Below are 144179 nucleotides of genomic sequence, written 5' to 3'. Positions count from 1 at the left end.
TGAAGAGAATAACCTGCTGCTTGGCTTTCTACACACGGTTTTCTTTATATTAAAATAAAAAAATAAGTCCTGTAACTCACTTCTCAGTTATCACAAGTTATATTGGATCATAATAAAAGTCATTAATTGCCAGCTTCCAGTCAGACACCTCTGTGTCTTAAAACTTGATTAATCCCATCTGGTTTTGCTGCTGGTTGGTAATTACAATCTAGCAAGAATATGATTAATCTCAAATTATTTCTCTCACTTTGTTTGATATGCTCAAGTGTTCCCTTTAACAAGGTCATTTGCCAGTTCTCGTGATGAGGCTTCCTGTGTTAATGAATAAGAGATTTAAAAAGTTGAAGCGAATGGCTATTCTATTTCTCACTGTGTGGCACTGTGCATGATTGACTGAAACAATTACTGTGTAAGATTAAAATAACTTCTTTGTCTTGAAATTGCCAGAGGACTTGGGTTTGATTCCCGGGCACGGCAAAACCGTAGGCAAGTTTCCTTACTCCACACACACGCCTCTGTTTACCCAGCAGTAAGTAGGAACCCAGTTGTTAGTCGATTGGCGGATCGCTTTTCCGAGGGTAATAATCCATTAAAAAAGAAGAATTTGGTCACTAAATCCACGACTGTTTGTGGGACGCTGCCGTGCGCAATTGGCTGCCACATTTTGCCCGCGAAATAATACGGTCAATTCACTTTACAGTGTATCCTGTGAAGCGCTTTGAGACGTTTCAAAGACGCGATAAGGCGCTGTGTCAAATGCAAGGATTAATATTATTTATTATAAGCTCCAGTCCGTTCAAAATTTTGCAGCCCATGTCCTCTCTGGACTTCACCAGCTCCTATACCCAAAGGCAGATTAACTTTAAAATACTCACTCTTACCTTCACGGTTCTCCACGGTCTTGCCCGCCTCTACATCTGTGATCTCTGGGACCTGACACAGCCAGGACCTCTCTCCTCTCCATCAACTCTGACCTGACCTGCCTCACAAACTTTCCCAGCCGGGCGAGTGTGGCTTCAGCTACTTTGACAACTCCCTTCTCAAATCTCTCTGACTCACCTCATTCTTTTCAAAACCTGTCTGAAAACCTGTACTTCTGATTGTGCTTCAAAGCCCTCTATCCTACGCTCCAAACCGCCCCTCCACCCTCCTCCACCAACACCACCACCTCCCTGGGCTTTGAGACATCCTCTCTACTTAAAAGGCACTGTATGAAAGTTATTCTTTTCTCTAGGAGCATCAGATCAGAGACCTGGAACAGCACTCTACCACCACTCTACCTCTCAGCCAGGGAAATAACATGTCACGCCACTTTTACCCAAGGTCAAAGCAGAGAAAACAATAGAGTGGGTGCCATGTTTGATATCTAAACCTCTGTAAAACCTGAAATCTAACCAGAAATGCAGAAAATGCACAGTCAGCACCTGAAAAAGAAAACTCGGTTAATGTTTGGGAGATTATCCTTCATCGTGTTCCAAGACTGCGACTAGTTTATTACTTCTGTGGGCGAGGAGTAAACGCATGGAACAGGCTCCCTTAGGGAGATGGAGGAAGCAGAAAGTGATGATTCTTTCAAGAACTAATTCAATGGATTTCTGTTAGGAAATAATAGCTGGGGAGACAGTACATAGTTTGGGACACGACATGTGCAAGCGACTGCCAGGATGGTGGAAGGCGGACTGGCTGGACCTTGGTCTTCTCCTGCCCAGCAAGTTCTAATGTTCTGATGTTCTTAACCGATTATTTGACACTTTATTTGCTTTCGTTTTAGTGCAGTAATGATACTCATATATAACATGTAACCCAGGGATCAACGTGTGCTGTTTACTTACCCGAGTGAACAACGCCATCAGGCTTATAATGGGAAATGCTATTCAAAATGCTAAATGGAAACCGTAATGACTTTTTTGATTTTTTTCATTCAATTATACTTATAATTACAAAAATCGCTCGAGCTGTTTATAAGGGAACATTGACAAGTTTGCTAAATGTAATTAACTTACGGAGAATAAGCAAACACAAATTAACCAATTCACCTTATTTAACAACCCCCTGAATGTACTGGCATTAGCCTTAATTATTTTATTATTGTATTTATATTATTACTGTGTCACTGCATTATTGTACTGTATTACATTGACATCAACTTTAATCTATTCTCCACTGCATAGTTATAATAATAATAATAATAATAATAATAATAATAATAATAATAATGCTTGTCTTTGATGCAGCACCTTTCATGTCAGGAAGACATCTCAAAGTGCTTTACACGATATACTGTGAAGCAAAATTACTGTAGATGAAACGCGAGAGACAACTTGCGCACAGCAACGTCCCACAAACAGCCGTGAAGTGAATAATCAAATTTTGTTTGCGGGATTGTTGGCCAGGACTTCTCTTCTCTGTTCGAATAGCACCGTGCGATCCAGTCCATAACATCCACCTGAACAGGCAAGACACGAGCTCGGTTTGTCATCTCATTCAAGTGAACGGCAGCAGCAACAATGCAGCATTCCCCCAGCCTGGCACTGGAGAGTCAGCCTAGGAGATGGCTGGTTACTGAGACAGTGACTTGTACATGCAAATAAATGAGTGAATGAGTGAATGAGGGAGGGAGGGGGGGAGGGAGGGAGGGAGGGAGGGGGAATGTGGGAGACAGCTCCATCAGTGATTTACCACTCTTATGCTTATGCTCTCTGTCTCCGCTTGACCGCACTCTGTATCTCAGTTACCTGTAGCACATCACAGCACAGCAATGACATAACACGCTGCCTACGTAAGTACATTTGAAGGTCCATCGGATCAAAAGTCTCTTGGCACCAAAAGGCAGGAGACTCTTAAAAGTTTTATAACTTATTTCAAACTGCATATTTTAATTACTATTCCTTTGGATTATTTCGGTTTAGATTTCAGTCATAATTACAGGCCAACTCACTCCATGGCCAATCACTACACTTCACAATATACCCTCTGAAACGTCTCGACGATGTGATATGGTGCTATAGCAAACGGAAGTATAATTAATAAGTAAGGTATTATTATTATTGTTTTATCATTGAATTTCATATATGAAAAATCCTCCACCACTTCCCAAAAAGACGGTTTCTCTCTCTCTCTCTTTGTCTTTTTTTTTTCCCCCTCATCAACTGCCGCAGACAAAGACTGAACAGAATCGAGTAGTTTATGGGAGTCAGAAAATGTGCTGAGACCAGTGTTGTCACCAGGCAGATACCGTCTCACTTAATCCAACTGCTCAGGATTGAAGAGGGGAATAAGAAGTAGAGGTGAGGTACACAGAGGGAATTGAATGTTAATTGTACATTCTTTCTAGTTTTCAAGTTTGCAAGTCAATATTGCTAAGTATTTAATACTAATAATAATAATCCTTGCATTTGATATCACGCTTATCACATCTTTGAGACGTCTCAAAGCGCTTCACAGAATATACTGTAAAGTGAATTGACTGCATCTTTTGCGAGCAAAACGTGGCAGCCAATTGCGCACAGCAGCGTCCCCACAAACAGTCGTGGATTGAGTGACCAAGTTACTATTTTTTATAACAGTTTAACAGTAACAGTAAGTATAATAGAAATCGCGTGATACTACATAACACAATCTTTGACAGGCAAGCAGCGATAGATAGCCTTGGCTTTAGACTTCCTAAAGAAACGAACTGTGAGTTGGCTAATATGAGCGCAACATAAACCCAAATAGATCTCCCTGCCTCATGGAAAAGTAGGTTATGCATTTATTAAACAGAAACACTTTAAACAGCAAAATAATTGTAAGAGGTTGAATGGTTATAATTAGTAACTGAAGATGTGCTGATTGAAATTTCTTGTTCATCTCTCAGCACAAACGGTGCTATTTCAGTACATGAAATATGATATTGACAGAAACTTTTGTCCTCAACAACTCCTCGTAATCTTTGGTTGGGATATGTCTTTCTTGCAGGAGCCTACTATGAGCCAACTGTGGAGTTCCTAAGAGTTTTTCGCTAATATAATTGAGAGTGTCAGCCCGGCTCAGTGTGTGTGTCAGCCCGGCTCAGTGCGTGTCAGCCCGGCTCAGTGCGTGTCAGCCCGGCTCAGTGCGTGTCAGCCCGGCTCAGTGCGTGTCAGCCCGGCTCAGTGCGTGTCAGCCCGGCTCAGTGCGTGTCAGCCCGGCTCAGTGCGTGTCAGCCCGGCTCAGTGCGTGTCAGCCCGGCTCAGTGCGTGTCAGCCCGGCTCAGTGCGTGTCAGCCCGGCTCAGTGCGTGTCAGCCCGGGCTCAGTGTATATCAGTCCGGCTCAGTGCGTGTCAGCCCGGCTCAGTGCGTGTCAGCCCGGGCTCAGTGTATATCAGTCCGGCTCAGTGTGTGTCAGCCCGGCTCAGTGTGTGTCAGCCCGGCTCAGTTGGTAGCTCTGAGTCAGAAGGTTGTGGGTTCAAGCCCCTAAGTCAGGACTTTGAACTTACATAGACTAGGCTGTCACTCCAAGACAGGACTGGGAGAGCCAACCCTGCATTGCTGCTCTTCAGATGATATTCTTATCCAAGGTTTCATTTGCCTGTTTTTTTTTGTTAAAATCACTGCTGGAAAATAAAAGTTTCACTGACTGTTTGGTGAACTTTGTTCCACCATCGGTGGCTGCACTTTCAGCCAGTACTGCCCGAAACTCTCCTGAGACCCTATCCTGCGTGAGGGGCACTATGTAAACCAAGCTGTTGTTGTTGTCAATACGGTTCGTAACAACTAATTTGGCATTTGCCAGTGTTGTAAGTAAGTTCAGTGTGGTGCATCACCTCGTACCTTGTTATGATGCACATGTCTGAATCAATGTAAAACGGATCGGGCAGCGTTGGGCATACTTAAGAGGAGTGCACGAGGCAAACCAGTTTGGTAAAAAACAAGAACCTTGGCTTATTTCCAAATTCTAACTTGAAAGGAGATCTTTAGGCTATTAATACTGTTTATTAGGTTTATTCACAAACACAGTCTGCAAACACAGTGAATGGTAACACTGCTACACTATCAAGAATTTAAGTTTGTTAAGTCAAAAATTTTCTTTAAGGTAGGGAACATGAGTGACTTTTGCCGAATACATTCTGGGACATTATGCAACACATTGAGTACCTTGAGCTCTCTCAATACCCCAATTCACAACAACTGTGTATCTTGTGGACGAAACACGGCAGCCAACTTGCACACACACAACAATGTCCCACAAACAGCCTTGAAGTGAAGGATGGCTTTATGTAGGAGCCCACACTTGTAGGGAACCAACTCACTCCAAGCCAAGAGAGAAGTCTTAAAGAGGCTCTATTTCACCTATAGAATGCATAGTCACTGCACTTCAGATAGGATCCAAGGTGACGTGCTAACAGAGAAGAGATTTTTATCCTATCAGTTTAGGATGGATCAATTGGAGCCTCCACAGACGCAGTAGACAAGTAACCAATGGCTATATGTGGGATATTGCTGAACGCAAATAGTGCCTACTGCGTTCACCTACAAAATACAGTCACTACAAGTTACAGTAAATTGAGTCAATTGAAGCTCTTTGAGATGTCTCCCCTTTGTGAAAGGCGCTGCATCAAATGCTAGGCTTATTTATATTTTTACCAAATTGTTTTACTGGTCAAATTTCTATTTCACTTCTTCGTTGGGTGGGGGGAGGGGGGAGGGGGGGGTCAGCCGTGTGTCTGACATGTGTGGAAACCCATCACCGTGATCAGCTGTGTGTCTGACATGTGCAGAAACCCATCACTGTTGCTTAAGAGTCTCCAAACCAAGCTGAGAATTCCAGGTCTCCCACCTACACGTGGAAATCCCAGAGGTAGCTCTCTCTCTCCCTGGAGGGCCACATCCCGCTTACCTAATTTTGGAAAGTATTAGATGCAGGTTGGCAAGAGCAGAGGCTTGGGGGGAGCCCAGAGTGTGCGTTGGGGTAACTCCTTTCACTATTTCACCTCTCAATACGGTAACCTATCTCCAACTCAATGTAAAGTTTCCTTACTCCACGCAGAGCCTAATAATAATCCCTCCAAAACCAAAAACAATACTAAATTGGTCATTTTCAATCTACGACTGTTTGTGGGACATTGCTGTGCGCAATTGGCTGCCGCGTTCACCCACAAATATACAGTCAATTCACTTTACAGTGTGTTCTGTGAAGTGCTTTGGGACGTCCTCCCGACGTGAAAAGCGCTATATCAAATGCAAGGATTATTATTATTATTATTATTATAAAATGCATCGCCATTCTGGTTCACTGAGGACAATTTATTTTCTGCCGCAGTTCAGTGCTTTGATGCAACTTTTTAGCAGCCAAACATGTCCCTCATGTGGGTTACAACACGGCCAATTACATACTAATGATCCTGGATTTAACTGAATGCTCATTAAGCAAAGTATTCCACAAAGATGTAAAGGGAAATTACAAAATAAAACTGAGCAGAAATTCTGGCAGGCGGCTTAGAGACAGGTCCAAGGAGGCGGTGGTTGAAACCTCTGACAGATAAAAGCTTTGAAGAATAAAGTGAGAGCTCCTACACAAGTCTAACAAGCCAGCAGCAAGGAAGAGAGTGGAGGTGATTTATTTCTGAAATTAATTCTGGCTGAAAAAGGACTGGAGATATGTCGGTGCAGTAATTTGATGGACTGCCCCAAGCGTGAGCAGGGAAAACTTGTGACCAAATAAACATGTGTGTAAAAAAAATTGCTCCAGTAATTCACTGTTTTCAAGGAGAAGTCTACCCACCTCATTGCTGATCTACCCCCTGGCCCTCAGGAAAGCAAGTGTAGCTACAGACATCAAGGAATAACAGCTGGAATGACAATTGCCAATTGCCATCATAGTTCCCCGTGGTACCAAAACATCAGTACTGCCAATTAACTACATGTGCAAATCCACTCTATAGATCGCACATTAATTGATGAAGCTTTTTACTACAGGAAGTACAATGTGAGGAGCTATTTCCCAACGCACACTTGTGTAATCGAATAAATATCAATTGAATTCTTTGCATGTGTTGCACACACACAAGTTCCATTTCCAGGGGTAATAATCCCTCCCCTCCAAACAAATTGGCCAGTCAATCTATCACTGTTTGTGGGACACTGCTGTGCGCAATTGGCTGCCACGTTTTGCCCACAAAATACACAGTCAATCCACTTGAGAGTATATTCTGTGAAACGCTTTGAGCCGTGTCTCAAAGACGTGATAAGGCGCTGTATCATGTGGAACACTTTGCAACGTTTCAAGCCGATAATGCAAGGATTATTATTACGGTGATGCAAATTAAATATAATTCAACCCTGTGACGGCAGTTCTATTAAAGTGAAGATATTCTACTTGGGTCGAGATTTATTCCATTCTCTTAGCATTTAGAACATCCTGAATTTGGCAGATTCTGAAGTGATTTTTAAGCTGCTTTTTCTGTGAAGTCTTTCACGAAAAAGACATAAAACCAGCAACAACATTACGAAGGCTTGAGTTCAACAATTTGCCAAATTCTGGATGCTCTGAAATGCCAACAATATACGGGTTAAACCTAGTCCCAAGTGCAAATTGTCTCCGTGAGATGGATTGTGTAGGAAATGCAAATGTCACCATGGAGCACAGGACTAGAGAGAGATTACTGAGGCCCATCTGTTTAGTCCCTAAGTAAAGTCCAACTAAATAAAATAATATTGTGGGCGTGCGATGTGAGCTACAGCCAAGCAATACACTGGGAATGTTGGAGGCTGGCACCAATCCCATGGCACTATTTTAAGTAGATGGTCTCCTGGCCAACATTACACCCACTTCCCAATTCATCAAGAGAGATTACTTGGTTGTTCATCTCATTGCTGGATGCGTAATATTGCCAGTGTAAAGGAGCCAACACATGTTTCCTACATAGCAACACGCACACAATGCTCCAAAGCAGCTCCTCGTGTGGAACACTTTGCAATATTTCAAGCCGATAAATGAATCCTTGCATTGGGTTCAGCACCTTTCATGTCGGGAGGATGTCCCAAAGAGCTTCGTAGGATTTACTGCGAGGTGGAGTGACTGACTGTGTATTCGCGGGCGAAAGAGGCTATTTGCAAATGTATTTGTAAAAAAAAGCTTCTAGTAAATGGTGGGAGGTGTCTTGGAGCGCTTAACAGTGGTGAAGCTTGACACGGAACTTGACACGGAGAGAGGAGAGGTGATCATAGACATCTGAAGAGGAAGGTCTGAAAACGGGAGGCAACCAGAAAGAGAGGGTTTTTAGCAATCCGACTTTGAGTTGGAGATGATGCTTCTCTGCCAATAAACAGTGTGTTTGATATTCTCTCTGTTTTCTTCCTTCTCTCGCTTTCTGCATCTTTGAAGTGTTTGCTTCCGGCGTTGACGACAGGATCAGTTGGGGAGGGATATGGTTGCCCCCAGCTAGAAATTTTTAACCCTTGAAAGATTCAAGTAATCCTTGTTGATTTCCCCGTTGAAAAACTTTCGATTCGATTCAAGCCACGTCACATGATCCTGCCTTTAGCTGCCGAGCAGATTCCCCGCACGTCAATGATTTACACACATGCGAGGAGCCAGCCAGGAGTGACACTTTGCCAAAAGAGGCTGCAGATTTGGGCGAGAGAAACAGCTGCTGATATGTGACAGAGCGCTGGGATTCAAAATGAAACGCCACAAAATGCTGGATTTCAGCACGGAAATAGATTCTGGCAACCAAAAGCGTGAGGCGTAGGATAAAGAGCTTACAAATACGGTGGACATTTAAAAACACATCTACGATTATTTCAGTTTACTTGATTGGTAGTCAATGCACTTAGGTTCCCGCAGTTCATTACGGCCTGTCTGCGTTCATTGAAGTGACAAGGCCAGGCAAGATTATTTCTCTCCCACAGCACGTGTAGTTCTGATAATAATATCTCCTATTCTGATATCGTAGAGTGGAATGCTTTGAAGGTCATTGGGTTTAAGTATTCAGTTAGATATTTATACAGAGGGAATAAGAAAAGATCAGAATGGCTAGGATTGCGATCTGAGGCTGTTACAAACTGGATTGGTTCTGGCAATATTACTAAAACATGAGAGTGTTTAAGTGGCATGGTTTTATCTGAACTGTTATATCTTTGAAGCGAGTTTTAGTTGTTCAGAACTCTGAAGCTCATGTCTGCTCCTGCATTAGGCTCCCTGATCCAGTCAGCCCCATCCACATGAGATTGCAACTGGTTTCGCCCACAAAATATACAGTCAATTCACTCTACAGTATATTCTTCTGAAGTGCTTCGAGACGTCTCAATGCACTTCACAGACTATATTGTAAAGTGAATTGACTGGATATTTTGGGGCCAAAAATGTTAGGTTATTCGAGGGGGAAAGGAAATGGTATTGAAATCATCACTCAATTAGCACAAGCAGTAAATTGTCAAAAAAAAACTTGTATCTTCCTCTAGGACTAGCAGAGAATGCCAGGTTACAGGTTATCTGAACTAACTATAAAATGACACCTCGGCTTTTAAGGGGCTACAATTCTTCAGTGGCTGTCACAATAAAAACGCCTTTTTATATCTGAGTTTTAATCCTCCTCTGCAAATTTTAGTTGTGCAATAACATTTTATTGAACGTGCATCAATTATTTACAAGTATTCAATTCCCCTGCGATTGAGCGTGCACTTAAACGTTTATTACAGGCAGATGAAATGAATCGCTGCCATCAATGCCGTCAAAATCATTGCTCGCTCAACATTAGATTCTAACGGATCACAGAAAGATAGACTGCCACTCTGGACTCATGGCTTGCAATGGGCCTTCTTGTTAATAATTCTTTAATGCCATTTGGATTCTATAGTGTTAGGGTTACGGTGAATAATTCGCAACGGATGCGTTTGCCGGGGTAACTAACGCAATCAATAAATAGAAACTTGCTGCTCGCTCTGTGAATGGGTAGGTCAAGTCCTCAAGAGCCTGTGTTCTGCCTTTGATGCTCCAAATCAAGCAATGCACAGGAAAGTGGAGTGACTGTGTATTACGCGAGTGAATGTGACAGCCAATTTCCGTGTCAAAGCAGCCATGAAATGGGCGATCAATTTTATTTGAAGGCTCGTGGAGTCAGAATTTTTATTAGGAGAAACTCCCTTCTCTTTCCAAATCGTGCCATCACACACACGTTTAATGATCAACCCATTTCATTGGAGTGTCAGCCTAACCTGGATGAATTAATTGCTGGAGCATTCATTATCAATATGTTCCGAGATGTACTTTGAAACATCAATGACGTGTTCTACATACAGCAAGTTAGGAATACTGACGCCTGCTGCTGGAGCAAATACAACAATAAACTATTAACGTCTATATTTTCTCTTTTCTACCTCCTCAATATTCCCTTTATCATCTCAAAAGGCTGTTGAACAAAGCCAGTTACCTCAGATTGTCTAATATTTAACTGTCTGCTGCGATAATGTGATGTGCTGGTGTTTGACGAAGCTGGCATTTGACAGTTGAGGATTTTAGCACCAGAAAGTGTTATTTTCGCTTGTGGATTTGTAAAGAACTGCACGCATAAATAACCACGCATCAAAGAGGTTCTAATAACGCCTTTGCTTCACTCTCAGGAACGGCACCACTATCGAAACGGATTATTAACTTGGTTTGCAAGATCACAAGAGATATTGACATGAAGACCCTTTTGGCCCATTTGTTCTCCTGATTCCAGAAACCCACCCTATCACAACGATGATCTGATTCTTAAACAAACCACATACTAAAGATGTAGAGGCCTGACGAAGGAAACTCACGAGCTGTTGGAGGACATGGGTCACATCTGGGAAACAAAACTCGCTCCACGGGTTTTAACAAAACACAGAGAGGGCTATTTTGCCAATGAAACTCCTCCATTTTACAGACGTCTTCTCCAGATTCTCCCTAACTCTCTCCAGCACCCACACTGATGCTCACTAGCCTGGCTCTGTTGTCCAATTAGCACTTAGAGCTGGAACTACAAACAAGCCTGATTGTCGGCCAGGCTTCGTTACTTCCCTGGTTTGAGTCCCCTTTTTTTTAAAAGAAACGAGTCATAAAATTTCTGTGATGCTTCATACACATGCTGAGCGCCAATAATCATAGAAAACAGTGACAAGGTTTATCCCTTGTCAAACTAGAATAATAATAATCCTTCCATTTGATATAGTGCCTTATCACGTCTTCGAGACGTCTCAAAGCTCTTCAAGGAATATACTGTAAAGTGTAGTGACTGTATCTTTTATGGGCGAAACGATCACGAGATTGTTCTTCCTGGTATTTGTCCTGAAATTAGTTTGAGCTGACTTTGAGTTTTTATTATTATTATTTTTATGATCATCATCATCATGCCCGACAGCTTTTTTGCAGACAGGGGATTTGACATTACCCCTGGCCTTAATGTAATAGATCGTACAGTATGAGTCAATAGTCTGTATGGGCCTGTGCTTTTCAATAAATCGTTTAACATTTTTAAAATATATTCAATACAAACCTTCAAAGCCATATATCATTGGTAGCACCTCGGTTGGTGACCCCTGACTGTCACTGAGTGAAATAGCACTGGGGGAATGGGACAGCGATATTAAGAGCAAAGCTGTTATAGCACGGAAGGCTCCCAAGGGCTGGTGCGCCCGCTGTGATATGGGAACACAGAAATGTTAGCAATCCCGCGGCTTGTGTTAAATCACCAGTTTGGGGAGCATGGGATCTCGAAATTAAAATAAAGGATGGATTTCCTGTAGCTTGCTTAAGAATCGCCCCCACCCCCCAAGGGTGGTAAGCATTAGCTGCCCCAGGTGGGCCTCAATCAGGCTACATTTACATCGCTCCCAAAATAGAAGGCATTTAGAGCCTTCGAGGTTCCTTTCAAACTACTGCTCGACCGAAAAATAACCGTGTATTGTCTCTCCAGGAAGAGTGTCTCAGCACGAACCTGCCACACAAAAGGGATCCCATGGTTAAGAACGAATAGCTGGAAAATTGGAACAGTATAGGTTCTTGCACCACTGACTGACAGTGAATTATTGATTCCCTTCAGGAATGAACAATCCCCATACCCTTTAACCACAACGGCTCATGAATTATGAAAGTTCTTCAGCTTTGAATGAAGGAAGATCTACGGCACAGTTTCTCTGCAATAATTTCTGTGGAAGGAGACCTTGTACTCCTCTATATAGATAACTGTATTGCTTTAATTAGGCTTTGTGTTTTGTTGCATGGTATTGTGTTGTGTCGTGTAGCATTACACCGTACCACAGACAAACATATTTGTTGACTCTTATCACCAAAAGTACCAGAACAGCAATGCAGAATCTGAGTCTTTTTCTGCACGGCTTCATGCAGTAATATTTCAATTGGATGATCCTAACATTGTCACAGAGCACGTAGGAGAGGTTTGAATAATTTATCAGCAAAGCCTTGAGATTGATTGACTCTCAAATCACTCTTACACGGGAGCCCTCTATACATAGTAATAGTCACTGCGGTTCAAAGTAGCTCATTGTGTGAAGAGCTTTGAGCCGTCTTGATGTGATACAAATGTAATTATATTACATAAATACATCACCTTAACTATCCGGGCTTGCGACTGTAATTAGGCAACTTGTGAACCTGACGGAAAATAAGACGCGTGTGAATTCACCATTTGTCTCGCCTCTGAGTCAAAAGCTGTGGGTTCAAGTCCCATGCAGGGACATTGAGCTCACAGTCTCTAGGCTGACATGTCGGTGCAGTGCCGGGGGTGGCGGTGTTCTGATGTTGTTGTTGTTGTCGTCGTCGTCGTTGTTGTTCAGAGTTTTTGTAAATGGAACTGAATTTGACTTCGTGGCTGTGCACAAATTGGCTGCAGCGTTCACCTCAAAACACAAAGTGACTGCAGTTTACCTGCACTTACTGTGTCGTGCTTTGAGACATCCTGCTGATGTGAAAGGCCCTACATCAAATGCAAGGCTTATTATTTACTTAATGGTGTTTTTTTCCCCCCCCAATAATGTTAGTATTCTCAACCAATGGTAATCCTCTCAGGAGGAACATTCTAAAGAAACGTCCAGTGTGTTTCTCAAGACAGAAGGAAATCGAACTGTTAAAAGACAAATGTTTGATTAAAAAACTAGCATTTGAACATTGGTGAGAATTAAACTTTCCTGCGCAGTATTAAGGCCACATGCTGCAGACAGTAATTAATCATGATAGATTTCCTAATTGAAAATGGGATAAATATAGCACCTAACTAAAGTTCAGTTTCAGCAATTTACATTAATATTTTAGCATCTTAATTCAAGAAGCGCCTAACAAATATATCAAATATATCTATGTATTTAGATAAGGTCCGTAATTGGATGTTAAGTAATATCCAATCTTTAAGCACTGTGCCAGTGTTACTGATAACTGTGAGTATTTTAAATGAAGATTCTTTTGATTTTAAACATGGAATATGTTCTCAACACATAAAGGAATTAAAAGCTCATCACAATGCAATGCATTTCTCAAATTGCTCGTGGCTTGTGTCAGCCCTGGGCTGAGATTAAAAGACTGAAGAGCGTTCTGTCAAGGACTGAAGGTCAACTTATGCTAATAAAGAAAAGTGACAACTTGAAATAGGAATGACGACAACACAAACAGCCATCGGTTTCATTTGTATAACGCAAGTCAGACAGCGCTCATCACTTAGAACACTGAGTGGAGGAAATGGACTTGAATGGAAACTCATCCTCAGAAGGTCAGAACATTCCTGTTTATTATCAAACCAGTTATTGGATTTGTCGCAGAAACAAGAGGGACCGTAATATAATAATAAACCTGGCATTTGATACAGCGTCTTATCACGTCTTCAAGACGTCTCAAAGCGCTTCACAGGATACACTGTGAAGTGAATTGACTGTATATTTTGTGGGTGAAACGTGGCAGTCAATTCCACACAGCAGCGTATTGAGTGACCAAATAATTTTTATTTATTTTGAAGGAATTATTACCCCGGGAAAAGGGATCCGCCAATCAACTAACAACCGGGTTCCTACTTTATGCTGGTAACCAGAGGCGTGTGGAGTAAGTAAACTTGCTCAACTTTTTGCTCTGCCTGGGAATCGAACCCAGCTCCTCTCGCTTGCAACGCGAGTGCTCTAACCGCTGAGCTATAGGTCTCCACAGGACCAAAAGGGAAGCCTTACACAAACGCCTCCTCCCCATGTCTCACTGTTACCACCTGGTGTGATTCCTGACTCAAGAGTCCCCTCATTCACTTCTGCTGAGGTCGAGGGATGATCTCAGCTTCTTATCGAATGAACTTATAATGCTATTGCTTCATGTTTTATTTTGTTTTATTATTATTATTATTGTTGTGATATAATGTAGTGTTTGTCACTCTGTCCTTCGCTCACACGTACAGCGATGGAATTCCTGATGGAATTTCTGTGGAATACTAAGTCAATTTGCTTCTCTGCATCACTGAAACATGACAGTTATCGCACTTTCCTTACACAAATAAGGCTTGACATGGCTTCAACGCAAACCCACCAGATCAGCGAAGTACTGTTAAGTAATTTATCATCTGTGCCTATAATTATCCCTATAACCTTCAATCGCTTCCATGACTAACTGTATTCCTATTTTCCTGCAATTCGCCTACCTTTCATTTTTGCTGCACCAGGAACTCTCTGCAGCATCATTAACTCTTACTCCATCCCTTCATTATTCTCACAGCCTCAGCATAAACACTAAACCCACCAAACAACATCATCCCGCCCTGAAACAGACGATAAAATGAACTGCTGATCAGTCGAAGGATCTACTCCGCCAATATTAACTGTCATGAAACAAATGACAAACGTTTTTGACATTAATTGGACCTCAAACATACAACAACAACACGATTTCATTTATGGAGCGCCTTTCACGTCGGGAGGACGTCCCAAGGTGCTGGACAATTGGGTCGGGACCCGAGTAGGGGGGAAATGGTCAGGGTGAGGGGAGGGAAGGGAGGGAGCGAGGAGGGGGGAAATGGTCAGGGTGAGGAGAGGGAAGGGAGGGAGCGAGTAGAGAGTCGAGAGGGGAGCTGAAGGCACGGTCAAAGAGAAAGGTCTTGAGACCGGCCTTGAAGGAGGAAAGGGAGGAAGCGGCGAAGGCACTGGGGATGGAGTTCCAGAGCCTCGGGGCTGAGAGGCTGAAGGCCCGGCCACCGATGGTAGGGCGGTTGGGGCGGGGGTTGTGGAGCAGACCGGAGCCAGAGGAACGGAGGGTACGGGCAGGTAAGTAGGGGGATAGTAAGTCGGGGAGGTAGGAGGAAGCGAGGCCGTGAATGGCCTTGTAGGTGAGGGTGAGGATCTTGAATTCGATCCTCTGGGGGATGGGGAGCCAGTGGAGGCGAGCAAGGGTAGGAGTGATGTGGTCGCGAAGCCTGGTGAGGGACAGTACATGAGCTACAGAGTTCTGAATGAATACAAACCTTGCACTGAATGTTTAATTAGTGTACCAATAAATAGACTATTTTGACCACACTATATGCAGTCAATTCACTTTACAGTATATTCTGTGAAGGGCTTTGGAGATGTCTCGAAGATGTGATAAGGAGCTGTATCAAATACAAGGATTATTATTATTGTTGTTGTTGCTGATCCTATTCTAAGTCTTCATTACTTGCTTCAAAACCTTTTAGGAGCTCTATTTTTGTATCTGGGCCATTCTGTTGTTGAGATTTGATTACACATGAGGTCTTGACTTCATTTTTCTGGACTGCCAAATACTCTGAAGATTTACAAACGTAAATCAAAATGACCAGGTTACAGATATGGTAGTTACATAAAACAGGGCCCTTGGCTATTCTTGTCAGTCTTTTCCAGGCTATAAAGTCGGAGCAAGTTACATTCCAGATTCCTGGTCTGAGATTTGAAACACATCACTTTTCATCCATCAATAAAGTCAACTTTCATTATATCAGAGCTTAGAGATGATCAGGGTATGACCCAGCTTTCTTTAATAAAAGAGACATATGCTGAGTTTGCCTCTGTTAATAGAGCTCGAGAATTCATTAGATAAAAAGATGAAGGGAACATCCTCCCAACACTGACCCATCTTTCTCTTTTAGGTACTGATTAATGTTTCCTGTCATTATGTCTAATTCATTATTTAACGGGACTATTTTATGAAGCGTTCCTACAGTTTGAGCATTCTTTGCAGGACGCTAGTTTTGGGATGTAATTCGCAGGGTGATATACTCCACTGCTCTACATCATTTCACACTGTTTGATTGTATAATATTCCTTCCTTATAAGACCATGAAAGCCCATCTCCCTCCCTTCTCTCCCCTCACCTTGACCGTTTCCCCCCTGCTTGGGTCCCGACGCAACTGTCCAGCGCCTAGGGACGTTCTCCCGACGTGAAAGGCGCTCTATAAATGAAATCGTGTTGTTGTTGTAGATAAGGTGATCCTCACACTCGTTTTCAAATTCTTTCACATCCCGACACCTCCCCACCTCTCTGACCTGCTTACTCCCCAGCCCACTACCCGTTGCCTCCTGTCTGTCCTTAGCTTTTTATTATAGCTTCTTTTCAGATATTTATCTAATTCCCTCTTGAAAGCGAATCCGGATTCTGGCTCAACCACTGTTTGCACTTTACACCCGACATCAGTGTTTGTCAGCCTCTCTCCGTGCTTCTCAGCAAACGTCAGGGTCAAACTTGTGAGATGTGGATTCCTGTGGGGTGGTTGACCCTCAGATGTGCTTGTTGTTAAGTCATGTAACATACACGAGGAGAGAAAAGGAAAACGCAAGAGAAACACAGTGTGGGCAGCACTCAGACACGATACACAGCCGGTGCACGGGAAAGATTCTTCAGAATCCTTCAGATCTTCTGGGGAAAGCGATGACCCAGCAGAGTAAATAAAACATTTTAATTAACATTGCTACATTAGTCATTCTGTGCCCTAGAAAAGGGAGGCTCACATTCGGATCTGCTGCACCGATGGGTTAAGGTGCCTTTTCCAGCAGGTTAATAGAAAGCACCATCGGTTGTGGAACCGCATGATTCTTACCTGCAGCATAACAGCATCTAATGCCCCCGGAGGAGACACAGCAGAGTCGGAGTTAATCTGATTCCAGTAATTGCAGCAGAACTCGACTTTTATTATTGATCAAAGGGGGGAAACAAAAACAGCTAATGATGTGGAGCATCCACACTGCCAAAGGATTCACAGAACCTAGTTAATTTATGAAATGAAATGACTCCATCCTTTGAACCAAGACAAACACTCTCATCTCTGTACATCAGAAACCACAAGACTATTCCTACTTTGCTGTGCAGTGAGTGAGATTTAAACTTAACTGCTTGCAACTGTTCCCTTTGTATAATTGACAAGGCAAGGTCTCGGGGGTGCCGGGGGTTTTGATGTTTGTTTAATCTGTACGGCTAATCAGCTTCCGGTTAGGGTCAATCTGACAAATGTCTGTTTGCTATTTTATTTGTGTCAAAGACATTATCTACAGATTTTTATAAATCCTGTGTTTCCGGTAGAGAGAAAGAAAATCGAGCAGTCTGTCACACCGACAAAAGCTAAATAAAAAGATCGACCAGAAAAATTTACAAAACGCAAGTTACAGAATGTCAATTTTATTTGGCACTCAGTCACTCCTCTTTATGGTGTGCTCTATGCAGCGTTTTAGGATGTCCTCCTGACGTGAAAGACCCTGTACCAAACGTAAGGATTATTTTTTAGTATTACCTATCAATGGTCCTGAGTTAAGGCACATTTGGTGGTAATTTAAGCACTTTGAGATGTCTTGAAGACGTGATATAAAATATATCAAATGCAAGGATTATTATTATTCCCTGCTGGCTGATTTCATTTCGGAACTTGAGCGCAAGATGCCATATAAACAACAAACCAACCACTTGCATTTATAATGCAACCCTTCACACGGGGTTGAAATTCAGAGCCGTAGTTTGGTCCAGATTGCTCAGCTGAAAGTCTGCTCTTGAAGATGATAGTAAGAAACATTAGAGAGATAGAGAGCTCAGTGCAGTGTAGATTTGCTGGGTTATTGCTTGGAATGAGCAGATCCAGCGATCAAGAAAGATTAGAGTTTCCTCTCTGGAGGAGATGAGACGATTGAGAGGAGATCCAGGAGAGAGAGAGAAAGAGAGAGAGAGATATGTTCAAAATCATAAAAGGATTAGAAAAGGGTAGATGTAGATAGGCTATTTCCACTTGTTAGAGTCTTCAAAATAACAGTTGTCTTGGAGGAACGTCTTTAAGCATTTGACTCAAAGTGGAACTCACTGGCCACAGATAAATGTCATTTGGCAGCTTCAAACCAATTCTAATTGATTTGAGTCATGAGCATAAACTGCTTGTAATTTAATATTAACTGCTGTCTTGCGGAGGGAGCCTGTGGATAGTTAGAGCCAGAGATGTGGTGCTGGTGCACTGAGATTCGAGGCATGTTGTCATGGTAAGATGTAGTGAGAATTATTCAGTGTTTAAGATGCACTACAGCTGAACTGAGAATGGTTTATTTCTGTTCTGGGTAGCAATATTGAGAAAGTCATCCATTCCTCACTCATATTTCTTAAGAACTTAAGAACATAAAAAATTGCTAGACAAAAGAAGGCCAAGGTCCATCCAGTTTGCCTTCCACCATCCTGGCAGTGGCTTGACATGTCTGATCCCAAACTATATATATATATTTATTCTTTTTTTTTGTCTTTGGTAAAGACTAGGGAGGAGGCTTGCTATTATCCCTTCACTAAGAGAAAGGGAATAGGCACAGAAAGACTTTTATTTTAAAATAACACATGATAAAGGACAAAACACATCTCAAGTTGAAATTAGGGTTGTTCCATAACATGTTCGATGTGCTAATTATCATGTGGAACACATTATGAAACATCGTGAAATTAACCCCCATGGGATCGAAAGGATTGGAGTGCATTTGAGGGACAGTAACACATTGAATGCTTCAGGCAATGCTATAAACCATGAGAACAAAGCAGAAGTGGATCTGAATCCAGAATGCGTTATATCCTCCAGCACATTCCCTGCCAGTCTTGATCTTTTGTGTTTGGTAAAGATCGAGGAGCAGGTTGGCTGTTATCCTTTCACTAAGAGAAATGTAATGAGCATAGACTATTCGTGGGTTGGTCGATCCTGAGTTTGTGGGTTGCAGTTTCATTCCAATTCTTGACATTGTCTTGTTTTCAACATTTCCTTTCCTGACGGAAAGGCGCAGGGTTTGACCTGACATGTCATTGCAACATGAACATATGATTCGAACCACAGGGCATTCAAGGAACATTAGGGTTTGCAAGGAAACAGCAGGCCCCATTATACGTGAGCTGATATGATATGACCACATCTCCTGCGTGTACTTGCACCAAGCAAATATAACAGGAATAGATAGGCCCAGTAACAGCCCTTTTTTTTTAACCGTCTAAATTTAATTTGCGACTGTCATCCGACCAGCCACATATTAATTATCCCCTGGCTCTGGCCAGGGAGAATGTAATAGAGCTGGAGTCTGTGATGAGTATGAAAGAGTATTGCTGGCTGCTGTCAGTGCAACACAAAGACCTTTTGACACCTCTGTACCACTGGACTCTCTCGCTCTCTCGCTCTCGCTCTCTCTCTTCCAGTTTCTTTCCATCGAGAGTTTATTTCACTCTTGGTCACCTCTGCACAGCAGCTCAGCTCTTATCTTTCTCAGCCGGATTGCAGAGTCTGATAGTCGACGTGATTCACTCTCCTCACAGCGGGTCAACGTTTGTGCTAATGGGATGAATCTCGGCCGGCAATTAGTGGGTCAGTGTGGACCGTTGCATCGAAAATGTAGGAGACCTGCGTGTTTTACGTTTGTGTTTCTTTTCCCCTGCAAGCCTCCAGGACAGGAAATTCTCGTTGATTTATGAAGAGCGAGCATTCTACAGCTTTCCCGAGCACATTCACAGAAGTACTTGTGGAGTCTTGTAGAGTGTTGTTCAGCACACTCGCCTCTCAAGCGAGAGGATCCAGGTTCAACTCCCAGGGCAAGGTGAAACTTAGGCAAGTTTCCTTACTCCACACGCACACACACACACACACACACACACACGCCTCTGTCACGGACTGAGTCACAAACAGCGCTTACATGAATCGGAAAATACACTGAATTTACACAGCTCAATTTGACTTATTATTATTCAAGCACCATCTCCCCATGTAATCTTGGGAAATCTGCTAAACAGAGGAAACTTGATGCACAAATGCGTGAGAAGGAGACAAGGGGTTTGGGGGAGAGAAGGGATCAGAAGGGGTGGAGGGTCTTGTGGGGTATAAACACTGGCACAGAGAAGTTTGACCAAATGGCCTGTTTCTACAATGTAAATCAACGTAATTCTTTGTAATCCCCTCAATTATTAAGAGATACTCTCTCTCGGTCTCCTCCTTGCTGGAGACTTGTCACGTTGAGTTTCGGAGCCTAACGTGAGTTGCTGATTGTGGGGCTGACCTTGTTATCATTTCAATACCATTAGTCGCATCTCTGTGTCACATCTCGATACCATTAGTAACTGAATATCCCAGTCCTGGCCGAAGCACAGCCGTTTCCCAATGCTTCCCTGACTTTAATAATGATACATCACCCCTTTAAGGCAGGTTCAATCCAGGTGCAATTTTTGCTCAGCTGGATTCACTTGTCATCTGTACAGTGGAAGTTCGCATGAGTAAACCAGCGAGGCTTGTTCTCCACTAAGGGATCGTGCTTGTGAATCCAGGCAGTTTGTAATGAATCAACCCTTGAGGTTTTTAATGGTGGCTGTCCTCTGGTATGGTGCTTAAATAATTGCACAGCTCTGGGTCCAATAATAGACGTGAACTTAAAACTACTAACACAGAATTAGTTGGAATTTTGGAACATTCTCTGAAACGTATCAATGTTTCATAGCTTGAACCCGATAAACAAGGTCTTGCTGTGTGAGGTGACTCGTTCACCGTGCCTCACTCTTTGTACATCTGGTTGATTTGCCATCGTTCTTCTTTAACCCAAATTGCTCCAAAGTGTTTCCCGCACAAGCTGAAATATGGGGGCATTGAAGAAAGAGGAATTCGAGAGAGTCCAGCATATATTGACAAGCCGATTCCCAGGGATGAGCAGATTGAACCGCAAGAGCCATGAACTGGACCAACCAAGTCAATGGAACTTACACCAACAGAGCAATGTTCCCCATATCTTTAGATCTCATTTTCCTATTAAAGTAATCATATGGGAGGTCCTGCGGGATAGTCCCCTCAAAACAGCTTTGAGAGGAGATTTTCTGCACCCGATTCCGTGTGTCTGCATGTTCTGTACTGAGGCTCCGACGCAATCCCATTTGTCTATTAATTGCATCACCAGTGGCTCGGGAAAGATCAACTAGATGGCTATTGTGTTAGTCTAGACATTCCAGCTGTTCAGTCTTAAAGCAATGGATTTAGTTTGAAATAAAGAATGGCAGCTGAGATGTGCCAGTAATTCTGTTTGGAAAATATCTGCTGAGGCAAGACTGCGACGTTACATGGTCCACTCAATCACAGGGAGATTGCTTTAAATGTGTGGCGGTGGCCTGCAAGGAATGATTGACGTGTAAGTGGAGAGAGTGGTTTCTTTGTGGGGAGAATGGAGATTCATCATTTTCGAGTAAGTGCGGCAGGAAGCTTTGATGTGCATGTGCATGCTCATGAGTGTGTGTGTGCCTCACTCATCATCCCTGCCCTTCTGTTCCTGGTCTGGCACAGTGTACAATATTGACTTTAGTAGAGAATTGACTGATGCTTCGATGCTCACCAAAACGACACATTCTCCTGATTTTGTATAAAATAAGATCTGTTGACCAATAAACTGAAGGGCGAGAACCAATCCATAGTGAGGACATCACCGTCTCAATATTCTCTCTGCTCCTCACATTGTCTCTCTTTTTTTTGACCTCCCCTTTCTCTCTCTCTTCCTTTATTTTGCCGTTCATCAATTCCCCCTTTGTTCAGCTTTGATCTTGATTTGTTTTCCTGTTTTTCTCAGTGGCATAAAAAAGACATTCTGGTGCTTTTTGTCCTGGAGGCAGTGACTTGCACAAGTTGATGATTATTGATGAGCCCTTTGGCTAAATTACTGCTTTAAACTAACTCTATAGCACCTGTTGTTGTACCTTTAGATATATTGTTCATTCCATTGAGCAATTTTGTTCCATTTTGTCCAGTGTGTATCTGATGTCCAGTGCTCTCAGTCTCTCTGATGCATCGTGCAACATTTATATTCAAGCCTAATCTTTATTGAGAAATTATTTGAGTGGTCAACCAGGATGTTTAATAACCAGTGTATGTAAAATAATATAATAATCTTCGCATTTGATGCAGCAGCTTTTCATGTCTTCGAGACGTCTCAAAGTGCTTCACGGAATATACTGTAAAGTGAATTGACTGTATATTTTGTGGGCAAAATGCGGCAGCCAATTGCGCACAGCAGTATCCTTCAAACAGTTGTGGGCTGAGTGACCAAATTATTATTTTTTTTAAAAACATTTTTTGAGAGGATATATATATATAAAAATAATCTGTTGTTACAATAAGACATAGAGTACCAGTTTGTATTGCCATCAGAATCACTTGATGGGTCAGAACCTTGAGCACACTGCAGACCGTTAGATAGTAGGTAAAAGATTGGTTTAGCATCAAAGAGATTTACTGCAGGTTTGGATAGAGTTTAGATCAGGCCTTTAGCTGACACAAAATAACAGAGACAGCAACTTGCTCACTTGTCTTGTAGACAAGCTGCCAAACGTTCACTGATACATAATGTTTACATTTGTGGCTTCGCAATAAATTTACCCCCATCTCAGGCATGGCCTGAAAGTCAACAACAAGGACATTATCTTGCGTTGATACAGCTACGTGAAGTGGCAGCTCAGATCTCTTGAATCGGGCTGTAGCTGTAGGCTGTACCTTTAGCTGTGTGCTGCGGTGGGCACTGATGAACAGCAAGCAAGTCTGACTATTGAGACCTTACCCCTTCCCTCTCCCAACAATCTACGCGAAATAGTTCTATATTGTTTTTCATTTCACAATTGGTAAGCAGTCTAGATATGATCAATGGCTTGTACAACCGTCTAATAGCTTTGCCTAATAGGCTACAAATCCTTTAGCTGTGACATTAGTTCCACTCCAGTTGAGTAATACTTTGTAAGAGACGGTATAAGAGTTGAGGGTCCCTTGTGCAACGACAAGACACTATTCCATCGTATCAGGTTTGACTGTTAACAATCCAGCAATGTTACATTCACGTCAAGTACTGTGCAAGCAATGCGACCATTTATATTGTGAATGTACATTTTAGAACCATTCTGATTGAAGCCTAAGAAAAACAATTTACTAGAGGCCATTTCGAGATACAAACCAACCCAACACGTAAATAAGCTGTTACAGTTCACTTTGTTTGTTAAGCATAAAAGTATTGTGATAATATAGCATACGGAAAATTAGAGCAATTCATTCCAGTGCTACACACATCAAAATCTTCAGCGTCACCTTGAAGCATTCATTTTTCACTAGGGACTTGTCATCTTGATCAATGCGTTCTCTTGATGCTGTTCTGAGTAGAAAGGATCACTCTCTCAGGCGGTTATTTTGAAGGAATAGAAGGAATAGATGCTCTAATGTATTCTGTGTTTAACAGCACGCCACGTGGCTTTTAGCTGGTGGGACTCCAGCACTAACCCCAACGCACACTCTGGGGGTCCAACCAACACCAACACCACAGCAACCAACACCGAATACTCTCTGAAATTTGGTAAGCAAGGTGCATCCGTCCAGGGGGCGAGAGAGAGAGAGAGCGAGAGAGGAGAGAGAAAGAGTTGTACATTCCATTCCACACATAATAATAATAATCCTTGCATTTGACACAGCGCCTGATCACATCTTCGAGACGTCTCAAAGCGCTTCACAGGATGCACTATAAAGTGAATTGACTGTAGATTTTGTGGGTGAAACACGGCAGCCAATTGCACACAGCAGCGTCCCCACAAACAGTCGTGGATTGAGTGACCAGATTTTTTTATATATTAAAACTTGAACAGTTTCCTTTCCCACCGTGGCTTACTGTCAACTCCCCTTTCTCCCCGGTTCGGTGTCAAACTCTGCCACTGATCAACCCTCCGAGACACTACCCCCCCATGAAGATACAAAATAATTGCAAGTTTTTGTTGCTGTTGATGGAACTTGTGCAACATGTGAAACGGAACAATTCTTTGTTAAAAATAAATAAAATAAAATAATGACTGAGGAAACGGATAAAGAAAAGGTCTTCACTGATTCGATTAAAAAAAAAAAATGATTTGGGGGAGAGGGTTTGTCCATTAATGAACGCTTTGGTTTGAGTATTTTGTCTTCCGGTTCAGTGACGAGGCTCATATAAAAAGAAGATGCCTAATCCCTGGATGGCAGTAGCGTGAAGCAAGACACACGAAGCACAGGGTACAGAGACTTTGAGCGTTTCCTAGGGAGGAGATGTCCAGGCGTTCAAAAATAACACAGTTCCTACTCTATTGTTTTAGCCCCGAGGCTCAGCAAACACAGTGTAGAAAACGAACAAGGTTCTGTGCCTTCATGTGGACATATTAACTTTGTTCTGTTGCCATTCACACGAAAGCTTAAGAGTCTGACATTCACTTCACGGGGATTAAAGTGCAGCTGACTTTAGTGGCGTGTTTATCCAAGAGCAAAACTCTTTACACGATACTCACTGTAAAAAGCACGGTACAATACATTCCAAAAATTAAAGGTGGATTTTTTTTAAAATGGAAGGTGGATTTTTAAATTAATTCATTATCATGGCATAAATAAGCATCCTTGCATTTGATGTGAGTTGTGATGGGAGAATGGGAGGCTGGTTATTCTGGAAGGATAAAATAGGCAGAAAAGCCTTCTTCATCCAAATCGGTCTTGTGTTCTTGTGACTGAATCAAAATAATTCCAGTCAATATGCACAGATCCTCATTTCTGAGAGCCTAAAGAGTGAGTTATGACTGTGTTGGGTGGAATGTTAGGAAACCGTTCTGTAAATCCTTGGTTAGTGGAAATGGCAGCTGCACTTGCCTCCGAAAAACATTCACTATATTTGACGGTAATTGCTATGAAAAACTAGGAGATAACCATGGGATAGCCAGTGCACAACTGGCTGCCAAGTTTCGCCCACAAAACACACAGTCATTCCACTTTACAGTATATTCTGTGAAGCACTTTGGGACGTCTCAATGATTTAATAAGGCACTATACCAAATGCAAGGATTATTATCATTATCACAAGATTAGTCTGAATGAAGAAGGCCCTTTGACCTATCTGATCTCATCCCTCCAGAACACACACCCTCCCATCTCCCATCACTGCATTAAGCTGCTTTTTAAATGAGGCCTATATCCTGGCCTCTACCACCATTCCTGGCAACCTGTTCCAATCATTGATTATCCTCTGCGTAAAGAAAAACTGACATGAAAAGGGCTCTATAAATGTAAATTGCATTGAATTGTAAGTCATGGCTGTTTTGTGCTGGTATGATTAAAATGGGATTCAGAAGTACAATCCTTTATTATTATTGTCTGGTGGTAATGTGTTACTAAAATATGAGCTCTTGAGTGTGGAACTATTTATCAAACTCTAACACTGAGACATTAGTGTTTCAAGAAACTACTAAGCATTCCGTGATTTATTGCTGGATTTTTGTTTTCAAATATTTATTTTTTGCCAGTTTTTCTACAGAAACGACTGTCAACAAAAGCCAAATGTTGTACCAAAGTGGTTTATTGTACAGCAGCTGTATCACATTACAGATATTGATCATTTCCTGAAGGAGAGGAGACCTGGGACCATTTCATCCAATTTATCTTTAAAAGTTAAAAGAAACTGAACATAGTGTGGAGCCTTCACTAAGACACAAGTCAAATCCACCAGGCACTTGTCTGAAAGGTTGACAGCTATGGCGGTGAGATTAATACCAGCAACAATGCTTAACGTACCAAATGATGGTAGACCTCAGTGTTAGGCCTCCTCACATTGGATCCAAGCTATATCTAACTAATATAAATTATACCTAAATCTAATATATACAGTATCTAGCTGTAATATATACAATGACTTTATGCATCATCATCTTAATATGCAAGTCAACTCCCTCAGAACAAGTTTCTTTTGAACACTATTTTTGTTATGGGCTTACATACCCTTCCTGTCCCTCCAAGCCTGTTGTGCCAGATGGTAATAATGCTAAGCTCCATAAAATAAGAGATTGACATTTGCTTAGATTGCAAGCACATGTCTCTCCCTCTCCTCTTTAGTTGAACTCAATTATATTTGGATCAAGGCAACACCTGAACAAATAGTAGCAAAGAAGGTTCTTGTGTTGGTCGGGTATTTCTGTGAAAAGTGGACACAGATGAAGACCCAGAGATAACTCGAATGTGCTGGAAATGTAATCTACAAGCAGATGTGTTAATATAATAGAACAATTCTTACATCTGATATAATGCCATATCACATGGTTGAAAAGTCTCAAAGCACTTCACAGGAGTTTATTATAAAGTGTGGTGATTGTGTATTTGACTGTGGATATTATTATGTGGGCAAAGTCCAGTAATATCCCTCAAGAAACATAAAGTGAATGAACAATTTTATCTGGCCAGGACGCTGTTGACTATTTATGAAACCAAGAAACAGTTAGAACTGCTCCAGTGACTTGCTTTACTGCCTCGATTTGGTTAGTGTGGCTTACAATATCCCAATTCTCCAAAGATTTAGATGACCAGTTTCATGGGCCTTGGATCACATTGTGAAATGCTGTTATTTAGGTTCTGGTCAAGCACATGTTGATGGTTTCAATGGCTTTGGCTGCTCTGGTATGATTTTCAGGACTGTTCAGACAATCCAAACACCATTAACATAAACCTGCAGGAATCAGGCTGAGAGTCTTGAACAACAGATTATTTTTTGATTGGTTAAAAGAATCCCTTGCCTCTCTGTGGGACAAAGCAATCGGACATCATGCAGATTAATACAAGCCTCACAGACCTTATGAGAATTACAGCTCCGTGCAAAAGCCATTGGGATTCACAGAACACAAACAGAATAACTTGAGAAACAGGTTGCAGTCGCTTAGCATAAACACCAGGGCTAGGTCATTTCTTTGCCATATTACTTGATTATTTCAACAACTATTCAAAAAAGGGTTCAGTCCTTCAAACTACAAGTAACAAAGAATTGAGCAGCTTTACCAGAAAACCACCTTAGTCAAATACATGACCCTTAAAATATTTCCATTAGCATCGTACATAAATATTTACGGTCAGTGAAACGCTTTTGCAAAGCCTCATTTGCTGCAACGAGCCTTAGTGGAAAAAGTATCTGAAGCCGCTAGTTACTGAACGCATTTCCCAATAGATCGCAACATCTTAAAGGGGCTATTTTATCTTTGAAAAGATCAATGGGGCTAGATAAGTTGCACAGTGCTCGAAATGGGAAGATCGGAAAACAGGAAGAGGTCATTCAGCCTAACTGAACCCGTTTGATAGGTTCATTAAATTTGGGCAAATCTTTTAATTCCAAGATCACACCCCTTAAAATGCCTCCACTTCCCAAGAATTTACATATATATATATATTTTAATACGTCCCTATTGGTTCTGTCTCTGCAGCTTTCTGGGAGGGAGCAGTGTTTCCAACATTTTTAAAATTCTGAAGTGAGTCCCTTTGCATAAGGCTCGTGTCAGAATGTCATTTCACAATGTGCAGATTTCATCTGGCTCTGGATGAAAGTCTAACGCTTAATTTAATATTAAAAAAATCACAATGCACAGCTCCTAGCATTCCCCTTCCAAATACAGGTCATTCAGATTCATTCCCTACCATCCAAGACTCTTCATAGTTTTCTTCACACGAAAAAATAAGTGTCAGGTAAATGGACAGTGGAAGACTTGCTTCATCCAATCATGGTGGCCGGATAATACATCTGTATTACCGCAGTTTGTAAGCAAATGAGATATTTTTCTTGTCCAATTTGAGGGAGAGATGTGCCTTTTCTCTTCCCAAGACATAGATAGACAGAAAACTCGGTCAGAACTCTGTCACACAAACTGTTGCATTGATCTACAAATTAAACAATAATGATCGCTGCATTTCATATACAACAATAACAACTTGCATTCATATAGCGCCCTTCATGTGGGGCAGCATACCGGAATACTTGGCTTTATCACATTCTTGAAATGACAAAGTGCTTCACGGGATGCTTTGTAAAGTGGTAGTGACTGTATTTGTGGGTAAAATTGTGGCAGCCAATTTGCACACAGCAATATCCCACATCCAGCCAATAAAGTGAATGACCAATTTTATGTGGGGGTTTGTTGGCCAGGACACCAGGAGAGAGAAACTCCCTTCACGGTCACAGGACTAGACAGGAACTATGTTTGAAGCGTTCTGAGGCACCTCACGGTTATGGGAGCGACATCAATCCCAAAGATCAGTCCAAGAAGCAAGTGCTTTGGTTTCCTAAGCATACTTGGCACACAAGTACCGTTAGCAGGGATCAGACACATCATTAAAAACAGGAACAGCAAATACCCAAACATTATCATGTCTAATATCTATGAAGAACTGTAAAAAAAATATATTCCTCAATTATGTAACAGTTAGATAGTCTAAAGCCATTAGTCGTTAGCCTACGAGCAAAGTGAATCACTAACAGAGTCACATGCATGGCTACTTTTATACAGTGTAATCATAATTTGTGATTTGTTGTGGGTCACATAAAGAAAAGGAACTATGATCCTCTTTTGCTTGTGATGCATATTCCACAAACACAGCCTGGGTTCACAGATGCACTCTTTTTGGATTTTTGGCATGCTTTAATCAAGCGAGAACATTTTAATTATCCTCCTTGAAGCATCTCATTAACATTTATTCTCTTTAATGAGAACTTGGAAGAAGATGAGAGACATCTCGCCGATACTCAGGAGATGAAACCTCAGCAATTCATTCCATACTCACTGTGACTGAGCTGGAAAATTGTTACTGGAAAACAAAAGTACTGCAAGAGAGGGTCAAGAGAAAAGTGGTATTGTGTTTGTGTTTTGCTGCTGGTGGCCTTTGTATTTAGTCTAACACAAGAACCACAACAAAATTACATTTGTATAGCGCCTTTCGCATTGGAGACGGTGTTTAACCTGTTGTTTTGTGTAGCTATAGGCACGAGCTCATAAGATTGGTTCAGATGAAGATGTACACTGTTAGGGTACAGTAGTAGAGGGAGCTTTGCTCTGGTGCCTTTATCCATACTTAAAGAGTAAAGTTTCCATGCACTGAATTGAACTAACGTTACCCATTTCATGTGCCTTCTTCTATCAATTTCTGTTCACAGTGACATGGTCGCAGGAAAGGGAGTTTGTAAATCTGAACATAAAGGGACTGAGTTACTGTAAGTAGAGCTATAGAGGCTAAAATACCAATCTTTCTGCTACATCTTCAAATGGGAAATCCCATTATATGGACTTAGGAAACCCTATAGTCAACAACCCACAAGTGATATAATATTGACAGAGAGTATTAATTTAGCTCCTCCACAATGTGAAGCTGAATAATCCTTCCAAGTCTTTAATCACATTGCTGCTACAGCCACTCATTGTTCAAATAAAAATATAATTTGAAAAACAAATGAACCTTACATGAATAAAACGAGACAATGTTTATTTTTCTCATAATTCTTTGCCACCCCTTCATTTTTAATGGAAGTGATGTTTTGTTATTGGCAGTTAGCATTCCAATAAAACTGAAAGAAGCTTTATCATTTTTATATAAAAATACAATAATGGTATATTGTAATAATCCTGGGATTTGATACAATGACTTATTTACATGTCGAAGGGATGTCTCAAAGTGTTTCACAGGATAATAATAATAAGAAGAATATTTAATAATATAGAGAGGGAATGGGGAGTGGAGAGGAGTTCAGAGGACTTGAGGGTATTTCATAAGGTTAGTGTCCTCCAAAGGAGGAATTAAATAGTGAAGGGTTTAGCCACAGCGAGAGGCTTAGGGGATGTATGGGAGATGACATGCAAATAGGTCTGAGGTCAACCTGTCAGAGGTGAAGATCTCAGTGCTGGAGAGACCTCAGATCATGAGGAGGTGAGGGATAGCCTCGGGTGGGGGTGGGAGATGGAGGAGGAGGGTGGAGAAGTCAGTGGAGATGGTGAGGGCAGGAGTGTAGCGGAGGCTGGAATCGTCCATGACGGAGAGTTGGTGCTCAGAGCAGAAGCTCAGAGAAGATGGGTGGGAGGATTTTTTATATAAACAAGAGCCATTGAGATGTTCAGTGCAGAAGAAGAACATTCATCCCATTGTGTCAACAGTTCTGGTTGTTTTCTAGTTGTAGCTGAACTGTCTTTGGGGAAAATATTTGGGAAGTGATGTGATGATGGACACAAAATGCCATTGATTTTGTCCTGTCTTTTATTGATAGGTTCGGAGCTGAACATATCCCCAGTGTCTGTGGATTGATTTCTCCTTCAGACTCAACACCACATTGGATCCTAACTTAAAGAGAGGATTTGATCTCGAGTGATAGCTGCTAGAATGAATTTTAACTTAAATCCTTTACTTCTAGAATTATTTTTAGACCACCAGCTGGTGAAGAAGGCTAGAACCCATACTCCTCAGGAATCCCTGATTGAAATTGTCCCTGATTGGTACCCTTTGTGTTCATATTAATATTTCTAAACACCCACTACATAGAGACAGCTGATATTAGAGCCATGTACATTCTGGTTCTTGATGGTATCTACTGGCAGGATGTGAAGTCCTGTAGCGTTGTGGTTAGCTCGTTCGCCTCGCAAGCGAGAGGACCCAGGTTTAATTCCTATGTAATTTTATGGGCGAAACGCGACTGGCAATTGCGCACAGCAGTGCCCTACAAACAGTCGTGGATTGAATGATCACATTTTTCTTCGATTTTATTGTGAGAGGGATTATTACCTCTGGAAAGTGTTCTGGGGGTAATAATCCCTAAAAAAAAACATAATAAACACCAAACATAATGAAGTGCTTTGCCACAGTCTCCATTCTGTCATTTCAGTGCTCCTTTCCATTGTTATCAGAATTGCTTTCCTTTCATCAAGAACTTTTGGGAGTAATGAATAAAAAAAATGTATATTGCGATTTGACCTTGAGACACCATGAGATACCTTCAAGTACATTGCAGACAGACACCAGGTTCTATATTTAGAACAAATCTTTACATAGCAAGAGGAAACTAATCAACAATTTCAATACAACTCACAAGTCAGCGTAACAGGGTTCTTACAAATGGTAATAGGTAAACACAGCAAGAATATTAATAGAAGAAGTGATTGGGAATGAGTAAAATGCTGTTATTTATTCTCTGTGTCCAGAAAACACAGTGGCTTTGCTGTCACGGGCTGTGATTACATTAGACCCTTTAATTAAATTATAGTCCTATTACTCTTGCCCAACCATCCATTCAATGTACAGCACTCCATTGTACAATGATGCACCTCTTAAGCTTTTGGATCAGCCTCTATATTTAGTAACTTGTGATCTAATTATGTTTTGTAATTTCACCTTCTTTCCTTAGCAGAGGAGTAACTGGTGGTCAAATATTTTTGGGAAACAATACAGAATGGTTTGGGGTTGACTATTTGAGAAGAGAGTAGAGGGGATTGGCTGCAGGCAGACCTACGAATACACAGCCAATGGAATCTCAAAGACATGATATGGCGTTATATCAAATTCAAGGATTATCATTATATAATTAATATATTAGTATATAATAATACTTGCATTTGACATCATCGAGATGTCTCAACGTGCTTCACAAGATATACTGAAAAGTGGAGTGACTGAGTATTTTGTGGGCGAAACATAAAATGCACTATTCTCTACATGTAGTGGAGGCCATTCTAACACCCTTTGCTGTAATACAGGTTCACTGATAACAGGGTTGGGGTCTAGACACGACATTTACTTACTAACTATATCGATATCTATGTATATATATATTATACCAAACAAATTCATTCACTTGACAAAGAGAACTTCATATCAGACTCAGACGTGGAATTGCAAAAGAACAAACCCCATTCCCATTCTGCAGAATTCCTCATCTAAAAAACAGCATTCAAATGTAAAAGTCTGATTCAATCAGAAATTGTGTCCCAATTTTTTCATTTTTTAAAAACGCCCAAAAATATTAATTATAGTCGCAGCCAAATTTCACCCAGAGACAGAGACGTGATTTAAAAGTTGAATAACGTTGATGCAAAACTAAAAACAGCCACAAGTTTCAGCCTCCAGCTGTGGATAACCCCAGGAAAAAAATGATGACAGCAACAGATCAAGGCCAAGCGATCATCACCTTTTTTCTCATTCAACTCAGCTTCCTTCCCAAAGTATAACTGGGTTCCTGGAGCCAGTTAAATTAAACCTCACAGTGGGAGGGAGGGGGGGCTGCGAGTGGAAATAGAGTTAGAATATTTTCTATTTAGGAAATCTATGTAGAAATTCTGCAAAAAAATAAATAATAGCATTTTCAATTTACTCTGCATTTATTTTTGAAGAGCCAATATTTCTAAGTAATTTAGGCAAAGGATCTATGAATTCTCATAACAACATATCGTTTTCCATGGCTGTTTGTGGGACATTGCTGAGCACGAAAATTGGCGCGCTTGCACACCAAAAATATGCGATCGCACCACTTTCTAGTGAAGCAAGCGTTTTGAGACATCTCGACGACGTGATTTTTTTTGATATGATAATATCCAGCAGGATTATTATATCCGTTATTTCCATTCAAAGCTTTTAACTTCAGGTTTGGTGACGTTTTTTTCCCCCCACCCCCCAAGTATTAAACTTATGGTTTGGGCATCACATAACGGGGGAGGTTGTTTCATATCCTCATAAAACGGTTCTAGAGAACATCTTGAAGGTTCTTCTTTTCTGATGCGAAGATATTTTCCGCTAAGTTTTCCAGGCTGACCAAAAAGTTGTGATACCATTACAACATCTAATGATGATATTTTATGTTAGATAATAGGGCAGCTGAAAAATACAACTTGTTGGTCACTCTGTATTTGCTAGACCTGATTATCATCTTTGTCACTATCTTTCAGCCCCCAAAACTTTTTTTTTAAAAAGGTCTGGTGGCTAATTCTGTACCTGTAGTCAAGCGCGTTCTTACACACTCCGCTATCCTGTGGGTTCACTTATAACTAGATGGGGTTTGAACCCGACGTCTACTTGCTAAAAGTCAACCATTTTGTCTTCCCACGTGCTTAAAAAAAAATGAAAAATTAAAAAAAATCAGCGACTGATGACCTGGAAAGTGCCCACCTTTAGGGTAGGAAGCCAAGTGGAGAGCTCTGCACACGTGCAAGGCTACAGGTGCAGCACACATTGTAGTCTTACTTAGCCGGTGATGGATGCCAATCCCTGCATTATAATGGAATTCTATTCCAGTCCGCTGTGTACTAACTCAAGTCTTATACAATAAAAATGCCACCTCTTTTGATTGAACCCCTGTTCTTGTGATGGAAAACTGTTCCGTGGGTTTGTCTTTGGCTCTGAGGTGTACACTGAGCTCAATGATTTCTCTACAAATGCACTCCCATCCAGTCTTTGATCCAAACAATGTCACCAGAAAGAGCAGCAACACAGGGATTAATCATTGGATAATTCAATATATTCCAAAACAACAATCACAAAACAACCAAGAAAATAAAAGAGACAAAGTGGAAAGGAAATGTGCTGACGGTGACCAGGTGAGATATGGAGATTGCCTGTTTATTAACGTGTGGAATAAACATTAAAAGTCAACAAATGAAGGAACCCAATCCTATTTGTTTATGTGAACTGCTGATGTGAACAATGGAGTGAGAAGAGAATGGATTGTTTCATTAGAGTTCTGTACCCAAAGAGGAATTGGATTTGACTCTTTTCTCAGTGCGATTGCATAGTAAACTTCACGTTGCTGCTGTTTGTAAAATAAAGGGTGGGGGAGTGTGGGGTGGGATTTGAGTCCCCAGAGAGTTTAATGGGGAAATGTGCCAAGTAATGCGGGATGGAGTTGACAAGGTTAGGAAGGTCCAAATTTCAATCTTTTCATTTGGTTGAGTTTTCATGGTGATGCAGTCCAGTTGGTCTCAGTGTCAATCGGCAAGAGAACTCGAGGGAACATAAGCTAGTGATCATGTCACTGATTGCTTGTGGGATCAGCTCGGGCTATGAATACTTTGCTGATATGCGCTGTCAAGGCTTCCAAATGAATAATGGCTCTTTAGGCAAGTTATTCAGGGATGATTGGAGCTCTTGGAACTTACTGAAGAACAAAAGCCTTCAGAATTGACTTGCAGGGATTAGAGGGGGCAGCTTTGTGAGGCACAGAGGGAACTTGGAAATAATATTGGGAGAAACTCTTATTTTATTCATGTGCGATAAACACTTCTTGTTAATGCACAGTGATTAAAAAACACACTTTATATAAAAAAAATGTTTCAGGAACCAGCATTTTTTCTATCTATAATTATACTTCATTCTCTTAAATAAGATTGCTCTTTACTCCCAATCCAATTATCTCTTATTCCAGTCATTAGCGATATGGGAAGGGGGAATAGGCATTAAAATTTATATTCACATAAGGCAAGGCAGAAAAATAGCTCAAGTGAAACACATGGGTAGTTTAGTATCTCCTAGTTTCCTATCCTGTTCAGTATGGATGCTTTATCTAAACATTATAAATAAAATAAGAACTTAATGTTCCTTGTGTGAAAGCATTCTTCAACCCATTCAGCAACCCAATGAATAATAGCAAACACAGCGCACGCACACTGTTGGAATGACAAGTATTTTACACTGATAGGTTATGTGAACTGCATCCAAACCTATACAGTAGATTAAAGCATCCTGAATATATTCAGTTTAAATTGGAATAAATCTGTGTGCTCGACAGCGCAGGCTGTATTTTGTTCCCCCAAAAAAAGTTATTAGCTGATTTGCAGTTTGGACATTCTCAATATCTCACATACACAGACATATTAATGGGGGATCTGAAACAGGCAGGTGAAAACTGCTGCAACAAGGCTCGACAGGATTAGAGACAGATGGGAAACAGGAGGTAGCAGGAGAAGATTTTCAACAGAAAATGCGCTCACGAGAATCTATTATTAGAGAATACACAAGTCGTTTTGCTTTTCATTTTCACCAAAATCTAGAAAGTAAGCCACCCCTAGACATTCTGGTAACTAGAATTACCTCAGCCCCGCGGACACACACAGGGAAGTCTGAAGGTTTGACCAGTGAACTTTCAAAGGCTGAGGAATAACTTCTGTACCCTGGGCTGATAGCAGCAATCTGTTACGTGTCAGTGCAAAGACACTGGCTTCACACAGCTATGGACAGCTGTGTTTGAGCTCTGATGCTAGATGACATTTGAACCATCTGCCAACTAACACGACTTGTAACATCTCACTTTGCCTTCTGTGCCACAGCAACTCTGCGGTTTATAATAGGGGTCTAGTATTGAAAGCCTGTACGTGTGTGTGTGTTAATCTTATTTGACATTTAATGCAGAGAAGTGTGAGGTTTACATTTTGGTGCCAGCCTGGCTCATTTCATAGCTCTCATAACGTCTCTGACTCATAATGGTTGTGGGTTTAAGCCCCACCTCATGACTTGGGACTCATATGGTGCTTACAGGTCTATTGCTAATACTGTCACGCAGGGCTGGGAGAGGGCTGCACTGTTGGAGATGCTGTCCTTCAGATGAAATGTTAAGCCAAGGTCCCGTCTGCCTGTTCGGGTGGGCTTTAAAGATTTTGCTGTAACATTCAAAAAGAGAAGTACGTTTACCCAATCTCCTGGCAGATAATAACCCAGAAATACCAAGCCTTCCCAGAACAGGCTAAGCAAATAGAACAGTGACTTTGCTGGGCAGTCGTCTCGAGTGCACTTACGCACGGGATTAGCAGGTTCTCCTGAGAGGAGAGAAGGGCAAGCAATGTGTTAGTTTAAGGAAGGTTCACAGGTGGAAATAGGTTTGGAAGCAGATCACAAAGTAGATGCAATCCTAGGTAATCACATAGCTGTTCAATGGTGTTTGCCTGTTATTGGGTGGTGTTTGCAATGAGCTAAAGGCCACACCACAAGATCACAAGATTGGATTTGGATGAATAATAATAATCCTTGCATTTGATGTAGCGCCTCATCGCATCTTCGAGACGTCTCAAAGCGCTTCACAGAAGACTGTAAAGTGAATTCACTGTATATTTTGTGAGAGAAACACGGCAGCCAATTGCACACAGTAGCGTCCCACAAACAGTCGTGGGTTGAAGTGACCAATTCATTATTATCATCATTTTCAAATTAATCCAGCCTCCAAGCCTAAACCTCCTTTCCTGGCAAAAGCAAGGCCATGTTGCTAAACTAAAGGGCATTGGAGGAGGTGAAATTCTGTGATTAAAGTCTGGAGGCAAGAGGGGTTAGAGGTGGTGGGTATTTAATAAAGGTGATATTTGAGAACAACAAGTTGGTGTCTGAACGTGAAACAGAAGGTAATCTATTTCCCAACTAAAAAAAAATCAACAAAAAGCTTTCATTTGTACAAGTCTCACTAAGTCACATTTATCTGGGTGTCCTCCAGCACAATTCCCTCCATACTTTGCTGGCCAGTGTTCCAAAGGAACTTCCTAAGTCACCTTCACCCAAATAAGACCTTCAGGTACTCCCAGGCACTTAAAATAGATTGTATTTGAAGGAAAGCCTAGAGGGAGTACTTTCTGTACAAAACATTCCTTCCACATGCATTATTTAAATTAAATTGAAGAAAATTTTCACAAGCTTCCTTGTTATTTTGTTGAAAGTAAAAAAAATGATATTTTAAGATCAGGCTTATGTTCACTGGCTAAACTTTGTTAATCCAGCTTTCAGCTAAGGGTATTTCAGCATTGATGGCATTGACAATCTCGCAATAAATGAACCCTGAATTCTAACACACAGGGTCTGAATCATACAACCTGACCAGCCTGGATAACAAAAGTGGACATCGACCACTCTTAAATAGATTGAAAAGTGGGTTATGAAACAGACCTGTATTTGAACCCACAAAACACATCCTGGTCAATTCATTTACTTTCGTCAACAAACTGACGATTTTCACACCCAGGTTCCCATGACTGAATTATCGATGTCATTTCTCAGTGAAATCATTTGAGGTGAAATTTCTCATCGTGGGGTAAAGATAGCACTTCTCAGTCCCCGTGATGTTAGTATTCCAAAGATCTTCAAGTCGGGCTGACAAACTGGATTTGCATTTTGCCAGTAAGTCTCAGAGAGCTTTGAGGAACTCTTCCTTTAACTTTCCCCACGACATGACCGTTCCAAGGAGAGGTTGATACAAGGGCAAGAAAGGTGCGTGTAAGTAGGGAAGACAAAGAGCTGAAAGCGATATTCTGCTCTGCAGCAGCAGATGGAAACAAAGAACACTTGTGACAGTCAGCCTGGCCGCCTCAGCTCAAATTTATCATTAGCTTTAACTCGTATTTAATATCTTAAGCTTCCATTAAACGTATATAGAGCTCACCATATGGCAGTGTTTAAACAGAGGAGTGATAAATCAACAGCAAAGTGTTGAAGGCAATTCCTCACCAGGTTGGGAGAAGCAGGCAAACTGTGCACAGCCCAGATATTTAATCAGGTATCAAGTTGACGCGTTTCTCAGTCTTGTTTCAGAGACTTTGTTTAGGTACATTGCAACTACTGCAGTTATAAATAAACACCACACGCTGTGAGAGTGAGGGATTGTGGCTTCTTGTCCAGGCTATGCTAGCTCAGTTCGTTCCTCCTCACATTCGTGCAGTTATCATATTCTAAAGTGCTGACTAAATATTGGAAAATGCAAATCTATGAGGTGACGTCCGCCGTTTAGCAGATTAACAGCCATCGTTGATCAGTGTTCAAAGTGCATGGCTACAAGGCCATAACTTTGCTTTGGCAGTTCATTAATAAAGCTACTATTTTTATAGTCCCCACAGCACCAGACATCACTCTTCCTCCCGCACTCCCTGAACTAAATCTCCACATCTCACAAGGCTTCAAGTGCCTGATTGAAAGGAACTTGGTGCTGTGGGGCTTCACTTGAGTTTGGCTTTACACTAATCCCACTTCATGATTGTAAATTGCTATTTGGATCTACCTGAGGAAGCAATGATCTAATTTTAAACCGGTGAATCAGCCAGTGAGCACAGGCCATATGCAAAGCCGTGATTAAATTGTTATTTGGTTTCAGCTCATGTGAATCACATGGTCTAAACATAACCACTTTATTCTGATTTGTACTGGAACAAATCATAACCCTCATCACAGTTAATATGTGTCTGATTGATTGTGATGGAAATTGCCATTTTTCCATCTTTTCTGCTCCACAGGGCTCGAGTCAAACCTGCTTTACCTTGTACACACTACATTGAAAGAGAATGCATTTAATATGCTTATGAACCACAGTGCAACTTTTATTCAATAATCATTATATTTCAGTGCTGGCATTTGGAAGAAATTGTAATTTCAAAGACTCCCATATATTCATGGAATAAATTCTTCTAGAAGCACAAGCACTCAAAAGAAAACAGGGAATGCTAAGTGTCAAGGTAGGAGGAGAACTGAAATGGTTCATGGCTCGGATGATGGGATAAACTAGATTTGTGGCAAGTTCTTTTCTCATTTCTTTTCTACTCAGGGCTGTTATCTTGTCAGATCAATTTGAGCACTGATCCTTCTTTCTGAAAACTCACAAACTGACTGTGTATTTTGTGGGTGAAACGCGGCAGCCAATTGCACACAGCAGTGACCACAAATGACCACATTTTTTGAAGGGATTATTACCCCAGGAAAGCAATCTGCCAATCACCTAACAACTTGGTTCGTACTTACTGCCAGGTAAACAACTTGCCAAATTCTGGATGCTATAAAATGCTACAAAAATCAAGCAAATCTCAGTCCAAGTGCATTTTCTCCCCAATAGTGTTTAAATAGAATGGTTTCAGATTCAGTGGGGCTCACTCTCATAAACCTAGATTTCTTGATCATGAAAATGCTCAACTCTAAACCATGTAGCTTCATGCCAGGGAAACCTTTGCAGTCGGTCTTAAAAGCATAAGATTGAGTGCTCCCTCAGTGATAAACCTTTAATAAGGATGAAAAGGAAATGGTGACTTGTGCAGGAAGTTTATGCATGATCCCATCACATTTAATTAAACTTCCAAGTTTTAGGGTAGACCTTGATTTTTTTTCTGTGGACAGTAATATTTGTACTTATCGAGTGGGGTGCCTCATTGCCTGTGAGCTTTTAATAGCTATGTCTCGTTTCTCAGAAGCAGTCAGCGATCTCTCAGAAAAGACCCAAACTCAAAACAATTCTTTTTTAAAAAAAAGAAAAGTAACTATTCTTAGAGACTCTTCGCAACTGTCTGCAAGGTCACCTCAAACTTCTGCTGCATTGTTTTGATATTTTTCAACACCTGCCACATCTGTATGAACTTGCACTCAAAACAATTTGGCACAAGAACCAAACTCCTCAACCATGAATATTTTAAAGCTTTCCACTCCACTTTGATCGCTTCACTCCACTTTGATCGCTTCTGACTGTACAGATCGGATCCACATTAACACAATTATTCAAACAATTGGTCGATTCACCAGTAAATAGTCATCCATCATAGAATTCTTCTTATCTATAAAAAATACACTTGGGTAATTGTTCAAGGATATGGTGTTACAGTGACAAACTGGGTCATTCTGTTCTGTGAGGTGAAATATAGTACATTTATAGCAGGTATACATTTAGCTTTTACATATATAGCACAACCTGGTCCCACGCTCCTGATAATTTAAAGGGAACAGGTCTCACGAGGTTTACTGTAATTTATAATGGCCAATTTTTTTAATCAGCTGGATCTCATCGTGAAGAAAATAAACCGATAAAAAAAATTACACAACAGTCAGTTTTGCGTTGTGACCAAGGCAGATTTAGTTCAGTTCAAATGTTTATCTAGTGCATTTTCAAAAAAAGCATTTATTTTATTATTATTCCTACCTTGATATTTTTGTCCCAGTGCTTTTCTCTTCTTAATCCTTTGAAAGTAAATGACTCGTGTGTGACCAATAGGGCGAGCAATACTGTTACTTCATCTCTCTCCAAATAGTCGAGCGTAGATACATGCCATTGTCACAGTTTGCCCCAAAATAGTAAGCACTTCTGTGGATTATCTTCACAGGGCCTCAAGTTACACTCAGGATTTGAGAGAATAATCATGAAAAACTCTTTTCACCAGTTTGGGGATTCACAACAAAAGAGACAAGTACAAAAAGTCCACTCTTGGAAGTAAAAAAGGAAAGGTTTGGAAGAACTTCTTCTCCCAAGTTGGATGTCAGGACATGGAATGATTTGCGAGAGTTGGTTGTTGGGAGAAGGATCCATTGGGGGGGTGATTGAAAAAGAATTGGACACACATTTGGTATTGGAGAGCACAGGGAAAGAGAAAGAGCAGGGAGCTGGGATTGGGCGAGATGGCTCAAGGAGGAGGCTCAAGATGATGGGCCACCAGGCATCCTGTTGTCATGTCCATTTCTGTGGTTCATGCATTACTACGTGTGTGTGACACTCCACCACAATTAGTTAGTTCTGAGTCAGGTGTTTCCAATTGCTGGGGGTTGTCACCAACTCCTGCACCAGGTCAAATCCCTGTAACTCGGCAGTAATCAATGATTCACAATTCCAATTAAGTGCTGGAATCACTGTTCTTTTCATCTGGTGTCTCCAGTTTTCCCCCCTAAATGTCACTGTTTATACCAGGCACCTTTTGCAATACACTAAATCACTACGATATTCCTGATCAATTAGTAACGCTGATTAACTTGATGGCAGTCACAGTCAATAAGGGAGGAGCTGTTATATCAGGATCCTGACATGAACAATCCTTTTAGATGCTCAAGTCCAGTTACTTGGAGTCCAGTAAATATTGTCAAGATGGAGAAATGTTTTGGAGCGATAGTGATACTAATGAAGATATTTTGTAAATACAACAACAACAACATTACACGCGTATAGTGCATTTCATGTCGGGAGGATGTCCCAAGGCGCTGGACAGTGTACAGCAGTTCGGACCCGAGCTGGGGTTGGGGAGAGAGAAGGGAGGGGAGGGAAAGGTGGGGGGGTGACCGATGGCATGGTCGAAGAGGAGGGTTATGAGTCGGGACTTGAAGGAGGCTAAGGAGGGGGCGAGACGGAGTGATTGGGTGAATACGACAGGAACAACGTTTGTCACTGATGTGCAATGGCACCTTCTGTGTGAATGTTTGGTGTTATTATTTTTATAGAGTATCCAATTTGGACACCTTTGATCATTGTTACCATGTCCAATTTGAATATTAATGGTCCATTGGGTACTGTATGGGTAGCTCTAACAGCAACTTGCCAGAGATATAACTCTTAAGCAGGATATAGCCAGTTTCCATGGCAGCTCTGAGATCCTAGCATTTAGTTTTGGAAGCTAGGACTTGAGAATATGTATTCAGTATGTGCAGTGGCACATCACAAAGCACATTTTGCTATGACATAAATCCAAAGACTTATTATAACCACTCACTCCCCAATTGCAGTGTCACATTTTCTTTGTATTGCGTTGCTAAGGAGGGGGTGGCAACTGAGCTCCAAACGCTGCTGTTTCATTAACATGTCTTCAGCAACCAGAATATATTGTCCTGGATACACTTTCTATCTCTAACATGAAGACCACTGGGGACTAGTTAGGAAGTCAATGGGAATATTATTGCACCTTTATCCTCTTGGGGAGGATGGATGGGGGGAAGCGGGTTTCACCTTGGAGCTGAACTGGCCCCAAGGTGATGTGTCTGACAATGGAATTGGAATCGGGCCAGCCCTCTGTGACGGTCTCTAGATGGGTTTGCAGTATCCCAGGGCACGCACTGCTGATGATAGTCCAGCCTATCGGCAAGACCTGGAAGGGCCGACCAGTCACTATGGGCAGGGAGTCATTCCCACTCAACTCCTGTTAATCCTGAAAGCCACAGCACTAATGCGGAGGGTGGTCCTAGCTGGCAAGCCCTCAATGGCAAGCTATGTGGTTTTAGTTAGTTAGATTCCAGCAGTTACCCCAACGCACACTCTGGGCTCCCCCCAAGCCTTGCTCTTGCCAACCTGCGCTTAATACTTTCCAGATTAAGGTAAGCAGGATGTGTTCCTCCAGGGAGATAGAGCGCACTCCATTCCAGCAATCTATCTCTGGGATTTCCATGTGTAGGTGGGCTGCCTGGAATTCTTGGTTTAGTTTGGATACTCTTAAGCATTGTGATGGCTTTCCACACGTGTCAGGCTGACCGCAAAAAAAAATCAATGCTACCCTGCTATTCACAGTTGCTGTATACATACATACCTGTTACCCAGATAGCCTGCTATTTGACTAAAGATAATACATAGATGGATCTGGCAGCACTCAGTTCCACGATGGCGAGAGAGCATTCAATAAAAACACCAGGCCTGCAGCCAAGTGGCCATTTGTTGGTATTTTGAAAGCAGTACAAGGCTGAGTGATAGGGCCAATTGGAATGGTCTCAGCCAGGCATTTTCTGCCTCATATTGGCATTTCATCAACCAGCCAAAAAATCCAGGCTTCATCTGGTCTCAAACCAGATCAGATCTGAAGCTGTAAAGTGTCATGCCGCACTCGAGAAGTTAAACAATGGCTCACAGCCCTGGCTTAGAGAAACAGGAATGTGGAGAAATCAGGCGGCTTTGACTATTCCTTCTCTTGAGCAGAAATGAGATACGTCAAATACCACATTGTGTGTTTCGGGCGGAGCTGTTTAGAACCACAAAAAAAATTGAAATCCAAGTTTCAATAGCAGAGGTTCCACCGAAGAGCAGCAATCCAATCGGACAAATCACGGTGAAAACAGAAAATTAACAGCTCAGTGCAAAATTGTATCCCCTCCCATTTTTGGCAAATTTCTTTCTCACTGTTTTTAATACCCAACGGACAGTGAACTCCCTGCAAACCCTTTAAATTAGTATTAGATTCTCAGCTGTTTGTGGTGATCCAGAGAATTTTGTATCCAAAAGTACAATATAACAAATAACAAAGCTAATCTATCCTTCGGAGGAGACATTAAATCCAGGTTCCGTCTGCCTGTTCAGGGTGGACATTACAGATCCTGTGGAACTATTCAAAAAAGGAAGAGAGTTTACCTGGGGATCCTGGCCAACAATCTCCCAAATTAAACAATAGGTCATTTACTAAATAATTATTTGTATGACTTTTTGCAAAATTGGTTGCCACATTCATTCACCTGAAAAATAAACAGTCAATACTCACCCACCCTAGGGTACTCGCTCCCATCTTCTGAACAGCCACCTATTGCTATACTATCGACTGAATGGCCTCCTTCTGTGCTGTAAAGGTCTATGGTTCTATGGTATTTGTCGGCACAAGTTGTGGAATAAAACAAATCGACTGAGATTGCCTTGATTACTCTTTTAAAGTGCCGTTACATTTGACCACCAATAATGGAAAATTTAGTGAACCTCGGTCATGATTTAGAGAAACTTGCAACTTCTTCTGACACCCCAAACCAGTGGATGAGGTACTTGATTCAGATTGCAAAGGCCTTTAAGTGCCTGTGTACGAATGTGTTTCCCCAACAGGGGCTGGTGGGGCTGATCGTGTTTGTACCAAGTCCACTGGATTCCTTGGCGTTGCCGTTGTCCCTGCTGTTGGAGGCTGAGGGCAGGATGATTGCTGGAACGCTAAGTGATGGTCTCACAGTCGGCTAAGAGTTGAGAGCTGCAGATGCTCCTGTGTAAAATCACGTCTTTCACAGCCAGAGGCTAAATAAGTGGCTGGAAGTTGCTCAAGCTGCCCTTTGATGAAATGTGCAATTTGCCTACGAAGATCAAGGAAACAATTATTTTTCGCATCGCAGTCCCACCTGGCAATGGTATAACAATTGACCTGAAGCAATTAATGCATGAAGTCACATGTATCAAGTCATTTAAAACTGTTATGCTAGTCTCCATGACAATGATATATGCTGCATCCACTTAGATGCAGTGGCCTGTTGGAACTAAAGAATCCACTCCCTGTTGCGATACAAATAATTTGCAATTAGGCATTACTGTATTTCTGCTTTCCTTTTGAATCCTTTTCAAATCATTCAGGTTATTTTTTTTGACATCCGTTGTCTGTGCCTTTGAAGATTTAAACACCTGAAACAAGTGTCTCAAATTTTCTTGACTTTAAAGTTTTCTTATCATCATCATAATAATAATTCTTGCATTTGATATAGCGCCTCATCACGTCTTCGAGACGTCTCATAGTTTTGATATTGTTTGCGGTTCTAGTACAGAAAGAAATATGGAGGACAATCACACTTTAGTCCTTTTAAAATGTTCTTTATTTATATTGCATTAATTCTGGTCTCAAGAATTACACACTAGCCAACAGTAGTTATATTTACATGCAGAAATTTGCTGCAGAAAATTTAGTCAAGAAAATATTCCTTATGGCCCAACTCATTTACAATCAGTAGATTACCAACCCCCTATTCATTTGTACATTCCAACACTGACAATTTTCAAAGTAGTGGACATTAAACATCAATGTGGTAGTTAGTGTGTGTCCACTCTTCTTCTGCATTTACTTAGCAGTTGGAAAATGTGCATATTGTCCATACAGAAAAAGGCTACTTTTTTCAACTTATGATAAGGCTGATGAAAACTACTGCATGAAATAAAAGAATTCCCCTGCACTCCCCCCCCACCCCCACTGCCTCCCACACCCCCCCCAAAAAAATAAACAGCTCAGTCACAGCTGTGCTACTGGTTACTATAACTGAATAAAACAAAGCTCTAAACAATTAGGTTATCTATCAAGTGTGCGTTGGATACTTCCATTGATATTTACATTATTGTTTAAACACTTTAGCTTGTACCATGAAGCTGCTTGAGCATTCGCATTACATTAAAATACAAATTAGAAGTTAAAAATGTTCTTAAGAAATCTGCTTATATTTACAAGAATTCATCCCCAAGTGATGGCCATCGACAAGATGAATATTATATACACTTGGTAAAATGGCTTGAAGTACAGTGAAGGATGTTTCCCCCCCTCCCACCCCCAGCCCCATGAGAGACAATACTATGTTAAAGGGGAACATTTAGCAGGAAGTTCGATAGATGTACAGTTCTCATCTTCCCCTCCAAGTGCTCAGTAGTGTTAGTGGGATCTAATCTTGTACTGCTGAAATATAGTCAGTAGTAATTCTCATAACCCCAGGAGATACGCAAGGTGATATTTCATTTTATTGCAGCAGAAACGTCCTGCTAAAACATTAGGTGAGGGGAGTCCAAACGGAACTTATTCACCAATTGTCACTGCGTGCCGTGTGACGTCGCTCTGTTCTGTGGGCCAATTAGTAGCCCGTGGTTTAATATTTTAAACCAGTGACCTGATACGTTTCGTTTCCAGCAGAGAACAGAAAGCAGGCCAGTGATTGTAAAACACAATCAGATTGTTTGGTGAGGGAGACTCGATGGTATTTGGTGAGTGCAGCCATGAACCCATTACCTACTGTAAGCAGCGTGCATGAGCTTCAACGAAAGGTCACCCTACAGTACTCTGAATAAGCTCTTCAGCGACTGATAATTCTTCAACAGAAGGAGGCTGCTCAGAGTTGGGACACTTAATGGAAGGCAGGCACTTTACATTTAAAGGACTCATCCTACATTAACGCTCCCCTTTAAATCCATTCCTGACTTCTAATTTGCAATGTTTTTGCAGTTTGGTCAGCTTGAGATATGTTTGCATTGGTTTCTAGATTTAATGTGTCTCATTCAAAAGATCCACATTGGAAAAAACAAGGAAAAATAATTTCTAATCTAGTCTATGAGATATATAATCTAGCTACTGAAAAAGGAAGATTTTAAATTCAGTTTATTAAACTTTTAACTTTCAGATAAAGCAATATATTAGAAGTTCGTTCTACTATGATATGAATATATTCAAACAATTGAACAATGTTATGTGCTCAGATATTTTAATTTTAATTAATCTAATAATATCATCAGTTCTTATATTTATTTCCTGGCACTGAAGTACATGGTATAAATCCAAATCAGATATAGTGCAAAAGATGACATTTAGTGCAGAAGGGAGTATGAAATCTATAAAAGCTTGAACTATACAATAAACAAAGCCACTACTACAGAAACACTCTATAATCTGTTTAGGTAAACTAGGCTGGGCGAGGATGATAAGCCACTGAAATAAATGCACACGTAACATGGTAAAACATATGACAATGGGCTATTTATGGAGAGGTGCTAAGGCCACCTATCCGGTTGCATTGATACCATGTTGATGGCTTATTCAGTTGGTAAATGAACCTCTTTACATGTGTAACCTTGTTTATCGCTCAGACTTCAGTATTTTTTATTTACAGCTGTAGTGAATTGACTACACTTTTACTCCCCAATTCTGAAACATTGGAGGTAAAATAAGATTTGATAAACAGATCACATCCTCCCCGCCCTCTCCCATTATAAAGTACAGTATGAAGAAATTAGGATTTTGATACCTGATTGGAACTTGGGGTCAAGGGAAAGGGAGAATTAATATTTTATTCCAAATGGACAACAGATTAAATTGTCTTTCAAATTCAGATATCTCAGGAAAAAAAAGAGTCTCTTCAGAAAATGTCTGGTGATTAAATACTTTGATTTGATATCAGATTAGCCATTTAACCTGTCACATTGTTTCTTGTGCTGAATTTAGCCTGAGTCGCCTTATTGGAAAAGCTTGCACGTTAGGAGCTACAAGAAAAATAAGCGATAAACCAGTTACTCGAAAATGAGTTAATCTCTAATAAATCCATCTAAAATAGTTCATTACTGAGGCTGTTCTGAATTAGATGGACAATATTCACAATACTTGTTTTATATAATGTATGGAAGGGGGTGGGAGGGAGGGAGGGAGGGGAAAAAAAAGCATAACCTTTTGCAATGGGAACAGGATTGGGAGATGGCAGAACGGGGAACAGGAACATAGCTTCCTGGGGGAAGAGATGGGAAGAAGTGTGAAAGAATGAAAAATAATTGAAATTTCTGCAAACAGTTTTCAAGTGTATAAAAAGGAGTTCTCAAGCCCTGTAAAACACAACACTGTATCCGGATTTATCCTGAGTTATTTTGTTTCATTGACTATTGGCAATTATCATCGTTCTATGGATTTTGTACATTTGTTTGGTTTGCGAAAATGGCGAGTAACAAATATTTTGTCTGTACGTTGCTAAAGATCATAAGCAACCTTATTAGCTGTTAATTACCATTTTCTTCATGTTGGAGTTATTCATCCAAATCAGTTTCTATTCATTAGGATTATTAACTTAGAAGTATAGTGTCATGGCCCTTCTCATTAAAACCATTTGTCTGATGCAAGTGAGTTCAATTAGTCTCATACCATATATACAAATCGCAACTACCTTAAACAGGGTCAAGACCTATCCATACCAATGATATTTTTCATGTATAAAAGCTTTAGAGCAGGTTTAGGTAATTTAATGTGTTCAAAATATCAATTAATTGGTGTACAATTTCACATTGCTGGAGTTGCATTGTTGAACTAATTCTCGTCTCTTGCTGCCAGACAGCCGAAATTATTTGTTCTCTGTTACTTTTAATGAAAAAAGAGTAATAAGTACCTTTCAAAACTATGCAGAAGGATTTTTGGTTAAAAAAAATACTACTGCTTCGGTGGATATTTCCTATTGATATAACTTCGAACAATTTACTGAGTTCAATTGAGCTATTTCAGCAGACATAAAATTATACAATTTCTGACACACTGATGCCATGTCTGCTTGAGGTAAGATCACAGTAACATAGACTATCTATCAAATCTTGAACAGAACTGCGTTCGAGATCTAGATCGCATTTCAATATTGAATTAGCTAACGCCTCAAAGCTCTAAAACATCTTTTTAACATTTTAATATTTGTTGTCAAGAGTCTTAAACATCATTGGTAAATGTTCCGCTTGGAATTGACAGTGTACTTTCACACCACAGTTCAGAACCTTTGATGATTAAAGATCTGTCGCTTATAACATGGAACATATGCGGCAATCTTTAATCATCAAAGTACCATATAAAGAGCATGTTACATAATTTCACCCACTCCTGTTAATGTCATGTACGTGTCTACCAAATCAAGTTCTTGTTGTGCAATTTTGTCCATTGGGTTAAAAAAAAATCCCAAGTGAACAGAATTTATTGGGTGCGGAAAATCAGATTTGCATTTGTACGAACACAGTTCAAGAAACGTATTGCCATATAGGACACATCCAATGGCTATTCCTTGAAGTACCGAAATATTACATTGTGTTTCCATTCATGGCACTCTTTATACACTTGAAAACATAATGTTTAGTATTTATCCAACCCACTTTTTAATCCTGAAAATCTCTAAGAAATGTACAAACTATGCATTCCTTATGTAAAACATTTATAAAGTATTGAAACTAAATCAAAATGTTGCATGAATCTGCACTAAAACTAAAAAATACATACCACTACCTGCCCACAACTATATATATTTACAGACTGCTGTGAAACGCATGACAATAAGTAAGAGGAATTGTAGTCATGTGTTTCGAAGCTTCTTCAAGACACATAACGCCTGAATGGCTGGCTCCATGTGGAAACAGGAAACATGGATGGGAATGACAACTTAATGTGTCCAAGCCAAAGAAATATCATATTATATAGCACATCCCTTTTTACTCTCATTTCTGATATGACTGAAAACCAGACAGAACTCTGCCCAAACTAATTTCACCAGAGGGCTTTTATTAGGTGTCAGTGATAGCGAGACCTTCATTCTATCACTGTCTGGACTGGAATTGAGCCCTGAGTCCAAGAGAAAGGGTGAGCCACACTAGCAATCACCTTCTCAACAGGAAAGGGAGATAATCTTTATCTCCTCAGTCTGAGCTGGATTCAAACCCAGATCCCAAAGGAGAAAAGAGGTACCCTGTACACCAATCAACAACCTTCCTTCTAAAGGCAGAATACTTCCTATGTCTGTCTGAGCTGGGTTCAAAATCCTGTCCCATTCACATCACTCAGCTACTCCCGTCGATGATATAAAACAACTTTATCTGATTTGTCTGAGCCGCATTTGAACTAACATTCAAAAGGAAATGTCCAGCACATCTTCAGCAACTTAGGAGATCTTTATCTTAATTGTCTGGGCTGGTTTTTATCTGAGGACTAAGCTCAGAGAGAATAGGGTGCTATCCTGCTGCATTACTCAATTATTTGTGGTGATAACCGTATAAACCTGAATCGCAATCAAATTGTTACTTTGCTGGGGAATACTTTCTTGGAGATTGTTTATCTTTGCCACTTACACCATAAGTACCTCTACAATGACAACAATGGACACCTGGGACCAATTTTGCCTGTGGGAAAATATACTAGTAATTTACAACATATAAATTTACAACATTTAAAATCAATATATAACTTTTGCTCAGCCTCCTGGAGGCCTATGTTTAAGAGATATGTAAACGTATGAAACTGAAAGTGCTCCCTTTACAACTATTCCACAATAATGGGAAATACATTACCTTTCTATCCCTTTTCAATGGGACATACTTAAGTTTAAACAATTCAAGTAACTTAACACTGATTCCAACCCTGTGATTGTAGTTGCAGATTACAGCTAGCAAGTTATACAGGGCTTTGTAGGAAGAAGGAAAATAGTGGCCAAAGCCACAATAGAAACATGATCTGCAACTCAATAAATACAAAGTGTGCGTTTTAATTAAACAAAGAGAACAATAATTTGGCACATGTTAAAAATTACAAAAAAATAAAGTTGATGTGATTCTAAGGAGACATTGTTTTTCAACCCAGAATAGAGAATGCTGTTGGAATGTAAGTCCTATTGATGCTTAAATACTGTACATTAGGATTGAAATTAAAAAATGTGTTTCGTTTTCTAAAACTGGTGATCAGATAGGCTCCCTGTATATTTGTCAGCTCACTCCAAAGCTTCTACCTTGAGTCACACGATTCTATACGTGAGCAAATTCATTTACCCCGCTTTCCATCGCTGTTGGACATTGTTATAGTGTTCTTTTGATCATCTCCACATTGTAGAAACATAGCAAATTAGAATACTGCTTTCACGAGGTGAGGACTGAATTAGACACCGTCTGTTACAATGAGGATCTCCAAATGATATTGAAAAGTAATCGATCAGACTTGCAATATTTAAAATCTGATAGAGAGTCACAGACTTTGCTCGCCAAGAGGCTTGCATGAATTTCAATCCCACTGCGTAAGAGAAGGAATTTGCAACTTGATTGCAGACATTGGCTGGTTTTCCTGCCCTTTCGTAGTCAGTATAGAAAAATCCCACTTGTTAGTTTAGTTGTATGAATTAATCATCGATTCTACAGACATGGCATATGTGATCATTGACACTGTATCAATTGAAATGCCCAGAAATACATGTCCAGATGTCAGATCGATATAGAGGCTCAATTCGATGAGCTTTTACGTGGTCTGCTACAGGGAAAAAGGGGGGATTGCAGTTCCAGTTCTATTGTTAGTAACTTTGCTGGTCTGTTCTAAATTGTGGGTCACAGTATCTTCAGTGGGACACAGCTACACTCCTTTGTCTACGTTAATAACTGATGTCAATCGCCCTGCATGCAGAGTCATTGGAAAGTTGAATATATGGTGACTCCTAGATGCTTAAAAGAAAGGAAATGCTGGCCTGGAGTAAACACATTTACTCACCAATAATTAACTGAAAGACGAAATATTTGCCTTATAATGTAAAATAACAACTAAATATTGGCGTCAGCTGCTCCATTCTAAACCATGATCTTTTTAAACTAATGGTATATTTTGATGTGATGGTGGTGTCATCTGCTTCTGTGCAACATCTTTTTTTTATATATAAAGTAAACAAAAAAAACCTCCACAATGTATCAAGCGTAAGAGATGGAACTATCAGCCCAAATGAGTATCAATAAAAACGGAAACAGAACCAATGAAGAGTCCAAATCGAGCCAGCCATTAAGGAGTTAAAGTGCATGCAAAATTTTGTCCTGAACAATCTCAGTTTCAAAACGAAGGTTCCACTTTTGCTGCGAAACAAATAATTTTTTTTGTGGAAAGACACTGTCTGTGCACATTCTTCAGCTTAATTGACATAATAGAGCCAGTAGACCACATTGAAGAACCCAAAAACGAGGGGAAAGATCATCCGTGACCACTTGTCAATGGCGTTCACATCAGTCAAATCAGGTATGTTGATTTTCAACTGCGAAGCGCGCCTCCTTAGCCGGCTCTTCTTTTGGGCCACGTGTCTTTCCAAAGCGCTCCTGCCAAAGCCGTGCCTGGACAATCCTGACTTCCTGTACTGGATCCCGGACGTGTCGTACGGCATCATGGTGCTCCTGGGATCGGTGATCCCCATCGTCATCTCGGCCGCGCTCATCTCGTTCTTAATTTCAAGCGTGCTCAGCAGAATGTTTTCGTGTGGATCCATCTGGGAATGAAAAGGATGACAACTCTGTAAGATAAGGGAAACATTGATTTTGTAGTTTTTCTTTTCTGTTTGGCCGGTGTTTTCTTTTTTTTCTGAAATTGAGACAGCAGGTGAAATATGAAGAGCGGTAAAAAAAATCAGTGAAGAGATGGAACTCTTAGCAAAACGATACAGACAAAGACGGACGAATGGACTAGTAGATGAGCAAAGCTTGTGCAGCAAACAACACAGTAGTGTACAGGCAAATACGTTTCTAATATCGAAATCAACAATTATTCCTGACAAGTGAAAACCGTCATTATTTCGATTATTCTGCCCGACCTTGGGTAAATTTACACACTGGTTATGTAAGGCTGCTTGACAAGGTCAAGACTGAGCACGAGCTGAAAGTATTCCCAGCTCACGCTTGGAAGGTAACAATTATTTTGAATCCAAAGGCATTCCCATTACTTCTGGTTAAATAACTTGCGTGATGGCAACAGCATCTAAATTAGACCCACAGATCTCAGGATCTGAAGTCTACGCGTACACAAAAGGAAAAATAACGGCGCATGGCAATTATCTGCGAATTCTTATGTTTGTGAACGCTTATGCAACAGGACTGGATAGAGCAAGCTGTTAATGCACAAAATGCACTGTTGTGGATTGTATATTCTGTGAAGCGCTTTGAGACATCTTGAAGACGTGATAAGGCGCTATATCAAATGCAAGGTTTATTATTATTATTTATTGCTTTTTATCATTCTTTCTACATCTCTAATAGAGGCACTGAGTGTAGCCAATAAAATAATAAACAAACAATTAAAAATTGATAAGATTTGATAAGAATAATGGGACAGTTATTTCTTTTGCTGATAACTGTACAACCAAAAAAACCACCTCGATTTTCTGGGGATAGCAGAGAAATTTAAGGCCAGGAAATAATTCTGGATGTGTTCACTGAATTGTATCTCATGTAGAGATGCAGGAGATCTAATATTTAATTCAGCAAAGAAATAAAGAGAAGTGGAACAAACACGAGGTTACGTTTGCTTGATATGCACAGAATTTGTGTTTCTCCTTTAACTGTGGTGCTCAACTAATTCCCTTTAGTTGGCTGCAAATTTCATTGGATGCCTGCAGGCAAAGTCCAGAGAAAGGTAGATGTTTCACTGCACAATTGGGCATTCACTCCAGGAGACAAAGTACATTAGGATTGACCACTAATAATTGTCAAGGTGTATACTTTGTACAACCGTTATAATTACAAACTGCTCCTGTCTCCCTGATCCATCCATTCAACCCCCCCCCACCCCCATTCCGCTCTGCCACATCCGATAAAAAAAATATACCTTAGCTTCTGCTCTCATTTTCTCATTGTTGGCACTCGCTGTCTTCTCCGCTATCTTCTTCTGGCGTTGTGGCCCTCTCCCAAAAAAGATATAGTTCACCAGGGCATACTCCAGCAGGGCCAGGAACACGAATACAAAACAGCCCATCAAGTACATGTCAATGGCTTTGACATAGGGGATTTTTGGAAGGGTTTCTCGTAAATGGGTGTTGATTGTGGTCATAGTAAGCACCGTTGTAATACCTGCAAAGTGTTGGGACACAAAAATATATCATGCGTTGGAGCATTGTGGAGCATTTTGTGGACGTTTCGGCCACAATATATACAGTCAATTCAATTGACAGTATATTCTGTGAAGCGCTTTGAAACATCTTAGAAGACGTGATAAGGCGCTGTATCAAATGCAAGGATTATTATTATCATTTATGCACCAATAATCAGTTTAAACAATTACAATTTGACGCAACAAAATTAATAGTAAATTCGCAGGCGTTTATGTGCCAACAATGGTCAGAAGAGTCCAGAGTTAAAGAAGTGGCTGCAGGAAACAATTAGGACTAGAAACAAGGATGGTTGGGATATGGATTCAAAAGTTCTTCAAGACTTTTCTTAACAGGAAAGTAATCAACATTAGATCAGTAAAAGGGAGCCCTGTTAACGCTGTTGATGACAAACACTGAAATGACCAGCAAAGAAGGTGGTTTAAGCATGAGGGATGGTAGATTTGTCAATGGTCAATTTGGTCTGAGAGACCCCTATTTATAATAATAATCCTTTGCCGTTCAATTAGAAAGTGACCAATTAGCGGTGGTTCCAATGTGATGTACAGTCTTGGGCCTCTTGTGATTGGATGGACACTCCACCCATTCGCAAGCAGTCCCAGCTGTCATTCAATTGTGAATTGACTCTTCCCATTCCATCCATCTCTCGTTTCTTCCCCGTTCCTCGGTGCCCCCTCACACCACTGATTGACAACCCAACTCCAGGCGCTCGCGAATGGCTGGAGTCCGCTGTCAATCAATTGCAATTTGTCTCCTCCCATCTCTATCCTGTAGCTCAGTGGTTAGAGCACTCGCTTTGCAAGTGAGAGACCTGAGTTCAATTCCAGGCAGAGGGCCAAACCTTGGGCAAGTTTCCTTACCCCACACAGAGCCTAATAATAATCCCTCCAAAACCAAAAACAATAATAAATTGGTCATTTTCAATCTACGACTGTTTGTGGGACATTGCTGTGCGCAAATTGGCTGCCGCATTCGCCCACAAATATACAGTCAATTCACTTTACAGTATATTCAGTGAAGTGCTTTGAGACGTCCTCCCGACGTGAAAAGAGCTATATTAAATGCAAGGATTATTATTATTATTATTATTATCCTGGAGGCCTACTAATTTTTCCAAAAGAGAGAGACCAAAGTATACACAGGTACAGACAAAGAGAATAAATGATAATAAGACGGCAATGCAGGAGTTTAAAAGTCATACCTAAAGCAACTCGTGCAGCAGAAGCATCGTAATTAATCCAGAAAGACACCCACGAGAGGATGGTGATCAGTATCGAGGGCATGTAGGTTTGCAGGATGAAGTAGCCAATGTTTCTTTTGAGCTTGAAACTGAGGGAGAGCCTAGGGTAAGAACCTGAAAAGCAATTATTTTATGGAATAAGTTTTAACAAGTCGAATCTTATGTTCATGCTCACTCCCGAAACACACACATCCTGCTCTACCCATACGGTGCTCGAGGTCCATAATGTTACTGCCATTGATATAATTCCCCATAATCAGTTACATATACATTAATGGATATCTGAGTAATTGCTGGAAAACTATGGTTTAATTGCTACAGTTGATTACATTGACATAATCCGGTCTATCCTGACAGCAGTAACCTGCCAGGCTGGTATCATTCCAGGAATCCTATAATGCCTCGCCCACAAAATACACAGTCAATTCACTTTTCAGTGTATCCCGTGAAGCGCTTTGAGACGTCTTGAAGACGTGATAAGGCGCTATATCAAATGCAAGGTTTATTATTATTATTGCTGTACTCTCCATTGCTGATATCACCTTTTTTTTTAGTTTGGTCACTAGAATTCCACATAGAACTCCAAATATGGGTCTATCACGTAAATTCAACATTACCTCCTTACTTTTATACTCTACCCTTTGGATATAAAATCATGGACCCCATTGGTATTTTGTGTGGCCCCATCTAACTGTGCCTTTTTTTATATATAGATTTGTGGATCAGATTCTACAGATCCCTTTGGTTCTTTGTTCCTACCTTCTAGGCTAGAGACAGTTTCTTTATTTTTTCTACCAGAGTGAATTACTTCACATTACTTCTGTGCTGAACTTCTTTGGCCGTTCATCTGCCCATTCTGCTCGCCTATTTCTATCTTCCTGCATTTGGTTGCATTCCTTTACCAGATCAGCTCCCCCCTCCAAGTTTGGTGCCATCTGCAAATTGTGACACCACATCACATCACACCTCCTCCTTCGCCCCCGCCACCACCTCCCCCCTTCCCCCCTCCGCTACCTCAATCCAAATAATTAATAATACCTGTAGAAAAAACAACGTTCTTGGATATTAGGTGGTAATCAACAATAGAAAACTGTGGCAACTCAATCTTTTCCACTCCAGTCACTGCGTTATCACCTCCACGCCAGTAGAACTCAATGTCATCTGTAGTGTATCCATCTGGAGGATAATAGGGACATGAATTGCTTGGATAAATAACATCTATCACTTTCTGATGCCCGACACTATCAACCCGTAGTAGCGGTAATCAAATTCAAAGCACAACATATTCTGTACCACGGGATCTATGGACACTGAGTCAAGCAATGTTTAAGCCTTTGGACTCAACAAGCACCTGCAGTTAGTCAAATGCGATGACAGTATTTCTCTTTATCGCTGCATTAATAAGTACTGAACTTCATTCTTTAGTGGTACAGCGCTTTGCAAGTGCTTGGTATGCGGTTGCTAAGGCAACATGCATTAGTACGTGAAGAGGTGTTAAAAATGTACATTAATCTTTGGATAGTTGTGTGGCAACTAATTATTCCTGTATGATAATACACGAGGATTACAATTGTTCAAAAAAAAATTAGGCCAAACGTTATAGTGACTGACAGTATTTGCTCCAGGATTGCCATATTCTAAAAAAAAATCCAAATTTGCCGTGTCTTGAGTTCAGCAACAAACAGAGCAAGAACAATAACGTTCTAAAACACACCAGTGAAATACAGCCATTAATCCAACAAGTTTATCCATTATGTCTGCATCTGGGATTGCGGTGAGTTCCTTTTTTTTTATTTGTCCCCAGATTTAGTTTAAAAAATATAGTCGCCCTAATGTTCCTTTGAGAAATTAGTTGGACCCAGCTGCAAATTGGCTGTTAGTGGACATGAGTCTATAAGCACAGAGTGCGTGTAATACTGTGTTGACCTGATGCCTTGGAAGTGGAACCAAACAATATTTTTCCGCAAAGCTAATAGGATCTTTTGGATCCGAGAGACTGTGTTGTAATGTGGTTGCCACGTAACTGATTTTTTGATTGAATTCAGAAATTTACAAGTGAAAAGCAAATACATACTCCTCGTCCAATGTATCAGTTACTAAACAAGAAAAATAACAAACAATGTTTATCGCTAGACAGTAAATCGTGCGCACCATTCTTTGCTAGACTGTTCAATTCCTAAAATTAAAGCAAGTGCAATATCAAAATTCAGGGGCTAAGGTACAATATCCTGTTAATAGAACCGAGTACTATAATGGAGATTCTTATGAATCTCTAATGTTCTAATGAATCTACAATATACAGATGTTATGAGTGATAGTGAACACATGATTATTGGAACAGTCAGTTCTATAACTATAATTAGCAGCACCTAATTTATTTTTGTCCCGCGAGATGCATTTTTCTTCACAACTGGTATGCGGATTAAGTGTTACTCTGCAGTGCATTGCTGGTTTTCAGCGTGCTCATAGTCTGGAAATTGCGTGTCACCTAAATGTTCCACACTATGAAAGATTATTTGGTAATAGTCTTGCTAATGAGTTGTCATCCACGGGCATTAAATTAATGTCTTATCGAATGTAATGAAAATAGGCAGCAGTCCTAGCGAGCATAAGATGTGTGACTGAAAGATTCAACTTTCAGATATTGAATTTAGTTTGCAGCTTGATATGACCCAGCACGTATCTTACCAGGAACGATATCCACTGTACATTGCAATAAAGCATACTCCTAAAAGTTAACCTAACGAGCTTAACAATTTTATGGTGACTGCAGTTTAGCTTAGGCTTTAACTGTATATGCTAAACACATCAATATTTTGCAGATGTGAAATTAATTGAAATGCATTCATGACACTTTATTTTGGATTACTGTGCTATTTTCATTTCACTTTTTCATTTTTTTTTATTGACCGTGTCTGAATGCAAGTAGCAAACAGATTTTTCCAATAATCTCTCCGACAATTTGACACAGTTCCAAGGTCAACGGGAGCAAATGCATCAAATTCATGAGGTTTGGAAATGCCTATTCAAAACTATTTTGCTGCCCTCCAGAACACTCGATAACTTGGCAATTATTTTGTTTCTCCGCACAAATGAAAAGCATTACTGCAGCAATTCACACGCATGGAAAACACTCTTATCACCGAATGAACCTGTTCATTTAGGCCTCAAGAGGTCAAACAAATAATTATTAGCTTGAACGTGGCAAGGCTGTAATTTTCGATAACATTTTATTTGCTTCTATATGTAGTACCTGGGCATGTCTTTCTCAGCATAATTGCATGACAGGGAAGGACAAAAGATCAGACTGTTGTTGCCCCTGAAATAATATATTTCCTGTGGTTCATTTTACATTTAATTTTGCTTTAGATATCACGTCTTGCTTTTTCCGAAAGACAAGGGAACTATTGATCAAAAGCTCCGACGTTAACCTAATTTAGATAAGCGGTATCTTGATGCAGCGATTGATTAAAAGGCAGTTTATAAACTGAAACAAAAAATATTAATGTTGAACTACCGACTGTCACATATGTTATTTTTTCATTTCAATGTACCTTTCTGCCCTGCGACACACACAGTCAGGAATTTCCCTCTCACAGAGGAAGTGTGTCCCCACGCTCGGCCCGCCCCACCATCGCCAGTCAGTCCATCAGCCTCTCTGACCCCACCCTTTGGAACTCTAACCCACAGTCCCTTCACCTCACCCCCTCCCTTGCCTCCTTCAAAGCACATCTCAAGATCCTCCTCCTCAATCGCACCTTCGTCCAACCTCCTACCAGTACCCTCCCTGTCCTCCTCCCTTCCGGATCCCAAGCCCCTCGCCCAGCTCGGGTCCAAATCCCTGACTCTCCAGCGCCTTGGGACGTCCTCCCAACGTGAAAGGCGCTGTGCACATGTCATTTTGTATTTGTACTGGATGCATTGACTTGGGCCAGCGAGCACACAAGGGAGCAATCGAGACTTGGGTTCTAGGCAGAGGAAGCACACAGCAGAGTTCACTGATGGTAGGCACATTGGCAGGGTGTAATATTAATCTCTAATATCAAACATCTCCAGATGAATTCAGAGTTCTATACAAATCCTTGTACCCTGAGGGCTTGTCGGTCAGACATGTCATTGACCCTTGCTACTGCTCAGTATTCAAAGAACAAGGTCAAACATGTGGTTGATCGACTGGAAGAATTGGCTAAAGATGACCTTTGTGGGATTCAAGTTATAGCGCCACTATTGTTATGACAGGTACATAGCTATGGGCTACTTCTACCTCTTCCACAAGCCACAAGATTCTCCAACACAAAGCTGGATAGATATGAGTCAGAAAACAGTTCCATTATTTGTTTTCATATTGATTTCTTAGTCACTGAAAACACAAGCACTTAACAATAAGTAATCTGTACATTCAAATCAATCATAAATAAGTATTCTGGCCTGTTCTAATCTACCTGTTCCAAGAAAATTAATAAGATACAAAACAATAACCTGAGATACGATCGATTGACCTATTCAATTCGATAAAAGTTTGTGTCATTGCCATAGATTTGCAGGGAGTGCAGATCGAGTACATGTGCTTTACATGTTTATTTTTGGGAGGATGTGCAGAGAGGAAACAGAAGTGAGAACAACAACAGTTGTTCAGCGGCAACAACAACACAGTAATATGAGGAAAGCTAGGGCCAAGTTAGTGATATATTTTTGGTCATTGAACTCACATCAGAAGGAATGAGCAACATTTCAAAGGTAGGGCGGAACATAGAGGAAATCCATTACCTTCTTGATCAAATAATTATGAAATACTGACAATGACATTCATGATTTAGTATGGAAATAAAACTGATAGAATAGTAATAGTGAGTGAGCCCATTTCAGTAGATTTTAATGTGGAGTACGATTCGAAAAATCGCCCGGTTGGTAACACCGCTTGAGTAGATAATCAATGATAGAGATTGGTTAGAAGAATCAAGAACTAATACATGAGTCAATTGTGCGTGTCTTATACAGAACGTGACCATAACATTGAATCACTGAAAGAATTCATGCATGGCGAAGAAGACTGAAAATGAAATGCTCACCAATGTTATGAAACTTTCAACTCAGTTTGTTAACAAACAAATAGATCCATGTTGGCTTGTAGCCACAAACATGAAGCAATCAACCCTGGAGGTATTTTTCTGCAGAAATCACTTAATATTATTGTTACAATAGCGTTAGATTGTGTTTCCGTGTAAACCAGCAGTGAACATCTACCGTTACATAATGTTTATGTACAATGTTCATTACATTAGTGTTAATGTTAATGTTAAATGCTGCTTGTCTTCATATTGGTATTGTTCATACTGTACTGCACAGCGAATGTTACCAAGATTGCCTTTTCAATATTAACATGATTGCCTTCTGCACAAAAGAAAACACTATGCTACGATTATCTGATGATAACGTGATTGTCTTTTGATGTTAATGTGATTGCGTTAACGTTTGCATTTCAATTAAATACAATGCTAACACGATTGGCTTCACAAATACTCTCTCTGTATAAAATCGTCACCTGGGTACTTAGACTAACCCAGACCAGTCCCTTGGATCCCTGCAATATATAAGCTCCACTGTCTTTGCATCAAGTGGAAAGGCAGAAAGAGTCAGGTTATTGGGGACAGTGCTTCACGCTTACTTTTCCCAGATGAAAAATTGATGCAAAGCTGTCTTCAATCAACACAATAAAGCCAGAAAAAAGGAGGCTCTTATTATGAATTCTAGTGTTCCTAAGAGAGATTCATAGATTCATAGATTCATAGAATGTTACGGCACAGAAGGAGGCCATTCAGCCCATCGAGTCTGTGCGGCTCTTTGACAGAGCGTCACTCTCACTAACCCCAATCACCAGCTTTCTCCCCATAACCCTGCAAACCCGTCTTCCCCAGATACCTGTCCAGTTCTCTCTTAAAAGCTATTATCGAATCGGACTTCACTTCCCTTTCAGGCAGATCATTCCAAATTCCAACAATACTGTTGGTTCTTATTTCTCACTGTGAGTGGTGGAGTAATTAGTACTTTATTAAGGTTAATTTAACAAATCTAATGTTTAACAAACACTGTACAAAGTATTCACCTTCATATATCTGAAGAGCGGTTGAACTCTTCAATATATGAAAATGTGTACTTTGTACATTTACCTGAACATAACTAATTACAATAGAATAACAGTCTGTCTAATTTTCATGCATCCTTGTTTCAAATATGTGAGTTGAAAAAATCTGTCAATAAAACGTCACTCTAATTGTTAATGTAATTCAAAGCACTGTGCAATCAGGCAGACACTCACAGATTTGTCTCTTAATCTGATAAACGCCATCAAAAGCGAGGACATCTCATACCTATTCCAATGCTGTTCTCACCCAAAGAGCTAATCATACGCATTTACCAAGAGAGATTGCTGGATGTGAATCAAATCAAATCAATCAATCAATCAATCAATCACTCATACTACCTATTTTGTGGTGAATCTCTACCAAACCTGCGGCGTAAAATTGTAATACTAATGTTTCATTTGCAAATGGTTTGGTGATAAACATGGGGTCAGGTTGAGGGTCAGAGAGTGGGGTAAACGATGGTTTACTTACAGCTCTCTATTTCAAGTGTACAGTTCTGCTCGTCTAACGGGTATCTCCGCAGGTCCATCATGCAAGCCGCCGTCGTAGTGATTCTACAAAGAAAACAATGCAGGTTGCTTAGATGGTGTTCGACAGGAAATAAGTCATGCTATCAATAGGCATCAATAGATTCCAGATGAGCCGTCATTCCCTCTGATAGAGATGATCTCAGGTTTCACAAAACACTACTTTCATCCAGAAATATTTTAGGGAGGAAATATTTTTGAGTAGAACAGTTCTTTCCTTTTGCATTTGGGAAAAGTTATTTTCATCAATTGTGGTGAATTGCGACTGCAGTGTTAATGACCTCTTTAAAACATACATTATTGGGGTAAGCTCTGCTCTACGTGAACCTTACTTTGTTTTTTTAAATATACATTTGAATATTCCAATTGCTTCTTAGACGTACTGACAGAACCTATTGGAAACCCATGGGCTTCTGATCGGGGAAAGGGCATTTTGCTGTTAAGCTTCTGGATGTTTGTTTGCTAATATTTGTTGGATCCACAGTCAGTCTTGGCCTAAAGAGTGTTGGCTTTGTTTTGCTGCTATAGGATTGATGAACAGCAAACGACGGGCCTCATTGTGTAGACCTCAGACTAGTCAATGATCACCAGACTTTCATCCACAAAACTCCGAACCGATTCCCACTCTTCACTGAGCTGTGGGAGGGCGCTGTTCGAGCTTGCTTTCCTGGCTGGCAGATCAAGGAGCAGAACTGATTAAACTACACCGAAGCTTTATTGCCTTGCTATTCTTAAACAAGAACCATTGTGAGTGCAGAAGGGCGATCGAGTGGTGTAGCCACTTAAAAGAAAAAAATTAAAAAGAGTATAAAGCTGACTGATTTAATGCTTTATCATAACACTATGCAATAATTTAAAAGTCTTTAATGGACACTATTTTTAGGGACGACACGAATATTGATTTCTCTTCTAATTAGAGAGTAAATCCAGCTGAAAGAGGCAATGCATAACATCGCATTAGCCTATATGCCTTTCAGCGTGGGAGATAACATTGCGGTGCAGAATAAAATAATATAATGTATAAAGCAAGAGGAGTTATTACCCCTTCTCTGTCCTGTACAATGTTCATTTGTAGCTAATTAACTAATTTCAGGCCTGTGGGAAATAAGACACTGGTGTGAATGATGGGCGTCTCTGCTTTCAAGAAGAGATGTAAGACTAAGCACGTATAAGAAGCCGACTGACTGAGCGCTCCAATACATTCAGAACATGTATGGCTCAGTGAGTAAATCCTCTAATTGTAAATATGAAGAATAATTGTGTGTTCGATTAGAATACTGAATAAGTCAAAAGTTATTTCGAGTTCGTCCTTAAGGCAAAATATCCCTTCATACGGATTACTATCTGTTAATATTAATAGCTTTCACAGTTTAATAAAGAGTAATTTCCCAACAAGTTCCACTGGGGGTCTTAAAATAAATTATTTGAGCAATTCGAGGGCAAGAAATATACAGTTACCACTGAAATATATAGTTACATGATGATTACCATTCAAAAAGCTGTTCTAAAGCAAAGTTGTACCTGGGTATTATTTATCAGTTATAGACCGGAATAAAAGTGATATCGATAAAATGCAATTTCAGACTGGCTCAACTAAATGGTCAGAGCAGAACATTTATTGTGCATTGAAAAATGAACAGAAAATAGCCAAAAGTTAACAGAGGTTTGTTCAAGCAACAGAATTACCTGTCACTATAAATTGCCCAAAGCACATCAGTTTACTGAATGTCGGCTATTACTAAATTAATTCAGTCTCTCAAGAGTGTTTTTTAAAAGCTTGGACTATCATTGTGATTTCATAAGTCTCTGGAGCTTCATGTTTCTCGAACACATCACCTTTCAGTTTAAAAGGCAATTTATTAAATGCTTATACTGTCCATTTTTAAAGAATTCTACAACAGAACCAATTCATTGATGAGATAACAGCTAAAACCGTTAAAGCAGGCAGCGCAAATACTATACTGAGACATCTTAAATTCCAATAATGATTAATCTATATTGAATATTAATATTGGTCTTTAGGATAAATATCCCCATCAAAAATGCTCAAGATCTGAAGCGACGATATGCAATGCTGTGTTTCTGCCGACAGTTTGGGAAATACGGAGAACATGGAAGTCCTACTGCAGAAGCCAGTCAAAGCATACTGCAGTTATTTGTGTTTTAAATAACAAAGGAAGGCGGATTTTTCAGATGAATAGTTAGAGATAGGATTGATGTAAGACCCTGTAGCTCTGTCTGAATCAATCTCGTCAAACCTGTTTGAAATAAATCTTTTGAAAGTTTTGCACAGAGAGAGAGAGAGAGAGAGAAATGCTAGAAAACTACAGCACACGGACCAGGCTCTTATCTGATAGTCAGGATCCAGTGCTGGAAGCAAAGTTGGATTGCTTCTGGCAATAAAAGTGATTACAACAACAACAACTTGCCTTTATACAGTGCCCCTCACGCAGGATAGCGTCCCAGAGCGCTCGACAGGGGCAGAGTGTGACGGCGAGCTGGGAGGAGGGGGGAGGTGACCGTACGTACAGTCGAATAGGAAGGTCTTCAGGTGCGACCTGAAGATGTGGAAGGAAAGGGGAGAGGCGGGGAGGATAGAGGAAGAGTGTTCTTCCACAGTTTTGGGGCGTAGATTAATTACAGAGAGGAGCCTGGTTTAGAGTTCCTCCTCTGGATCTCATTGGTAGGGGGAGGCTGTTTTGGCACACCACAAATATAAATAGATCTTAACCCCCAGTGCTGATCACCCACGTGGCTGGCTTCCATCAAGGAAGTGGCGGCTGGGACCGGAATGCGCAGTGTGACTATCCTCGCTCAGTCAAGTACCCTGATTCAGGATTGTCAGCGCTGCAAAGTTTCCGCTTGGGCAACTCCCAAGAGCATTTAACATTGGTCTGAGTGCCTTTGGAAGGCAGAGCAATCTATCTCCATTTCCTAGTCGCTGTGAATATCTTTATAGATCACAAAATCATATTCAGCAGCTGCTACAGCCGTGTCTTACGCACTGTCAGGGACAAAACCTCTTGCAAGACATTTTTTCAGAGTTACGTTCTGGAACATGATGCCATAGGATCGCATCGACTGCCTAAATATTATATAACTTAGTCACCCATCAAAACTGCAGTGGGATTCTGCGGATGGATGAGCATGACTTAAACTGTTCCTGGATGTGATGCAATTTTTCCATTTCTCTTTTCCTCCCCGATATGGGGCAGTTTGTTTTGCTGCAAAGGTTGAATTTCGCTAAATTCATTATTTCTTACAAAATGCCTCTGAACTGTTTTCGTTTATTCAGTGTAGCTTTTTTTCCCTTGTTCTCTCGTGGCTGCCCCCACTCTCTGGAACTCCATGCGAGGTTGCCTCCATCTCTGCCCTTCCCTCCCCACCTTGAAAGTCTGACTAAAGGCCGTTCTTTTCGTCCTGGCTTTTGATCACCTTTCTGCTCCCATCCCTCAGCTTCTCCTTCCCTTTTCTCTTCCCTTCCTCAGCTCGGGTCCCAGTCAACTCTGTGAAGGGCTTTGAGACGTCCTCACAATATGAAAAACACTATATCAAATGCAAGGGTTATTATTCTAAGTATATATTTAACTCCACATAATGTCGTTTTTCATTATAATTACCAATATTGTTAATGGCTTCCTGCTATCCATTTCTTTACTACATTTCACATCATCAGGATATCCCTTGATGGTTGGATATAATTCTATATCTTCACCTTCCACCTTTCATATTAGATCACTGTTGCTAAAGCCAAGGGAATTTCATCAGTTATTGTACATGCAATGACATTAATCAATTAAGGGCCTTAGCACCAATAATACTACGTAGCCATTATACTTCCGCTATTCCCAAAGTACTCAACAAGATTCTAAATTACAGTTCACACTTTGCTGTTAATCCCTACAAAGTGTGCAGTAGGTTTACACTCACAATTTTTTTGGTTACCAGGGATGAAGCGCATACAAAATAGCTCACTGCCTTCAGAAGAAAGGATCGAAAATTCGGCAAAGTGCAGTTTAAAAGGCTGCACTGTAGAATTTTTCATTATCACCAATTGGATAACAAGCTTCTTTTAGTGTTCTCAAGAGCTCAGCAAAAGGACGAGAAGATAATATTCAAATCTTGGGCAGATTTGGAGTTCATAGAATTAAGAGTAGTTAGTCAAAAAGGTGTTTAGTATGAGAGGGGAAACGGAGCTTTTTTTTAGCAAAGGAGCAGATCATAGAATTATACAATTATACAGCACAGAAGGAGGCCATTTGGCCCATCGTGTCTGTGCTGTCTCTTTGAGAAGATCTGTCCAATTCAACCCCACTCCCCTGCTCTCTCCCCATAGCCCTGAAAACTTGTCCTGCCCAAAGATGTGAAAACTCCATCTGAAGTTGGAGGAGATTGAATCAATATAACTGTTAATGACATGTAACAACAATAGGAAGTCGAATCCCACTTAAAACTTGGTTTTGCTCCTGCAAGTGAGCACAAGGCATATAGTCTTACTGTGCCTGATAACACTGTGTTTGTTTGTTTGTTTGTTTGTTTGCAGAAGTTCTCTCTGCCTCTGCAAATATCTTTCAAGAAAATCCATCAAATTGAGCCAGTTCTGACCACTGCTGTGCGATACAGAGACACTGTTTGTAATTAAGCTACTGGGGAGCTATGTGGTTTAATAGTGTCTTTATATGGAAACAGAGTACGTTATAACACTGCTGGAGCCTTCAGCAGACGAAACCAGCTGTTTGCTGGAAGGACAACTTGTCTTCCAATATTTTAGCTGAAGTTTTATTTTCTCGGTGTATCTGCCATGGATTATATGTACACAACGCTCACTCTTTTACTATGTCATTGAATTCAACTCCTGCCCCTGTGTCCAAAAAGATTATAAGTTATAATCTTAAGAGCTGCACTGCAGTGGGTTTATCGGGTTGGGCGCTGGTACGTATCTGACCATTGTTACATCCTATTCACAACCACTGGATTCTGAGAGACAATGATACAAATGGCAGCGTTAAACGGACATCCTCACAGACTGTTCGCTGTATCCTGTCAACCGCATTGTATAATTGCCAAGAAATGAAGTCTAATAGCCCTTTGATTATTATTAAACATGTTGTTTGATTAAAAACAGAATGTTTTGGTGTGGAATCTATGTGCTCCCAGCAACACTGTACATAATACAAGCGTGATCTTTGAAAGGCCCGCTCCAATCTACTTAAGAGTTTAAAGCCAACGGGGAACCCAGACAGTTAGAAGCATTAACATTTCACGTTACAATTTGAAGCAGAGGAAATAAGAATTGTAGGATATATAAAAAAAACATGCTTCGACCCAAAGCACTAAAATCTTCATTTTTTTAAGTTCCCAGTTTCTAAGAACACTTGCGCTATTTATTTTGTCTATCACCAATAAGACCAATTATCAATCCTCTTGGCAAGTTCTCAACGGTTTAACACAGTCCCGTTTCTAGCTCCTCAGCAAATCGTTTTATTTAAAATCAAATTACAAAGACTTTTGTTTTTGCGCCCAAATGTTTAGCATTCTGCGAACTCAGCAGATCATTCACCACCACATTTTCAGTGACCTCTGCAACGTTGAGATCCTCTGGATACCGTCCTTGTGCAGGACTATTTTTCCGATAAGAGTAAAAGCACTCTTGTGGTGTCCCCTGATGACTCTAAGTCATTCACTGAATAGCTGAGTCGCTGTGTCGTACAGGCTGGGAATGTTCTGGGTTCCATCACTGACCTGTCCTGAGCTAGTGGATCTTAACTGGGGCAACACGAGTGCTAGGATCGACTCAGGATAGTTCTTCAAAGCAAGTGGAACATTCACAGAGGCTAATGCTATCCAGCTCCCTCTGCTGGATGTGAGTTTGGACAAACACCAAGCAAAGACAGGCTAAGGCTGAGATGAATAATCTCGCCAGTCAGCACTCATTTGGAAAGCTCACAGATAAACAACAATAATAATAATAATATTGATAATAATAATCCTCGCATTTGATACAGCGCCTCATCACGTCTTCGAGACGTCTCAAAGAGCTTCACAGCATGTACTGTAAAGTGAACTGACTGCGTGTTTTGTGGGCGAAAGCCGGCAGCCAATTGCGCACAGCAGCGTCCCCACAAACAGCCGTGGGTTGAGTAACCAGATTTTTTAAAAAAATTTTTGGCCACTTAAGCAAGGCACTTGAGGGTGACTGATTTCCGTGGAATCTTATTTGGGTAGAAAGAAATAGAAGGGAAATGTCTTCAAGACAGGAGGAACAGAGAACAAAAGGCGATATAAAATGAAAACTGTTTTTTATACAGTTAAAGTTTTGATAACCATGTTCATACATCAAATCATTACCAGGGATTTGACTATATGAACCTAATTCCTCCAGGAATGTCCCTGTCAGCTATTTTTTTTTGGGGGGGGGAGGGGGGGGGGGGTCAGCCGGGCGTCTGACACACACGGAAACTCATCACCGAGCTTAAGAGCATCCGAACCAAGCCGAGAATTCCATGCGAGTATTCCACTGAGAATTCCCCACATGACATCGCCAAGTGCTATTTGAGTGCTATTTTATGCAACAGCATGATTGCAATTCAGGAATAGGTCCTGGGATTCGTACGTAAACTTTCCAGAATTTTAGGCATTGTGTCTTAGGGATCCATGAGTCATATCCTCTGGACAATGAGGATCAAATATTATTATGTCACAAAATTCTGAAAATAGTCAGAAAGTACAAAAGCATAGAATTGCCATAGACCGCAACACAGGATTGTTCAGAGCGAGAAGCTTATGGTTATCAGCATCTGTCTTCTTTAACTGTTTATAAGTTTATGTGTTTCAATGGACCATACAAGGACATTTAAGGATTTGATATTAATGTTCTTAAAAAGGTGAGTGTATGATTCGTTCTTCAATACTATTAACAAAAAACCAACACTAGTTCGCAGAGGTCCAAACTATGTGTCGTACTCTTTCAGTGTGGTGTAAAGTGGACATAGGTAACATCAACTTAGGTGTTCCTTTTGGTCAATTCATCTATTTTCTTTTTCTTCACTGGTCTAAACTGTCAATATGTTTCTGTTTTAAGTTAATGAAATGTAGGTCAGACACAGTTAAAAAAAACACAGGTCTATTCATCTCTCAATCTTGGGCTCATTATAGAATTTGTAAAGTTATACAACATTGGACTTTTCGAATCAAATTAAATATTGATTTATTTGGATCTCTAGAGCCATGGAAGGGAGAAAGGATAAGTAAAAGCTGAAAACGATTAGCAAAGTTTTTGTAAAATATTTATTTTAATGGTGTTTAGATTTCCAATTGAAGAGATTTGGAGCCTCTCCTCTGATTAGATCTGATTTGATGCTGCATCACGACAACTCCTCACAATTTTCCTGGATCTGAACCTCAGAAGAACAATTCCCACTACTCAAGTGTGACATTTCAATTTCCCAAACCATTCACCCTTGCGACCCGAATGAGATTGAAAATTTAAACCCAACTGATGAGAAAATATGGAAAGTTTCTTCTGTGAACTCACATCTGAATAGGAACTAAATTGAGATTGTCTAAATTCATTTCCCGTTAGAAACGTAGAGCAATCTATAAGCTAGAAGCCTCATTTCATCAGTCTGAGCTCCAGTTTCAGCTTCAGATTTAGAGGAATCACAGTTGATCTTCAGGAGAATGAATCGCATAGTTTTTTTTTCCTTTACCGAGAGAAACGCTATTCAAAATCATTGGTGATCATATGTATTCAATGCTTCAGTAATAGCTTCACCTCAGCCGATGCACTATATGTTAGAATGAAGGTCACTGATACACAAATGGAAGTTTCTCTCATTGAAAATTGTCAAAATATATAAAAATCCAAAGTTTAAAAGCTGGGCAAATGTGACAGCTCTAGAGAGCGCGCTGAACAAATGGAGAGCTTTATATATATATATATATATATATATATGTTCATTGTGACATTATACTTTTCAGTCTGTGTGTATCACAAGAACCATGGCTTAAAAAAACTGAAATAAAAAGATTAAATTGCTGTCGACCCTAAGAACACTAACCTGAGACCGTATAAAACTGTGCCGTCCGGATGCAAACGTATCATTCGGTTCTTTACAGTGACACCGTGCACAAAAGATTTTTTATCATTCAGGAAATATGTATCTGGAACCCAGAGCTGATCGGCCACCCTGTTATCCAATGTCAGGTTCAGGGGTATTTCTGAATAGGATAGTCTCTTGTCTCGCCAAGCCTGCTGGAAGTACATCGTCAGGGTATAATCCTAAAATACGTAAAGGGAGAAAATAATATCAGTTTTGGGTTGACATGAAACAAAATCTTTTCTGCCCAATGTATTTTTTTTGCTATTGTTATAGATATTATTATTATTATTATTGAGTTTTCTAATAAATTATGTAGCATTATCCAATACAACATTTGTGTTCGCACCCACTGGCAATGTTACCACATTCTTTTTATTTATTAGGACTTAAAATCAATATTGTAGAGGATTTAGTACTCTTCACGGTAACAAAATGGAAAGCAGTAAAACAAAGCTTCATTTTACATCCAAATAATGAATTAAAATGTCAATAATCGTCATCGTTTCAAGGAACCCTCTGTTTTATGACAGATTTAGTTGTATTTAATAATCCTTGCATTAGATGTATTGCCTTATCACGTCGTTGAGTCATCTCAAAGCTCTTCACAGGAATATACTGTAGAGTGAATTGACAGTGTATTTTGTAGGTGTGAATTTGACACTTAAAAGGTCACAGTTTATGCCAATTCGATATGATTTTGTTGCGGAATCAACACAAACTCTGTGGCGTATCTGCCCTTTCAGGGGTTCATTCAAACACTGTCTCGAGGAGCGCGGACAGCACAAAGCAACCTCTTTGACCGTTACCATTTAAATTTGAAAAGTTCCCAAGAGGTTCCTGCGGTTTCCCGTGAAGGCTTTTAATATCAGTAATGACTCTGATACAAACCGGCTTTCTAACAAAGCTACAGGTTAGCTCGGGTGTATGCACTGGTTACTACAGGGCATTTCTTTTCATGTACTGAACTGAGTAACGTGACAACCAAACTCCAGCCTGGCAATTGATTTGCTCTAGTGCAGGCATCTTTTTGAATTGGTCCTTTTAGTATAATTTTCCCCATTGAACAGGACTGCGTTGGTTAAGATACAGCCCCTTCGTGGGTCTAGTGCTTTGGCACTGCAATGTGCCGTGCCACGGACTGACGATATGAAGTCTGTGCTATCTGATCCCGAATGTAGGAGTTCCTCTCCATGAAGAGGAACAAAAAAATAATCCATCAAAGGGCAAGTCAGCCTACAGGCCTGAGCTCACATGCTTTCTTGTGGCTTCTAATACAGGGGCCTGTTAGCAGACACATCTCATTACCATTTTAGATATGGAAAGTTGAGTGGCTCAAAAATACAGAGAACCAAAAAGAAACGAAACAGTGGAAGTTCAAGGAGAATGACATTTACAGCAGAACTTTCACCACAAACTACGGCTCTTAAAAACAGAATTCAAATCAACGGCCCTCACATTTTGTTATGGCTTTAACCTAAAGACAAATGTCTTTTAAAAAACTCATACATTCAGCCGTAATTCAGCAGCTTGTTTTCTAAAAAAAAAGCTTTTGGATTAAAACAGATTTTAAGAATTTCCCCAAATTTTGCCACAATTTGCACGACCATTAATTTTAAGATAATGGTCTTAAGGCAACGACAATGAAAATGTTGAGCCTCTGCTGTGGAATATTACATTTGTGAATTGCACGCACAACTATTCTATAAATTAATTAAAACAGCTAAAAATAAAACACGAAAACGCACTGTGAAACATAGAAAACAGAAATTATTCATCAGGAGTTAATCTCTCTCCGATTTAACATTGCGTAAATCAATACCACATTTCCTCAAAATATTTGTTAACAAAAAAATAAGTGGTTTTGTTACTCAGTAGAAATCGAAATGCAAAAGCAAATTCAGAAACCCGTGGAATGGTCTGATTATTTTCCTCGGCCTGGTGGGAGCCGTGGGAAGCTGATGTTCATGACCTAAACTGTGTTGGTCTGGAGACCAAAAATCTTAAACCAGTTGGTGTCCTGCATCCACCTCCACATCCATCTGTTTGTTCCTGACCAAAAATGAAATGCAAATTGCAGGCGAAGAAAAACAGGTATCAGTGGAGCCGCAGCAGTGATCTAAATATAAATTGTGGACCACATTCTGCTGGATACCATGGAGCTCACTCGCCCTGCCACATCGCACAATCCTCCTCCGCCATGGCACCTAATCTGCCAGCACAACAATGCAACAATCTAATTGCACCAGAAGAACATTAACGTACATTAAACACGAGTAAATTGGATTTGAGAGTAGGGGTTATGTAGGTGTTGTGCGGGGCATGATAAGGTAAAAGCAATTTTGTCTTCCATTTAGCACATTTCATTTTGCGCAGCAGAGCTAACTTACAGTAATTTTACCAATCGAATGGGCTTTGTTTCCAGTTGTGTCCTATCTTTTCTTGATAACAGCAGTTTTATTCATTTAAAGATTTTGATTTTTACGGTATGTCCTTAATCTTTAGGATTTCGTGTCATGCTGCTGGAAGTTTAATATATTACTAACTTGGTTATGTCATGTCTGCTATCCTGAAGGGGTCCACAGTTTAGTTGCTGCTTGCCAAGATTAATTTATGGTGTTTCTAATGCAATTTTGTCACTGTGTTGCAATATATTGTAGAGACATCACAGATGTGACTTTTGCTGATTTAACATGATTCAGATTTATAATAAGTAGTGAGCAATTTCAAGTATGATAAAGCGTTTAGCAAAATTCCTTCCTTGATGTGAAGCTGAGCAGAAAGAAAAATATCCTCAATGAATATTCTTAAACTATTAAAATAAAAACAAGAGGTTAACACATTTTATCCAAAAAAAGACCCCAAGGTCTCCCTTACATCGATGGAAAAGTACATGTGTATTTTCAATCCGAATGAAAAATAACGGAAAGATTTGATTTCCAGTTTTCTTTTTATTCAAGGCCTCAGCTCATACTTCAAATAAGGTCAATCATTTCTGGTGAAAACTGGTGCTGAGGTTTTACTGTTCCATCTCCGTAGATTTTTTTTCTTCTTCCATCGAGCACTGACAACAAAATGACTTTGAAAGTCTGACCCTAAGACAGATGAGCTCCCCCCAACTGTCCTGTTTGCATGGCGGATTGCCACAACAGAAGGTTATTTCTTAGCCGTAGATACAAAAATAACTGAGGTCGGCAGCAATGTGAGCAGGCAGCACACAGGGGTCTGAATCGAAATAGATACTTGCTAAACCTCTTGCTATCAATCGTATACTCATTTTTGGTATCAACTCATGGTTAGTAACTAGAGTAAGATAAAAGGTGTGTTCTTGGAAAGTTACACTTCTGGATGTTACACCATTTTGGCCAATATTTAGTTGCTCAATGCTACCTCTCTCTCTTTCTCTCCTAATTTTTTTTAATCAGCCTGGGGTCTGACACATGTGGGAAACCCAGCACCGTTGCTTAAAGAGTATCCAAACCAAATTGAGAATTCCATGCATCCCACCTACACATGAAGATAAACTATTTAATGCAGATTGACGAAGATTAGCTAACATTATGACGACAGAAAAATAGCACGAATGTTTTTAATTCTTATGATGTTTTAAAATATTGGAATATATCTGCCAGAAATTGGGGAAAGAGTGATTTGGGAGTTTTGCAATGAACATAGGTCCACACTAACTGCACTACCCTCAAAGGAGACACTCAGATTGGACATTGTAGAGTGCGATTATATTAATTCTTCAAAACCAAAAGTGAGTTTCTCACATTTGGATAAAGGAGTAAGAAAAATCTGGTCTTAACTGTATTACCCACATTATTCTAATTGCACAAACACATTAGCCGTGTTTGATTTTCTTATGATACTTTACCTTCTTCAATGAAAATAAATCAATTTAGAACATGAATATTCAAATGAAGATTGAATACATTTATGATATTTTACTCCACTGATTGGTTTAACAGAGCAAAGTGCTTAGATGCTTTTCTTCTTGACAAAAACAAGTTGCTTACCTTGGAGTCAATTAGAATGCAACCTGATGGTTTCAAATATAATTTGCTGTCTCTTTCTATCAATGCCAAATTTTAAATTAAGGCTGCACAATTTTGCACAACCTGAAATTTTCAGAGAAAATGGTCTCATACATTCAGACAAAATGGAATTATTGGCTTCAGATTCTCCTGAAAAAGCTTGAGTTTCAAAATTTTAAAAACATATTTGGAGATAATATTTAGTGAATATTATGTATGCATCAGTTTTCCCAACTATAATTGTGTGACAGTAAATCTACTTATTGTGTTCAATGTGCCAGGATTGCTAAGGTGCCGGTTCCGTAAGGTGTTCCAATACAGAATAACAGATGACAGCCAGGGAGATGTAAGACTTTAATTCAACCAAATAGTTTCATGATCAGATAAATGCTAAGATTTTGGAACACCAGCAGAACTATGAGTGAGTTACGGGAGGGATTGCACTGTCAGACATTTTAACAATAAAACTAGTGATATGGAAGTAGAGGGTAAATATGTCAACGCAAAATATTGTACTTGAACTCTTATAGCAGCGCAATATGATAAGAGCAGAAATTTTGGCAGAAGCTAACTCTAGATAATATATGTCACTAACAACTATGATGACTTCTGGTTCCTTCCTTTAGAAATGAAACCATGTTTAACATTACTCTCCACAGCATGCCCTTCACTATCGCACTTTATGTATAACAGGCTTCGTGGAAATTCACTTATCTTCCTCAGACTTTAGCATAACTCTACAGGCCTTCTTTTTGTTCTGTGACATTACTGCACAGATAAAAGCACCGGAGGCACTATCAAACGTATCTGTTTTCTCGAACCTTATTTTTAAACCCATTTGATTTAAGCTGTACATTTACTATAATTTGTTGCTATTCGATTACTCAGCTAAGTGTTTTCGCTATAATTATAGAGATTATCATTCACGACTTTTCCTCATCATTCTGCTCGTGTATATTTTATGGTTCAATGTCATCTCATGGGTAAGGTGAGAGGGCATTCCTAAGAAAGCCCAACATATTACTGTAGTAACACAGCAAATGCTTATCTTATAGCACAATGACAGAGTTAACCAGTTCATTGTAGAAACTCTCATTCGTTAAACATACAGTACTTCTGCATGTTTGAGGTGGATGTGTAATGTGATTTGCCTGAAGGTTAAAAGGATAAATATTGTAGTTTGTCTAATGTTTTCAGTGACATTTGCGTCAGACAAACCATATATTGAATTAATAAGAAGCAATACAGAGTTAGTGGACAGTGAAAGACAGCCAGTCAAACAATCCCAACAATTTAAAGAATGCACTAGCCACTCACCTTGCATTCAAATTATATATTTCATTATTTGTTTTAAGCAAAATTCACACCTAAAAATAATTTCGGCAGGTAATATCTTTCTGAAACGGCATAGTTACAAAAGTAATTTTTTCAGGCAACTAGCTAAGGTAGAAAACAAAATTATGTTCAGGATCTCTGAAAAATATTTTGGGCATTGCTATGTGTGCTGCAGTGTATTGATTTGTATTCCCCTAGGTGCTGATAACATGTCAATAATGTATTGGGAAATGTAGGAATGGTCCTGGAAACAATGTTAAATCCTACACCATAATTAATCTTGAGGTACTGACTGACATACTGATTGGCTTTACCTTCGTTACCAGACAGTGATCTATATGGGAAAACAAGACCAATAGCAACACGAACAGATCAAACAAATTCATGCCATGAGTTACTGTTCATATAAAGCAAATAATGTGGCGCTGAATGGGCTCAGAACATGGGGGATAAACTGGGATTAGAATAGTACTGCATGGCACAACAATAATAATAATAATAATCTTTGCATTTGATATAGCACCTTATCATGTCTTCGAGACGTCTCAAAGCGCTTCACAGAATATTCTGTAAAGTGAATTGACTTGTGTATTTGGGGCCGAAACGCGATAACCAATTGCCCACAGCAGTGTCCCACATAACATCAAACTAGAAGCACGATAGATAATTAACTGTAAAATCATGTACATATTGCATGCATTTAAAAAAAATTAAGCTCCTTCTGTTTCTCTATTTCAATTCCCATTTCCCCCCCTTACCACTTCTCCAGTCTATGGAAGAGAACAAGCAGATGGGAAGCAGATGGTCAGCTACTCTGACCAGGCACGAGGAGATGTGGACCGTGCCTCGAGAATGTTTCTTCCACTGATTTCCCACCTCTTGTGAGGGAATGATCTGGTCATTTCTCAGCGCCTTTACACAGTGGGTCAGTGAAGCTGAGAGTTCAGCAGCCTGATAGGATTTACCCTCACCCCATGTTCTTTGGCAACAACAACAACAAACAACACTTGTACAGCGTCCTCACACTGGAAAGACGTCCCAGGGCGCTGGACAATTGGGGATTTGGGACTCAGGCTGGGAGTTGGGGGTCAGGAGTGGGGTGAGAGCGGGGAGGGTGTTGATGTGGGAGGGTGGTCGAAGGCGCAGTCGAAGAGGAAGGTCTTTAGGCAGGACTTGAAGAAGGTAAAAGAGGGGGTGAGGCGGAGGGGTTGCGGGACAGGGTTCCATAGTGTGGGGCCAGCGAGGCTGCATGCCCGACCGCTAATGGTGGGCCGGGAAGTGCGGGGTACCTGAAGCAGCCAGTGTCCGCCAAGCGGAGGGAGCAGACAGGCTAATAGGGGGCACCATAAGTTGGTCTTCTAACACGTTAACCCAATGACTGCTGAATCTGGTATGAACCGGCCTCACGAGAGCGATATTATAGGCTACTGGGTTCTGATTCAGTGTAAACTCCACTGCGTCAACTCCTCTCATCATCAAGTCTTCATGTTTGTGCACTGCGTACCAACCCAAGTGCACAGATGAATACACACCCTGGATAAGTACATGCGCTGAGATATACAAAGTAAAAATCACAAACGTACAAGCACCTTTATAGACGGAAAGAATAGGATTAGAATGTGACGCGTGAGCACAGACTGACAGGAGGTCAGTCAGTATAAACATAAACAATAATAGATCTCTGCTCTAAAAACAAAAGGATGCCCTGAGCATTCGCTATTCCAGCTCATTCTTGTATAGTGGTGCAATGGCTTTGAAGTCATTTTCTCTCTCTCTCTACCGGAGGATATCGCCGTATGATTTATTGATGCTACAATAATCATTAAAGATATATAACAGTGTATTAATAATTAAGTTATTGTGGGATTCAGTCAAATCCTCCAGGAAAACATATGTCACAATCCAACCTCAACTTTGCCTGCAGGCTTTCAACAAATCCAGTCATTTTCTGGTAAATTTCCTTCAAATTTATGTAGGTCAACCATACACATAAAACAAGATTTGGAATCCCAAACTTGTGGTACAAGGCAAACTTTGCTGATTGGCAGATATCAAAGAGAATGTGTTACCTAGGAATGCTTGCGCATATGTGCAAAACATGCGCCAAGCTGAAAACCAAGGTAAACTATTGTCATTTTATAAAATATACTGACTTTTACATTTCTCAGTAATTATCAGTTATTATTCTTGGCCAGTCTCTGTGCTTTATATTCTTTGCATAAGGTGTCTCCAGTTTTCAAAGGGCTAAGTGAAATGATCAGATAAGTTAGAACTCTCCAGCCTTGAAGAAAGTCTCAGGGGTGGCCATAGAGTGTGTTCATCGCTAGACACTGTACATAGCATTGTGGACGCCTAACGGGCAGAGAAAATAAACTTGGTAAAAAGTACTTTCAGATATACCATCACATAAAACATTGCATTCCCTTAATCCATAAAATGGTTACACCTCAGATGGAAATAATATTCTGCAGGCAACATAAAGCATTGCATCCGAAGTCAACCTTCCATTTCTTTCATTCAGGGAAATTCTATGTAAAGAATCATTTGCAGTTCCCAATGGGATCATTACATTTACGCCAAATTAATGTTGTGCTTCACCCAGCTCCACTTACAGCCCTCGTTGCTACAGACTGTAGCATAAATTGTGTTATACAAGGCTTGAAACCAAAGATTACGCATTATTTGTAGTATTTCTTGACAGTTGCAAAAAAGAGCTCAATAACTAGAAATACGAACTTCTTCATAATGTTATTAAATAAACCAGCCATTAACAAGTGTATTTCGTGTCGCAGTCAAGAGGTTACACTTGGCTCAGTACCATTGCCAGACCGACTGTGCTCATTATTCAACTCTGTGCCTTTAGAAGTGTACTTCAGAGAAAAGAAAATTCCGTGGTAAATATTATTTGGCAGGTTGACCTATAAATATAACAAAAATAAATGAACTGTGAAAATAACCTGATTTATATCTGATATTGTACGTTGTACATCAGTCACTTTCCAGTCTCTGCTAATGCTGTTGCAAATTAGAAGCCTGAAATGTTCCCTAGTCTTAGCCTGTAGGACTTTGCACAGTATTGTAGAACATTCTTCAATTATTTCATAACTCCAAAGCTGGTTCTTTATATGATTTGTGGGAAACTGACACCCAAATCAAGAATTAACTTAATAATTTTGATAGAATGAATCTTAAATATTAAAATAAAAATATTCTTCTTTCCACAGGCTAAGACAACACGTCTGGCCTTGATAGTCTCGAAGCTGTAATGTAGTCAGGTGTCCAGTGAATTTTCCTGTAGATATTTTGTATGTTCATAGAGACATTAACTGAATGCAAAGTAAAAGTATAATGCTTTAAACTTGACATTCCCTATTTAATATGAACTTGGTAGCTCATTAACTACAACTCATTCATGAGTGACTGAAATTACACCACACAAGGAGGCTTATTTGGTCCATCAAGTCTATACTGGTGTTTGTTCCTCCACTAAAGATAACTGCTCCAATTCCATTTCCTCCTCATCCCCTTTTATGTTGGGAATCTTCTTCAAATGGTTGTCCAATTGTCTTTTAAATGTTGTTGTGGTTTCAGCCTCAATTGCTGTTTAAGGATGGCTTTCTTGCAGTTTTCTGCGAGAGAATGGTTCCTCTAACCTCCCCTTTAACGCTTCCAGTTTATATCTGCTGCTCAACAGATGTTTCAAATGTGTTCTTAGAACATACACTTTTAAATGGCCGAACTCTCTCCGGCTCAGGGTCAAGTGCTGTTAAGTGCTCCAAGACGCTACACCATGTGAAGGCCGCTATATACATGCAAGTTGTTGTTTTCATTTTCTTTCAGTCGATTGTTGTGTTAGAGTCAGAAGGTAATTGTAAACTAGAACAGAGATAAATAGAAGATCCATCTGTGTCGGTAACTTGCACAGACATCTACATTATGTATAGTGCTGCCAAGGACTGAACATTGGAACTTTCTATATTGAAATCCATTATGCGGAGCAGGTGTTGGTTGTTCAGGCAAAATCTCCTGTAATCAAAACAAGATATTAGGTGTAGAGTAGAGCTGTAGCGTTGAGGGTAGAGTTTCTTACACTGTTAGTCCATAAGCTGACGGATACGGTGCAAAAGAGGTAGAATTTCAAGATAGTTCAAGCTTGGCACAGCATGAATGTGGTCCTGACAATCGTGCCATTTTCTCGAGTGACTTTGAGAATATAAAAATAATAATAATAATATAATAATATAACAAAAATAATACTCGGCTTTTTTTTCTCCCTGTAGGTGGTAGTTTTCTTCAAGGTTTGAACTTGTTTCATCCCGAAATGACTGTGGTTGCTGGTTGGTTTAGCAAATATATCCCTGTAAGATTATTACGGGGAAAGCGATCTTAAATGTGAGTTGATCCAGTTTTGTACCAGTTGGGGAACTCTTCTGAGGAATATGAATGTATTCAGTAGGATCAGTTCAGGTATCTAATAACAACTCTAACAGTGACGATTTTCAAATGAGGATAAATTGCAGCTCCTGCAGATCTTGTTACTCAACACAGTATGAAAATCTCTAACCTATCTCTCCTCTCCTATCCTTTATGACTCCTAGATTAGAACAGTCCATCTCACCATCAGAACCAAACAGACGTAAAGCTTCCTCACACTGCAAGACTGGGCGTTTCTAACCCCATTTGTTTTTTTTGGTGAATGGGTTTCTGTTTGTCCAGGTGTGCGATGTCTCTCTTTGGTTTTGTTATCCTGGTTTATCACTTCAAACTCCAATTTGCACAGATGAGATTTGTGCAGAACTTTCTCATTATGTGACATTTTGAACTTTGCCTACAGTGACATAATTCCAGGTAAATTATTCACTAGCATTTGCATAAAGTAACTCGATCTGAACTGTCGCCTCATTATCCCATTGTTTCTCTTGAGACCAATTCGTCTTGTTGTGGAGATCTTGACTATATCAGACATGTTATTGGAGTCCAGCTTATCTGTAGCCTTTAGGTTCCCAAATTATTACTAAAATTATCCATTAATTAGAAATATGTCATGTCAAACCACAGGAATTCAATGACAAAGTTCACGTTTCTTCAATTAAGGAATACCATAAAAACGATCACATATTGGTCTCCAAAATGTGCTCTCAAGCTTTTCCTTATCAGCAGTTTTAAAGTATATAAAATACAGAAGCAACGAATGAAAAAAGGGCATTAGAAAGTGCCTACATAACTGACATTATAATATTCAAGCATTATGAGAAGATTTATTTAGATATATAAAAAAATTGGGCACTCAATCCAGGACTGTTTGTGGGGACACTGCTGTGTGCAATTGGCTGCCGTGTTTCCCCACAAAATATACAATCAATTCACTTTACGGTATATTCTGTGAAGCGCTTTGAGACATCTCGAAGACGTGATAAGTTGCTATATCAAATGCAAGGATTATTATTATTATTTACTTCCTCCATCTTTGATACCTGGTCTTTACATTTAACCTAAAGAAAAAAATAAATCAACTCTAGTTAAAATACTATATTCCATAATCTAAGGATGAAAACCCAAGATATATACATTATTTCACAGCACGTTTGCACCACACTGTTCATCAAGATGCTCGAAGACAGGTTTGTATTTGCAATTTCTCACACAGTCAATTACTCACTTGATTTGGTGATGACAGTCTGTGCACTTCCTGAGGGAAGGAAGTGTTAAATAAACACATGAACTGGAATCCAACAACGCAATGGCAAGTTGCTAAGCAACTTCGGGAGGTGTTTGTTAGTAACGCAGTTCAGTGGGTACTTTTGGGGAACAGAGCTCAACTTTTGCAACCAGGTTTGAGTGACAGAAAAGCTCACTCAGATAGTTAGCGTCTAGTCTATTACGTGCAACCTGAAAGGATTTTTTTTTTCCTTTAAAAAATTACAGCGAGTCCTTTTCCGATTCATTCTGTCTATCCATGGTGCAGAACTCAACCAGCAATTGAAAATATGAGACTCAAGAAGATATTCTGCTGGAGCATAAAATTACCCAAATTGGCACCGTTTGTCCATGGAAAATAACATTCCAAGTACATACTGTACTGGTGGCTTGTGAATTTATAGACTTGGGGAATATATTATCCAAGATTCTGATTATAGTCAAATACTGTGAAATATAATACCATGTACCCTATTATGCTCGAACCTATCTTCGTTGGTGTCAGATTTTGTGTAGTTCATGTGGTAATAAAAAAAAGCACAGTAGCAAAGTCACGAGTTGGTAATGAGATAAGATTAATAGCTGAGAGGAGAATGCTGGTATTATACATATTGTGATCACACAGATTTGTGCATTTGTAAAATGCATATTCAACAGAAAAAAAGTGTGAATAATTTCTTCTTCCAAGAGAGAATATATTTTTGGTCTCTTGTTGAATTTCCAAAAGGCGTACAGTGAATAGTTGAAAAGCTTAATGCTCACGTTGCTATGCTTAGTATAAGCCAAATATGTTGATGTCAATTACTGGATCCATGTGTCAAAGTCCATCTGTATAACAGGTTCTTCAGGTCTGCTACATGAAACAACTCCCAAGATAATTCCATTAATCTTGGTGCTCGATGAGGAGAAGCTGGTTATATTATATTCAGAGAGAGGAGAGAGCTCCGAGATCATAAAAGGAAATTATAGAAGTGCTTCAATATAAAGAACGTCAACTTCGGCAAATTCTTTATGTGTAATAATGTCTATCTTAGTAACTGTGACATTTGATATAGATTTCACTCGTAAATAATACAAATATTTATTCAAATAAGCAATTTATATTTATTTATACTGGTGCTGCTAAATTTGATTAACACGAGACTTGGTGGCAAGCAGAGAACATACCGACTTCTGTTCGAATAAAAGGTTTATTTTTTGCCTGTGTTAATGAGCCATCTGCAGATTAAGAATGGAGGATGTAACAATAATGCAGATCACAAAGTTAATTTGTAAGATCAGATGGTGGCTGAAGGAGAAACAGTACTCCAAAACTCCCTGTAAAGCAAATCTTCTCTATGCAGAACGGGCCGATTGTAAACTGATCAATCTAATGCCATCATGTTGCCTTTCTACCTGTAATTTGTGAAGTAAAAAAACGTTAATCATGGAAAAACAGTCCGACACAGCCTTATAATACACAGGTGGATAGGTCAAGACAACATCAACTTGCACTTATATAGCACCCTCCTCGTAAAATAATATCCCTCTTTGTGGGACTTTGCTGTGTGCAAATTGGCTGCCATGTTCAGCTACAAAAAGGTCACCATTACATCTTACAATACATCCTGTGCAGCACTTTGAAATTTCTTCACGATGTGCAAGGCGAGTGTCGATATTCTGGCAATATTGATTTTTTACTGTTGAGGAATTCTGTAGTCTGGGTAATAGTTTGAGAATATCAGGACTGTTCCTGACTGTGGCTGCTCAGTCCTATTGTGTTCTCCATACTGTAGAGTTTCAATCTCCTATTTTACAATTCATTCTATTCACCAAATCATTCATTTCCTTGTTTCTTATGATTTCATTTGCACCCGACTGCCAAACTTCAATGAAATCAACAACAACAAAATTACATTTGTAGAACGCCTTTCACCTCAGGAGTACGTACCAAGGCGCTGGACAAGCTTCCAAACAGAGCTTTTTTTGATATAAAAAAAATGTTTATTCGAAAACCACAGTTGACACGTAGAAATGATCAAAGATCTGGTACTGCAGTGATGGGAAAAAGGAAGAAATGCAGCTTTGCAAGTTTCACGGGAATCAGTTACATGTCAGAAACTCGGCTTGAACCCAGTTTCTTTTGCCTTTAACTGCAGCGATCTCACATTAACATGAAGAAGCACAGCAGTGAACGGAATCTCAACTGACGGTTTGATTGGTTTCCTTGTGCTGCAAATACTGCAGCTTATCTGCAAGCGAAAGAGGACTGCGTGTCTTAGCACTCACTACCTGGGGGATTCGGTTAGTAGTTTAATCAGGAATAAATTCCTTCTTTATCTGATTCGACAAGGATAAACAAAGGATGATTTATGCAAAAGTCTAAACAAAAGGCTGGAAGTATGTTCAGGAGAGATTTATTTAAATTCACGAATATGTGGGGTAAACACTAGTAATAATTATCAATACATAATGGCAATATATTGATCTAATAAAATCAACAGGATGCCCAATGTATTATTAGACCAATACATTATACTGACGGGATACAAGTTTTAATGTGGCTATACTTAACTTTTCACAGAACCCTAGTGCTCACGTTAATAATAATCTCTGAAACAGGAGTAATTCAATGGCAAATTGACTTTTCTTTTATTTTTATATCCAAATCCATTTGATTAGATAAGAACTAGTACTAAAAAAAACTAGGCATAAATATTGTATGATATAAGTAATATGCTTCAACCACAGGAGTATCTGTGTATGTATGAATTTGGAACATTTCAGTTAAGACTCAGAGAAAAATGACAATGCACATGTGAATTAACACCAACACTGATAACTAATTCATGCATTGGATTTTAGTGACGTAATTAATACATCAAGTGCCCAGATGGGATGGAAGCAGTTCCTAACCTGACAAGATTCTTTACGGTTGCGCTGAAAAGCTAATCACTTCTCGCTCATGAATTGTGACATTGGGCTGATGGTTAATGAGGTACTAGTTCAATCCAAACCTTTAACTTGTGGATCACGGTACTGAACAGCCAGTTAGTGGGATACCGACTTAATTCTGGTTTCATTTGTTTAGTCGTCAATCCTGCCATCCCCTTCAGTTTTTTCCCAATCCAGCTCTCGTCAATATGTGCGCAATTGGCTGCCGCGGTTCGCCCACAAAATATACAGTCTTCAGTATATACTTTACAGTGTATCCTGTGAAGCGCTTTGAGACGTATCGAAGACATGAAAAGGCGCTGTATCAAATGTAAGGATTATTATTAATATTATTCTTATTATCTGAGCTCATCTGAACAGTGTAAAAAATGCTAACTGATGTTAACTCTTTCAACATTTGTCTGCTGGAACTTTGAGCCTCGGGTGAGAGACAAGTACTCATATATTCACAGGATGCATTGTACAGGTACATTTACAGCTATTGATATCACAATACACAGCATTTACTCAGTGGTCGCACAGAAATAAATCATCAGCATTTACTCCAAGTGGCCTGTACATGCAACCAAGTTGACCGAGATTGATAAGAACAATTCAGCACGCTGTTTGAGTGACTGCAAAGATTTTATTAGATGCACAATGGCACTGGACAATTGGACAACATGGCACCTGGAATAAAAAGGACAGAAATCACCTGAAATACATACATATATCAACACGACACAGGTGGTATAGAACAGACACAGCGATCGCACAGATGGTATTGTGCTACAACAATACAAATCTTTATTGGTCGCTTGGCGTCTCCTACATTCTTCTGACCAGCAGGCACTGTACACTTTCAGCTGGAATGTTAGTTGACACAAAGTGAGTTCTGAGCTTTGCTGCTATGCATCGGTGACTGACAACATCAGCTGAATTGATGGTTGGTTATCTGCGGTGGGTCAGCCTTTCTTTCGCGCCTCTGAGCCATAAGGTTGTGGGTCAAGCCCCCACGTCGTGACTTGCAATCACATCGTCTAAGTCGACGCTCCAATGCAGCGCTGGGGATATGCTGCATTGTTGGAGGTGCCGTCCTTCAGATGAGACGTTAAATCGACTTCCAGTCTGCCTGTTCATGAGGACTTCAAAGAGCTATTCGAGCTATTCGAAAAGAGAAGGGAGTGTCTCTCTCTCTCTCCCGCTGTCCTGGCCAATAATCCCCCAAATAAAATTGGTCACTCATTGGCTGCCATGTTTCGCCCACAAAACACACAGTCAATCCATTTTACAGTATATCCTGTGAAGCACTTTGATGACGTGATGAGGTGCTATATGAAATACAAGGATTATTATTATTATTATTATTAATTATTATATTTGAGGCCAAAAGCTAAGATGAGGAAACCTTGGCAGCCTGGTTAGGGTGCCAAGTTGATTAAAGTCACATTTCTACATGGGAGCTATTTTCTCCAAGGCGTTCATGTCTTAAATGAAGACACCTTAATCTAAAGTCACAACACAATATGGAAGACACTAAATCACAGAGAAGGTGGGTTGTGTCACCCTCATCACTGGAAGATCTCATTCTACACAAAATCAAACATCCCTCATTTTTGTCGCGAGAACCCAGCAGCTAAAACCGAATATAGAACTAACCACAAATCTGTCTGTAATAAATTAAGGTTTTGATTTCAATCCAAAAGCAACAATAATAAATTGCATTCTGGTGATTTGATGGCTCGCTGCACAGAATTTCCAATCCCATTTGAAAGGATTATGTGCAATTCACTTCTTATCTGTGTACCCCTAATCATTTTAACAACTGGATATTACATCAGCATTGGTTTTCATGCTAAAATATAGAACCTAAAATTGCCGTTAGAAAGATGATCGTATCCTACGCGCTCTTGAAAGGGATGAAGCCTTCACAGATCAAATATTCCGAAAGATTTTTATGATTTGGAATTAAGTGATGGGAAAGAACTGAGAAGAGTCTACAGAAAAGAAGAATTCTGACATTTTCAAATGTTCTTAATTAGACGAGACTTCAAAGGGTAACGCATCCAGCAATCAAAAATTGTCAGGTCAGTAAACATGTACTAATGGATCCTCTCTGGAACTTAGGTGGTTTCTGCCTCAAGACAAGGATGCTTTTTTCTCGATGGCTGTCTAAGCCCAGCACCGTCAAAGCTCATGGTTAGGAAATTGTAAAAGCAGGTGGTTTTGATTGATGCACAAAATCTTTTCGGAAGGGCTGTTACTGGTACTGTTGGCTGAGCTTCATAGCAATGCTATTCAACAATAGTTACTGTGCTGAAAAAGGAATTTTAACGAGACATCAAGGCTTTGATTTGAATCCAAAAGCAACAGTAATGAATTGTATTCTGGTGATTTGATGGGTGTTGCACCCGAGGGTGTTGATTTGGTAAAGGGTTTAATCCGAGTTATTTCTCGATAGGACTCGTAAACGAAATCCAGTTAGGATTCCTGTTGACGGACAGGAATTCTGCTCTGTGAAAAGATCCCGTTGGGACAAGCAGCGTTCCGGGGATGCCATGATGTGTATCACATAGGAATTCCATTAAGAAATACTGTAAAATTAGGCTTGTGTGCAGATCGATACATAAAGGCAAAGGAAGAGAGCGAGAAAGAGGAAAAGACTGGAAGAATATAACTAGATATTTGGCAACACCGAGTCGGGGGGGGGGGCGGGGGGGGGGGGAGCTATGTTTCAAAGTGTACTGGCACTCCACCAGTACCTCAAGCCAGTGATTATTCTTTACGTGTAAATATAGCAGCAAATGTTGGCAGGCTGTAGAGTTGTGAGTCAGTCTGCCTGTGCGTATTGTGGGAAGGAATAAAAATAGAGTGCAATTCTGTCCTCACCGACCATTTCCACACTCACACCCACACATCCACACACTCACACCCCCACACACACACTCTCACACCCACAACACAACACACAACACACACACAGTGAAAAAAGGAATTGCAATGTTAGATGCAGCGCGTTACACCTAAGGGGGTTGATTGGGTAACTAAAGGATTTAATTAGCGTTATACCGTACATGGACCTTGTTAGAATTCCTGGCTAACACTGGGTAGCAATCTAAAAGTGAGAATTCTGTTTTTCCCTTCTCTAGCTGTTGCAAATCAAAGTGCTGTACTGGCTGTGATCAGTTAATGTACGATAGACCAGGAATCATACCTGTGGCGTTTTGATGAGTATAGGATAGTGTTCCCGGATGCCAACCTGCGTGAAGGGAGCTATATAAATGCAAGTTGTTGTTGTTGTTCAGCCAGACCAGGCAATGCATTTGCCACTGAACCATCGAGCAGAAGACAGAAGCTTAAAATCAGGCACCCCCCCCCCTCCCCACCCCTCAGGTGACACAATCAATCAAAAGAACAAGAGCTGAGCTGTGTATAACTATTGTTGGAATCCAGAAATTAGATTGCATCATCTAAACCAACTCTCTCGTATTTTTTAATAAAGCGTTTAGATTTTCTCTTAGATTAAATGTTAAATTTATTCTGTTTTGGATGAAGGCCAGAAACAACGGTCGCCGCGCTCCAGGTGATGACGGTCTGGGAAAGTGCTCAATAATTGTGACAAACGCAACACATTTATTTAGAAATAATTTGAATTTTTTAAAAAAAAATAATTTGTGGTTGATTACTGGGAAGGGCATAACAAAAGGGAATTTTCTGCTCATTAATAGTCAATGGAGGAAGGGGAGAATCTATTACTTATGTCAATATTATATATTCTTTTATTAATGAAAAATCATTTGTGACATTGTGATAATAACCAAACATTCGATAAAGTGAATAATAGACGTGGTTCTCCCGTCACTGATAGATTTACAGAGTGAAGGTTTGAGACGAGGAGGCTTTTGATGTGGAAGAATAAAGGAGGAGACAGAACAGAACCTTGGGGAATCCCTTACCTAATAATAAAAAAAATGTCAGAGGATAAATTGTCATTTGCAGCTCAGATAAGAGTAACTTGAAAGAAAATCAGACAGCCACAAATTTAATTCTGAGAGGTAACTTGTTTATACGTCCATGGTACCAGATCTTGTTGAAAGGTTGGGTGGTATCCAAGGCAATGCCAAATTAATCACCACAGTGTTTAAGAGCACAGTTCCAGAGGTGAGTAACACAGACAAGTGGCCGTTTCAAAACCTATTACGGATCGTAGATTTGGCCAAAGTCTTTCAAGCTGATGAATAATTTGTGGCTTGTTGGCGGCTTTCATAACGTTAGAAAGTACAGCGTTAGGAGGGAGCCAGCCAGTGATTCAGTCAGTCCATTAGCTAAAACAGCAAATCATAACCCAACCAGTGAAAGATGTCACCTTCCGTCCATTTCAGTCTCGCAACCACCCGCTTCAACAACAACAACTTGCATCTAAATAGCGCCTCTCACGCAGAGGAGCGTCCCAGAGCGCTTCAAACCTGCCATCAGTTGTTCCAGAAATGACAACGCAAATACTGTGTCGCTTAGACTCGTGTATGTGTAGAGAGAGACCTGCCTGAATCTTACATAGTCTGAAGAAATGCAAAGATTTTGAAGGTGAAAAGATGTAAGAGATGCATATTTTTTCTTTTACTTTATTAAAAATATGACAGTGTATTTGGTGATCTGGTGCTCTATCTAGAATTATGTTGTGATTCATCAAACATTCCAATGGCTTTTTTCTCAATAACATTTTTTGAAAAAACAATTGCATTGGGTGGCCAATTTTCAAGGATGAAGCACTAGGTTACTGTGGATCATTGGCTCCAGTTGTCAGAAGGTTGTGGGTTCAAGTTAGTCTTGGCCAACAATCCTTCAAATAAAAATTGGCAATTCACTTTTCAGACATTGATATGGGCAAACTGGCTGTCATATTTGTCTACGAAATATAATCACTACAATTTACAGTAACTTTGAAATGTCCTCCTGACATGAAAGGTGTTTTATCAGAGGCAATTATTGCTATCGTGACGATTAACTTTTGTTGATCAAATAATCATTGCACTTCAGCAGAACGCATCGTGTCAAGATTGAAATAAACAGTGGTTGTTTCTTAACATTTGTTTCATTTCTAAAGCAAGTTACTCCCTTTATTATTTAAAATATCTATTTTCCAGTTGGCTCACTGAGCGCTCAATAGAGCATTACAGATAACTAGTAATAAAACAGGTCTTCATAGAGTTGCCTACATTTGGAATTCTTTGTGATACAAGTTGGAATTCACTCAAATACTCTGGATTGCAGCAGATTTATATGAAGGTTAGGAATTTGTGAACTTACAAAATTTCCTTTGAAATCCTCAATTCCACATCCATACATGTTCCAGTTTAAAGATGACCTTGATAAGGTTTTTGGAAATAGAGTATCTTAGCTACGCCCAAACAAATATGTGTCCAGAGTCCTTCAACAATATTGAAGTCTTCAGGGATCATCAAAAAAATACATCTGAATTTCTCTGGAAACTTGCTGATGTCAATACCTTTATAGCAAAACAGGTTCCATACTTTAAATTATGTACTGTTGTTTGAAGTCTTCAGCAAATTCCCAAAGCTCTTCTCCTAGCTTACTAAACTATTAACCCCAGTTCTATCTTTGCGTTTTCCTTGGCTTCCTTAATCTGAAAACCTTGCTTTGCTCATTTTGGAGGAACTTTAGATCACGAGGACCACGGATTTAAAGACCTTTCATTTTGAACTTCAGTTTTCCCATACAGAACCAGAATCGTAGGTTGAGAGATGATCTCTTTAGTATTCAAATCTTCTGGTTTGCAGCATCATAATTATAGAGTATCCATACAAGAATATATATATGCACTGCGTATATTTAAGGTAAAATATATGCATTTCATTATTCTTAAAATGGTACCCATTCTTGTGCACTATTAATGCAGAAAAAACATTGCATATTTCTGTCCTTTGGCAGATGACTGAATTGAACTGAAAACAACGTTAAGCCTGTGGAAGCCTGTGCTTTTCCGATAAATACCATGTGGAGGATGAAATCCAATTGTTTTGTAAATTAAACGCCTTCAGATTGGTTGCAACAAAGGTATCACATTCCTTTTCCTTGACATATAACACAGCCTTTGATGTTCCTCCAAAGTGCCAAGAGAAAAGTTACAGAGTATAAAAGAATTACTTAGAACTAAACAAACATACAGCAAACAACTTTGCAACTTTGCCACAAAGCTAACAATATGGTACAATATCAACATGTGAAAAGTAATAATAAGCTATTAGTTTATCGTCCGTTAGAATCACAAAATGTTTTGTCGACAAAACGTTAAAATAAACAGAGAAACAAAAAAAGAACACAATTATCTGAAAGGAAACTTGGTGCACACAGGGGGAAGAAGCGAATAGATTTTTATTCATTTTATAGTATAATCTGTGAAGCGCTTTGGGTTGTGGACGCTACATCAACTACATCAAATGCAAGGATTACTATTATTATAAAAGCAGGAGCTCAGGTACAGTATAAACACCAGCATGGGCTAGTCGACTAGGCTGAATGGCGTTTCTGTCTCTATCATTCTACATAATTCTATGTTTTGATGGGTTTTTTGTCAAATAGATATTTATTCCATTGAGTGGCACATGTACGTTGTAAATCAATATCATTTACCGGTAATAGGCCGTGAACCAAACCCAATGGGTAGGCATATTAAATATGTAGCCAATAATATTTCAACATTAACTACATAATTCAATGGTAAGAGAATGTATTTACAGCATTTATTTTTAATGTTTCTAATTCAGGTGTTTTTTGTCTCTGCTACAGACCATATCAGAATTAATTTACAATAGTAAACACAGTCTGAACCCAATTATACAATGTGTGTGACGCAAAATAATCCAATACATACTTGTTGTTACTTCATGTATGTGGAATATGCTATTTGTAACTTGACCAGAACTACTTTCTCGCAATCCACCAGCAAATTAAAACTAAATTAAATAGTGTTAATACTCTCAGCATCAGTGAATATCAGCTGTACCTGTGACAACTCACTCCCAATGACTTGCCCTCAGCATTCTGTAGTGTTAACTGTACAAACCTCACTGGTTCCATACAGCCAACCAAATACCCAAATGATTAAAACTCCTCATTAAGGTTATGTTTCCTTTCCCTTCGAATTTCTCCCTCTTTTCTGGACAATGCTGTATCAAATGCAAAGATTATTATTATTATTATAATGCTGGCACGTATTAAGTACATTCAATGCTTACCACTCATCACATTCTTAACATGTGAGCCCAGACATTAAGTGCAATAGTGGGAGTTCAATCCTTTCCTCACCCACAAATCCAACAACACCGACAACAACTTGCATTTATATGGTGTCCTTCACACGGGGTAGTGTCCAGGAGCACATCGCCATCTTTGAGCAGAAGGCCATTGACCACTGAGAACCTTGGTTGATTTTTTCCTCTGCTCGCTCAAAGGTTTGGAGCCAATTTTACCATGGCTCCACCTGCCAGCTGAGATCGTTTAACACAGAAGACTGAACCTGCACTATTAAAGGTCTCTATAGCTCAGTTTCACAATAAGTTACCAACTTAGCCCTCAGAGGACATTTAAGGTTATGTCACAAGGTGCGCGCGCACGCGCACACACACACACACACACGTACTGTTTAACTACAAATGGGAACTGATGATATTTCAAGCATTCCAGAGTGAGTCTAAATATGATTCCACACTACACTACAAACAAGAGCACCTAACTGCTCCAAACTGCTGGCAGCCAGCAATTCACTTGTTAAAACATTCAAAACTAGACTACAAAAGACATACATACAGATTATAACATTTCCATCTCTATTATACGACTACTGGGAAATTTACAGCATGATTTTGTGTCAGTTAGCAGTAAATAAAGAAAACATATTCGTGCATCTATTCTGATGACAAACACACACCGAGCGAGACAGCAATATCTACTGTTTTGTCCAGTTTAGCTTCAGGGCTATCGAATACATACATTTTTAATGAGAACCATGTTCCGATGTGTAGATACCCCCGGAATGTTTGTATGCACAGCGTGACAATCTGAACTCGGTGTGGAACAACACTTTAGTTTCCCTCATTGTGCCAAAATGGCAGTTTGATATGGATTGATATTAAAATGGAAGAAATACAAAAAGAGAAAGCTACCAGTATTACACCTACAACAAACATAAGATTAAATATGTATGATACTGAGTTCTTACTCGTTCAGAACATTGGGGTACAAACTACGTGAGACAAGCAAACTAGCATTCATCTCTCTTCCAATATGGAAAGGTTTGTTGGAAGAAACAGTGTACGAGTCATGATTCAAAAAGATCACATCAACTTAAACATTTAGTAACTGCAGAAAAACACAGGCATGTACCTTTCCCTCCTTAAATATCTTCTGCAGCTATTAAGCTGCAGATGGGGAAGCAGCGTGATACCTCTCTATGGAGATCAATTGTTCAGAAACAGGCAAGGAGTAGCCATGCCAATTATTTCTCTGAACTTCAAGTTTACTTTAAATAAATTTCACTATGTTCTGCTGGCCGAGTGTGTTAAAAAAAAACCTTGAGAAGGTACACAAAAACTGCATTTGTGAACCTGTCTGCAAATGACTTAAACTATAAAAAATCTCGAGAGAAAATGTACCTGGGTCTAGATTTACTCTAGGTAACAATTTAGCGAATCAAGAAATTGGCAAATTCTTATTTTGAAGCCAGTTTTCTGTAAGTTTATTTAAAGGGCTCAAAAATTAAAGCTGTATTTAAGTTTTTAACTACATAAAACCGACTTCAAGATTATGATTGAATTCAGCAATTTACCAAATTCTGGATGCTCCGAAATGCTACATAATAAGAATAAATCTTGAATTTCTTCCATTATATTGCTTTATTATGTGTATCAGCCGGGTGTGGTGCTAGCACTCTCGCCTCTGAGTCAAAAGGTTGTGGGTTCAAGCCCCACATTGAGACTTGCATTCACATAGTGCCGTCCGTTGGATGAGACATTAAACTGAGATATTATCATTGTATATATCCTTAATTTCTGTTTCAATCAGACCACAGAAATACTATTCTGCCTATGTCGATAAAAAAAATTAAAGCTCTGCTTATTTGTGAACATCCTGTTTGGTATCATGTTCTTAGGCAAATAAGCTTATCCAGTTAGTGCATGGATCAATACCTTTCTTTTCAGAAACAGAGCTGTAGTCTATGTTCCAGCAGATATACAATCCTAGAAGATTAAGGCTATTCTAGAAATAACTTTATTAACATACTTTTTGTAGCACTTAGAATGGGCACTAGGCCAGACATAGATACACGGATAATAATTCACGCAGTATCATATCATGGTCTCAAGATTGAATATAGCTCACCCCTGAGGTTTTCAACTGGAAGCTAAGCCCTAAGTGCTCAAATCAGTCTGTAAAGAAAGGCCAAAATGGTTTGGTGTTTTGATTAGGACTTCAGTATCTTGTTTCACTATGTAAATCTTATTCACAGTAAAAGTCCTTGACATCAAAGTTGTTTTGTTCAGTCAGTCTGTTCTTAAACATTACTGTACAACAGACTTTAGTGTCGAACTCGAATACTAGTTCATATAGTTGGTACTTCAGAGATCATAATTGGATATCTTCTGGTCTCCTGGATAGAGAACATCTGAGCCAGGTATTAACTGTATCCACATAGGAAGCGTTACATGGACTAATGTCTCAGTGTTTACAAATATTGGCAACACAGAAACTGATCACAATGTTAAAACAACTAGTGCTGGACATTCTCAACTCGAATACAAATACAGCGTATAGTTTATTAGGCGTTTAGGCAAACATGGCTAGACATTACTTATAAAGAAAACAAACAGTACAACGCAATTTGTGTCACAGCCATTAAAGATTCAAACATAAACAGCTGTCATCAGGAAAATAATACCATCAGCCAAATCACCTCTAAATGTTTGTGAACTACATTGGCTCTAGAAGATCAATCAGTCTTTTATAATACCCTGATATGGCTGGCAGAAATACTAATGTAAGTCACAAGATTTTGAACAAATTAGATCATTATGAAGTCAGTAAATTTACTGATTTGTAGGAATATATTTGCTAATAAAAGGAGAATCAACCCTTCTCCCTCCCCACGCTCACACACACAACCCCCAAACACACGTGCACACACACACACACACATCCTCCGCACACTCATATAGGAAATAAGCAACTAAGCCAAATTATTCCAGAAGTGAAAGAGCTAAAGAGTAAACGGATATGTAGCTATGTTTAGTGCTGGTTCAGTATATTGTAAAAACATTCCATAGGCAACACTCACTCCTGCTATCTATTACCATCTAGCAAGCGAGAGAATAGCCTCCAATCCTAACCAATCGAGCAGTCCTCTGACGAGATGGTTAGAGAGGTTAGCAAGCTCACCACACAGCAACCAAGGACAAGGAGGAGTATTACAAGTCTCGAATGTTTGCCGATGAAAATCAGGAACTTGCTTTCCATTAAAAACAAGTGTAATGCCCCACCATACCGCACAACTGCCATTTTTATTATCCACAAGTAAAGTATTATACTTGCCGACTGTGTAGTCATAAAAAGCACATTAAATGTCAGTAACGTCTACACCTGGTTTGTAAGAATAACTGACGTTTTTTATGTAATAAAAATCCTCTGCAAGTTATTCTGCTGGCCATAGATTCCAGTGACTTTGACAACGTGACCTTATTGGAAATTCCTTTGAAAGAAGATGCTACACTCAGCAGTGAGAAAAACAGCATTCCTCTTATTGTTTCAGCACAACAGCATTGCTTTGGTATAACAATTAAAAACATAACTGTCTTGAAGTTGATCCTGAGGTGACTGTAATCTATTTAAAAACATCAAAGACAAAACGCAAGGTGTGAGAACAATCAAATGAATGGAATGAGAAACCAATGGAAGTTGGGAGAGAGGGAAGTTGTTCTGTTGTTTTCTCTAATCCACGATAATAATTACAAAAACTACTGAACAATTACCTTACGGAATCGTGAAGTCTCTCCTCAGTGACTTTTATTGACAACATTCCTCAAACTATATTAATCCTTTACATTTTCTATTCTAAAATTTTCAATTTTTTTTCACAAGGGATGAACTAGCAATCGCAATTTTTTTTATTTTAAACAAAATTCATTCATCAAATAAAAGACGTTATTGCTTAATTATTTTCAGTTTATTAATCTGTCATCATATGCACACCACATAGTCCCTGTTATATATTTTATTGAACCGTAAAGAGTTGATATATTGTCATGTATCCCACCTAAAAAGAGAATATTTCATCTTCCTAATCTACAGAGGGAAAGCAATGTAACCATAACAATATGTTTCCATAAATTTTCACACGACAGTACTGTAAAACCAACAAAAGTCTAAACAATTTCAAGTGCAAGGATTATAATTTAAAACGCCGTATCTTCACGATCACCGTTGTGAGGAGATACTAGTTAAATCCTGATACACTGGAGCACATATAGAACCCACGACAGAATGACAGGATAACATTAATGTTATTTTGGGTTCAGCAATTTTATAGAAAGTCAATGGAAAGTATGGAATTATCAGAAGAAAACTATTTTCCCATATATATGCTTCCATATACTCAATCCACGACTTTTTGTGGGACGCCGCTGTGCGCACTCGGCTGCCACGTTTCGCCCACAAAATATACAGTCAATTCACTTTATAGGACATCCTGTGAAGCGCTTTGAGACGTCGTGAAGAGACCATGTAAAGTTCCTCACATCATTTAACCTCCTTCTGTCATTTTCCCGACTCAAAGGTGTTAAAAAAAAATCTCTGACCTACTTTTGTTGCTTAAAATCTCAGTCGTTCACTGAAAAGCTAAGTCTCGTGGAATATCTGCTGCTGGGACCAACGAGAAAACCTACTTGTAAAGTTGCAGTTTTTCATCACCAGAGAGGCTATCATTGCTCATACCCTGATTAGGTGATCATCAATTTAATAATAATAATAATAATAATAATAATAATAATAATAATAATAATAATAATAATAATAATAATAATAATAATAATAATAATAATAATTTGCAGATAAGCTTAAAAATCAACCCTGTTTCAAAATACTGTCTGATGTCTAACATATTTTCTCATGATTTTATTTCTTTAGGACATTCCAAAGCACAATCAGACAGAAGCAATCGTGACACGTTCAGCACCAGCTCAATGTTGACTATTGGTCCCGCCTCCGATTCTCATTTGCCCTCAGATGGTGGAATACGGGATTCTCTTTCAAAAACTCGTCACAAAGGTCAGGTCTCAATATGAACTCCCTAAACCCCCTCCCCACCCAGCTGCTAGTCACTCCTCTCCCCCTCCCCTGCTGGATACACAGTCAACCAGTCCCTCTCAGGCTGTGTCCCGCTCCCCTTCTAAATCTACTTCTTCTCCAGCTATGAAACCAGGTCGACTGATGTCCTGTCATGGGCAGAGATCAAGCCCTCGAAGAGCGCAAACTTCCTGCAGCTGAACGTTGACAAGGTGGAAGCCATACTCCTTGGCTCCTATCAACGTCTTCTCTCCTGCGGTTCTGACCTCCTCAACCTCGCCCACCTTTCCCTGAGACTTACCAGAATGAACGTAACCTCGGCATCAGGTTCGACCCCCAGCTGTCCTTCCTCGCCCGTATCCGGTTCCTAACCAGAACTGCTTTCCTCCACCGCTGGTACATTGACCCCATAGAATGTCTACTTGTCTCTCTGTTCCCAAGAAATCTTTCCTTAAAGCTACAAAATATCACTTTCCTTGTAAACAAACATGATTACTTTGGTAACGACAACACAATTGTCTCTGACAATCTTTCATGTAATTTTGATACCACATTACATTGCCGTTAAGTACAGTTTTCATTTTATTGAGTCAGTAGTGAATATGTAAATCTTCATTACTGTATATTTAAGATAGTTAAACTATACAGGAATAACACTTAAATGAATGGCATAAAATAACAGACCTCTTTTATGTAGAGATACAATGGAAATAACCAACTATTGTGGTTTATGTCATTTGAACTCTCACAATGAAGTCTCTCACCCACAAAATATACAGTCGATTCACTTTACAGTATATCCTAAGAAGCGCTTTGAGGCGTCTCAAAGATGTGATAAGGCGCTATATCAAATGCAAGGATTATTATTATAATTCTCAATTGAATGCATATTCTCCAGCTCACCATATATTTGTTTCAATTCCTTAAATATTACTCCTAATGTTCAGCTAATTCTTATCAAGACCGATAATGTTTAATTGGCATTGTGTTTTAGGAAAGCAATATGAATGGAGAACTAATTTAATTCCCCATTCACGGGACTACAACATATTTGTTTTCCCCAGTGTTATTCTCAACAATCAGCCTTTGATTCAAGGGCCTCATCCCAAGAACCCTCTGCTTCCCCGGTGCTAATCTGGACCATTAGAAGTCACTACATTCCTGTTGGGGTTTACAGATGCCAGAATGCTATCAACTGAGCAAAGCTGACATGCAAGTTAGCTGTGAGGCAGAAATGTTCAATGGGTTTCCTTTTTTTTTAACCTGACTGTAATAATTAGCAGAAAGACATTAAAGCAATAACCAAACAAAGGAAATTGATATAAAAGTTAGTAATGTCATGAAAAGATTGCTGTTGGTTCAAAGCATCACAGTGGCCATCTTTTCACAATGGTGCCATTCAGTAAAACACCTTGCCTTTCGTTAAACAACATTGAGATAAAATGTTTCCCCATTTGTTAAAAAAAAGGGGAGGGGGTCAATTAAATTCTACCTAAATTGGTAGAAATGGCCCGTGACATGCCTTGTATTGGGTGACTGATGGGGAAAGAGTACATCTGGGCCAACGAGGGCCAAAACAGTATCAAAATAAGGTCTTTCAGTGAGTCTTCTAATGGACCAAGTAAACAAACCAATTTCCAATTAAACTGCAGAGTAACTAGTGATTGTCCTTTTATAATCCTCCTTTCAAATCCGTGGTAACTATATAAATTACTGCCCAGATTACCAGTTTAATGACATCTAACATACACATCAAATTCTACAGTATTCGCCTGCTTGGTTATGGAAATGACTGATTTTTTTCATTTTAAATGCATTATTTTCCAACTCCTGTGAATCTGTTATGCATGCAGAAAACAACATGATTGAAGCTCAGAGGGAGGTTTGAGAAGTACGTGATGAAAAAGTGCTATGATGTATGGCATGTTTTGTATGTTTCAACATTTGAAACGCTTTGAGACGTCTCGAAGACGTGATAAGGCACTATATCAAGTGAAAGGATTATTATTATTTACCACTAGTTAAAAATCACCACCTGCTCAAATTACATGTTGACTTTTGACCTTTTAAATCAATTGGTGTTTCACATTGGAATAGTTACTGGATAAAGGAACAGAAACATTCACCCAAGGACACAAGGCATCTGATGGGACATTAGTTGCCAGTTGGGTGGGCATGGGAAAAACACAGGGAAAAGGAGCAAGGATTCAATAATGGAATGAATAATGCATCCAACAAAAATATCTGATCTTTCTTATTTTTCAGATCACATTTACAGCCCATCGTACATAACATTCAGTGGAAACCATTCAGGAATGATTACGCTTTAAACCTTTAATCGTCCAAGCAAATGGACTAATTAGGAAAAAAAAAGTAGTCTTACTTATTTTCTGTTGATTGCTTCTTTTTTTAACAGCTGCGACTAACCTTTTGCAATACATGATAACACCATAACACTAGATGGCAGTGCCAGAGGTCATTCTGAAGTGGCCCACATAACTGAGTTATAAAAACACTAACCCACACATCTTTAAAACTGTAATAACTACAGTAGCTATTATAACATAGGCATATTATAATAATACAGTAGTATAACTGCTATTAATGACCTGTTATTTATTTTACAGCTAACCTAATCTTTTAGAAGATGCAGAGGTAGCTGTAGTGCTGGAATACACACACAGCGTTACTGTGACCTTGTTTAAATAAGTCTAATTTAATAGTGAACAAGTTAGGTACTGTATATAACATTTGACGTCTCAAAGACATTCACAAACTGGATGAGAGCATCTCATCCCCCCACCCCACCCCCATAAACAAACACATCTGGCTCAATCAGACTATGGTCTGAGTTTCATTATGTCCCATAGTGAACATAAGTTGTGTTATTACCATCAGAGTCTTTAACTTGATCAAATCCATAATGATCAAAGGCACCTAGAGTAATTTATAAGTAAAGTATCCCAGTTAATTAGCAATTAGCTGTCAGCCTTATAGAATATCCTACACTGAAGCATCAGGAGTTCTACCTTACACAGATCTGATGACCTTGAGAATCTGATATGGAGGTAAGGGGAGAAATCCTTTGGATGTTGAACTCTTTAGCGAAAGCAATGTTTATTGGTAGCAGGCGTTTGACCCGTATGTTAATTTGTTGCACACAAACCATTCCACGTACGTGTCAATAAAAACGGACCAGGTTTGATATGCATCAAAAAGAAATCTATGAGTCCTGAGACCTTTCAACCGGCGCTTATTTTAAAGTGTTATTCACCCATCTCCCGGCCCCTTCACCCCCCCCCCCACCCCTCCCCCCACACCACTCGAAAAAGAAAAAGTAAATACTATTGGGGTCACAATTGATATGCGTCGCAGATTTTTTTTTGATAATTCTCTTGTCGAGGAAGAAAGCTATTGCTGTCGGAGAAGCTTCAATGACTTTTTTTTAAAAGATCCCAAGTAGTTTCTGGAAGCAGCTTTTTCTCAAAGCCTTGGCTCCTGATTGTGGGCTTCGGTGGTACTTTGTGCAACAATCAGCAGGGGGCGCTATTGCACGGAGCAAAAAAATAATAATAATAATAACCATCATCATATGCTCCAATTTGACTAAAGGTTGCTGAAAATTCCTTTCCGGTCAGCTGTTAAAAAAAAAACAGTGCACTTGTAATCTTTCTCCCCCTTTTGCTTTGTGCTTTTTGCTGGGAAAATTACTCATGGGGGTTGATATGTAAAACAAAATAAGCACCTGGGATACACATATCCCTAGCAGACGTGTGGTTTTGAGTTAAAAAAAGAGGAAAGCAGGTGGGCACATGTGTGTGAGCATCGATACCCATCATCATTGAATGGAAACTTATTATCCTGATTCTCCCCTCAAGGCTTCATCCAGGCAGTGGCTGGAGGGCACTGATGTACTCACCATATTGACTTCAGAAACCATATCTATACTGGCAATGTCTATGTTCATCCCAACAGCTACAGGAGCACCTGCACACAAACAACATCGTCCGCAATGTGATCTCTATACATTTAACTCTTTGCTCAAGCTCTAAAGCCAAGAACATTCTTAAATACACTCACACACACCCTCACCCTCACACACACGCGCGCGCGCACACGATGGCAGGCAAATGTGGTTCCTATTTTTTTGATTTAAATGGTTCGCATCGCATTCCTTTAAATCAAACACATACACACACACAGACACACACACAGACAGACAGACACAGAGACACACAGACAGACAGACAGACAGACAGACAGACAGAGACATGCACACACACACATAGACATAGGAAGACAGACAGACAGACATAGAGACATGCACACACACATACAGAAACACACACACACAGAGACATGAACACACAGACACACACACACAGACACATGCACACAGACACACAGACACGCACACACAGTCAGAGAGACATGCACAGACACACACAGACACATGCACACACACAGACACACAGATGCACACACACACACACAGACATGCACACACATACAGATGCACACGCACACACACACACAGATGCACACACACACAGACAGAGACATGCACACACACACACGCACACAGAGATGCACACACACACACAGATGCACACACACACACACACAGAGACATGCACACACACACACACACAGATGCACACACACACACACAGATGCACACACACACACACACAGAAACACACTGACATTCATTGGAGTGGAGGCTTCAGTATGTGACTGGCATTTGAAATCTTGTTTTACTACGTCGATTTTTTTTTAAAAAAGCAGATAACGGTACAGTCCAGAAAGGCATCAAAATTAAAATGGTGTTAAAACGCTTCTCTCTGAAATACCTCTGCGAAAATACTACAGTTAGTTGAATGTGCTTTTGTGGGTAAAATAAAACAACGCTGCGAATGTATTGTAGAACAGTCTCGTGGTTAGTAATTATTTTAAAGCCTTTTTGAACAGACAATCCAACAGCTAATTATACGGCCGTAATAACTAACAACACAACTTATTGTACTGGCGGATGTGCATCAAATATATATGGTTATAAAAGACTCATTAAACAAGAGGCAGCCAAACGGCTTACTATAAAGTGTGCAATTGAGTCAAGTTGGTCCCCCCCCCCCACCCCCCCCCCCACCCCCCCCCCCCACACACACACACACACAACAATAATTTTAACTTTTAAAATCATTTCAGATTCACCAGTCACTCAGAACAAGAAGCAAATAATAATAATAATAATCATAAAAACAACAGAACACAACAACAACAACAACGACGACGACAAGAACAACAAGAAGAAGAAGAAGAAGAAGAAGAGGAAGGGACAAGACTGCAAAGGAATCACATTTAAAAAAAAGCACTCAAATCAAATTACCTCCAAAATCTGGCCTCAAACGGATGTCATATCCATTCAACAGTCTGTCCACCGTCTCCTTCACCAATGACATATTCCCAGAGTCATTGACACTGGAGGGGAGAGAGGAGAGGACAGGAAAACACTTGAGAAAAAGGCAGATTCCTCTGATCAGGTTGAAGTATAATTGTGCAATTGTAATGAAGAGGTACAGAGACACCTCTGTTTCCCCCTCTCCCCCCCCACCCCCCCCCCCCCCTGCACACCTCCCCATGGCTTACCTTTGGGCACAGACCATCGCTACTAATAAGGGGAACGACAAAGCCCTAAAGAAGCCCCTTTTCCGAACTCTCATCATCCCTTAAGTTCTCAGATGATTTTTTTTTTTCTGAGGGTTTTTTTTTCCCAACGAAGACAGAAAGAGAGAGAAGATCCAACTTATTCTTCTCCAGTGCAGTAATTCCAAGGTGGGGGACGCGCCTGCGCACAGCCCTCACAACATCAAAGCTGGTGGATGTGGGCAAAGCGGGTTTGACTGAGCACCAAACCTCCCAAACACACACACACACACAGGGGGGACAGGGGACAGGGTGGGGGGACAGGGGACAGGGGTGGGGGGACAGGGGACAGGGTGGGGGGACAGGGGAGCAGGGGTGGGGGGACAGGGGACAGGGGTGGGGGGACAGGGGACAGGGGTGGGGGGACAGGGGAGCAGGGGTGGGGGGACAGGGGAGCAGGGCTGGGGGGACAGGGGTGGGGGGACAGGGGACGGGTGGGGGGACAGGGGACAGGGGTGGGGGGACAGGGGACAGGGGACAGGGGTGGGGGGACACAGATACAGGAGAGGGGGAGTGGGGATGGGGGGAGAGAGATACAGGAGAGGGGAGGGGGAGTGGGGGGACACAGATGCAGGAGAGGGGGAGTGGGGATGGGGGGAGAGAGATACAGGAGAGGAGAGGGGGAGTGGGGATGGGGGGAGAGAGGGGGGGATACAGGAGAGGAGAGGCGGAGTGGGGGGACAGAGATACAGGAGAGGGGGAGTGGGGATGGGGGAGAGAGATACAGGAGAGGAGAGGAGTAGGGAGTGGGGGGAGAGAGAGATACGGGAGAGGAGAGGGGGGGAATACAGGAGAGGAGTGGGGGTGGGGGAGAGAGATAGAGGAGAGGAGGAGGAGTGGGTGGGGGGAGAGAGAGAGATAAAGAGATAGAGAGGGATGGATAGGTACAGGAGAGGAGGAGTGGGGGGGGGGGGGGGAGAGAGAAATAAAGAAATACAGAGAGAGAGGAAGAAGGGAAGGAAAAAATAAAGGGAGAATGAATGAGAGTGATGGAGAGAGAGAGAGAGAGAGAGAGAGGGGGGACGTCTGAGGTTGGTTTTTTTAAGCAACGTCTATTTTTCTTCCTCTCTCTCTCTTTTGGGGCTTGTCTTCCTCTTCCCCCCTCTCCCCTCCCCCTCTCCCTCTCTCTCTCTCTCTCTTGTTTTTTTTTTGGGGGGGGGGGGGTTGGGGGTGGGGGTGGGGGTGAGGGCTGGTGCTGCTGCTGGTGGTGGGGGTCCTGTTACAGCAGTTGGCAGTGTCGGGGAAGGCGGACACTCTCAGTTCTCCTCCACAAACCTTGGCGCATGTTGGCGTTTGGCGGTTGGGTTGGAAACTGGAAATCGCTATGGTTCCAGTCGGCTCGTCATCCCCCCCCCACCCACACCCCCACCCCCCTCCCCACTCCTTCTCTCTCTCCTTCTCTCTCTCTCTCTCTCTCTCTCCTTCTCTTTCTCTTCCCCCTGTCTCTCTCCTATGTCTCTCCTTCTATCACCTCTCTTTCTCTCTGTCTCTCTCTTACCCCCTCTCTCTCCCTCTCTCCCCCCCTGTATCTCTCTCTCTCCCCCTCTCTCTTCCCCACTCTATCTCTCACCCCCCCCCCCCCCCCTATCTATCTATCTACCTATCTCTCTCTCTCCTTCCCCCCTCTCCCTCTCTCTCACACAATAATAAATAGGAAAGATGCGTATTATAATTCTCAGTGGTGCTCAGCACAGTGACAGACACAGAGAGAGACACACACCCTCACACAGAGAGACACACACCCTCACACAGAGAGAGACACACACCCTCACACAGAGACACTCCCTCACACAGAGAGAGAGAGAGACACACACACACCCTCACACACAGAGACACACAGACACACACACAGACACACAGCACTGTGTACGCACGTCTTCCTATATGGATGGAGAGATGGAGAAAGAGAGAGAAGGAAAAAAATACGTGTATCTGCCGCTTGGCTCCACATTAATATTCCTGAGCACGAAGGGGCGCGTCCATTGCTGCTTCTCTTGGGTTCTCTTTGAGGTAGTGGGGGGGGGGGGGGGGGGGGTTAGTGGGGGGAGGTAGTGGGGGGGGGGGGGTTAGTGGGGGGGAGGTAGTGGGGGGGGGGAGGTAGTGGGGGGGTAATGGGGGGGGTGGGGGGGGTTAGTGGGGGGGAGGTAGTGGGGGGGGGGGGTAGTGGGGGGGGGTAATGGGGGGGCTTAGTGGGGGGTGGGGGCGGTGGTATCATTTCTATATCATATACCATGGGAACCAGGGTTGGGCAGGGGATTGAAATTGGTGCTGAAGCTGTGTCTCTCTCTCTCTCTCTCTGGGCTTCTCTGGTCACAGTCCCCCCCACACCACCACACCAGGGCTTCAGCCCCACACACAGACAACCCCCCCACACACCCCACACTCCGAGGGCAATGCCGGGGGTAACACTGGCAGAGGTCAGAGGGCGAGACTGGCAGAGAGTAACTGGCACAGGGTATAGGGGGTAACACTGTCAGGGGGTGAGGGGGGAACTGTGTCAGGGGGAGGGGGTAACTGTTGGGCGGAGGGGGTAACAGTATCAAGGGGGAGGAGGGGGTAACTGTCAGGGGGGAAGGGGTAACAGTATCAGGGGGAGGGGTAACAGTGTCAGGGGAAAGGGGGTAACAGTGTCAGGGGGGAGGGGGTAACACTCAGGGGGGGAGAGGGGTAACAGTGGCAGGGGGGAGGGGTAAGTGTCAGGGGAGGAGGGGGTAACTGTGTCAGGGGAGATGGGGTAACCGTGTCAGGGGAGATGGGGTAACAGTGTCAGGGGGGAAGGGGTTAACTGTCAGGGGTAGGGGTAACTGTCGGGGGAGGGGTAAGACTGTCGGGCGGGGGGGTAACAATGTCGGGGGAGGGGGTAAAAGTGTCGGGGGGAAGGGGTAAGACTGTCGGGGGGAGGTGGTAACAGTGTCGGGGGGAGGGGGTAACAGTGGCGGGGGGAGGGGGTAACAGTGTCAGGGGGAGGGGGTAACAGTGGCGGGGGCAGGGTTAAGACTGTCGGGGGAGGTGAACAGTGTCGGGCGGAGGGGGTAAGACTGTCGGGGGGAGGGGGTAACAGTGTCGGGGGGAGGGGGTAAGACTGTCGGGGGTAAAGAGATGACGCTGGCAGTGAAGCACGGAGAATGCTGGCAGAGGGTTCGAGGCTTGAGCTGCTCTCCGCCGGAGACAGAGCAGTAACATTGACGGAGGGGCCTCGAGACGTCGCGGAACCCGGCAAACGTGGGCTTTCCCGCCGTTCCCGACATTTCTGAGAAAAGGCAGTTTTCCTTCCTTGATAAAAATAGGGTTTAGATGTGACCCCCCTCCCCCACCCCACACCCCCCCGTGTGTGACACCAAAAAAAAATAACGATGATAATAATTCGGTCACTCAATCCGTGACTGTGTGTCAGACCCACAAAACATACAGTCACTACACTTTACAGAATATCGTGTGAAGCGCTTCGAGACGTCTCGAAGACGTGATGAGGCGCGGAATCAAACGCCAAAGGATTGGCGTTATTACACATTGTTCATCGCCCTTCTTCTCAGGTTTACGGTTGATTGCATATGCAGACGTACGCACACTATTTGGTATTAAATCGCAATAAAACCTTCAGATAGCCTCCGAGTTCTGAACACATTTCTTCCTTTTTCTTTTTTAGCCGAAATACAAATGAGAAGGAAATGCGGTGGGTTGCGACTATTGGCTGGTGCTCCGTTTGGAACCTGCGAGGATCAGGCAGTTGAGATGAACTGTTCAATTAGGAATAATCCTCAGGAAAGATTTCAAATGGTTGCGACGATAAAGGAAAATTTTGGTAGACTTTGGTTTGCGGAGCCTCCAAAGTGTTTTGAGTTATTGAAACGAAGGGGGTGGGGGGAAAAAATCGATAATAATAATAATTCTTGTGTTTGATATAGCACCTCATCGGGCCGTTCGGATGTCTCAAAGGGGCTTCATACAATATGCTGTAAAGGTTCAACTTTGAGGCTGGAGGAGTTGATCTTCCCCCCATTTGTCTCTTTGAACTTCCGTGCATCTCGGAGAGAGATTTTTTTTCAGAAAGAGAAAATGCAATACGATAAAGATTTCTGCAGCAGCTTTGAAACAGTTACCTTCAGTGTCTTCAATTGAGAACACAATGGTTGTCATCGCCACAATAAGGATTGTAGAATTGATTTCAAGATGATATGCATGTGACATTTTAATAAATTAAATTCCCATTAATGTCCCATTTTATGAAGTTCATTGTGAATGCCAAATCCTAGCTCAGCTCCTGAAGCACCATAATCAGTGGAATTCCGCCACTTTTAAAGGCTGTGGGTCCATTTTCACAACTGTTGAAAAAAAAATACATCAGTGGCCTAAATTACTTTATAACTGTTAAAGTAAACACATTGATATTTGTCAGATATAGTCCGACAGAAATGTTTTTTTTTGCAAAATAACTCTCACAGCGCTATTTGCATTGGGTCAGTGAGGTTTAACCGGGTCCAAATGCAATGATGCATTAAATTACAATATTAATAATGATGATAATTCTTGCATTTGATACAGTGAGATGCCAGGAGGGTGACTCCAAACACTTTACATGATCTATTGCAAAGTGTAGTGACTGTGCATTTTGTAGGCTAAGGCGACAGCCAATTTGTGCACAGTAATGTCCCACACACAATCATAAAGTGAATTAACATGTCTACCTGGGGGACTGTTAGCCAGGACACCAGATGAAAACTGCTCTCTCTTTTGAATACTGCCATGGGTTCTCAAACATAATCATCATAATAATAATATTTGCATTTGATATAGGGCCTTATCACATCATCCAGATGTCTCAAAGCGTTTAAAATCATATAGCACAGAAGGAGGCCATTCGGCCCATCGTGTCTGTCCCGGCTCTTTCAAAGAGCCGCCAACTAGTCCCACTCCTACACTCTTACCCCATTTCCCTGCACAGTTTTCCTTTATAGGTACCTATCCACCTCACTGTGAAGTGGATTGACTGTGTATTTTGGGGGCGAAACATCCAACTAAACAGACAACTGGGAACCTTGGTTTAAGGTCTCGTGAAGAGACAACACCTACAGCACTCTCCCACCACTGTGCTGGAATGTCAGCCTAGATATATACGCTCAAAGTCCCGAAATGGGACTTAAACCCACAACATTTTGATTCAGAGGCAGAACAGCAAAACTGAGGCACACCGACACCTCTACCCTCTCTGTATTATACATTGATGAAACATAATCATAATAAAAAATCATCATCTGTGGTTGACATCCACAGCCACAGAAACCTAGGAGCATGGAAACATAGACAGCTGAAATGGTAGTTCGCTCCATCGCCGATATACTGTTTCTGCAACTGAACTGATCTGACCATTTTTCACTCGGGTGTGAGCAAATGCTGACGGTCTATATTTAACATCATTCTTCACCATCAGACTTTAAGATCTTGCAAATGTGTAATGGATTAGTGGGTTTTGTCATGGAGTGTTAGCACATGGATTCACACCGTCTGCTCCGAACATGGCAACTGTCCAATCTCTATCGGGCTATCAACTAGAGGCAATGAGCACAAGTTATATGGAAGGGAGGAAAATTCCTGTTTGTTTCCCCCAGTGCTTCATTGCACCATTTTACAGACAGAAACATGCCAAGGAACAGGCTGTTCGTCCACCCACCGACCCTCCACTGGGCATGTGTGTTGGGATTTAAAGGCAGGAAGTCCAACAATCCAAGTGGGATGTGATAATAGTTCCACAAATAGAATGAGCTGCATTTGTTTCTAGGATCTTGAAATACTGTAGGATAAAATAAGACAAAATACTGTAAGATAAAATGTTTCATTTATTTGAGCAGAACCTTTAATAACTCACTTGGCTAATTGGCTCAAGCTTCTACACACAGACACACACACTGACACACACACACACACTGACACTGACACATACACACACTGACGCACACACAAACACACACTGACACACACAAACACACACACACACACTGACACACACACACACTCACACTGACACACAGAGACACACACACCATACACACTGACACACACACACACACACAAACACACACACACTGACACACACCACACCCAGACACACTGAAACAAACACACTGACACACACACACAAACAAACAGTGGCTAAGAATGATTCCAGCACCCAGACTAATTAGATACTGGATATTCAGGGCTGTTTGATACAGGAAATAAGCAAAATGTTATCCTCAATTCTTGCAAGGAGCCCAGGGCCATTGGTGAAGCACGTAGCTCAGCCCAATGGCACTTGAACAGGAAGCTATCTCTATGAAACAATGTTTTTTTCTCTCTCTCTCTGAGCAGTATAACAATATTAAAGTTCGGAAACGCATTCATATAAGCACGTAATCTTGATGTTAACACTGCACCTTTTGGGATACGCTGCAAGATTTTAAAACCAAATGATGTCAATAATCTGCAATTTCATCGATGACGCAGGGTGAGATTCCTACCCCTCAGATTATTGCTGTTGGGTTCACTTTTTAGAAAAAGGTCAGGACCTTCATGTCCATTGAGGAGTTGTGACTTGGCTTTGTAACAAAGGTTGTTTTTGCACCCCCCCCCCCCCCCCCCAATAAAAATAAATGAACTTTCCTCTCAGTACCAGGGTCAGCCCTGTGTTGCCCACTGGGTATATTTGAATAAACATAATAAATGTAATATAATACAATACAATTGGAAGAAGCGTGCAGTTTAATGGGACAAACCATCAAGGACTGGACAGGAGAAGTACATGAACAGCCGATTCCATGGCAGAAATATGTGGGATTGAAGCTGTGTAACTGCTACCTTGCCATAAATTGTCGTATTATATGTTGTTGGTTCCACATCAGAGCACAAACAGCCCCCAACTGCAGATCAAACAATCACTCCAATCTGGATATTAAAATAATAATTACAATGTTAACAAGTTGCCCATTAAACTAAATACCTAATGTATCTTGCATCTAATGTAGTGTAAGGATACAACCTTACGATAGGGTCAAACATACATACATACATACATACAAACATACAAACATACATACAAACATACATACATATATACATACATACAAATATACAAACATACAAACATACATACACACATACATACAAACATACATACATATATACATACATACTTACTTACATACATACATACTTACATACAAGCATATATACATACAAACATACATGCATACATACGAACATACTTACGTACATACAAACACACATACATATATACATGCATACATACAAACATACATATATACAAACATACATACATACACACATCCACACACACACACACCCACACACTCACACCTCCCCCCCCACATACACCCACACACACACCCACATTCATTTGTTAAAAGTGTTTTTCCGGGCGGTGGGAGTGGGTCATGTGTGTCCCAATGTGGTGTGTCTCTGCAGTTTGCAAACCAGACTGCCCTTAAAATAATATAATATATTGAATATAATATAGCATCAAATGGATTAACGCGGACTGAGCTTCTTGAAATAAGGCCAATGGGTTATTTATATATATACAATATATATATATTGTATATATATATATAGTATATATATATATATATGGTTCATTAATCCCTTGTTAGTGGCTCAGACACTTAACCCTGAAGTGAGGACTATTCCTGATGGGGTCAGAGGTATGTTTGTGTTTGGTTGGGATCCAAACAAATACTAAATTGTAGCTTTGCTGAAGTGCTGTCTATCCATCACTTGGTCAATACACTCTTCCTCTATCTATATCTACATTTATATCTATCTATCTATATATATATATAACCACTGTGTTAATCCACTGGAATTGCCTCAAACAAAACAGATTAATTCCGATGTGAAACTTTGTTGTCATACTAAGCAAACATTAGGCTGTTTCAATCATCGCGAACAGCTCGGGGGGAAGACGGATGGACCATCACAACATTGGCTCTGAATAACTGCCCGAAAAGCTGAGTAATGGCAAACACAAACACTCATTTAATAAGATTCTTAATGAACGATTACAACAACACCACCACCACCACCACCACCAACAACAACAACAACAAAAAGATTACATGCCTTTCACATCGGGAGGACGTCCCAAGGCGCTGATTAGGTACAAGTGGCGTTTTAATTTGATACCCAAGTCAATAGCATGTTGATGGCTCACTGACACACTTGTGTGTGTGTGTGTCATGTGTGTATTTTATTCGTGCATTGTGGGTGTTGTGTGTGTTATATTTGTGTGTGTGTCGTGTGTGTATGTTATGTGTGTGTATGTTATGTGTGTGTGTTGTGTGTGTATGTTATGTTGTGTGTTATGTGTGTGTGTTGTGTGTGTATGTTATGTGTGTGTATGTTATGTGTGTGTGTTGTGTGTGTATGTTATGTGTGTGTATGTTATGTGTGTGTGTGTTGTGTGTATGTTATGTGTGTTGTGTGTGTAGGTTATGTGTGTGTGTGTTATGTGTGTGTGTGTATGTTATGTGTGTTATGTGTGTGTGTATGTTATGTGTGTGTGTTATGTGTGTGTGTGTATGTTATGTGTGTGTGTTGTGTGTGCATGTTGTGTGTGTTGTGTGTATGTTATGTGTGTGTGTTGTGTGTGTATGTTATGTGTGTTGTGTGTGTAGGTTATGTGTGTGTGTGTTGTGTGTGTGTGTGTATGTTATGTGTGTGTGTTGTGTGTGTATGTTATGTGTGTGTGTTATGTGTGTGTGTGTATGTTATTTGCGTGTGTGATGGGGAAGGAAAGGGAGTGAAATGAGAGTCAAATATAAAGCCAACAATGACGGAGTGAGTGCGGCCGCACTGAGAAACTGTAATCTTTACAGATTATTGTGTTTTCAAAATGAAAACTTGGGCTGAAATCTGTCCCTATGTGTGTGTCCCTGTGTGTGTGTCCCTGTGTGTGTGTGTGTGTGTTTGTGTGTGTCTGTGTGTCCCTGTGTGTGTGTCCCTGTGTGTGTGCGTGTGTGTATCTGTGTGTGTTTTGTGTGTGTCCCTGTGTGTGTGTGTCCCTGTGTGTGTGTGTCCCTGTGTGTGTGTGTGTCTGTGTGTCCCTGTGTGTGTGAGTCCATGTCTGTGTGTGTGTGTGTCCCTGTGTATGTGTGTCCCTGTGTGTGTGTGTGTCCCTGTGTGTGTGTGTGTGTCCCTGTGTGTGTGTGTGTCCCCGTGTGTGTGTATGTGTGTGTCCCTGTGTTTGTGTGTGTGTGTCCCTGTGTGTGTGTGCGTGTGTGAGTGTGTCCCTGTGTGTGTGGGGTGTGTGTGTCCCTGTGTGTGTGTGTGTCCCTATGTGTGTCCCTGTGTGTGTGTGTGTCCCTGTGTGTGTGTCCCTGTGTGTGTGTGTGTGTCCCTGTGTGTGTGTGTGTCCCTGTGTGTGTGTGTGTCTGTGTGTCCCTGTGTGTGGGTGTGTGTGTGGGGGGGGCGGGGAGGTGTGTGTGTGTGTGTGTCCCTGTGTGTGGGTGTGAGTCCCTGTCTGTGTGTGTGTTCCTGTGTGTGTGTGTGTGTGTGTCCCTGTGTGTGGGTGTGTGTGTGGGGGGGCGGGGAGGTGTGAGTGTGTATGTGTGTGTGTGTGTGTGTGTGTCCCTGTCTGTGTGTGTGTTCCTGTGTGTGTGTGTGTGTGTGTGTGTCCCTGTGTGTGGGTGTGTGTGTGTGGGGGGCGGGGAGGTGTGTGTGTGTGTGTGTCCCTGTCTGTGTGAGTCCATGTCTGTGTGTGTGTGTAATCCCCTAAATCTGTATCCGATTATTGTCAGTGTTCCGCCGCTCCTAAACTCTTTAGTTGTAAACTGAGCCACTCAGTGTGTGTCAGGTTAGTGCATCACCACACCCCCCACACACATACCCTCACACACACCCACACACACACACACACACACACACCCTCACACACACCCACACACACACACACCCCCACACACACACACCCTCACACACACCCACACCCACACACCCCCACACACACACCCTCACACACACCCACACCCCCACACCCCCACACACACACCCTCACACACACCCACACCCCCACACCCACACACACACACACCCACCCCCCCCACACACACCCTCACACACCCCCCCCCCCACACACACCCTCACACACACCCACACACACACCCACACCCCCACACACACACACCCACACACACCCTCACACACACACACCCACACCCCCCCCCACACACACACACCCCCCCACACCCCCCCCCCCACACACACCCTCACAAACACACCCACACCCCCACCCCCACACACACCCACACACACCCCCCCCCCCCCACACACACACACCCCACACACACACCCCCACACACACACCCTCACACACATCCCCCCACACACACACCCACACACACACCCTCACAAACACACCCACACCCCCACCCCCACACACACCCACACACACCCCCCCCACACCACACACCCACCCCCCCACACACACCCCACACACACCCCCCCCACACACACCCTCACACACACCCCCCCCACACACACCCACACACACACCCCCCACACACACCCTCACACACACACCCTCACACACACAACTCCACACACACCCACACCCACACACACACCCACACCCACACACCCTCACACACACACCCACACACACACCCACATATACCCCCCCACCCCCACACACACACCCACACCCACCCACAGGGACACACACACACACACACACACACAGACACAGACACACCCACAGGGAGAAGGGAACATAATCAGCTCAGACTCGCGTAGTACAAAATGTTTGCTCACTGAGGTGTTATTTATGGTGTGTTTGTCCTTCTCTCCTCTCTTCTCCTCCCCCCCTCTCCCTCCCCTCTCCCTCCCCCCCTCTCCCCCCCCACACACACCTCTCCCCCCCCCCCCCCCCCTCTCCCCCCCCTCCCTCTCTCTCTCTCTGATGGCAAAACGTCGCTAAAAAAAACCCTCAAAGAAAGTGAGTGTTTGAGAGAAACGGACCCCCGGATGGTGGCGGCTGAGCTGAGGCTGATCCGGGATTGGGGTCGGGGTTGGGATTGGGGTCGGGTCGGGGTCGGGGTCGGGGTCGGGGTCGGGGGGACGATGTCTCCCGCCAGTCCGGCTTTGCTGCTCTGGGTTTACTTCACCACATTGTGGCGGTGAGTTTCAGTCCAACTCAGTCTTTACAGCGAAAGAAACCGCGACTGAATTTCCTTTTATTGTGAAACGTTCATTCATCCCCTGATTTAGTGTTAGTGCGACTGAGAGAGTGTGTGAGAGTGAGTGTGAGAGAGTGAGTGTGCGAGAGAGTGGGGGTGTCAGTGAGTGTGAGAGAGTGAGAGAGTGAGGGTGAGCGAGTGAGGGTGTGAGAGAGAGGGTGTGAGAGAGTGAGGGTGAGAGAGTGAGGGTGTGAGAGAGTGAGGGAGTGAGTGTGTGAGAGAGTGAGTGAGAGAGGGTGTGAGAGAGTGAGAGTGTGAGAGTGAGAGAAAGTGAGTGAGGGTGTGAGAGAGTGAGGGTGTGAGAGAGTGAGGGTGTGAGAGAGTGTGAGAGAGTGAGGGTGTGAGAGAGTGAGGGAGTGAGTGTGTGAGAGAGTGAGTGTGAGAGTGAGTGAGGGTGTGAGAGAGTGAGGGTGTGAGAGAGTGAGGGTGTGAGAGAATGAGTGAGTGTGAGAGAGTAAGGGTGTGAGAGAGTGAGTGAGGGTGTGAGAGAGTGAGTGAGGGTGTGAGAGAGTGAGTGAGGGTGTGAGAGAGTGAGTGAGGGTGTGAGAGTGAGTTAGAAAGATAGAGTGAGTGTGTGAGAGTGTCAGTGAGAGAGTGAGTGAGTGTGAGAGTGAGTGAGTGTGAGAGTGAGTGAGTGTGTGAGAGAGTGAGGGTGTGAGAGAGTGAGGGTGTGAGAGAGTGAGTGAGTGTGTGAGAGAGTGAGTGAGTGTGTGAATGCATCCTTCTGCAAAGCGCGAGGAAAGGACCAACTTCGAGTGTTCTGGTGATCAGCACTGAGAGTGTCAGTGAGTGTGAGAGCGTGAGTGTGTCAGTGAGTGAGAGTGAATTTGAGATAGTGTGAGTGTGAGAGTGAGTGTGAGAGTCAGTGTGTCAGTGAATGAGAGTGAGTTTGAGATAGTGTGAGTGAGAGAGTGAGTGTGAGTAAGAGTGAGGTAGTGTGTAAGTGAGTGAGTGTGTGAGTGAGTCTGTGAGTGTGTGTGTGTGTGAGTGAGTGTGTGTGAGTGAGTGAGTGTGTGTGTGTGAGCGTGAGTGAGTGTGTGAGTGAGTGTGTGAGTGTGTGAGTGAGTGAGTGAGTGTGTGAGTGAGTGTGTGTGAGTGAGTGTGTGAGTGAGTGTGTGTGTGAGTGAGTGTGAGTGTGTGAGTGTGTGTGTGAGTGAGTGTGAGTGTGTGAGTGTGTGTGTGAGTGAGTGTGAGTGTGTGAGTGTGTGTGAGTGTGTGAGTGTGTGTGAGTGAGTGTGTGAGTGAGTGTGTGAGTGAGTGAGTGTGTGAGTGAGTGTGTGTGTGAGTGAGTGTGAGTGAGTGAGTGTGTGTGTGAGTGAGTGTGAGTGTGTGAGTGAGTGTGTGTGAGTGAGTGTGTGAGTGAGTGAGTGTGTGAGTGAGTGTGTGAGTGAGTGAATCCCACTGCAGAGCGCGAGGAAAGGACCAAGTTCGAGAGTTCTGGTGGTCAGCGCTGTGCCGATGTTTATTGCAGTCGCGGTGAGGCGGTGGGAGACAGTTCTGCAAACCAACTAAAGGTGGTCAAAGTCCATTCGGAAAACATCACCCGTATCCTGGACAGACTGCTGGACGGCTATGACAACAGACTCCGACCAGGATTTGCAGGTGAGAGAGCAGAGTCGTCTTTGCATGTGAAATATTGTCATATTATTACTATTATTATTATTATTATTATTTTGGCACCTTATGTAAGTGACACCTTTGCTGATCTGCATCTCAAGTTTGCGGGTTGTTAAGTTTTCGACAATTTGAGCCCTCACCAGACAGGGTCAGTATCTCATGTCCAACTGACAAATAAGACTTTTGTCCCCCCCCCCCACCCCACCACCCCCCCACCCCAATAAACCCAGATGAACTGAGAATAGGTTTCCGCACGTTCCTTTATAAATAACTTTGAAGTTTTAATAGTAATAATGATCCTTGCATTTGATACCTCGCCTTATCAGGTCTCAAAGCGCTTCACAGAAGTTACTGTAAAGTGTAGTGACTGTATATTTAATAATAATAATTTGGTCGCTTCAGTCCACGACTGTTTGCGGGGACGCTGCTGTGCGCGATTGGCTGCTGCGTTTCGAACACAAACTACACAGTCAATTCACTTTACAGTGTATCCTGTGAAGCGCTTTGAGACGTCTCGAAGACCTGAGTCAAATGCAAAGGATTATTATTAATTTGCGGGCGAAACGCAGTTGCTTGAGATATATGTGGCACGCGCCCATACACACTCCCACACACATCACACACACATACTTACACTCACACACGCGCACACACGCGCACACACACATACACACAACCTGTTAAGATGATCTTTTTCAAACATGTTTTGCTTGGTCTTTTCTAGGTCCTGTGACTGAAGTGAAAACCGATATCTATGTGACAAGTTTTGGTCCTGTATCTGATGTCGAAATGGTACGATTGTGTGTTCGCAATGATTCACTTTGGACAATTGTGTTCCCTTGCATCCTGCATATTTTATTTAATTTTCGCATATATATACTGTATAACCAATTAATTATAACCAAATTTAATTTTCAAATATATATATAAGCTCTGGGATGTATATTCCACGTTATATAAATGTAATTTTGTATTGTATTTTTTAGATATCTCCGTGTATATGGTATGAATATATATATGTGTATATATAATTCTGATATATAGATATATATATATATATATAGAAAAGCAGACATGAGCACATACACAGTGGACTTGTTAGCTAATGTGAGTCCTGCACGTCCCTGCCTGGAGACATGTTAGTGCTGGTTTTATTATTTTGGCATCTGGGCAGAATGTCATTAAGAGAGATTATTTGCTTTAATCAGTTTGACAATCCCTGTCGCCAAAGGTCCTGGGTGATCATTTTATCATTTTTCTGTGGGTCTCGAACAGTAAAAAATACCCTAAACCTGCAGAAGGTGTGGCGGAGAGAAACATTTGGGGAATTTTTGTTTAAAAAAGGGAGAGATAAGTGACTTCCAATTCACTTCCAATTCATTGGCAAAGCCAGGGTTTCCTTTTATAGTAAGAGCGGTGACAATGCATAATCCACTGAAGCATTAGCACGTTGTGTGGGGGTACTTAGTGATTGTGGATTATCCATGTATGGGAGCTGTGTTGTTGTGAGTGTTGTGCAAAGCCAACCGATGAAGCAGTTTAAAGCACTTGTGTTGTACCTCTACAGGAATATACCATGGATGTCTTTTTTCGTCAGACCTGGATTGACGAGAGGTTGAAGTTTGAGGGACCCATTGAAATCCTGCGGCTGAACAATCTGATGGTCAGTAAGATCTGGACGCCCGACACCTTTTTCAGAAACGGAAAGAGATCCATCGCTCACAACATGACGACTCCCAACAAGCTCTTCAGGATCATGAAGAACGGCACCGTGCTCTACACCATGAGGTCAGGCAGAATCGTGCGATGATAATAATAATAATAATAATAATCATAATAACCCTCGTGTTTGTTATAGCGAGTTATCACGTCGCTGAGACGTCTCAAAGCGCTTCACAGCCATATACTGCCAAGTCATTTGACTGCATGTCCTGTGGGCGAAACGCGGCAGCCAATTACGCACAGCAGTGAGTGTCCCGCAAACTGCTGTGGATTGAGTGACCAAATTATTATTTTTTAATTTATTTTGACGGTAATAATAATCCCTGTATTTGATACAGCGCCTTATTACATCTTCTCGACATCTCACAGCGCCTCACAGAATATACTGTAAAGTGAATTGCTGGTATTTATTCATGTATAAATATGTATGTATATGGTGTTATATCTTTGGCACAAACCTGACTTTCCTCCACTGATTTCAGACTCACTATAAACGCGGAATGTCCCATGAGACTGGTGAACTTCCCAATGGACGGACATGCTTGTCCCCTCAAGTTTGGCAGCTGTAAGTTCCACGTTTTGGCCTTTATGCTTTATTGTTTTGCAGAAACCGTGAACATAATACCTGATGATTATAGCACTGGGAGAGTTCATTGAGCTAAGACAATTGCAGCATGATGTTTAGGAGAGAATCTCGTTGTTGACTCTTAAATGTAAGTTCATTGAGTACCTACCTAATGCTATTATGTGTATCAGCAGTGACCTTACCCTGTAATTGAATGTCTGGCAGTGAGGGATAGACTATTAATGGCTTCTGTTGATGTCATAAATGCGAGTGAAGCTCCTGTAACGTGTCTATCAACAGACTGTTGAATTATAGCCTTGAATTCACTGCCCTCTAATTTCCCATTTGGACCACAAAATTTGTTTAATTCAACCACACCTTTATGCATCTAGGTCTCAGTATTCAGGTTATAGGAAGACGCAATCACTCAGCCAAGCCAATAATGATCAATCCCATTTATATTTTAACTCTTCTAAACCTTACTAACCCGCCAGCTCCCTCCGCTCAGCAAGCACTGGTCTGCTTCACATCTGACCCCCTGCCAGCCCAACCATCGATGATCGAGTCTTCAGCTTTCTGCCCTGACTCTGGATCTCTATCTGGAGTTCCTTTGGCCTCACCCTTCCCTTGCCTCCTTCAAGGTCCTTCAAAAGACCTTCCTCTTTGACCACGCCTTTGGCCATCCCCCCACACACACATTTGAATAATCTCCTCCAACCATAATATTTTTTTCTAAAAATAAATTAGAGGAGAGATGTAAGGTGCCCCCAAATATGATATACTTACTGGATTGGCAGTAATATATATTAATGGTAATTTACTCATTGGCGGGTGGGCCTTCTGTCACTCTGCCCCTACCTCCAGAACTCAATCCTTCCGCCTCACTCCCTCCCTTGCCATCTCAAGACCCTTCTCTTCGATTGTGCTTTCATCCTCCTTCTCCCCCTGCCCTCCACCCTCCCCGATCCCGACCCCCAGCTCGGGTCCGAAACACTGACTGTCCAGCGCCTTGGGACGTCCTCCCAACATGAAAGGCGCTTTACACATGTAACTTTATTGTTGGATTGTTGGATTCAATGTCTATTCTTCAAAGTTTGGTTTCTACGTTCCCTGTTATACTCTGGATTATCTGAATGTGCCAATAAAGTAAAGACAGCAATGACATCAATGAAAAGATCCAAAAATTGTGAATGTCATTCAACTAAATGTCATGAGACAGGTGCTGGTGTATTAAGCTATTATAAGGAAAGAGGGAAGGATATACTGATGGTATTCTATTCTATCTCTGTTGTCATACATCATACTACTGGTACGGCACTTCAAACAGTGGTTTATTATTTGTGGTTTATTGTTATTCTCGTTCTTCTTCACCTTTCTGACTCTCGTACCAGCCATCCCTAAAATACACAGAAGAGAGAGGGCAAAGAGACAGTTTGAGTCAAATTACTTTACACGGAGCATGGCGAATATGTGGATCAGACTTCCCAGGGAGTTAGTAGAGGAAGATTATGTCAGAAAATTGAGGGAATTAGATAGGCATTTGGCAAATAAATCGATTGAGACGTACAAGAGATACCGTGTAGGATTATTGTGTTTTATTAAAGTTTTTACATTTGATATGAACATATTGGATTACAATAGACTTTTCAGCTCCTGTACATTTCTATGATCTCATGTCCCTTGCCCAGCTTTTCAGCTTTGACTTTCTTATTCCTTGTCTAGAATTTTATTCTCTGTGTTTTTTAATCTCTCTTTGAGTCTGTTTCCCTCCTCGCACCAGATTGCTGCCTTGCTCAGTTGTTTTGTTTCCATTGTTGGCAATGCTTCATGTTGGCTTACTCTGTACCTATCTATGGCTTTCCCCCCAGCGTGACTTTCTCCTTCACACTGCTCTTCCAGATTTCCTCTCTTATGGGAGTTAATTATCATCGGTCACTTTCTCCTTTGTAGAAGCCTCTCTCTCTCTCTGCCCCTAACGGTAACTCATGATAACAATGAAACAAAATATATGTCGATGGTTGGTAAATTGTTAAGTAGAAAAAGAAACGCTCATGATTGCAGAAGCCGCCTTTAGCAGTGGTTTTATTTTTCATGATTCCGCAATAAATGCCTTTAACATAATTGCTGCTCTGTGAACTTATTATAACTCCTAAGGAATTATATCTAGTTCACCACCTTGTTAATCCAGGGCTGGGTGGGGGGTTTCGGTCCTGTGGTGGGGGTCAGACACATCTGTACCTTGCTCTAATGCTCATTCTTCATGTGTGAGCCTTAGCAGTCAGTTGAACCTGTCCTCATTGTTTTATGTTCACACAACCACAGCTCCCACTGTATATGGGTCTTTGGACAGTAATTATGAACGGATACACTGATTTTCCCTTCCTTAATCCAGGGACCTTTAGGCCAATTGTAACATCAGCGCAATTGCTGGTGTGAGTGGGAACAAGTAATTCAGTAGAGTTCAGGGATTGAAACCCCCAACCTTCCAGTTTATTGTTCAGGGCTGTGTCTTTACCTATTGGGCCACTCTGTCCTATTTAAGCACAGATTAAGTGTTTTGATAGCTGCACAATATCAATATCAAAGGAATTTTACCTTTGATTCACCCGCTTACACGCATTTTGCCGGCCCCTGTTTAAGTATTTGTCTTTCAGATAATTAATGTAAAATTAAATGCAAATACGTGTGACATCTTTTGAATGCCGAAGATAATATCTGTGCGCAGTCAATTCACTTTACATTACATCCTATGCTGCACTTTGAGACGTCTCAATTTCGTGGTAAGACGCTATATCAAATGCAAGGATTGTTATTATTTTTATTATTATCTGTTGGGTAATTATAGCAGGTGACAACATTACAATGTTTAATTTACAGATGCATATCCGAAAAGCGAAATCATTTATACATGGAAGAAAGGCCCTTTGTATTCAGTTGAAGTGCCTGAAGAATCCTCAAGTTTGCTTCAATACGATCTGGTGGGGCAGACGGTGTCCAGTGAAACTATGAAATCGAACACAGGCAAGTGTTCATTTTACTACTTTAGGTCTTGCAAATGTCAAGTGCTGATTCCTTTTAGTCTTCACAAGAATTTGGCCTTAACTCTATTACTGATGTAAAATTCTCAATAATCAAGTCATTTTAACAAGGAAGGCTGTAAACGTGCGTTACGGAATATACTGGAATATTCGGGTTAATAAACAGCGAGAATTGACCGCCTGCATTTGGGATTGCGGTTTGATGTTAGAAAATGCATTAATGAGTGTTTGACACAGTAACACATTGAGGATCCAGATAACATCAGAAGCCTTGCATGTTGAATCCGAGTGCACCATAGAGGTTGCCTTGCCCTCACGTGTGTCATTTGTGTTATGTGCTCTGGAAAGTACATTGCAGCCTGTGCTATACCTCACCACACTCGTCACTGCAAAGCTCTGATCTCCTGCAGTTCGACTGCCCTGTACGTATCTCCACTCTGCTCACTCAGGCCTGCCTTGTGTCCCCTGGTCCCTTCCGCCACACCACCTACTCTGCCTCCACTCTCTGTAACCTTCCCCTGATTCCCTAGGCCTCACACTCTCCCTTTCTCTGCCGTCAAAACCTTCCCCAAAACCTACCAGATGGCCTCACTGTCCTCCTACCCCTTCTCCCTCTCACCTCGCTGGGCTCCCATTTCTATTCTGTGAAGCGCTTTGATACATTTCCTACGCAAAACATACATATAAGTCCAATGTATAAATATTTGTCTTTTTATGAACAGTTGAATAATCAGCGATAGCTCTCCAAATCGTATCCATCGGTGGCTAAACCCCTTGATGCAGTTTCCATGATACAATCACAAAATCCTACCATCTGTTTGAAACAGAATGTCCGCTGTGTTCAGAAGAAATTCCTCTCCTAATACGTGAATTTGAGAACAGCGAAGAGTTAAGAGAATGAATTGCCCCTGTTCAGGAAGTCTGCTTAACTTGCTTTGTAAGCTTATTAAAGACTTTTTGACATTGTAAATGCACATGTCTCACATGTTGATGTGGTTAAAGCCCTCGCCTCGCAAGCGAGAGACCTAGGCTCGATTCCCAGCAGGTCAGGGCGAAACCTTGGGCAAGGTTTCTCCACACGCCTGATAATAATCTCTCAAGAAAAACAATAATAAATTGGTCACTTCAATCCACGGCTGTTTGTGGGGACGCTGCTGTGCGCAATTGGCTGCCGCATTTCAGCCACAAATATACAGTCAATTCACTTTACAGTATATATCTTGTGAAGCGCTTTGAGACGTCTCAAAGAAGTGATGAGGCGCTGTATGAAATGCAAGGATTATTATTATTATTTTTGAACAGCAGGAAAGTTCACCTGAATAATGTACAAAGTGCTTAGAATTAACTTTGAAAGCGAAAGCGATGTTTAACCTTCAATGCCACCAGCTGTTGTATCCACACAGCCCCATCTTGGCATGTTTGCCATGTATTCAGAATTGCATCACTCGATCTGACACATGTTACATGTTTTGCATTTTTTTNAACTATTTCTCACATTCATTGGTTGGCTTCCAATTTCATTGCACTTGAACTCGTCAACATAAAGATATATAAAAGTAAAATAAAAAGGGTACATATCTGCCTGTTCACCATAAAACACAGTCACTGCACTTTACAGTATATCGTGCAAAGCGCTTTGGGATGTCCTCTTGATGTGAAAGGCACTATTCCAAACATAAGGACTATTGTATTAGTTGCTTTACCAAGTCAGGCACACTGGTCTCACATGTTTATGATACGTAGATGTTTATTTCAGATGCCGATTTATTTTCCTGAATTATTTTGAATGAGGTAGAAACTCATTTCAAAAAACAAACAGATCTTGGGGCTGAGTGGTACTGTAGAACTCTTCTAGCATATCATCCTGTCCGCTCCCTCCGCTCAGAGGGCTCCAGCCTGCACCACATCCCCCCCCCCCGGCACGCCCCACCATCAGCGGTCGGGCCTTCAGCCTCTCTGCCCCCACCTTCTGGAACTCCATCCCTCAGTCCCTTCACCTCGCCCCCTCCATCTCCTCCTTCAACTCACATCTCAAGACCCTCCTCTTCAACCGCGCCTTCGGTCATCATCCTACCCCTGCCCTCCCCCTCTCCCTGATCTCAAGCCCCTACTGGGGTCCGAATCCCGGACTATCCAGCACCCTGGGAAGTCCTCCCGACATGAAAGGAGCTAGACACATGTAATGTGTTGTTGTTGGCCTTGCTCTCACAGTATGTAATGGTGTTTGAACCTGACAGTTGGGCAGTGGATGAGGCAGAAATGCAAGTGATCTAGTTTTTCAGTTTCCACTCAACTCCCTGTCACACACAGAGGAGAGCAAAAGAAGCTGTTTCACACGGAGGTGATGCAGTGAGAGATTAAGATGATATCAAATATTGCAATTAACACTCAGAGTAATTATTAAAGCTATCTCAATATCAGCATAATTTATTGCCTTGAAAGACTCTCCAGCCTGGGCTGTTCTTTCTAACACATACTGATGACATTTGGGGTATCATCTTTATTCCAGTTTAAATTCTCTCTTGCAGAAGCTCCTACAGTTGTAAATTGCTTTTGTAGTGTGTGATTTGAGGCTGGAGTGCTATTGTAGCACTTAATTTGAACTGCAGTGATTTCAGGTTTTATAGGGGAATAAGATACCATGAATGGTCCTCACTCACATGGTTGGTAGAGTTACTGACTGGCAGATGAGCAGCCTTTATTCTCCACTAGTCAGGAAGAATACTGAATAGTATTGTGAGCTGTGACACTGACTTGGAGGCAGGACTCAAAAGACAAACCAGCTAAAGATAAATAGACATCCTTCCAAAATGTTATACAGAGTTACTGGCAGGTAAATACCCGAGTGCAATAGGGGACAATCAAACCGAAACACTCCGAATTGAATCGAAAGGGAACTGAAGAGTGATATTAAGAAAAAAAGAAAGATTTACTCAATTTGTAGAGATGAAGGAGAGGGTTGAGCAGATCATTCAGCTGAATATAAGTCTGTACAGACAGGAGTTAATACAACTGTTCGCTATAGTGAGAGGATGGTAAGGTGGGTATTTTGGAAGGATGCAATCAAATGGGCTGTCATTCTTTTTTCATGTGGTAGTCTTGGCAAATACACTGATGATCAAAGAATCAGCCCAACCAAGTATCTTCATATATGCAAAAAATGGGATGCACATTATGAAAATAAATCACTATGTAACTCTGATCTACAATAACTAAATGTACAATGATTTGTGATGAGGCAACCTAATAAATCAACAAATAATAAAGAACAAATAGACTTGGACGTTTCAACCATCATGAGACATTTGTGCTAAGATGGAAGTCATTTACTTGAAGAAATATATATCAGGCAGCTTACGTGACTTTTTGAAAGGTTTTAAATGCCTTGCCTTATTGTAATACTCTTTTCTAAACGTAAATTAAAATATCAGTGTAAATGTTTGGCTGCCATCAACTGCATGCCTATAATATAGCCAAAATACTGTCTGGGAAATGATGCAACAAATTCCAGTATTTCCTTTGTTAAGGTTAGCTACACAACTAATTCAGGTCTTAATATCTTGTGGGCTAGTTAGGTATTTGCAGTGCTGCATGTATTAATAAGAAATAAAAATGTACAAGTATTACGATCCCCAAAATGTTCACTTTTTTCCTTCAACAGGTGAATACATAGTTATGACCGTGTATTTTCACCTAAAAAGGAAGATGGGCTACTTTGTCATTCAGACTTACATTCCTTGCATTATGACAGTAATTCTCTCTCAAGTGTCTTTCTGGATTAATAAGGAGTCTGTCCCAGCTAGAACAGTATTCGGTACGCCATCATTTACAACACCTTATTCTACCCCTGTCCTCATCGTCACGTCTGTGTTTATTTACCAGCATCATTTATCCATTTCAGGCGAATATTCCATCCAAGTCATTTATTTTCGTCTCAAAAGAAAACTCGGTTACTATCTCATTCAGACTTACATTCCATGTATCATGACCGTACTCTTATCCCAAATTATATTTTGGATAAACAAAGAATCCGTGCCTGCTCGAATTCTGGCAGGTAATGAAACCCTTTGTTGCGTCTCTTTGTGTGTGAGTGTGCACACGTGTGTGTGTGAGTGTGTGCGTGTGTGTGTGTGTGTGTTTGTGCGTGCGTATGTGTATAACATTGCGATCTAGAAGTCAAAGCGTTGGTTGCCTTGTACCATTGTTCCGTGTTCCTATTTGTCCTTCGTGCACGAAACACGAGTGTGGTTTATTTAGTGTGCGAAGGTGACCTTCTTTCTCTCCTGATTGCTGAAGGCATCACTACGGTCCTCACCATGACGACGCTGAGCATCAGTGCCCGCCACTCCCTACCCAAGGTTTCGTACGCGACCGCCATGGACTGGTTCATCGCTGTGTGTTTCGCTTTTGTCTTTTCCGCGCTGATTGAATTCGCGGCCGTGAACTACTTCACCAACCTGAAGGCCGAGAAGGACCAAAGGAAAGCAGCCAGAGCCGCGGCGTTTGCAGCAGTGACCGGAGTGTGCGAGACCGAGGAGGTCATCTCGGTGAGTCCCGCTCATTCCCTTCGGCTCAGACGGGAGAGGAGAGGAATAGCTACGACTGCAAATGCACGCATTTTTAAAAAGAAATCTACATATATTTTCTTTTCAAAACAAATGTCTATTTATTTGTCGATAGAAATGTAGATTTTCACCGACCTCAAGAGAAACAATTGCCGCGACAGAAAACTCATTTTGTTTCCCGTTACAGGATGCAAGATACCTGGCCCCTTGCGTGTGGTGGGGGCGGGGTTGTGCGGAGCGATGTGGGGGGGCAGGGGGTATAGTGGGGGGAGTTGCTAAGGCTTCCCCGCCTCAAGGTCCTTCTTGCCAACCTCCCTTTGCAGGGTGCAGTTGCAGGTGGGGGTCTTGTACCCCCCTTTCCTGTCACCCCCCCCCCCACCGCCTCTTTATGGGGAATGAATGTGCACAGGTTCTGGAGTTCAGCAGTGAATGGTTTACCTGATATCCCAGCAAAGCCAATGGTGTAAACTCCCCAACATAATGTTTGACAAGACACACTGGCACACGCGCTGAGTGAAATCGCATGAGTTAGCGGCAAATGTTTTCTGGGGTGGATTTTGTTTTGTGGGCTGACTCTGTAGCTGTGCGGAATTGCACGTCACATAACAGCAGACTGCCTTCACAATGCAAACACCTGGAACCTGCATTAAAACTATCCTTTAAATCAATTAAATTAAAACGCTGTCTCATAAAAAACTAGTACACGTCCCCCTAATGATTCAAGGCAGTGGTTAATCCTTTCATTTATAACATCATCTGAACTCCTTAACTAGATTTCAGCCTTGTAATCACAGGCAAACAGTCAATGTTCTATATTTACACATAAAAGGGAAAACAATACAGCGAATAAGGCAGTTTGTAAGAAACATTTGAAGCCTGTTCTTTGGATATAGTAGTAAATAATGTTTCTAATGTGTACCACTATTGAAACTAACTATTGACCAACATTTCACATACAAACCCCAGTTTATTATTGAGATAATAACGCAGTTGAAAACAAGTATTACTATTAGTATTCTGCAAACACTCGCTGCATTAAAGGATCTCGTTGACTGTATAAATAAAGTATGATGAAAGGAAATCAAAAATCCTAGCAGAACGTTTTCTGGGACGGAGTTGCAAGGTTGTTTTTTAATTAAGGAACCCAGAAGAAAAAAGCAGCTGATTCTCATTGAGCCAAACCTGCAGTGCTTTCATTTACACATCTCTCCTTATCTATCTCCTGTCACTCTTCACTGCCTGAGCTGAATGTGATGATATAATAATAATTCAAAAGAAGTTAAAGCATAGCGCGGAGTTACTTCTGCTGTTGACTCCAGTTCTGGGGCTTTAACATTGGCTAAATCAATATTTCTTAAGATGCGATTAACAATTTTTTGTGAGTGTCCGGTTTTTCCAGCAAATCTTTTTCAACCTTTGCTGGGATGCGGTGTGATGTTTAAGAAAATATCCTGAAAACAGCTGCATCTTTCCTGTACGGGTTATTGACTTTTATCGCACGTTTTCTCAATACAGCCAAGAACCTGTAAGGCCAAGTTACTTAGCCAACTATGAGGTTGGCCCTTCGAGTAACATGCAAACTTGCTTAGTGTTTAGTACTGGTTAAGAGATCGCTGTGCCTGTGCTTACTTGTGCCTCACAGTACCCAACTAATGTGTTTTTATTGCAGAAATTATAAATTGGGGCTTCTCACATCTAATTAACTGGTGCTGCAAGCAATAAGCAAACATGCAGTAGTTTAAACTGGCCATTACTGCGGTGGGCTACAGAGGGTTAGGAAAGAGGTTCTTCCTGTTACAGGTCTCATCCTGGCTGAGTGAGTAGATAGATCGCTTAGCTCTGGGTCAGAAGATTCACAAGATCACAAGAAAGGTTTTGGATGAAGAAGACCCATTGCCCCATCTGATCCCATCCTTCCAGAAAGCCACACAACCTACCCCCGCCCCCAATCAGTGTCAAGCCACTTATTAAATGTCTGGAATTCAAGCCACATGTCAAGACTTTGAGACCATAGTTCAAGCTGACATTACAGTGCAGTGTTATGGGGAGACCTACATTGTTGGTGGTGTTGTCCTTCAGATGAGATGTAAACCTGAAGTCCCATCTGCTCGATCAGGTGGTCATTAAACATCCCAGGGTACAAATTGTAAAGAGAAGTGAGTTTCTCTTGTAATCTGGCCAACGATCGACTAGATACCATCGTTCAGTCACTTTATGGCTGTTTGTGGCTCATCTCTGCTGACATTTGCCTACAATTACTCATTTTACAAAAACATTGAGATATTTGTGACGTTAAAGGCACTAATATCAAATGCAACTATTATTATTGTTATCATAATATCAGGTATGAGCGGCTTAATAAATATTTACAAATTTAACTCATTCAAATAAAGCAAACTAAAAAAAAATACTACCTTGTACTTCAAAGGAAATAGCACTATTCCCTGTATTAGCCCACCTGATCGATTAAATATACAAAGGTATATCGTGAATCACAAAACAGAGTCCATTCTATTTTTAATCCCAAAGAAAGCTGAACGTAAAATGCCCCAGAATAGCAGGATGTGGATTTGCCTGTGCAATGACGGGTTCCTGACCTCATTTGGACTGTCAAGTGAAGGTGATGAGTGGAAGCCAGATGCTTCCTCAGTGGGAGAATGATTAGAGGGAATTATTCTGATGGTCTCATGCAACTCCTAGTGGCTGGAGAATGCCAATGGAAAAGGACAAAAGCACCTTGTCAGCCTGCCTTGCCCTCTCTGCCGGAGAAGGCTGGGTGGGATTGGGAAGAGAAATGCGAGGAGGCGAAACAACCAGGTAGCAAAAGAAATATTTCAAGGAACGTCTTTCGGTCACTGGTCTGCATTTGCGTCTTTATGTCAAGAGGGAGGTGGGGCGGAGGGGACCCCATCACTTCTGCAGATGAACGTTAAAATGTTTCTAATAATAATAATAATATCAATGTCAGTGTCACGAGATGCTACCCTGCTAGAGAAAGGCCAGTTGTTGTTGTTGTTGTCAATTTCATCCACGTTCACAAAAGGGGGTGACCTTGCTTTCGTAAACTAAATTGAGCTGAGCTGAATGGGGTGTAAATATATCTGTAAAGAGGGTTTTTCATGTGTCTTTAATTATCCACTTCAAAATCAATGACTGCAATCTGTTACCTACACAGACATGTGCAACCATGTTAAGCTAACAAAATTGCACCTAATATATTTTTAAATCATTGTATCGTGATTCATCCACAACAAGTCTGATGAGCATCGAGATCTTAATTAGGGACCATCCTGTTCCTATGTTGTGGTTATCTTGATGGCTCTTGAACATAACCCTCAACAAAGACTTAAGTTACCACAAATTCCGCAAGTGTTTGGACATTGATAAAATCTGAATTTGAACCAATAATTCCAGAAAGAGGTTTGCACACAAAATAGGAGTTTCGTAACCACCCATAAACCGACCAAGGTTCATATTGGGAAGTGGGGTACCTGTGAACAGGGGCGAAAATTCAAAAATGATGCAAACTTCAGAGAGAGAGAGAGAGAGACACACACAGTCAGCCACCCCCCACCACCCCTCCCACACACACACAGGTACAAACACAGCCACATCACACACAGACAGACGCACACAGACACACATCACAGTGTTATAATAATCCTTGCATTTGATACGGCGCCTTATCACGCCTTCCAGACGTACCAAGGCGCTTCACAGGATATACTGTCAAGTGAATTGACTGTATATTTTGTGGGTGAAACGCAGCAGCCAATTGCGCACAGCAGCATCCCACACACAGCCGTGGGTTTCAATTTTCACGTATAATACATCATTTTGAACCAACCGAGCGTTAATTGTACATTGTCTTCCCCTTCTCAGCACTCAGACTCCGAATGCAACTTGAAGAAAAGGGTCAATTCTCTGGTACATCGAAGGCAGTCGGCAGCCAATGCATCAGTAGGTGATGCCAGTATTATCACCACCGCACCACACACCTGCACCCCACCTTGTGTTCCCATCTTTCCACAAGGTGCCCACACTGGTACTAGCAAAATAGACCAGTACGCCAGGATCTTATTCCCGCTCTCGTTTGGAGCATTCAATCTGGTGTATTGGGTCGTGTACCTCTCAAAAGATACTATGGAAATGAGCAGTAATATTTAATGTGACGATGCCATACGTTGCAGGTACAGTATATACAATTAGACGGTATTGTGTCAGTGTATATAGATACCTAAGGAGTGCGTTAGAAATAAGGGTTTGTGACAACTGAGTTAACAACACAAGATGTTGAAGACAAGATGTGACAAGATACCTTCTACCTTGAAGCCCATTCTTGTACATTCTTGGCTTCTTTCTAACACGTACAGCATCAAAACCCTCACTGGACAAGCAAGGTTTGGATTGTGAATGGAAATAGAGCAGAGAGGCAATAAAATAATTTGACAATACAAACATTACAGAGCGTATTGAGAGCGCTAAACTCAATGGATTAGATAACCTTTACTCACCCTATACTTTTGTTTTTATGAAGCATATTTATCAGTATACCACATGGTTGAAACTCAAGTCATAGGAAATTTTGAGTAACTATTTTCATAGAAATTACAGTATAGATGGAAGCCATTCATACTATCAAACACTAACCTCTCTAATCTCAATCCCCAATATGGAGATTGAGTCATCTTGGAGGCATTCCTTGTTAATTACCAAAGTTATTTAAAATAAAGGTAGAAGGATGTTTGGTTAGTAGACGTATAAGGTGATTTGACAAGGTATTAGGATTAAAGAATCTGCCAACGACCAATAAACTGGTCGAACAGGCTCGAATGGCCTCCTCCTTACTAAATCTGACAAGATGTTTCTTGAAAAAAGGTATCTCTTTTCCGCTATTTCTTTATAATATATTAAAATGATAACTGCACAGTAAGCAGAATAAAACAACATACTGCAGCTTTAAAATACCTTTATGAATTGGAAGTTGCACTGATATAGGTGCTACATCTCACAGAACAGAATGAACAAAGATAAACAATGCCAAGTCTGGATAAGTGTTATCTGGAAAGCAACAACACATTCAGAGACAGCCAAATATTTTCAGTCTCATTTTATCCATATGTAAGAAACATATCTGATGGAAACCACGGGCTGTGCACAGTCAGGGTAATCTCCTGTTACATCAGATCTAACGTGGACCAAATATGTATTTGTGTAAATAATGCAATGCTTTTCTCTACAAATTTCCTACGTGTAATAATTTAATTTTATTGATCTCCCGTGGTGATGGATATTCCAGTATTTGCCTTGTATTTAGTCAATGGATCGAAAAATCAAACGGGTTAGCAAACCCTGATGTTCGAAATGGCATGTGCTACAGAGATGTATCAGAAGAATGTTTATTTAAAATTATTGAACTCCCGGTCAGTGGCGCTGTGACTGTTTGAGATGCATTTTGTTAGCTGCCGACTCACTTTTCCAACTTTAATTGGAGGGAATGAATCCTTAAAAAAGACCAGGAATTATCCAGGAAAAAAAACCTGATCAACGAGGATCCATCCATACTGTAAAGGGGCAAATAATAAAAAAAATCCTTGCGTTTGATATAGCACCTTATCACGTCTTCGAGACATCTCAAAGCGCTTCAAATGTTGTACGAGTGCAGAAACGAAGCTTAAAGAATTTGTGATGGAATCAGAAAAACAGTTATTTTAATTGGAGGCTAGAGATATTGCTTTGTTCTGTAGTTTGTAACCGGAAAGGATAGTAATTCTCTCCCAGTCAATACCTTGACTTTTCCAGTCCTAGTAGAGAAAGAGAGAAGGGATTGGAAATTGGTAGATTTCCTTTTCTCTTCCCTCCCCTCCTATTCCATCCCTATCAATAGTCTGCTCACATTACCTGAATATCTAACATTGACTGAGAGATACGTGCAATACTGCTGGTCTGTTTTGCATGCATAGACATTTTTTTCTATAGGAGTGTCTTTTATGCTCGAGAATATGTTTGCATGGTTAAAAAAGTAAACGATGTATATTTTCTTTAAACAAAGTACATTCCAGATTAAATCTATAGAAAGCTTTAAGTATTTACAATGTGGAACTGCAGAATTTTTTGGTAAATAAGTATTTTTATTTTTGTGACTTTCTGAGATACCCCGAAATAATAAACAGCATGTGAACAAGAAATCTAAGATCATCGCAGAACATGTCGTACCTACCAAATGAAACTGAATGATCCAGTCAAATCTGATACTATTCCAAACTCTTTAGCAACTCCGTGTTTAACTCTTATATGTGTAAAATAGGGACAGTACAGTCACGGCTATTATTATACGGTTTGTACATGCCGTATTGCTAGCTCTAGAATATGGAGTGCTTACTAGGAAGAAGGTGCCTATTCAATTATATAAGAACGGCGTGCATCATGTCCATTACATCCAATGCAACAGATACTGTCAGGTCACCTTCCTGTAGATTTATATGGCATGTGAAGGTGTTCATTCCTGGACCTGGACTTTATTTCCTAAACACATTATAGATCCACCATCACGAGGATAGGGATAAGTCGAGAGCAAGAGAATCTGTGCAAGCGATAATGTATTCCTGTAACAATTCCACTAAGTAAGTATTGCAGCTATAATAAACACTGGCCACTTGCCCCCACACAAGTGATGCCAATGGAATATGCTTCAGTTATTTTGTAAAGTGAGATTATGGCACAGCTTGAATTCCGACTGCAAATGTCTAACATATTGGAAGTTTAAATTAGTGACAGGTTAACATTCAGCTCCTCTCGTAACCTAACCTGATGTTCTGACACTCACTTAAACTGGTGTTAGCAGGAGCTTTATCAGCTGTGTGTTCTCCCAGCTCAGCCTATCGGCAAATGGTCAGTTCAGGCCACTTCAGACTCAACACAGATTTTAAGTGAGAAAATAATTGAGCAGCTGAGGAGTGGGAATAGTTGACTTGAGCCCTGCTCTCGCCGAAGCACAGGACTGAGATTCACACACAGGGTCCAACACAATGTTAGGGGGCGTGGGGTGGGGCGGAACTGATACGACTTACAAATATTGTCGGCAAAATACTTTGTCGTTAATTGTCGTTGAGTTTACTCACCGATGGCCCCATTTACAATGAGGTTATTGTGGCCACTGTAGCAGGCCATCTTTAGCAATCCAAGATATTGTCTAGGAACGTTGGATCTATTGACACTGACAGGTCTGTGGCTATGAATATTGGTTGAACAAAAAGGATTTGCTTTCTCTTGTTATATCCTTGGCGTTTTTGAGGAGCGGGTGATATCTTTAAATTTGAACTGAATGGGTTTGACCCACCGCTGGGATCGGATTTATATTCAAATAACTGCTCAGTAATTAAGTCATGTATTTTAAAGTGTTCATTACAAATTAAGATTCGGATACCATCATACACTGGACAATGCAGTTTCATTAAAGGGACACTGATTTCAAGATGTCTTTAGCGAACCTAATTTGTTCCACTCTGTATAACCAGCAATACAGGATTTAACAAACAGATTCATGAACTTGATGCCCCTTTAAGGTAGAGTTTAATGTGAAGCACGGGCTTTCAAGAAGATTTTCTTGAAGAGCAACTTCACCGATAAAAAGCCTCAAAATGAAACCCATTTCAAAATTGATTAGTTTTGAAAGATTTGTCATCAACTTTGCACCTTTCTTTCCTGTTATTTCTGGGGATTTTCTTTAAACAGTCAGTCTTGCTGACATGATTCAGAGGAATAGCATGCATGAGAAGATATAGTGCCCACTGGTATGTGGGAGCTGAATTAACACTACACAGATGATGCATCAGGTTTAAGATGCTAATTCAATTCAGCTACTCTGTCAAAGCTAGTAATTGTCACTCAGGCTCACTGTTTTAACAGTGTTAGTTAATACTGTTACCAGAAATGTGCAGAAGGAATTAAATTGACATTCAAGTAATTCTGAATTTTTTGTAATAAATGGATTTGTTTATATAAGAGAGTGAGCCTTGTTGTTTATAATACGTCATTAACTACTTACTTAATATGGAAAAAAACACTTATTTATATGTATAATTATTGAGTAATGAAACATGGTATTGTTTTATATACTCATATTAAAGACAAATCATTTTAACTTGTATGATTAAAAAAAACAAATTATTTTCATCTGGAGTAGATATGTGCAATATTTTTTTGGAATGGAACTCCTATATCTTGATTTGTTTATCTCTGAAACATCTATTTTTTAAAAAAGAAGTGGTTATGGTACATTGTACAAAATGTAGGTTGTTTTAAGATGTATTTGTATGCTTGGTACTATCCGTTTGATTTCAAATAAAACAATCTATGCTTTTTTTATTGTGCATGTGATATCCGCTTTAAGATTAGAAGCAATAGCTTCTTTTTTGCTGTTTCTCACTTTTTGAAATTAAAGGTTTTAATATTCTTCTCTGTACCAAACTGCTTGAACCTCTCCTTGCCAGGCTCCAAATGCTCCCTGTTTCCCATAGGATTGACGATAAGATCCTTATCCTAACTTTCAAATAGCTCTATGTTCATCCACATAATGTTGCATTCCTGCTATTAGTCTCTGGTCTGTGACTTCAGCTTCAAGATCCAGACTTAAGTTGACACTCAAAAAAAGGTACATTTAATGCAGTTATAAATGTGCAATTTTTACGCCAAAGCAACAAATCAATAAAAGCTATGGACTGTTTCTCGCACATGTTTCTGATGTGGGAAACGTTACATTAAACAGTTGAATCGAATAGGTTACAGTCTTGTACAATGTTCATTAGCAGAGCAAAGCGAGTTTTGAGCCCTCATTATACAGGAGTGGGCTGCTGCAGATGTTATTTGGCTTTAGTGAGGATTGTCACATAGCAACGGTGTTTGATTCACAATGGGCCAATAGGCAAAGACTAATCCATGGTCATAAATTACGATCAAATCCATCATTTCAGAGCTGGAGAATACATGTCTGAATGTTGTAATATAAAATCTATTGACTTTAGAGCACTAATCTATCCCAAGGCTTAATTGAATGTACACACGTGTTTGCTCTCTGTTAGTAATATAAATGGAATTGATAATGTAGATAAAAGATAGTTATTACAATAACAAAGGTCAATTGCAAAGGTTTCTACACCATAAACATCATGAACATTGATGTAGTCAGATGTCAAGTGCAGGATTGCAGTGTAAGTGGGAGGAGTAAAGTGACTTTACCATCAATGTTTCCAGTGGAGCAATTCTTGATGTTTCTTTACAGTTCCAACTCACTTCATTGTCTAAAGATGACACTCCAGTTCACTGTGGTGCACTGTATTGAGTGAAGACCTTATACCAAGATCTTGTCTGCCTGTTCAGGTAGACGTTAAAGATTTGTGTCACTATTTGAAAAGAGGAAGGAGTTTCTCCTGGTTTCCTGGTCAACATTCCCAAATACAAACTGTTCATTCACTTTATAGACGGTAGAGGGACATTGCTGGGTGCAAATTGGCTGCAGTATATTTTACCCACAAGATACACAGTCACTATACTTTACAGTAGATCCTATGAAGTGCTTTGAGATGTCCACCTGATGTAAAAGGCACTGTATCGAATGTAACCATCATTATATTACAAGGCTCTAATCCATCTCTTTCACACATGAACAAACTGCAGCTTTGTATTTAACCAGAAAAAATGAATCTCAAAAATAACAGAACACGTCTTTGGTCCAGTCAAGAAGCTCGTGAGTGAGGTAAAGAGCTACAACAGGCCAGACAGGATCAGATACAGCAGGAATACAGAAGGAATGAAGGGTTTGAGATGGAGTGCGTTCGCACGAGCTGGTAAACTGCTTTGTTTTTTAAACTTACCGAAGCTTGGAATCTTTTTCTAACTCTGGCTTGCTTGTAAGTGGCATTTTCTAGCTTTGAATAGAATGTATGGTGGTATGGCTGTGTGCAATTGACTGCCACATTTCGCCCACAAAATATACAGTCAATTCACTCTATAGTATATTCCGTGAAGCACTTTGAGACGTCTCAAAACTGATCAGGCGCTATATCAAAATGCAAGGATTATTATTTATTATTATTTTATTTGTGGATAGGAGACATTTATTTAACAACCTGCCACAGCCATGTGTGTTGGGCGAATAGAATTACACAGTGTCACACACAGCCCCAACAGGGAATTTGAGTTCATTTGCTGCAAGTTTGGATGTGTCCCATATCTCACTCCGTCCACGCAAATCGACATTATGATGTAGATCCAGATGAGTTGTAGAAATGGCACAGTTTGTATTTTTGCGTCTCTCTCTCTCTCTCTCTCTCTCTGCTGTTTCTATGGATACCCAGAGCCTACACATCACTTGTGTGTGAAAATGAAAGACGTGAACTGACTGCTTAAAGGGAAAAATCAAAGCTTTGGATGGAAGGGTGCAGCTAGTTGCACTGATGGTAGCTCCAATAACTATGTCTTTCTATTAAGTTAAATGTAAATTGAAAAGTCTTAGCCATGTTCTACCTGCGGCTGAAGGACTTCTACCTGTTAGCCAAATGCACTTAGCTGTAAATTCCCATTTTAACTCTATGGTTTTTTTTATTTTTTTTGACAGTTTTACAATGAATGTCACTTACCGGCTTTTAGTTCATCTTATTTGTAGCAACTGAAAAGAAGATGAAATGATGAAATAGTGTGAAGCACTTTTGTATGGTCTGGCTGGCGCACAGACTGTGTGTGTGTAAGCCAAGGACAATTAGAGGTCAGGTGGAGGGGAATTGATATTTTTGGGGACTACGTTTTTCTGATTAAACCGCACAAAAATGTTAAGCATCCCCCTACTCTGTATCTCTGTGTGTCAAACCAATGACCTGTTCCACATGAAAGAATCTTCGTTTTTTTGACTATCTTTATTTTGACTGCCCATTTTAGCAAAATGGACTTCACTCACTCAAATAGCTGGATAACAAAAGGGAATGGACGGGGGCTGTCAGTCAGGGGAAAGCAACAAGGCAACATGCATAATTGTGGGTTGAAGAGATTCAAAGATGTGACAACCTAACTGAAGAGATGCTGTTCTTTTGTATTCATTGAACAGCTTCCATCATCTTTCAGGCAAAAAAAATGCTCTCACTTATCCATTCGTATCACAGGATCATTAACGTCCACTTGAACAGACAGGTGGGACCTCAGTTTAACATCTCAAAATAATTGTGGAGTCAGATGTACAAGAAAATGGGAAAAATACCACAGGGGAGATGTGGAGAAATGTTTTTTTTTACGCAACGTGTTGTTACGGTCTGGAACGCACTGCCTGAAAGGGTGGGTGGAAGCAGATTCATTAATAACTCTCAAAAGGAAAATGGATAGATACTTCGAAAGATAGAAACTGCAAGGCTTTGGGGTAAGAGTGGGGGATTGGGACTAATTGGGTAGGTAGCTCTTTCAAAACACAGGCGCGATGGGCTGAATGACCTCCTTCTGTGCTGTGGGATTCTATGATCACTGTTCTTGAAGTTGGATGCAATGGATTGCAGATGGTAGGAAGGTCCTGTGTTTCCTCACCCTCGATGGTCAGGTTTGGGCCATGAGAGATACTCACTATAAATTAACAGTTACAGTGCCTCACGCCAACTGATAGGCAGGTATTTGGCTGTTATGTTGCTCATAGTATACATTGCCTATAAAAATGCACAGTAACTACACATCACAGTAAAATCCTGTGAAGCACTTTGAGATGTCCTCCTGGCGTGAAAGCATCGTTATTATTATTATTATTATTCCTTGGCAGCTGACAAAAAAAATCAATATTTGCCCAGCTAACGAGATCTAATTTACAGTATTTCTTAATGAGATTCCTTAAGATGGATTCCCATTAGAATTCCCAAGATATCTCATGGAACACCACTGCGGAAGTATTTGCGTGACTCACTCCTTGCTAAGGAAATGCATTCAGCCCGCAAATGAATCTTATCCTTTAATTTTCGATCCACAGGATACATGTTGACAACAGAAATCCTTAAAATCAAATTGTAACCTTAAAACCCTGTTAGACTCATCAAAATGGAAGCGTTAGGGTTTTAATAGGACCTCTGGCACGCTGTACAGGGCTGAGAGACAAAGTTCTTTCTCTGGTATCAGGGAACCCTCAAGTGGTTGAGTGTTTCTTCTGTGTGAATGTGCAGGTGCTAGGGGTGTAAGCATTTTTTTTTCTGAACTAATTGGCTGCGTGAGCTGTTAGAGAGAATGCATTACTGTCAAAAGAAAAGGCGTCTTCTATTCTGTATTTGTAAAGCAAAAGCTTTCAGTAATGGAGTGAGATTGACTGCGGTTAGTTGGAATGGAGTCCTGTTGATCAGTGGTTAGAGCACTCGCCTCGCAAGCGAGAGGTTTGATTTCCGGCCAGCCACTATGGCCCGAGGCTCTGGAACTCCCTTCCTCACTCCCTTCGCCTCGCCCCCTCTCTTCCTATTTTCAGGTCGCTGCTGAAGACCTTTCTTTTCGACCGCGCCTTTGGTCACCCTTCCCCTGGCTCGGTCACGGGATCCGATACTGTGAAGCGCTCTGAGACACCGTCCGGCTTGGAGGGCGTTATATAAATCCAAGTTGTTGCTGTTGTTGTATTTGGGTTGTTCAAATTTTTTTTGCAACATCTTGTGATGAGCCTTGAGGCTCAGCGTTACAGGTCTTGTGAGAACCTAAACCACCTGAATGTACCCTCTGCTAACACACAAATTCAACGTAATTGATGGGAGATAATAGGAATGCCTTACCATGGTTAAACATCCCAATTTGACGCAGAGTTACCTTGAGGCTTGGTGGGCAAATACAACAATAAGCTAAGAACATAATGTCATTAAGAGGTTCAGCAAGTCTTGAAAGATTTATTGTCTGTCATCTGAACCCTAAGTATCCAATTTTTCCATAATTGTTATCCCCAATCAGCCACAACACTTTATACCATGTATATGTGTGTTTGCTGATACGGCTAATAGATGACCCGAGCCTCAGTTACTCAGTTCAGATTAACAGTGTATCCCCCGACCCCTGTATAACTCTATTGGTGGCCGTGCCTTCAGCTACTATGCTCGTAATGCCTGGAACTCCCTCGCCCGCCTCTACCCCCCTTGCCCCACTCCTCGCCTCTACCCCACTCGCCCCACTCCCTTACCTCACCCCCTCTTTGCGTTTAATCGTGAAACCTTTAAACATTCCCTCCTACCTGAAAACCTACCTCTTCAACCACACTTACGGTCACCTCCCCCTCTCCATGCCACTGCTCAGTGCTCTGAGATGTGGGCTCTAAGTGAAGGGTGCTAAATAAATGCAAACATATTATTGTACGTAGTGTTGCTGAGTTTAATTTTAACAGTTAAGCCTGAACTGCTCTTGCTATATGGAAATCTATTATTTCTCTTGCAGTGGGTGTCTCGGTTGACAGCAACATCCAAGAAACATTCTGTTCAACTGATGAGCAATGATGTATTCACAGAGAGCTTAAACCGGTGACATAATCACTGCAAATTTACCAAATTTAATCTGCAGTCGATTACTGAGCAATAACACTGTTCTTTGAATGTTATTTTAATTTAATCCAAAGGAACAGTGGTGTGGTGTACCTTGGGCGATGTTTTGTTGGCAGTAAAATCAGTTGTAAAGCTGCCCTGGCACTAACAAAATGCCACATTAAAGGGGCATGGTCTTCAGGAGAAAGTGTTTGGCAAACCTTTTCATTTGTCTCTTGTCACATAACACAGTTATATAAATCGTACTGCAATATGTGATCATTTCACCTACATTGGGTTACCAGGGAATGATACGTTGGCAATATGTCATTGCACAATGCCATCAAATTTCAGGAATTGTTACAGATAATTTTCTCTCACCTCTGAAAAGATAAGTTGGGTCCCATAAAGTACAGCATTGATGTAATGTTCTTTGTTTAAAATGTCTGGTTTTGCTTCATGCACTTAAGTATACTTAAGTGAGGGAAAACATGTCTTAATAGAGGAATAATCAGGATGATATGGTGAATGTTTTAACACCGGGACCAATAAGTGCCTGTAAAGTGTGATGGTTTATATAACAAGACAATGATGCCCTTAAGAGATAAGGGAAATAAAAATGATAGCAGCCAGTTGTAACAACAGAGATTCATTTTGTCCAAAAGGATAATAATACCAATCCTTGCATTTGATACAGCGCCTTATCACAACTTTGTGATGCCTCAAAATACTTCACAGAATACACGGTAAAGGTAATTGACTGTATATTTTGTGTGTGCGTGGGTATATATATATTCCAAATTAAAGACTATATTTGAGAATCTGACAAATTTAGGATGTTCTAAAGGCTATGTTGTTAATAATAATAATAATAATCCTTGCATTTGATATGGCGCCTTATCACGTCTTTATTTATAATAAATACATATATGATATTTATAATTATTTATTTATAATAAAGTAAATCTGAATCCATGTAGAACTTGCAACACCTCCTCCACATCATTGCTCTATGCCATCAATTGTAGGTGTCACTCAATAGTGTATTTGCCAACTTTAGTTCAAACGGACAAATCACGTGGAACCCAAACAATTGCTTTTCCCAAATAATGCTTCCAAGTGCCGAGTCGGCGAGTTTTTACACAGTGATGGAGATTGGGTAACAATTCCTTGATATTCAGACTCATTTTGAATTGAACTCCCTGCCTCTCCTCTCTTTATTTATCTTCATATTCCACCTTAACACATACCTCTTCGATCGTGCCTATTAAACACCCATTCCTCCTTGTTCACCGAGCACTGTGTAACGCACTAAGGCATTATCCTCCGAGCTACACATACATATGCAAGTTGTTATTGAACTCCATCTTTAGGGATCCAAAACATATCAGGACCACTTCTTCTAATCGATAGCTAATGTTTTATTCACATTCCAAATGATTTAAACCCAGACTTGCTCGGTAGTTATACTTGTCCGACATCTTACAGGGAGATCTGAATGTGAAAGAATTGAAACTTAAGTGTGAAAAATCTGGTTGCTTAATTGGTTGGTGTATACACTCATTTCAGCCCCAACCAAATATTCAGAATTAAAACTAAAGTTGTAATGATTTGATTTAATTTTGAATTTAAATAAGATGTCCCCCACTGTCATGTTAAGATGTTATGGATGTAGTTTACAATCCTAGTTAATTGGCCAATATCTGTTCATTATCCAGATTATCCGGCTATCTTTTCCGGATGGCATTTCCAGAGGTAATAATTACTTTAAAAAAAACTTGGTCATTCAATCCACGACTGCGGGACACTGCTGTGCGAGATTGGCTGCCGCGTTTTGCCCACAAAATACACAGTCACAGTATATTCTGTGAAGCGCCTTTAGACGTCTGTAAGACATGATAAGGCGCTTTATCAAATGCAAGGATTATGATGATTAATATTATCTGAAGTAACACTATCTGAAAAATGCAAATTGGACACTTGGCTTCCCAGCATCTGTCAATTTTTGTCCATCCGTGGCTTTTCTTGGTAACGAACATATAGCAATTCCAGAGCTAAGTGAGGAGCGAATATATACCCAATATTTATTAATGGGCTGACCGTGAATACGCCTGCATTGCCTACATTGCTATGCACACTGACAGCTTGCTTGGGCTCATGCTATGAATAATGCTCATGGTAATAACTAGTATCCCGTACACACAATAAATTGGCTGTGCACATGTCAAGACATGAGTCTCCTCTCTGGAGATCTCCGCAGCTCTGCCTCTGACTGAAAATCACATGGAGTTACATTCCTGGTAGAAATGAATAGTTCACTTAACGAATTTCTGCACCACCTCAGCCGAAGGCTGATTAGAACCTCTTGTTTTGAATCTCAATAGAATATTTACAAAGTAACTCGGTGCTAACAGATCTTTCTCAGTTGAAGCCGTTGTGAATTATTTATAAAAAGTCTTCGCAGAAATTAAAAGGAAACTTATTCTATTCATTTAAATCTCACTGGATAATTAAATACAAATGCCTTTGCCAAGTGTTTGTAGATGAGCTGCTATCTTATAGAGAAATCCAGTTTGCAACATAACATTAATTTGAGTCATCAAGTGATACCAATGCTTTATGAAGTGCTGTGTGCAGTAGTGAGCACAGTGTCAGTCAGACACGTTTGTTTTCTACAGATTGAAGCCAGTATTATAATCCTTTGTGAAGAATTTTGGCTCATACACCGTTTAATATTTTTTTTATCCCCGACAATAGCCTGACAATTGTTGATATATAATATGCTGTTGATAAATATAATGAATAATGATCATCCTTGTGTTCGCTATTGCGCTTTTCACATTGGAAGGATGTCTCAAAGTGCCTCACAGGATTTTCAGTGAAGTGTAGTAAATGTCTATTGTGTAGGCAAACGTGGCAGCCAATTTATGCACAGCAATGTTCCAGGAATAGCAATGAAGTGAATGATCACTTGCTGGTCAAGGCACCGGGAGAAATTCCCTTTTCTTTTTGAATCGTGCCATGGGATGAAGCTGTCTCCTCAAGGTCTTTGACCAAACTATGATCAACTTCCCCCTCCCGCCACCCTCCTCAGCTCAACTTCCTCTCTTGTGACACTCCAAGACAACATCCCTTGTAAATGGCATTTTATAAATGCAAGCTGGTTGTTGCTATTGCACAGCAATGAAACAATTATAATTTATTTAGAGCCTAACTGCAAATCGTACCATCAGATTTTTGGTGTTGAAGACGAATGCTAATGAGACATAACAAATTATCTCCAAGTATGGGTTTCATGTTCAATACCTCAGAAATTTAGATAAGATTTAGCAGACTCATACAGCTGGATAATCAGATCAGTGGTAGCAAATCAATACAATTTCACAAATGTTCACATCAGCTAAGACCTCATAGCCCCGTTTTCAAAGGGAAAATTGAATAAGTAATTGAAGTGAAGCAATATAGGAGAGGGGTGTGGAAGAGCAGGCAATTGGGGTTAGATTGTATGTCTCCAGTGGAGGAGCAAGCACCGGCATAGACATAATGGGCTGAATGGCTTCCTTCTGTCCTGTAATGTCTACAATTCTATTGTATTAACATCCTTTACACTGATCATCCTTAGGGATATGTGTACCTCCAGATTCTGTTTGTGACCAAGTTTTTAACAATATTAAAAATAATTTTAATTTAATAATATAAATTGCATCTGATCATTTATCATGACTGCTCAATGAAAAGTCCAATTCAAGCTAAATCAGCAAAACACTTGAATAATAATAATAATATTTTAAACAATGAAAACATGGATTCTGATCTCCGAACAGTCTTTCCCATAAACCTATTTTTAAGCAATCAAAAGAAATACAGAAGGACATTAATATCAAAGGCAATCCTGGAGTCCTGTAGCTCAGTGGTTAGAGCACTCGCTCTGAGTTCATTTCCAGGCAGGGTGAAACCTTGGGCAAGTTTCCTTACTCCACACAGAGCCTAATAATAATCCCTCCGAAACCAAAAACAATAATAAATTGGTCATTTTCAATCTACGACTGTTTGTGGGACATTGCTGTGCGCAATTGGCTGCTGCGTTCGCCCACAAATATACAATCAATTCACTTTACAGTGTGTTCTGCAAAGCGCTTTGGGTCGTCCTCCCGACGTGAAAAGCGTTATATCAAATGCAAGTATTATTATTATTATTATCCTTGAGAACTTCTTATTTAAGGTCTGGGTTTAGGATTTGACTCATCAAGTACATTTAAACAGGACAGTAGATTCTTGATACTATTATGAAAATTAATTGTTTAATATGCTGACCATGTTATTTGCAAATAATTAGTTGTCGTCTATTACTCAATAAAGCTGCAGTGATTACATTACAATTGCTAATCCTTGAGTTTGGATGTTAACGAACATCAACAACATGGAATACATACCAACTACGTCGTCAAGAGAACAAGAAGCTTGAAAGAAACCATCGACACGAAGCTCACGGGGTAAATTGCAGACAATCTAATCCATACATTGGAAAGACTTCAAGGGTAAAACTTCATCTCACGATTCTGATGTTATCTGAACTCCTTGAGCAGATCAGTAATTACACCCAAGGAATCCGTTATTTGATGCACAAGTTATTCTGTTTCTCTTCGACGACTGGATAAACGTCTAAAGTAATTCTGGTCTCATCATATGGTACAATAATAGGAGTCAAATGGCCTGGTACTCTATCTATCCTGACATCTCTGCCACTAAAATAAAATAAAACGAACAGGGGAAAGAAATTATTTCTACGGAATGACAAACTCTGCAATGACTTCCAAGGGAACAACCTATTTTAGGTGTGAAGTGATGTTACCAAACTGCCTGGGTTCCTCTCCAGTGCTTTATATCATCATTATCTGAACCTCTCGATGTGTTTCAGCCTTGTGTTGTTGTGTTCATATTATCAGTCAGACCATCAAAGATGTTTGTTAATGGTCTATTTCAACACTGAACTTTCGATATCAGATATAATGCTGCTACCTCTCTTGCACATTTGATTCACTTATTTTCTTACTTAAATGCCGATTAAGTTCATAAAACGTGGAGTATTTTCATTTATTGTTTGGACGTGAATATCCATAGACCAGTGAAGAAACTTGATGAACTTTAAACGGTTCATTTTGGGAAAACTATTTAAATCTACTTCACTAACAATGAACACATTTCAGCTTTATGATGTTCTGGCTTGTGTCAATTTCATTAACCTTCACACGTCCCTAATGGTGCTCAGGTATTGTTCTGTTTTACTGAGGTACCCAATAGTTGGTGTGCTCTCGTTGTGAGTTTTTTCCCCCTGGTATTTACAATAATTGATTGAATTTATGAAGTACTTGTGTGTTGCATCTGTAATTATTTAACAGTGTTCTCAATGCAACTAAGCAATGCCAATCATGTATGTAGTTTTGCCACTTGGTAAAAGAATTGTTAACATTGCTAAACACTAATGAAGAGTTCTTCTCCAAATCATAGCCATTTTTAATCATTTGAAGTCAATGATTTGTCATATATTCTGTTCATTTGCCCAGGATTACTACCGTGAAATTCAAAATAGTTCTGACCAAATGTCTGTGGTGAAACTGAAATTAGTAAAATGGCTCAATCTTTGCAATGCAAGGGGATTAATGAATACGTTGCTCTGGGAGCTAGTGATGACTTAATGGCTTCCTTCTGTGTTGAATATCTCTATGATTGTCTAAAGTGTGGTGGGTTCTTGTTGCATAGAAAGTGACAGATAGTTGGCGCTGAATTACATATCTTAATTCAATCAAAGCATTCAGATAGTTTATATATAGAATAATCGATACCTAATAATGAGCAATGGGCTGTAATCTTATTGTGTGTTCAGGTGGTTTCAATTTAAAAGAATGCAAACTGGAGTCAATTGTCAATTGTAATCTAATCTAGGTTCAGCTAGATTCTACAGAATGTAATGCATACCTGAGAGGCTTTTACCAGGCTGGTAAGTATCTTTTGAGGGTTTAAGTGGTTTAAACATAGATTTGATGAAGTTTATTTGAGTTAAGTAAAGTCATGAAATTCAAAAGCAAAGTTTGGTTTTGTAATTGTCATCTGAACTCCACGGACAAAATCCCAGCTTTGTCTGTCTGTGAAAGTCTAGAGAGAGTTTTACACTTGTGTAGCTCAACCGCAGCTGATCTAGGAACATCGAAATGCTGATAACAGTGCATATAGGAAACGCATTCTAGTTTCAACACTGCCAAGTTGACTAGAATAAGTAAAAAGGAATTATGTAGAACTTAAATGAAGGAATATATTCCAATAAGGTACTGCGCAACTTTAAAAGCGATGAACAATTCTTATCTATTTTTTCTCAATTCGAACCTGATCTCCCATACCCAGGGTTTGAGGGTAGAGTGGCAATTTTGCTTTTTGTGATTAATGCTGTAATTGTTGATTGATGGAATAGACTGCCACATAGTGCAGCGAATTGAAGGAAGCACTCAGATTGAATATATTCAGCAGCGATTCGTGAAGCAGAGGTTTAGTGTCGGGGCCACTACTTAGATGTGTAAATCACTGGAATAACATTGGAAAAGAAGGTGACAATACATGTCT

The 144179-nt window shown here is 40.7% G+C and overlaps 2 protein-coding genes across 4 annotated transcripts; one reads left to right on the top strand and one right to left on the bottom strand.

Annotated features, from left to right (window-relative positions):
• Window positions 1–49568: 49568 nt before the first annotated feature.
• On the bottom strand, window positions 49569–101572 carry gabrb2a (gamma-aminobutyric acid type A receptor subunit beta2a). Of its 2 annotated transcripts, none has more exons than XM_042339900.1 (9): window positions 101271–101572; window positions 101011–101102; window positions 99541–99608; window positions 69247–69467; window positions 61131–61213; window positions 55555–55692; window positions 54478–54630; window positions 52997–53238; window positions 49569–51689 (listed from the first exon to the last, which is right to left on the bottom strand). In XM_042339900.1, exons 1-9 carry the CDS (start codon window positions 101345–101347, stop codon window positions 51318–51320), a joined length of 1446 nt encoding a protein of 481 aa, XP_042195834.1. In that variant the 5' UTR covers window positions 101348–101572; the 3' UTR covers window positions 49569–51317. The 2 variants fall into 2 exon arrangements, with proteins under 2 accessions (XP_042195834.1, XP_042195835.1); XM_042339901.1 differs by having other exon boundaries at window positions 49569–51665.
• A 10843-nt stretch (window positions 101573–112415) lies between these two features.
• On the top strand, window positions 112416–128556 carry gabra6b (gamma-aminobutyric acid type A receptor subunit alpha6b). 2 transcript variants are annotated; one of them, XM_042339898.1, is made up of 9 exons: window positions 112416–112492; window positions 114024–114154; window positions 114894–114961; window positions 115737–115957; window positions 116374–116456; window positions 119334–119477; window positions 123156–123308; window positions 123791–124041; window positions 127942–128556. In XM_042339898.1, the coding sequence occupies exons 1-9, from the start codon at window positions 112437–112439 to the stop codon at window positions 128224–128226; spliced, it is 1392 nt and encodes a 463-aa protein (XP_042195832.1). In that variant the 5' UTR covers window positions 112416–112436; the 3' UTR covers window positions 128227–128556. The 2 variants fall into 2 exon arrangements, with proteins under 2 accessions (XP_042195832.1, XP_042195833.1); XM_042339899.1 differs by lacking the exon at window positions 123156–123308.
• The last annotated feature ends 15623 nt before the right edge of the window (window positions 128557–144179 follow it).

Source organism: Callorhinchus milii, unplaced genomic scaffold (assembly GCF_018977255.1).
Source record: "Callorhinchus milii isolate IMCB2004 unplaced genomic scaffold, IMCB_Cmil_1.0 Scaffold13, whole genome shotgun sequence".
NCBI lineage: Eukaryota > Metazoa > Chordata > Chondrichthyes > Chimaeriformes > Callorhinchidae > Callorhinchus > Callorhinchus milii.
Note: the sequence above shows the minus strand (reverse complement) of the source record. Positions and strands in the feature narration are given on the sequence as shown.

What these genes read in the sequence shown, in the direction of transcription:
- gabrb2a (XM_042339900.1), bottom strand. Translation starts at nt 101,347, where the DNA reads ATGATGAGAGTTCGGAAAAGGGGCTTCTTTAGGGCTTTGTCGTTCCCC. An exon ending in GAACGTTGTTTTTTCTACAG is followed by an intron (nt 54,631 to 55,554) that starts GTATTATTAATT and finishes ATTGCTTTTCAG; the next exon opens with GTTCTTACCCTAGGCTCTCC. An exon ending in TGCTGCACGAGTTGCTTTAG is followed by an intron (nt 53,239 to 54,477) that starts GTATGACTTTTA and finishes AACACTTTGCAG; the next exon opens with GTATTACAACGGTGCTTACT.
- gabra6b (XM_042339898.1), top strand. Translation starts at nt 112,437, where the DNA reads ATGTCTCCCGCCAGTCCGGCTTTGCTGCTCTGGGTTTACTTCACCACA. An exon ending in ACTCCGACCAGGATTTGCAG is followed by an intron (nt 114,155 to 114,893) that starts GTGAGAGAGCAG and finishes GGTCTTTTCTAG; the next exon opens with GTCCTGTGACTGAAGTGAAA. An exon ending in CTGTATCTGATGTCGAAATG is followed by an intron (nt 114,962 to 115,736) that starts GTACGATTGTGT and finishes GTACCTCTACAG; the next exon opens with GAATATACCATGGATGTCTT.